The 144,179-nt window shown below is 41.7% G+C and overlaps 1 protein-coding gene across 1 annotated transcript; it reads right to left on the reverse strand.

Annotated features, from left to right (window-relative positions):
• Positions 1–26,778: 26,778 nt before the first annotated feature.
• LOC147906322 (U-box domain-containing protein 35-like) lies at positions 26,779–96,418 on the reverse strand. Its single transcript, XM_087378061.1, has 9 exons — positions 96,201–96,418; positions 88,991–89,112; positions 88,562–88,683; positions 65,526–65,704; positions 54,924–55,567; positions 54,677–54,778; positions 46,816–47,244; positions 45,817–46,593; positions 26,779–27,078 (listed from the first exon to the last, which is right to left on the reverse strand). Exons 1-9 carry the CDS (start codon positions 96,349–96,351, stop codon positions 26,884–26,886), a joined length of 2,721 nt encoding a protein of 906 aa, XP_087234187.1. The 5' UTR covers positions 96,352–96,418; the 3' UTR covers positions 26,779–26,883.
• Positions 96,419–144,179: the final 47,761 nt, after the last annotated feature.

Consider the following 144,179-nt stretch of genomic DNA (forward strand, 5'->3'; position numbering starts at 1 on the left):
TCGGCGTACGGAAGACTTAATGATGGAGATTTTGAAATTATAAATATAGTGAATTTAGAGATTAAGATAGAGGCCAAACTCCATTCATTTTCCATGACACCTTTATCCACAAAATTGCCATTCATTATGGGTATATACAAATCCCATAAAAACACTTTTAGATGGATTACCAATGCTGCTGGATGCACATATGATGAAATTGGACTTTTAAATACGTGCTTACTAAAAACATGCATCTCACAACTTAAGATTAAATGTGCTAAAACTCAGCATGAGCTCTTTTTTAGAAGTGGTGTTAAATATTCTTGTTGGTGGGGGATTGAATCCCTTTATGACTACACTCCCTTTACGACTACACTCTAAATCTTCTCGACAAAATATTCAGTATTTTTCCCCCTGACATAGCACAATGCTATGAAAACATTCCTCTAGAAGGTGAAAATGGTCTAGTTAACATCATTAGTGAAATAATCACTATGACATTCAAGGATAGTAACTTCAATTCATCTCTTTTCAAAAGATGCCCCATTCTCCCATGGAAGGAATTTGGACCATGACAAATGGACTTGATCTGAACTATGATATGGAAACTATCATTGAAATTAATTCATGGATTATCTTGAATATGTATGTACAACTAGACAACATGACCTAGAGGCAAAAGATGGGAATTCCTATGGGCTTATCATGCTCACCTATTTGGTGCAATCTATACCTATTTTACTTTGAGTACAAGTTCTGCATTAATCTTGCCAGATAAGGCAGATGGGATATTTTGAAATGTTTCAATATCCCTTTAGATATATCGATGACATTTGCACGATCAATATACCTAGCCCGATGAGGTTCTACTCCCATGGTGATTACTATATTTACCCTCTAGATTTTGTGGAGATTATCACTAATACCATAACCATGGATGTTTTTATCGAAGGTATATAAATATTTTATTATAATATATTGGCAAAATTTTTCATACATTATTTTTAAAAGTTTCAAAGAATTGGCGAATTATATCTTTTATTATAATTTTTGTTTCAAAACTTGGCTAAATATTCTAGAGCATTTAAAAAACTTTCAATTTTCACAAATATACTAAAAACTAGTTATATTGAAAACTCTATCTTTGCCATTTTACATAATTTCAAAATACATGAAATAGCTAGCATTTAGGATGTTGTAGAGTATGCAAAGCATAAAATTGTTTAAGGATAATGAATATCCTTCAAATCCAATGGGGGAGAAAATTCTCAAAGTCTAGTTTAAATAGTCCAAAAAAGCTAATTATAGCCTTTTCTTTTACAGCTTGACTTCCAGAGTGCTAATGCTCTATCATACGGAAAGCTACTAACATCATAAGAATAAGAGTATAATCTCAACAAGCTAAGATCTAAGTTATCATCTAGTTTATTACAAAGTTTATTCTTCAAGTAACCGAGAGTACTAAAACACCTTTCATCCTTAATTGAGCCAAGAATAAAGGTTTGACATAAATTTGCAAGCTTGAAGTACTTAGAAATGTTATCTTGTAGGAATGTACTGTGAGAGAGCTCATTCCAAAGCCAAACCATTGAACCTTGCATTTGAACATTTTCCATTAAATTACTTTGTTGGTGCATGACTTCTCCAAAAAGGGAAGCTTTCCAAAATCCAACAAACCATTGTACTTTATATTGTCCATGTCAATGTCCCGTCCAGAGTGCTTTTTGAGAGCATCCAAATGATTCTTTAGACTTGCTTTGATACTTTCATAAGATCCATTAACCCAAAAATGTGGAAATATGATGGTAAATGCTTCCGTTAGATCATTTCATGGAAACCTACTTTTGATCTCATCTACCACTGCACTTGCAACTTCACTAAGGGCATTTTTCACTGTTTGTACTTTCTTTAAAAAAGCCTCTTTTTTAATGTATTGTAGTCTTTTGTGTCGTTTTTTTTCTCTCGTCATCCTGAAAACCTAATTGTTTGCACGAAGGGAAACATATCCTTCGTGGTCACATGTTAAAAGAGAGGAATCCCCATCTAGGTCTATTAAACTTTTCCAATCTTTAAACGATTTCTCGTCTTGAAAATTGGAGCTTGACTTCTTATTGTATGCTGTTGTTATACTCAAATTAGTGAGTTTTATTGCCTTGACATATTCATAAATATCCTTCGATTGAGACATTTTACTCAACATATTCATTTTGTCTAAAAGTGGAATAATTCCACACAATCCCAATATCGAATCTATGTTGGTCAATTTATGATACAAAATATCTGCCTTTTCAACCTCTTCTTCTGCCTCCATATGCATTAAATAGACCAAAGTCTTATTTTCATCACATAATCTTTTCACTAGCTGAACCAAAGATATCCATCTAGTATCCACATTCTTCAAAATCTTCCTCCCTTTTGTACCCACTGCTTCTGCAATAATTCTAAATTGATTGTATCTTTTTGGACTCTTGCAAAAGTAAGTGTAGCTTTTTTAAACCAAAGTCTCGATTTGTTGTACTGATGGAAATGTGGACACAACTTTGTAAGCTAGATTTGTGCGATGAGCCATACAATGTATCCCAACACAGTAAGGAGCATATTTTGTTTCTATTTGTACAGAGATACCATTTTGACAACCTTGCAAGACTGAAGCACCATCACATGCAAACCAAACAAGTCTCTTGACCATCTCGACTCTGTCACACCTCCATACTCTTTTAAAGCTTGGGTCAAAACTTGCACTAAGTTATTAGCATTGGATTCTAAATCAAGTTTGTGTACATGTAAAAAATATGGTTTTCTCTTATTGTTTTCTACCACGTATAAATGCATTCCCAACGACGATGTAGTATCCACAGCTGTGTACTCATCCAATGACACAGAAAAAAAAGTCTACGAGTTTTAAAGTCTCCTTTAAATCATTAATTATGACTTGGTTCATGTCGTTAGCCATATCTATTGCACTACTCCTTGACCAATGCATACTTGCCAAATTAGGAACATCCAAAAATTGAAGATATGATTGGTAACCCGAGAAGTCTATTAGTGAGTGGCCTTGCTTCAATATTTGCATGATAGTTGAGAATTGCATTATCTTTTCTCTATCAACCTGATCATTGATACATTCCCAATGCTTTTTCAATGATCCTTCACTTTTATTTCTGCTAGACTCTTGTGCAAGTAAGAACTTATTGTACTCAATCTCATTTTTTAAGTGGCGGTTATTTTCCTTGTCCCATTCTTTGATCACTTTCTTTTCATTACTTGTACCTTCTATAGTCTTGTAAACCTTCCCACAATGTTTCTCAATCATACCAATCTTCAATTGTAATGGTGCCTCCTTTTTCCTTGCCCATGTGCATATTTTACAAATGGCCCACTTTGGTGCATCCCCCATGTCCACTTGTTCTACTCTAACCAACGATATTTGGCTATCCTGATCTGCTTTTTCTTTATGAGAAATTGATGCTAAAAGCAAGTCATTCAATCTCGTGATGCAACATCCATCACTTGGTCCACCTTTAATAAATCTCCTCAAATCGTAAGTCTCTTTCAAGTGAGAAACTTGAGGCCGTGGAGTATAAGATTCTAAGATCCATCATCTCTTCCAAAATGAATGCATTATTTCTTCCAAGATTCTTCAAGAATGTACAAAAGATTTGATCTATTTGATGGTGAGTATGACCAACCAAGAGAAATCCAACATTTGATCTATTTGATGGTGAGTATGACCAACCAAGAGAAATCCAACTTTGATCTTGTCAACAACTCCCTGAACCCTTATCCAAAAGCATGCACAAGTATGTAAGAAATGTTCGGTTTTTGTCTTCTCTTGACATATTGTCAAGATGGATATATAGGGTTCTTGGAAGGAGGCCTTCCTATGATGTGAGAATGGGATGAGTTATTGTGATCGACATGTTTGCATATTTGGATAGGTGAAAAACACCTTATCTTGGAGCCTTTTGTCATACACAAGACATCCCATGAGATGCATTTGCACAAATGTCTCTTCGTTCACATCTTTTTAAACTCTCATAAAGTGAGGCAAATAGGTCTTCTTTTGATCCATACCATCCTTAAAGAGACCAAGATACTTTTCAAGATTCTTCAAGAACTTTCTTCTATGCTTCCCAAGAGCACTATTGATTTGACATGCATGTCAAAATAGTCAAATATTATTAATAACAAACACCCTAAATGTTTTAGAGAATCAAACAATACATATAAAATACCGTCATACCTCGTTCACTTGAGGTTGTTGGAGTTGCAAGAAGGATTGAGCAAGTGAAGCAAGAGAGAGTTTTTATTCAAGGGAGATAGTCCCAATATATAGGCTCCAATTACATCCAGTAGTGACATCATATGTGAGCTCAGTAGAGCATCTAGGTCCACAAATGTCTCAATTAGTTCCATTATTCTCTCAATCACACACCACATGTGTAGATTCACTCAATCACACCTACTGACACCTATCTAGGCACACCATGTGTTTACACACTCACAACCTTTGACCTTAGGACTCTAGATATGATCCCATTACATCAATTTGTCCTTCATTCCCCCCCACAAATTGATGACCTCAACCCTAGCAGTAGTCCATGGGAAACTTCATGGCTTGCCTACCTCTAGTGGCAACACACATGATCCACAACCTGGTACTCACTCTAGTTGCATCAGCAGTGGACTCATTTGGGCATCCTCATCCCAACATGATCTCACTCTGAATTTGGTTTGTTGGGTTACAATTGGGAGATAGACAATGACTATGCATGGGAATACCCTTAGATCCAACAAGGTAACACATAAGACTAACAATCATTTGAGGGGAACATCTCAAGGAGAGAACCCTTATTGACCACACACACAAAAACATTTACATTGAAGATATGGGGAAATACCTCCCTTTGATGGCATATCTTGTCCTTTTCCTCCTCTTCCAAGCTACCATAGTCTGAGGTTCATTATCATTGGAGAGGTTCTTGGTGTAGCGAATCTTGTAGCTCCTTTGCTCTTTGTCCTTCTCCACACTCTTTAATGTATCTTGTCCATATTCTGCAATACAAGATCCTTGTATTCTTTGAGTGTCCAAGCATTAAAAACATTTTGTGAATCATATGGATTGAAGAGGGTCTTACCACTTGTCATGCAAGGGTAGCATCTACTCTTGTACAAGAGGTGGTCATGATTGTATGGCAAGGTATAGTCAACCAAATGCAAGTACATTTCATACATCGTGAAAGATAGTGAAACCATAACTAAAGCATCTTCAAAATAAGAATCATAAAATGATTGTAGTTGAAAACTTTGTTCCAATCATATCCATTGGAAACCATCATGCAAGTCATGATATATTCTTCCTTCATGTAAGCTCTTGTCATAGTCAACCCCAACTAGGCAACTAGTCATAGTATGACTTGAAATCCAGTTCAAAGTACCATAACCTCAATATAAAAGATGAAAAATGCATTCAAATGAACTTCAAGGAGCATTCTCACAACTGAAAAAGCAATCTCTGGATCTGTGAACTGTACTTCAACTCCTCAAGCATCACCTTTGCATTTAGTGTAGCATCAAACTTCAAAACTAGTCTAGAAATGCTTGTAGAAAACAGAGGAACCTTGGAGGATTGCTACCTCACTCCACAAATAATCAAGCAGAGGGAATTTGCTGCACAATTAAAGGTACTTGGAAGGAGAAGCCTCAGTGCAAGTCTCAGACCAAATGAAGCTTCGTAGCTCCAAGGGCAGCAGCATCTTCTCTACCTCCAAAAACATGTCTTTTTCAAAACCCGACTGGTTTTTCCTTAGTTTCTCCTCATTCCCTTGACCATTTGCTCTAAAAATTCACCAACAGGTAGCCCATAGGGTTGCCTAAGTGCAACTCACACCATTTTGGAAATGGTGGCTCTAGTAAGCTAAACTGGCAAAAATGGTGCAGGATGAATCGAGTATCAGCACAGGCTGTAGAAGGACAATTTCGAGAAAAACTATGGAGTAGAAGTGCGCCTATATGAGAGGAATCTATAGCTGAAAGGGTTTGGAGAATGGTCGCCTACGTTAGGAGAACAAGCACTTGGAAATTCTACTCAAAAGAGGAAAAAATGGAGAAGAAGAGAGTATGAGGAAGAAGATGATGACATGGCACTCAAGGAGGTCTCAAGGATAGTGAACCAATGCTCTGATACCACATGTTGGAGTTGTAAGAAGTATTGAGCAAGTGAAGTAAAAGAGAGAGTTTATTCAAGAGAGACAAACCCAATATATAGGCTCTAATTACATCCAGTAGTGTCATCATATGTGAGCTCAGTAGAGCATCTAGATCCACAAATCTCTCAATCACACACCATACACCTAGATTTACTCAATCATACCTACTGACACCTATCCAGGCACACCATGTGTTCACACACTCACAACCTTAGACCTTAGGACTCTAGATATGATCCCATTACATCAATTTGTCCTTCAGTTGTTGCCTTTTGTTGTCGACACTTGAGATTTGCACATACACTACATAGCACCATTCTCACTTTTTTAGGTATCTTCACATTATTGAAATAAGTTCTTACACAATCTACTAAAATGACTATAGCTAGCAAAGTGCTCATTTCCCTTTGACATCTCCTCCTTGTAGAGTGTGTGAGCCCCAAATCTTGTGTAATTATCCATCAAGTGCAGTTTTCCTATCGTGGCCTTCACTTCTGCATTAGCACCAGCTAGCAAAAGCCGACAGCTATGATGCTAAAGCTTTCCATCCATGATAGGTCCATATATCCAACAGGCCTAATCAGACGTGGATTCCTAAAACACCTTGTTCACATTGCACTCCACCAACCACATCGGGTATAACCTGAACCTTGAGGTTTGATATGGAATTCATAGATTTATCCTACTATAGGAATAAGCTTTCTCATGAGAATTCTTCATGAATGTTTTCAAAGGTTGAACTACAAATTTGCATACTCTCTAAACAATACTCCACCTGCTCATTCTTCAAAGGGGTGATTGCTACATTCGAGTAATAAACTTGTTCCTCATGATTCAAACCAAAGTAATGTGTCCTGACAACTTTCAATTTTCTCACACCTAATCTCCCTAAAGAATTTTGAACACAACACATATAGTGCATGTCTCCTTTAATTGAGTTCTGGGTTGTATGAGAAGACTGAAGGTTCATGAGGCTTGATGAAGTTTGTAGTTTGAGGTGACTTTGAGGAGCTTAGAAGATAGCTTGAGATTGAGAAAAACATCTTGAAGATCGCCCACAATCACAATGAGGAAATGCTTAAACAAAAGCCTTGAAGAAACCCTAAATATTGATACCATGAACCAACCCTAAAAAATGGAACCCAAAAAGGATTAAAATGATGAAAAAAATTAATTTAAGGACCATATTTTGGAAATTACATATTTTAGAAGGTTAAACCCTGGACATGAAAGAGTTATCCATTTTGAGCCCAAAAATAAAGACATCTTTTTAACTTTTTTATTAGAAAAAATTGGCTATTTTCTTATAGAGATATACTGAACTACTTTTAGGGAGCTAGTATTAGGGAATTGTTTTAGGGACATTACGACGTGCTTGTGGGTGAGATTTCAAATTTGGGACTCTCATCGGTTCTTTCCAACGTAATGATTGCCACTAGAATAATAATGGGACTCAATCTATCAGAACTTGCTGGTGTAATCATCTTGAACAACGTTGCAGAGCTTGACACATGGCACTCCACGTGTAGAGCTCCACACACGGTAGTCAATGATTTGGCAAACAATTCAAGCTTCAATCTTTCAATGCATATTGGAAGCTTGTATACAAGATGGTTTTTTAGAAAATACATGGAAATAGATCTCTTTTAAGGAAGTAATGGAGGCTGTGGATAATAATCTGAGACATCTTAGTAAGAAAAACATTTGGGCTGATCAATTTTACTGTGCTATAACTGTGAAGAGAGTGGGAGAGAAGGAAGGAGTCTCACTTGCAGCTTTCTCACATACATAATGGGGGAATATACACAAAGGTGGAGGCTGAAAACAGCTTTCCTCTTCTTAGTTGTGAAAGCCAAAAGAACTCTGAGTACAAAAGAATAGGTGAACCCTATATGTGGGTCTCAAACCAAACTCAGCTAACTAAGGTGGCATACTAACTGAGCCACTAACTAGAGTACATAAAGATAGCTGCCATCCAACTATTATTCATGGGCGATGTACCAACCGCATCTGCAGCTAACAAGTGGGTGACCTAAATGCACAACAATCACCTTGGCATATCACGAGTGGAGCTCCATATCTCAACACTCCCCCTTGAGCTCAATCCCAATTCTTGCACACCAAGCAGGTCTCTGAACTTGCGCAGCTTCTCTGTGCCCAATGCCTTCGTGAATGAATATGTCAGCTGCCTGATCCTCTGTGTTGACATAAACTAGATCAATAAAACCTACTAGAACCTTCTCCTGCACATAGTGATAATGCACCTCAATGTGCTTTGCTCTAGCATGATAGACTAGGTTATTTGTTGTCACAATAAATGACAACTGGCCCATCTATAGACTGATGCATATCATAAAGTAGCTTATGCAACCAAGCTACCTCACATGCAGCCATTGCTGCACCCCTGTACTCAGCCTCTGTGATCGACAAGGCAACTGTAGGCTGTTTCTTACTGCTCCAAATGACTGCAGCACTCCTAAAAGAGAACGTATATCCACTGGTAGATCGTCTATCAGAAATACTACCAGCCCAATCAGCATCAGTGTATCCATGCAATTGTATCTGAACCCCAGTCTCATAAAACAGTCCATATTGCAATGTGGACTTCACATACCTTAGTATGCCTCTAGCCGCATCCAAATGCGGTTTCCTTGGAGCCTACATAAACTGACTTACCAAACCAACAGCATAGCTCAAATCTGGCCTCGTAATAGTCATATAAATCAAACTTTCTACTATGCGTCTATACATAGTAGGGTCTTCCAGAAGCTCACCTTCATTTGTGCTCAGCTTCACATTCTGCTCCAAAGGAACTGAAATAGGCTTACAGCTTGTCATCCCATATTTGGACAACATGTCCAATCCATACTGCCTCTGCAAGAGCCATATCCCACTTGTGGATCTAATCACCTCAATGCCCAAGAAGTAACACAGCGATACTAAAGGCATTTGGCATGGTTGAGTGCAAGATAGTTGGTGTTAGATATCAATGCTCCACTCTCGTGTAACTACGTGGGAACTAGCTAACTCTACTTGTAAGCCCCCCATATGAGGAGAAGGCATTTGAGTAGCTTGGTTATCCGGTAGGTCCTGGTTTGGACACCAGATGGGGGCCATGTGTGGCCTGATGGTTGGATGGCTTCAGATAGAGTTGGCACACCACCAACTAGGCTACATGCAAGTGTGAGAAGGCATCCCATGATTGACCGCACTGAGGGTAGATGGATCATTTCTTAGGGCAGCAGCCCACTCTCAGGTTGTGGGGCCCGTTTGGAGCCTCAGATGATCCCGGATGGCTCTGGGCCGAACGGCATCCGTAGGTCAGTTGCTCTATTTTGTGCACTGGTTTTATCGTGTGGTCAGTGGCCTATTTTGGGACAGTCGGCCATTTTGGGCAGATTGGGTCGGTCACCCAATTGGCTCTAACTGACTACTTGTGGTGGCTATATAAGAGCAAGCCCGTGAAGCCCATTTCATCACTAGCTACAGGAACCCTGATTCCTTAGCATCTAGCCTCCATCTTCTACTATTTCCAGCTCGCCATCGAAGCTTCTTTCACACGAGTGCATGGCTGGGAGGTAGCACCATCTATTGTATTAGTTTTACAGTAATCAAATTTTTGATTCTCCATACTATCTATTTTCTCTCTTGCGTATGAGATCCTGTTATCTATTGAGCATAGACGTTGTATTGTTTTCTTACATGGTACCTGAGCCTGGACTCTAGCAAGAAGATTTGGTAGTGTGTTTCTGTTTTGCGAGCAGATTGTGAGAGATGGCCCAGCCCACAAGACTGCAAATGCCACCGTTCGGTAAAAGCGAAAAGTTGGATGGCACTAACTATCCACTCTGGAAGTTCAAGATAAAGACCATCCTAAGCACATATGAGCTTTGGGATACTGCTACTGGGGTGGACATGAAGCCGGTCCGAATCCGACCAGAGCAGCACAATAGATAGTACCAACTACGGATGAGATTCTCGCGTGGACAAGAAGAAATGCAGATGTGTTGGGTTCTATTGTCTGCAGTGTAAGTGATTCCGTCATGGCATTAATTCAACATGTTATCACAGTGAAGGAGGCATGGACGGTCTTGAAAAATCAATAGGAGACCACGAATTAGATGCGGATTCAGAGTTTGGAGACTCAACTTGTGAACGAGAAACTATCTGAGTCTGAACCGGTAGAGAAGTTCATCACCAGGGTGAAGAATCTGTGTGATCAGATGATTGCGATTGGCATCACCATCACGAGTGAGAATCTAGCACGAAGGTACATACGAATTCTCCCACCAAAGTATGATGGTCTTGTTACGGTGCTGAATATGTAGAACAAAAATCTGCCCCTCAAATTTGAGGATTTCAACGCGATGCTTTTGGAGGAGGAGATGCGTCAAAAGACGAGGACTGGAGAAGATTCAGCTTTCTATGCTGGATCAAAGAAAGGTAAGGGTAAGGACTCTGGTAACCCATCTTCTTTTGATGATAAAAAGAGAAAGAAGAAGATCAAGTGCTTCTATTGCAACAAGGCAGGGCACAAGTAGAATGAGTGCCGGAAGAAAATTGTAGATGAGAAGAACGGAGTAAAGAAAGAGTCCAGCAACAGTGCACAGGCAGTGCCAGTAGAGCTATTTATAGCAATTGAGAAGATTTGCACGGAGGCAGTTCATGTACCTGTGGATGAACCATGGATTATTGATAGTGGTGCATCATGCCACATGACCAGTCAGAAGGATTGGTATACCTCTCTACAGCTGGTAGGGAATGACATCATGGTAGTAGTCGGCAATGATGCAAAATGTCCAGCAAAAGGAAAAGGTATGATTGCTCTCAAGTTAGATGGAGTTGTAAAAGAGTTGTCCAATGTTCTTTATGTACCAGATATCAAGAGGAACTTGTCCATTTCTATGATCATGGATTGGGACCTCAAAGTTCACTTCGATAAGAATGGCACACAGATTTTGGATCTTCAAGGGAAGGTCATTGGTTAAGGTACATGGTGCAACAACATCTATGAACTCTCAGCTTTCAATGCTCGAGTAGATGTGAAGAACACTAAGCTATGGCATGAGAGGTTTGGTCATCTAAACCTTAGTTCTTTAAAGGAGATGCATAAAAGTGGAATGATTGCAGACCTACTAGAAATTACAGATCTACGTGATGTATATGAAGTTGCATGATGGGCAAGCAGCACCGGCATCCCTTTCCTAAAGAGGCCAGCAGGGCAAAGGCTCCTCTAGAGCTCATTCACACGGACCTCTACGAAAAGATGGAGATGGAAGCTTTGGGTGGTTCCTACTACTTCATGACACTGATCGACGACTACAGAAGAAGGATATGGTTATAGTTCCTGAAGACTAAAGATGAGGCTTTTAGTAAGTTCGAGGAATGGCATGTAATGGTCGAGAAAGAATCAGGGAGGAAGGTGAAGAAGTTGAGATCAAACAGAGGTGGAGAATTCACATCAAGTGAATTCGAAAGTTACTACAAAAGTCACAGGATCAAGAGGCAGAAACCCCCGCCACATACATCACAGCAAAATGGAGTAGCAGAATGCAAGATGCGCATCATCTGTGAAATGGGCAGGAGTATGATGAAAGGGAAAGATTTGCCAAAGACTTTTTGGGCTGAAGCATGTAACACGGTAGTTTACATTCTGAATCATAGCCACACGAAGGCTATGAATGGGATGACTCTACTACAGGCCTTTTCTGGTAAGAAACCTTCAGCTGCACATTTCATAGTTTTTGGATGTGATTGTTTTGTGCATGTCCCTGATGCTAACAGGACCAAATGGGAACCGAAGAGCCGGAAGTGTATTTTCTTGGGCTACAATGAAGGAAGAAGGGTTATCGTCTCTATAACCCTGTTACCAAGAAGGTAATAGTAAGTCATGATGTGGTCTTCTCAGAACAGCCACATCAATTGGAGGAGGATGCTTCCTTCCCAGACAGTGAGGACTAGGATATCCATCTAGTACAATCACAAATAGCAGTCCGAACTCTCCCAATGGTGCTTGGGAGGATTCAAGATAAAGAAGAGGAAGAAGAGCCTGTAGAATCACAACGGCAACGGCCATTCTCGAAGTGGGTAAAGCAGCTTTTGGATGGTAGAGAACCTCCAGCCATTGAGGAGGAACCATCTGAACACCGCCGGTCCAAGAGATTAGAGGAGCAAAGAAGGGTGCAAAAACACTTGGTCAACTATGCTTTGATGACAGAGGTGATCCGTGCTAATGAACCCAAGTGTCTTGAAGAGGCATAGGGTGATGATAGGTGGATGGAGGCTATGCAATCGAAGTATGGCTCCATAATGAAGAACAACACTTGGGACCTTGTGGATCGACCACCAAAATGCAAGGTAATTGGCACTAAGTGGGTGTACAAGACCGAGTACAAGTCCGACGGCACGTTGGATAAGTACAAGGCTCAGCTCGTGGCAAAAGGATTCGCACAAGTACATGGTTTTGATTATCAAGATACTTTTGCTCCCACAGCTCGACTAACCACAATTCGCAGTGTTTTGGCTTTAGCAGCCTAGGGAAGTTGGCCCGTGTTTCAGATGGATGTAAAATCCACCTTTCTGAATGGAGATCTCAAGGAGGAGGTATACATGGAACAACCACTAGGTTTTGTGATCCCCGGTTCAGAAGGTAAAGTCTGTGAACTCAAGAAGACACTTTATAGGCTGAAACAGGCCCCACGAGCATGGTACCAGTGAATTGATGCCTACTTTCTACAAAACAAGTTCAGGAGCAGCCCATCTGATGCAAATTTGTATATCTTCAGAAATGGAGGCAGGTGTATGATCATGGTCCTTTATGTGGACAACCTTGTCATAATAGGGAACCATGAAGAGAAGATCTCGTAGACAAAGCATTTGCTAGGAAGAGAGATTGAACTGACAGACCTCGGACTGATGTATTTCTGTCTGGGGATTGAAGTTTGGCAAGAGCCAAAACAGATCTTCATTTCACAGCTAAAGTATGCTGGAGTGCAAGATAGTTGGTACCTATGGAGGTTGACGTGAAGCTCTCAAACGAGGATTCATCACCACTGGTGGACGAAGCGAAGTACTCCCACCTACACTTCCCCATATCCACTCCCCACTCTTCTCCAACCTACACTTTACCATCTTTTCTACTCATGTCCACTCCACACTTTGCTCCCACCTACACCTCACCATCTCTCTTCCCGTCTTGGAAACTCCCACCTACACCTCCCCATATCTTCTCTTTTTCTCTTCCGATGTCAATTCATACAATAACTTCTTGTGCATGTTGGACATCATTATGGTCTCCATCAATAGAAAAGGAATATGCTAATTGTTTTCTAATGGTATATTCCATGTTATTTTTGAGTCGGTATATGCATAATTGGTTAGAGCATTGTTACCATCAGTTTTTGGTTAGATATTGACAGTTATTTTTACGGTATTACCAATGCAAATACCGATGGCAATACCGATGCTTTTTGGACCCAAAAAAATTATTAATTAGATCCTGTAGCTGCATGCAAAAAAGAATCTAAGGCCCATATGACAAAATATGAAGAGGGGAGAGGAGAAGAGTGGAGATGAGGAGAGAAGGCACAGCTAGAGAGCACACCACAAATGACTAACTGTATAGTAGATTTAGTTGAAAAAATAGAATATATACAAAATCATTTAGGGTTAGGGTTAGGGGATCTAGCCCTTTCCTTTATAGCACTCTATAAGGTTAGTGCTATGCATATATGATCACATGATGGTGCTATGCACACATGATCACATATGATGTTGACTCTTGAGCGTGAACTCTCAACACTTCCCTCAAGATCAACATCGTGAAGTAGTCCTTCCCTCAAGATGATGATTTTGGGGAATCGAAGAAGGACTGAGCATTACATTTTATTACACCCCTTTAATGGGAATGTCCTTCCTCTGCATCAAACGAAGAGCTAGTCGGTGTTTCTCGAATAGCTCTTTACCGAGTGGTTTGGTAAAGATGTCTACAGTAATCTCTTTGCTATCACAATGCTATAGTGTGATGTCACCAAGTAACACTCTTTCTATGATGAAGTGCTCTCTGACATCAATGTGCTTTGTCCTGGAGTGATATATTGGATTCTTGGCCAATGCTTGAGCCGATTGATAATTATAGTATATTGTTGTTGGCTTTGACTCATCAAAGTAATCTGTTTCTAACAATAGTCTTCTGAGCGATATAGCCTCACATGCACCTATATTGAGTGCTCTATATTTTGCTTCAGTCAAAGGCAAAGAAACAGTTGGCTGTTTGTTTGACAACCATGATATAGCAACTTGACCGAGGAAAAATGCATATCCTTGTGTCGATCTCTTGGTCTCATGATCTCTGGCATAGTCACTATCACAGTATCCATGCAACCATGGATGACTTCCTCTGTATTCTATCCCAAGCTCTCTTGTACCTTTGATGTATCTCAAGACTCTTTTGGCTGTATTCCAGTGAGATTGTTTTGGATTTGCCATAAACTGTGCTAGTGATCTTACTACATAACAAATATGTGGTCATGTGATTGTCAGATCTATAAGAGATCCGATGAGTTGCCTGTAGTATCTGTCATTGACTGTAGGCTTTTTTGAATCTTTAGTAAGTTTCAAACTCTGTTCCATGGGAGTGGCTGCAATCTTGCAATCTACCATATAAAACTTCTTCAAGAGACTGTCAACATACTTGAGCTGACTCATGAATGTGCTATCTGAATCTCTCCTGAACTCAATTCCAAGACAATAGTGCATAAGTCCAAGATCTTTCATGTCGAACTCTGTAGATAATTCTTGTTTTAGTTTTCAGATGAAGCTATCCTTGCTTCCTATCACAATCAGATCATCTACGTACAAAAGTGTAATAGTAATGTCTTCTCCTTGAACTTTGTAGTAGAGAGTATGATCTGCATTGGATTTCATGTATCCCAAATTAGCAAAATACTTGTCAATTCTGTTGTACAAACTTTTGGGTGCTTGCTTTAAGCCGTAAAGACTTTCCTTAAGATGACAATCCTTATTCTTTTTTCCTGGTTCAACATAACTTGCTGGTTGTTGCACGTAGACTTCCTCGTCTAGATAACATTGAGAAATGCATTCTTGACATCGAGCTGATACACATTCCATCTGTTGAGTATCGCTAGGGATATCAAGAACTGTATGGAATCCATCTTTGCTGCTGGAGCATAAGTTTCATCATAGTCTTGACCATATTGTTGTGCAAATCCTTTTGCAGCTAGTCTGGCTTTGTATCTCTGAATACTGCCATCTAGATTGTACTTCACTTTGTATACCCATTTTTTTGCTATAGCCTTGTTTTTTGGTGGAAGGTCGCATAAATCCCAAGTATTATTCTTATACAAAGCATCCATTTCTTCATTCATAGTAGTTTGCCATTCTGGCTTGTCTATTGCATCTTCAAAGTACACTGGCTCTTCTGTAGCCATGATGATAGTCGTAAGAGCATAGTTGGTGGTTTCAACCTGAATTGCTTTACCTTTCAGAGCATATGTCAATTTGGCTAGTGGTCTACTTTCCCTAGTAGACCGTCTAAGCTGTTGTGGCTCTGCTTGGGGTGTTGCACGCAACTCTTGCTCTTCTTCATCAACTTGTTCAATAGATGACTGTGAAGTCGATGCTTCTATCTCTTGTAAAGGTGAGGTTTTCCATTCTGATTCCTCATCAAAGATTACATCTCTGGAGATAATGACCTTGTGGTTGATGGGATCATACAATTTATATGCTTTGCTTTCTTCACTGTAGCCAACCATGATGCATTTGCGTGACTTCGCATCCAATTTCCTGCGATGTTCATCATGTATGTGGGCATATGCTATGCAACCAAATATGCAGAGATGCCCAATGTGTGGCTTGTGTCCAGTGAATGCTTCATAAGGAGTCATACCCTATATCAATTTGGTAGGAAGCCAATCGAGCAATTAGTTTGCTATAGCTATTGCTTCTTCCCAATACTGATTCGAAAGATGCTTTTCACTAAGCATTGCTCTAGCACTATCTGCTAAAGTCCCATTCTTCCTTTCAGCTCTTGCATTCTACTGAGGAGTATCTACACATGTGAATTGCCTTCATATGCCGTGACTTCTACAAAAATTCATGAATGTTGAAGACATGTATTCACCTCCTCTATCTGATTTCATGACCTTGATCTTTCTATCTATTTGGTTTTCTACCATGGATTTAATTCTTGAAATCTGGAAAACACTTCAGATTTCTCTTTCAGAAAGTAGACCCAACAATATATGCTGTAGTTGTCGATGAAAGTCAAGTAGTAAAGGGAACCATTGATGCTGTGGGTCTAGGCATAACCCCAAGAATACCTTGTGCACGAGAGGTACTTCTGACAAAGTTGGCTCGCTTTTGTTTGCCGAAGCAACATGCTTCACAAACTTTTCCAAGAAATTGTAGCTTTGGAATCCTAATTGCCATAATCTGATTCCTGAGATCTAACAAGTACTTAAAGTTGACATGACCATATCTCTTGTGCCATTTTGTAGATAGTGGCAGCTATTGCGGTTGAGTTAACATGGCATGCTTATCTGGTACTGTAGCTAGCATTCTGTATAAGCGTCCTTCCTTGACACCTTTTGCTGCTAGCTGGCATCTTTTGGATTTATATCTGATAGTGCATTCATCACCATCGAAGATGACTCGATAATTGTATTATGTCATTTAACCTACTGATAAGAGGTTCTTGTTGAGCTTTGGAACATAGAGCACATCTTTCACCAATCCTTTCATACTAGTGAAATTGTCCAGAGGGATAATGCCTATCCCATGAACTAGATTTGATGTATTGTCTGCTATGTAGATGACATTCTTCTATCCTTCTAATGGTTTCATTTCTGTGAACCATTCCTGATGATTTGTCATGTGAGATGATGCACCACTGTCGATGTACCAAGGATCCTATTCCACTTGGTCGACTTGATATCTGGAAATCAGTGTCTAGGTACACTGTATCAGTCTGATGCATTTCCTCGCTTACAAGAAACATATTACCATGTTCATTTGCAAAATGATTATGACTAGAATGTCCACCACGATGAATTCCTCTGCCTCAAAAATTCCCTCGATTGGATTGACCGCCTTGGTTGTACTTCTTCTTGCAACAATCTCTTTCATAGTGTCCAAAATTGTGACAGTAGTTGCACTGGATGTTTGACACATTGGTGGATGCATTCCCTCGTCCTTGAAATCTTCCTCAGTTGGAATGATTTTCTCTTTGTTGATTTTGATGTTGCTGAGGATGATGCTGATGCTGACTTTGATTTTGTTGATGATGACCACTTTTTTGATATGATCTACTTTTGCCTCTGCTTCTGTCTAAAGCTGTGAATGCCTGATCATTAGAATGACCTTTTCGTGCTTAAATTGCTTGTCCTAAGTCCTTCACCAAGTAGGACTGACTTAAGTTCTTCCAGTGTCGGAATTTGCTGTTGGATGGCAATACTCTTGACTAGATTCTCGTATCCCTCTCTTAGTCCATTCGGGATGACTTGAACCATTTCTACGGGGTCCATAGTCTCTCCTGCTACTGCAAGTCGATTGTTGTAGTCTTTTATCCGGAGTACATAAGCATGACCGGTTTCACTGCTATTGCGGAAACTTTGGTTGATCTAGTTTCTCAGTGTGAGAATCCTAGATGTGTTCTTGGACTCCTAGAGAGCTGCGAACATATCCCATGCTTCTTTTGATGTCTTGACTGTGTTGAGATGTCCTAGCATGACATTTTGCACATTCTGCTTGATCAGATGATAGACATACTTGTCTTTCTTATCCCATTCTGCCTGAGCTCGGGCAATGGCAGGATCTACTACTAGTGCGAAAACTATTTGTGTAGTTGTAGATCCCGTTGCTGGTGTTGTGACAATAGATGGAGTAGAGCTACTTGTGGCTAGATCGTCCAATGGTCTAGGTCTAGACCCATCCACATACTTCCATTTGTCCTGAAGTACAAGAATGGTCTCCATTTGGTATTTCCATGTACCGTAATTAGAGTTGTCTAACTTAGCAGATGCCTCCAGATTGAGGTTGCTAGTCATAGACATGGTGCAAGAAATGTACTCACAAGTGTCGTGAAAATCTCTGTATGAATCAACTGCAAATACACTGACTGTGCTAAGCGAAATCTATGAACTGTTGGTGAAGATAGAACTGCAATATATAAAATCTGATCTGTATTACAATGCTTGTGGCAATGATGCCGGGAATAGCCAAGAGGCTTTACAAGGCTGAAATGATGTGCACAACGCCGTGAGATAGCCAAATAGGCTTTACAATGGTGGCATGTGTGTGTGATATCAAGGGCTATCTGCCCACTCAAACAATCTGTAATGCCTCTATACTCTCTGAAGTCTACTCACTGAACTGATGAGCTTAAGGTTTTAGGTAATGTAATGATGTGAAACCATATGTGAGCATATGGACTGACTCCGAGTAGTACTAGTCGAGAATTTTGGGCATGGCTTAGATTGGCAACTTGGCAAAATTCAAAGCGTCCCCTCTATGGTGATCTAGTCTACTCTAATCTAGATCTATACCAACCATTGAGCAATGAAAGAACAACAAATAATTCCTTTTCTTTTGTTCTTTTTAAGTGCTAGGTCAGATGCGTCGCTATAGAGGCAAATGTGCGTGAAGGAAGTGGTTTTGACGGCGAGGCTCAAATGTGAGTATAGCTTGCACGGAAATGTGTGTGTGATGTGATGAGCGCGTAGAGCACAAAAAATCAAGCGACTTTCCTTTTTGGAGTATCCTCGAATTCTTCCTGGATCAAGAGATACCACTTGATCTAGGTGGAGGGGCAAAAGGAGTGCAAATGGTGCTTAATGATGATGTGTCACTGTGGGTCACATGCAGTGATGATGTGGCGCTATGCCTAGCAAGAGGTGTGCCAGTGGAGCCCTATGCTAAGGTGGCAGGAGTGGTTACATGAAGTGACTATGGAGCACTGTGTGTGCCTACAGAGGTCAGTGCTAATTGGACAATTGAGGTGGCACAGATGATGATGTCAGCAGATGACATGGCAATGATGATGTGGCACTGGTGATGTGGCTATGCTGACATGGTATATGATGTGGCAGTGATGACATGGTAGATGATGTGTCACTGATGATGTGGCAGCTGAGCTGGCAGGGTGATGTGGCCTGGATGTGGCACTTTGAGCCTACATGGTAGATAAGGTAACACATGGAAGATAAGCTGATGTGGTAATCACGAGTAGCTAGAGGTCTACTTTTGCTAGTAGACCATCTGAGTTACTGCTCTTCTAGAGGATTCTCTAGCAATTCTTTCTCTTCTTCATCAACCTAATCTATAGGTGATTGAGTAATCAGTGTGACCATGTCCTATGTATTTAATGTCTTCCATTCTATTTCTTCGTCAAAAATTACATCTCTAGAGATTATGACCTTTTGGTTGATGGGATCATACAACTTGTGTGCTTTACTTTCTTTACTCTAGCCAACCATGATGCACTTATGTGGCTTAACATCCAACTTTATCCAATGATCATCATGTATGTGGGCATATGAAACCAAATATGCAGAGATGCCCAATGCATGGCTTGTACCCATTGAATGCTTCATAAGGTGTCATACCCTAGATTGGTTTGGTCGAAAGCCTATAAAGCAAGTAGTTTATAGTAGCGATTGCTTCTGCCCAATACTGATTTGGGAGATTCTTCTCACTTAGCATTGCTTTAGAAATGTCTATCAAAGTACCATTATTCCTTTCAGCTATCACATTTTGTTGAGGAGTATCTGCACATGTGAACAATCTTTGAATGCCATGACTTCTACATGAATCGGTGGCCTATGTCAGGACCGACCCCCAGTTGACCGTTTTGGGCGGACTAGGTCGGTCACCCAATTGGGTCCAACCGGACTACGACTAGTGGCTATATAAGAATAAGCCCGTGAAGCCCATTTCATAACTGGCTACAGCAAACCTGATTCCTTAGCATCCAGCCTCCGTCCTCTACTGTTTCTGGCGTGCCATTGAAGCTTCTTTCATAGGAGCGCATGGTTGGGAGGCAGCGCCATCTATTGTATCAGTTCTACAGTAATCAAATTTTTGATTCTCCATACTATCTGTTTTCTCTCTTGTGTACGAGATCCTATTATATGTTGAGCACAGACGTTGTATTGTTTTCTTACAAATCCTGGGGGTTAAGTGCGGCAAGAATCAATTCCTTCCACTCCACACATTTGTTTTGCTGAGTAGGAAGCTAAAACAAGATTGGGTCCAGCACTCAGTCATCTTCTTTATACAGAAACTTTATACAGAAACTAGATGGTTCTTTAGGCCAAAAATGTAAAATTCCACACTTATTTTTCCAAGTTTCACTACTTCGAGATGTCACTCAAGAAATATTTCTATGGTTGCTTATTTGTTTGTCAGTAGATTACTGAAATCTTTTTACATTGTAGTTGGATGTCACCTCTTTGTGGACTGTTTCTTATAATATAAGCATACATGGATTTCACCATTTGAAAAAATGAGTGTGTGTGAGGAGGAGGGAGGGAGAGAAATAGAGAGAGAGAGAGAGAGAGAGAAAGAGAGAGAGAGAGAGAGAGAGAGAGAGAGAGAGATCCATTCATGGCAAATTTCTACTTCAAGGTGTTCTCAACCTACCCCGACCTATTGTCCTGCCTACTCTAAGGTTACCCCATGTTGTCTCACGACCCCTTGGTTAACCTTTTCTTACTATCATGCACCCTCTTGGCTTTTTCATCTGCTGTGTGTACCTGCCAGGGCCTGTCAGGGTTCTCTTAGCATCCCGGTCACATTTTTCGTTGCTTCCTTTCTCCATCTATAAATCAATTTTGACCTTCCCCTCCTGTCACAAAACCTATCATTGGAGTTGTCTTTCATCTTGGGGTTTTCGCTCTTGTTTACAAGCTTTCATGCTACATGCATTGTGCATGCCCTTCTTATCGAGAGGCATCATCTTTTTAGCTCCCTTTCCATCTCTATAATTTTTGCTTTTGAGTTTTGCGCCTAGTTTATATACATACAACTATTAATACTCTCTATATATTTTCCTTTCAAGTCTGTTTTGGGTCTATTATAACCTTCCTTTTTCTTAGTATTCGGTATGTGTCTTCATTTCCCCCTTTTGCCTATCCATAATCCTTCTCTGCTTTTTTCCTTTACTATTTTTTTAAGAGTGCTATCTCAGTCTGTTTCTCCTTTGGTACTGTTGGTGCATTTACATATGGTCGACAAGACTTGCTACAAGGACAAATCGTCCCACAACAAGAAGCAAAAGTCGGTGGTTCCCTCTCATAATCAAATTCATGCCTTAAAGGAAGTTGCTTGGTATTTGATGTTATGCATGAAGGGTTTCAGAATGTTAGGAAGGATTGGAAAGATCTTGTCCAATGAGTGTGTATCTCATTAGAAGTGGATGAAATTGTTGATCCTAGTGAAATCTATGCACATAATGTTGTGATTATTTTATTCCCAGGCCATATGCATGTTGCTTCTGATGTTGGTAACTAGTTGACGAGGACTTTAGGAGGTTGCTTCTTTGAAAAAGTACATTATGATGCTAAATGCTTTTTTGAGGTGATTTTTATGGAGGACAAATACAAGAATATGCTTTTGGAATACTCTTCTCTCTATTATGGTCAAGAAATGGTTCATGTATTGCCCTACTCTCCTAATAAGGACTATCCCTTGTTGATCAAGCATAGATGCACGATATGGGTTGAAGTCTTGGATTTCCTCAATGTTTGGATTTGTATTGGCCAAAATTGAAGGTGGCACCTTGTCACAGTGGCCATTCCAATTGCTTTTGCATTTTTTGGGATATAGATATTCCTACCTCGAATTTATACTCGGCCATCACTGTTAATAAGTGGCTATGGGAGTGCTTTCTACAAGGTGAAATGGGGATTATCTGCTGCTCTGCTGGTGCCTGTTTTGAATGCCGCAAATTTGGCCATATGGCTTTCCCAATGCCCTCTGGTTTTGCACAAAACCCCCCTAATGCAATACCTTCGGATGTGCAGAATAAGAATGTTCCTAAACTTCTGGATCCAAAAGCAAGGCAAACCAATGAGCCTCTACTACTTTGGATAGAGGCAAAGCCAAATTCAAGTATGTTAATGGGATGATGCCTACTACTTCTCAGTTGAAGGCAAAGGAATAAGCTTCAAATGAAGGTTGGTAGACCCCAAAAAATCAAGCAATGGCCAGAATAATTCTTCCAACTCATTTTTGGACTAGAGTTTCTTGCAATGGAAATACTCTTGCTGAAAATTTTGGGCAGCAACCACTAAATGATGCACTGTCACAGATCCTGAGGTTGACATGCAAATTTGAATGCTCTTTCTTCGGACAAATTCTATACAGATCTGTAAATATGCTTGACTTTTAATGTTCAAGGTCTGTCACTCGAAAATAGGATCTTGTGTGGGCGTATGTCAACAAATTGATGCATGATATAATGGATATGCAAGACAATAACCAGCATGTGTATGCAGGCCAGACAGACCACGTTGTTGGTCATGACAATTTTAATGCCAAAGTGCACTCGTTTTCTAGTGTGGTTTTTCTTATGAGGCATGCCTTTCAGCCAGTTGTGGCCTTAAATGACAAAAAAAGGTAGATGGATCATTATGCAGTGTCTTGTCCAACGTGAAATTTTTGAATTTGCCTCAATTTATGCACCTCAATCCTCTCACCGTAGAGCATCGATTTGGGAATCCATGCGCTAAGGTACCTAAGGACAACATGCTTTCATTTGTGGGGGATTTTAATAATGCACCCTATCAAGGGGATAATATCTTTGGTAATACCCACATATTGGCATTTGTATAGCAACATTGGTCTCAATTTAATTCATAGCTCAATCTTGTTGACCTTTGGAAAGACTTGAGACTATGCTTCCAAACTATACTTTTCAACAAAATGTGCTCTGGTAATATACACATATTGGCATTTGGACGGCAACATTGGTCTCACTTAATTCACAGCTCAATCTTGTTGACCTTTGGAAAGACTTGAGCCTACTTGAGCCTACTTGAGCCTATGCTTCCTAGCTATACTTTTCAACGAAATGTGCAGTCTATCTATCAAGCAAGGCTGGATCATTGATATATGGTCAATGAGTGGCAATATGATGCTTTTGCTTGCCAAATATGGGTGGATTATGCTTTTCTACACTCGGATCATGCTCCCTTATGGCTAAGGCTATCTTCTCATGAGCTACCACAACAGGTTGCCAGATTTTTGATGGCCATTCAGCTCCTTTGGAATCAATATTGGATGGTACCTAGGTCGTTATCAACTAATACTAGATACTAGCTAGCTACCAAGTACCAACTAGCAACTAGCTACTAGCTAGCTACCAGGTACCAACTAGCTACTAGGTACCAGCTTCTTACCCTTGACAATGTTTGGCAAGAAGTCCATTGCATATGTCATGTCCAAACTTTATGGCGCTCCAAGCATGGCCGTAAGAGCATTCGATTACTCTCCATGGAGCACCTCTGTTTGCCAAAGATGCAAAGTGGTTTGAATATCTTGAATGTTCACATACATATTTTGGCACGTAAGGGGAAAATGATGTGTATTGGTCCAGGTGTTTCCCCGTCCATTGGCCTTGTAAGAATCCACCCGCTCCAATTCTGTTTTCTTTAAAGGAATTTAGTTTGTGGGGGATGTGCTTTATGATGCATCTTATTAGATTTGATAGCTTAGTAGTATCATTTGGGGTTGCATTATTGAACCCATTGGCATTACCTTTCTTAGATGCTTCAATGTTTCCCACCAATGCCAAAGCTAGAGCTCACTTCTCGTCTTAAGGATGAGGCTCTGCATCATCAAGGTTTAGACAATCGTCCATTATTATTGGCACGTCACTGTGGCTTGCTTGTATAGGGTTTTGATGCCTTCACCTTGGGTTTAAAATAGGGCGAATCTGATTTGGGTTGTGAATCATAATCTCAAGTGGTGGCAGAAAAGATTGCAACACCTTTGGAGTTGTAAACTCCCTATTTGTCAACAGGTCTTTTAGTGGCAAGTGATGCTTGGAGTTTTTCATTTTGGCCAACTCCTGCTGACATGAAGACACAATGCTCTTGTATTCGTCGCAAATGTCTGACATCTATTGCAAGTGTCTGGCTCCAAGAGCCTTGTCACCTTTTCTAGCATTTCCCTGAGACTCATGATTTCTTACTCTTTCTTCATCAACATCTCCAAACATAGCTTCCTATTGCTTTGCTTTGGCACAAGTATTTTTGGCTATTTGGGATCTATCCATGACAACATGGCTTTGACCTTTTCTTTACATGGGTTTGTTATTGCGGACTCTAGACTCTATGGAAGGACAGAGATCATAGAGTCTTTGGTGATCACACTTTTACTAAGTTTCACTTTTCTGGATGTCATTAGGACAATCATTTTATGATTGTTTGTGTGCTTGTCAGATAGATTGTCCTACTTGTCTTATAATTACATTTTCTAATGTAATTGCATGTTCCTTGTTTGGGAACTTCTTATTGTAATAAAGTTCCATGGATTTAACCCAAGAGGGAAAAAAAAGTGTGGCAAGAAATTCTAGCTGTTTGGTTTTCATCTAGTAGGGCCAAAATATGATCTTTTTTATTGGGTTCATTTTTGGGCACTCTGGTCATTATGAATGGACCACAATAATTGGGTCTTTGGTGATCCCTCTATTTCTAAATATCAATTCTTCTGAGCATCACGGAGACAATCATTATATGATTACCTCTATGCCCAAGATCTAGACTATCCTGCCTTCTTGTCATATAATGATATCTTCTAATGTTTGTAGCTGCTTGTCCTGTTCTTTGAGACTGTTCTTTGGGACTGTTCTTTTAATATAATCACCTAGGTCCCCTTCTCTCATCCTTCAAAAAAAGTGTTGTACTCCATTCATTCTACCCTCAAAGTGTTTTATGATATTTTATATGGAACCCAAGAACTAAAAATTGTTCAAGATGCACCTCAAGATTAAGAAAATAAACACTACTCAAGCATCCATGAAAGTTCCAATAAAATGGGCATGCAGCTCTCCAACAAGAAGCTCTACCTTGAGAAGAAGATGGGTGAAAAAATGGAGGGAAAATAGCTCTCTCTTTGGCAACTCCATTGTAAGGATTTCACACCAAAAAGTGTGTGTGTGAGAGAGAGTGAACTTTTTAAATTAACTTGCAAACATTTTCAGGGAATTTCTGGAACCATTACAATGAAACATTTGATAGTGAATATGCTTTAAAACTCTCACCAGAGGAAGTTCAGACATATCACATGGGATAAAAGTCTCAATACAACACACATTCAGCAGCTCGAAGAAGAGCTTACAACCTGGGTGAAGCAGATTTAAAGCGAGTATATTGAGGATTTGAAGGAACAACTAGAACCGGGCAGGCAGCAGTGAACGGTGTCAGGCTGGGCAGGCAGAATCTCGTTCCAAGCCACTGCCTAACAAGAAAGGAAGGAGAGAAACCAGACCTGGGGAGGCAGTATCTAGCAACATCAAATATAGGATTCGCTCATGTGGGTTTGGGATTGCTTTTTATAGTGTGCCACGTGGCTCAACGAGAGGTCAGAAAGGGGGGTTGGTTCCACTATGCTGCCTGCCTAAAGAGATGCCTTACAACAGTTTTAAGCACATTGTAGGTGCCCTTCAATTACTGATTGTCAGAAAAGTTTGGCAGCCACCAAAGCTTAGGGCAGAAAAGTTTGGCAGACACCAAAGTATAGGGGCTCGAGAGATGTTTTCATGACAAGGGTGGGTGGGTGCTCATGTCATCTGAAACGTTTCTCTTCAATTCACTGAGACTGTGCAGCGCACAGCCTCCATGAGAATCGAAGTACCCACTAAGGCTGCCTTTCGTGATGACCACTTTCTAGCCCTAATGACCTTAAGCAAACAGCTCGACCCTCACATCTCTGATGCTCAGGGGAGTCTGTCACTCATTTAAAGCACTTAGCGTACCATCGTGCTCTTCACAGCCGTGACTCTCACTGCTCTGATAAACTGCCAGTTTCCTTACCCAGTGTTTTTTATATTTCCAAACTACTTTGCAGATACTGCACTCAGCAGACACTTGAAACCTGGTCATTCTTCTCACAACGGTTTCTCATTTCCTGGAAATAGAGCTGTTTGACTTGAACCTCACAATATTCCATATCGCTAGACCTTTTCTGCGCGCACAGTTTAGTTGAGGGTCTACATTTTAGGTTACTACCTTATTTTGATTTTCTGTTAAGAACTCATGTGGCAGTCTTATGTCTCATGCCAGCTCCCAGTACCCTGAAAATCCCCCTTCTGACCTGTCAGAGGTCATGCTTGACAATACCTTGCCTAAACTTGCAGCGTCTTGGTGGGCATGGACTTATAATTCAACAAGAGAGGACCCCTGGAAATTGCATAGTAAAAAGCAAGTGAGAGTAGTGGTATTCTAAATAATGCTTTAGGACATCAAATTGAGTAAGTCATAACCCAAGTAGTTGTGTGTGGAACCCTAATGATATGAGCTACAATGACATCGAATTGCCATTGTGAAATAAATTATAACCTTGAATCACCATTGTAAAGAAATATTATAAACAATCACCCAACAGACCAATGCACTTTATACATAATTTTCTGTTGTTTGCACTGTTGCACGCCAGTTGGAATTACAAGATATTATGCTCCGGCACAAAGCAACCTCTGCCTCCATTCATGAATCGCTGAACGCAATGAATGATTGGGAGTCAAATGTTTGTGGCTTAGCTTTAAGTTTGTCATTGGAGAAGTGTTGTGATGCTGAAGCCATTGTTTGATTGCTTTATATTCATAGGTAAAACCATCTGCTGCAATGTGGGGATCCTCCATCACGTCCTGAAAATTGACATAACATATATGAGAACAGTTTGAGCCTTAAGTCTGGATTCATTCTCTGGTATGAGTTGCTAAGATAATTCTTACCAGAACATTTCAGAAAGCAAACAAGATTTGGAAAGGTCTATCTATGGCCAAATTCAACGTGCTGTGGAGAAGGAACGAGAGAAATCGACCAATAGAACGAGTACAAAAGTTGAAGGGAACACATTTAGGACTGAAGGAGAGAAAAAGACAATTGCAATCTATGGATGCATTGCCAACCAATAGTGGTGCTTGAAAGAGGAGAATACGAGCTGCAAGGTTAGTTCCCCAAAATTTCAATGAAATTTCTTACTCCAAAATATTTGTGGTGTTGCATTCTTTCTACTAAGACTCATTTGTACTCTACTCTAGGAATTTCATGGAAGATGTGATGGGAACAATGGAAATGGATGATAGTGATCCTTCATATGTTCTAAGAAGTTAATAAAGCCAAGTGATGTCATGGAAGTGTTGAAGGACCCTAGACAAAAAGGGCTACATAAACAAGTTGCTATAGAAGTAATGAAGGATTTCAAGGGCCTTGTCCAAGAAAAGGAGGTGCTTGGAGCTTGTGATATTTACATGATAAGATGAAACAAATTGAAGACTCGTAGCCTTCCACTCAAAATAACTCAAACAACAAAGCTGTCATGTCACACTTGATTTTGTGACATTGTATGCCCTTGAGAAATTGCACTTGTCCCTGCTCAGAATAGTGTGCAAAATGACACTACAGCTTGATTTGAAACCACAACCTCAAAGGAAATAGCATTTTAGATAATAATATTCCATTGGGTACAGGTGATGCGAAATTCAGCTTTTATTTCCTGTTCACTCTATCACAATCAGCAGCTCACAAAATGCTTGCAGGAATGGACAGTTAGTCTATGTTTTCTCTTGGCCTGTCCTTCCAATATATATATATATATACCTTTGTAAGACTAGAATAAGTCCAATCATACAAATTTAGAAATTTTGTTGTCCTTCCAATACTCCGTTCTGGCTCCACATTCAGCATTTACACTATATCAGGATAAATTGGAAAACCTCTTCCGTGTAGATATATGGCATGAACCCGTCTGGACCCTCTCTGCTGGGCAGGTTGCTATTGCATCTTTGGGGTAGAATATGCAACTTAGGTTAGCAGCTCAAAAATAAGGTGTAATATGTAACTCACTAGAAATGCACGTGGGAATGTTTTTTTTTTAATAAAGGATTATTGCAGTATATCTCTACAATCTATGTGTAGAGTTAACTTTTGTACAATTCTCTTTTGCTGGTTTTTAATGTTTTTGATGCATAGAAATTATCGATCCATGGTGTCTTCATGAAAGTATTGTGGGGACTTGAGTGAGACTTCTTCAATGCATCTATAGATGCATGTACGAAAATACAGGAGTTATCATGGCCCTTCTAAGAAGGTGGCTAAGCAAGCTGCAGAGCTTGGGTTGAGAACAGGATAGCAGGCTAGGCAAGGGAGATACCTTGCCAGCAAGTAACAGGTGAGTCAAAAAAAACAGATGGCAGAGTGCACACAAATAAAGTCTAGTGCAGGCAGAGAAATGTCATGATTAAACAGTCATCTGAAGAAGCATGCCAGTGTTGAACTTGAGAGCTGTATCAAATAGAAATCCACAGAGCAAGGAACAGAACAAGCTTTCCTTGTGGATCCAAGAAGTGTGGTCTCCCCTAGATCCTGTGCCGAGGCAGAGAAATTCCAGACAGATTCATCCTAGGCAGTCTATCCAAGGGAATGATCTGATTGATTATAGAGCAACAGCAAGGAAACCTCTGCCGTTTTATGATTGAAAAATGGTCCAATGACTCAATGTGCCAGAAAATTCTGCGCCTCAAAGTGCAGGTTGAACCCCAGAATGTCCCTAAGTGGAATCTTTTAGGATGTCCTACCAGAACACAAGAAGCACCAGAATTTTCCAGAAGCAAATCCTGCAGCAGGCCAGTCTGTTGAAGTCCCTTCCTGCCAATATCTCCCTACTCTCTCCCTCCCCTCCCACCTCCGAACATCCTTGCCAGCTCTCCCTACTCTCCCACTTAAACCCTGCTCCTGCACCCATTTCCACAGTCAAGCTCTCTCACAGGGCTCTCACAAGCAGTCCCTCACTCTATTACAATATTGCCGATTGCAGCCTCTAGGGTTCAACCTTGTAACAGCCACCTGGTCGCCCCATATCTCATGTTTAGATCATCACCTCTTCTCCTTTGTGCCCTTGACACCTGTCGTAATCTCCTTTTACATTGCATGTGATAATCATGGGGACAATGCATGAGTATCCAGCTTGGTTGAGCGTAAAGCCTCTCTAAACAATATCACCACTTGCAGCCTCTAAGGTGAAACTTTGTAACAGCCACCTGTTCACCCATTTCTCTCTTTTTCTCACATCCTCGCTTTATAAGCAGCCACAGGGCCGCCCCAGGGCTTGAGGCAGGCCATCAGCACACCTTAACATGCGGCGACCCTCAGGAAAACCCTGTATGCGCTGTCATGCAGGCAGATGTCATCCAGCCTCCAGGACAGTAAAGCAGCCTGCAGCAGCTAGGAGCAGACAGAGAGCTGCCACATGGACCCACAAGACCTGCTAGCAGGCCAGATCTGTAGCAGGGGTCAGCCCTGTCAGCCTCTGACAATCCAAAATCCGCCCTGTTCCAGCCGTCCTATCTTCAGCCCAGGTCAGCCTTCAGAAGAGGGGTCCTCAGCTTTTAAAGGCAGCCATCCCCTTTATTCTAAACCAGAAGAGCAGCAGAGAATTCTTCAGCTCTCCACAGCTTCAGGAGCAGCAGCAAGCAGATCCCCCATGTAAGGAGTACGAGAGGAGGTTGATTTCCCCTCTCCACTCTCGCCCTCCAGGCTGCCTTCACCAACAGTTGTTACCTCAACCTCTTGGATTTCATTGGCACTACAGCCGAGGGCAGTTGCATCCAGTAGGGCCTCTGCAATTTTCCACTCACATACATGCTACCATGATGCAAAGACAAGCCCATCAGTCAGAAACCCTCATCACGCAGCTCTTATAGCTCCAAGATGAGCGGGACCGAGCAGAAAAGTGAAGGGACTAGGCCACAAAGGAGACCAAGGAAAAATGGGACCGTGAAGCTTCAAAAAAAAAGGAGAACCTGATATCATGCAGTGCTTCTATCTTTGGTAAGACCAAGGCATCAAAGACTAAGGAGCCAGCTCAGCAGACAGTTAAGCCTAGAGAATTCCCATTCCATAGGTTTGACGGGAAACAAATCCATTAATTCTTATTGGATGGCTCAATCAGTTTGAAAGATACTTCTCAATGGTCCCCATAGAGGACAATATGAGAACAGTACTCTTGCATATATGCTTCTTTCAGGTGAAAGTTACCACTTGGTTGCACAAGTGGCAGGCGAATAATTACAATGCAAATCTGGAGATAGCCAAATATGTTTGGGCAAAGTTCCTCAGTCCAACTTTTAACCACCTCAAGATTTAGACCATTTAGAGAAATAGTCCTTTTAGGTGTCTAGGTCCCCAGCAAGACCGTCAATCATTACACCAACCAATTCACACAGGTGCCCATATAGCTGCAGAGGGAGGAAAGGAACCAAATCATAAAATTTATCCACAACCTTGAATCAAACATTCAGTAGTATGTTCTTTGTTGCAAGCTGAAAGACTACAATGCCAGTTTGAGGTGATCCCCAACTTCAAGAAGAAACATTAGTCACTAGATCTCAACATTCCATGGACAGGGTTCAAGTTCATATCATGGCCTCAGAATATATCTCCCAGACCCTTGATTGCAGCCTTCTTTTTGAATCGAGAAATATGTTGAGGGAGCATGTCTATTTGACCTACGTCAACACTCCAGTGAAACCATCAACTAGCAATCCACAGCAACAAGAGTTTCACAAGTAATTTTCGAACTTACAACCATCTTTACAGCCTACAGGGCCAAGGGATCACAAAATAAAACAACTTCTTAGAGCTTCACAGCACAGGAAGCATCGATAATAGCTCAATAAGGCCATGGATTCATGGAGCATTTAACAACAGTTGTGGTATTAAAATATTTGCACAAGCTGCCCTGCAGCAATTTTGACCTGTTTCTGGAAGTTTTCAAGCTTTTTAAGACCCAATTTCGGGGTGCTGGAGCTGCAAACAGGCTTCAGAAAGACCTTGCACAAGCAAGGCACAGCTGCTGGGAGCATCTTCTGCAGCTTTTCAGCATATTTTGGGGTGTGTGCAGCTGCTCAGAGCTGTCCATACAGTCAGAAAGACCTTGCACAAGCAAGGCACAGCTGCTGGGAGCATCTTCTGCAGCTTTCAGCATATTTTGGGGTGTGTGCAGCTGCTCAGAGCTGTCCATACAGTCGCACCAGCAAGGTGCTTTTGTTGCAGGTCTTCCAGCAGAACTTCTACTATTTACGCTGGTTCTGTTGCATTTTGGAGCTGAACAGACCTGCTGCAGGTTCATTTCGGGGATGTAGGCCATCCTCTGGTGGTTCTAGTGATGCCCTATAGGCCATGGTATGAGCCTTGTAGGCATAAATAAAGACACTTATAGTGTTAGTGTCTTTTAGGCCACATAGGACACTTAGTCCTATGTGACACCTAGGACACTTAGTCTAGGTCTAGGTACTTGTACCTTGTACTCCTTTGTTTTTGATTATCCAACTTTGACGTGACGGCTAAGGCGTTTTATCATCGACTCTTTTGCTACCTGCACTCTCTCTCTCCTAAACGATCCTTCAGTGGTATCAGAGCCCAGCTTTGCTTCCTGTGCCTCTTGTCCGTACTGCAGTACGGATATCGTACGTTTCTTGCAGCTGCCCGTACATCTGTCGTAACTGAGTCTGTACCTACGTCGTCGTACAAATATGTACCTCCATCGTACGTCCATACTTGCACTACGTCCGTACCTGCACTCCATACTTGCACTTGGTACTGCGCCGTACTGTACTTCATTGCACTGTGTTCCGTACTAGAGCCACCGTACAGATCAGTACATGCATCGTTGTACTGTCCGTACTGATCGTACTGCAATACGTACATCTTCCGTACCTGCACGTGGGAGCCTCCGTACAACTGCAGTAATTCAGATCTTCATACAACGTACGGCCGTACAACCGTTCAATCGTGCACCATACATCGTACGGTGTACTTGATATGGTACTTGAGCTGTTTGTACAGCTAGTACTTCTCTCGAGATCTTCGTACAGGTGTTGCACGTACAAAGTCACATTTAGGACATTGGAAATTTTTAGGGCTTTCAGTTCATTTCACCTTCTTTGGTTGCAATTTCTTGCAAGAACATTGGAGCTTTGGAATTTGGTCTACAATCTCTTGTTGTTTGCAATACATTAGGACAGATTGGAGAACATTGAGTCACATTTGCATGACATTGAGTAAGATTTTCAGACATTGAGTCTTTTATGCAAGACATTGAGTCAGATTCACATACATTGGGTCACATTTGCAAAATTTCAGCAAAATTTGGGGCTTTTTTGTATTTTTCCTCTTTCTGGCCTATTTGCCCTCAATAAATTTGGGGCTTTTGCCAGATTTGCTGTTTTTGCAGTGAACATTGCCTGCCACAGTCACATTTGGGTCAGATCTGCATTTGATCTTTGATTTGGGTCAGAAATTTGCAGATATTTGTTGTCATTTTTGGACAGCCAGCTTTTTGCACAGATAGCCTTGAGGCTTTTGGGTTTTTAAGTCTTTTTCAGGGTATCACATTTGCTATGGTTGGGAACAATCAAGATTTATTTGGAGTTCTTCGTGAAGATGATAAGTTGGATGGCACCAACTATCTGATGTGGTCTTATCTCATGAAACATATTCTAGTTGCAAAGCATTTGTGGAATATTAATTATGGGGCTGATTTGAGGCCAGCCAATGCTACAGTGGTTGCCTCTACTGCTGGTCCCTCTGCAGGGGGTACTCCTCCTGATGCCTCTTCCTCTAGCACTCCTGCTGCTGCTCTTCCAACTCAAGAACAGTCAAGATGGGATGCAAGAGATGCAAATGCACATTCATGCATTGCTTTATCATGCAAGAGAATCATTATTCCACACATCCGGTCTTGCAAGACAGCAAAGGATGCTTGGGATAAATTGGCTTCTCTCTATCAGATTCGCAATGAAGCTCGTGTTGCATATTTAAGAAGGCAATTACAGGGAAGTCAGTATGAATGAAGGTGACTCTATGGATGCATACCTGACAAAGGTCAAGGACCTCATGCAACAGCTTGCCAACATTGATGAGGTGGTGCCAAATTCACAGCTTGTCAGTACCACATTGAATGGACTGCCAGTTACATATCAAGGGTTTGCTACAACCCTTCGATTAGTGGCCATGGGTAATCCAGACCACTATTCTTTTGATCAGCTAGTTACTTTGCTTTTGCAGGAAGAGCAAAGTAGAGCTAATAGACAAGCCATTATTCCTGATCATGCATTTGCTTCACAGCAGACAGGTAGAGGCAAGGCTTCCAAGCCTATGGGCAAGCCAAAATCTGCACATAGCAGCTGTAATTCCTCCCATGCATCTAAAAATACAGCAGATAAGTCAAAGAAGAAAAGATGCAACTATTGTCGCCAGCCTGGACATGACATTTCAAAATGCAGGAAGCGCATTGCTTCGGAGAAAAAGAAAGCAGGATTGACAGTTAATGCCTCTCATGCTATTGAATCCCATGAGCCAGAAGATGCTTCACATGCACATGCTCTTCAGGATGATTGGGCATGGGCTGTCCATTGCTCATTTGATCCCTCCAAAGCTGATGCATTCTTTAATGCTAATGATGCTCAATCCTCGTACTTTGATAGTGGTGCTTCCAAGCATGTCACATCTTGCAGACAGTTGTTTCATTCTTTAGCTGATGCACCTTGAGGGGGGACTGTCACGTGTGCTAATAATGCTTCATATGCTGTTAAAGGAATTGGAGATGTGCAGCTCACATCCATTTCAAGCCATCCTATTACTCTGACAAATGTTCTTTTTGTGCCTGGAATTAAAGTCAACTTGATTTCAATTTCAGCAATTGCCACTTTAGGTCTCAGAGTTATTTTTTATGGCTACAGATGCCTAGTTTATGATCTTCGTGATGACAATGCCATAGTTCTCACTGGCACTTTGCAAAAGGGGCTTTATCACCTTGATCATTACTCAGCTGCACTTTCTATTGAAGCATTGGCTATTTCAGATTCACAGCTTGCTGAAACTCATCTTTGGCATGAGAGAATGGGCCATCTCAATTATAGAGCTCTTACAAAGCTACATTCACAGCAGATGGCAAATGATGTACCTCAAACTCACACAGTTTGCAAACATGTGTGTGAGGGTTGTCTTTTGGGTAAGATGCATCGATCTCCTTTTCAAAAGAATTGTCCAAAACTCTCACAAAGGAAATTGCAGCTAGTGCACAATGATGTATGTGGCCCAATGAGGACGAATGCCATTGGGGGGTACAAGTATTTCATGACTCTCATTGATGATTTCACAAGATATTGCTGGATATATCCTTTAAAAGACAAATCTGAAGTTTTCTTATGCTTTAAGAGATGGGTGAATATGGTTGAGAATGAATCAGGATGCAAGCTTGTCACCCTCAACACAAATAGGAGGGGAGGGTATATGTCAAAGGAGTTTGATGCCTTTCTATCTTCACGGGGCATTATTCACTCATGTATTAAGGCCAAGTCTTTGCCCAATAAATTTTGGCTTGATGCAGTGATGTGTGTCAACTATGTGCTGAATAGATCACCTACACGGGCATTGCAGACTATTACACCTTATGAAGCATGGAAAGGCAGGAAGCCTTCCCTTTCACACATGAGAGTTTTTAGGTCTCTTGCATATGTTCATGTACCATCTCAGCTGAGACATAAGCTTGATGACAAGGCAATCAAATGCATATTTATTGGTTACAGCCAGGAGAGCAAAGGGTATCGGTTATACCAACCAAATACTGGGAAGATTATTGTCAGTAGAGATGTAATCTTTGTTGAACATTCAGCAACTCCTCTTGTGGACTGCAAAGCTAAGCCAGATGTTGACATATTTGATGCCTTTGAATCTTGGTTACCTCTGCCATCCTCAGAAGAGGACTTTGACCAACAACGTGACTTTGACCAGCAACATGAGCCTCCTGTAGGCCCTCCACCAAGCAATAATTAGCCCCTACCTCATGCTGATTTGCAGGTTTCTCTTCCGGCACAAAATGATCCCACTATTCATGATGCAGTCATTGAAGAAAGAGCTGTCAATAGATAGCAAAGGCAAGTTCCCAGATGGCTTCTTGATACATTGAGGGACAGCAAACAAGATTAGCCTTTTGCTGCATGGACAAGATCAGGGAATAGACAGCATGGTCGCTTTCTTGAGTTTGCACTCCATGCTACAGCTTGCAATGAAGAGCCTCTGTGCCATAAAGATGCTTTTGACAGCAAAGAGTGGATGGATGCAATGAGAGCTGAGTTACATTCCATTGCTAAAAATGACACATGGGAAGTAGTAGATCTCCCTCCAGGCAAGTATGCCATTGGAACCAGGTGGGTCTACAAATTAAAAAGGAAATTTGATGGTAGCATAGATCGATACAAAGCCCGTCTTGTTGCAAAAGGGTATGCCCAACAACAAGGCATTGAATTTGAGGAGACATTTGCTCCCACATCCAGGATTACCACCATTAGATGTGTCATTGCCATTGCAGCCCATCATCATTGGCAAGTGCACCAACTTGACATCAAGACTGCTTTTCTTCATGGGGATCTGCAGGAAGAAGTCTATGTCACACAACCTCCTGGCTTTGAGGTTGTTAATTCTGAAAATAAGGTATGCCGGCTTAGAAAATCCCTTTATGGTTTGAAGCAGGCACCCAGGGCATGGTATGCCAAAATTCATGCACACTTACTATCCCTTGGTTTTCAGAATAGTCCCTCAGAACCCGCTCTTTATGTCTGCGGGAGTGGATCTGATTTTTTAGTGCTGATTTTATGTATGGATGATATGCTCATCACGGACCTAGATACTCAGCAAATTGCAGCTTTCAAGGCTGATTTGCAGCAGAAATTTGACATGTCAGACATGGGACAGCTCCATTATTATTTGGGCATTCAGTTTGCTCATGTTGAGGGGGGTATCATGATGTCTCAGTCCAAGGATATTGGACAGCTCCTTGATCGTTTTCAGTTTGAGGATTGCAAGCCAATCTCTACTCTAGTGGACCCTGGCTTCAAATTCTCAGCTCATGATGGGAGCCCACCATGTGATATCACTCTTTATCAGCAAGCTGTTGGATGCCTTATTTATTTATGTCACACCAGACCTGACTTGCAGTAGAAAGAGAGTCTTCAGATATCTCAGAGGCACTCAGGATTTAGCCCTCTTCTATGGTGATCAAGGTTCACTTACCATGCATGCTTACACAGATAGTGACTGGGCAGGATGTCACATACTGGCAATTGTTTTTTGCTTGGCAATTCATGTATCTCTTGGCTCAGCAAGAAGCAACCAACAGTTGCCACATCTAGCTGTGAGGCTGAGTATAGGGCAGCTTTCACGCTACAGTAGAGTGTGTTTGGCTTCGACAGTTACTTACATATCTTGGTATTCGCCAGACATCCTCCACTATTGTCTACACTGACAGCCAGAGTGCTTTGGCCATTGCGCGTAACCCAATGTTCCATGCGCGTACCAAGCATATTGAAGTTCACTATCATTATGTTCGGAAGCGGTTGTCAGCAGGAGACATAGAGTTGTCCTATCTTCCCACAGAGGACAACATAGCATTCCTCGTCAGAAGTTCGAAGTCTTTCAACAGGCTTTACACTTGGTTCCCTTTGTTACATGATCTGACATCCCTTGTACATTTAAAGGTGGCTATATCCTTTTGGATGAACATGTGCCACCATGACCAGAAAATACCCGGTATTCTGAGACGTTTCCAGAGTACTTCAGCCCATCCCATGGAGGGGGGTTTGTAGGCCATCCTCTGGTGGTTCTAGTGATGCCCTATAGGCCATGGTATGAGCCTTGTAGGCATAAATAAAGACACTTATAGTGTTAGTGTCTTTTAGGCCACCTAGGACACTTAGTCCTATGTGACACCTAGAACACCTGTGGAGCAACTGTTACAACCTGCTGCAGATTTTTGGATGCCTTTGGAGCTACTTTTGTTCAAGAAATCTTATGCAAGCAGTGTATTTTTGGGGTCACATCCCGTAGATGTCATGGTTGGGTGGTGAGCAGCCTGCTCAGTTCTCACGTGGTGCGTGTTTGTTTTGCAGATCAGAGGTTTCAGGAGTGCTGGGACGTGTCAATTGGTATCCGAGCCAGCTCCTAAGGTAGGAATTTCTGATGTGAATACTTGGACGATTTCTTCCTCCAGGTATGCCCTAAAATTCAAAATTTGCTGCTGCAAATTCTGGTTGGTTCATGGGTTATCTAGGGTGGTCAGGATGTAGGGGAAAGGTAGGAGAAAGAGAGAGTGTGTTTCGAATTTGCTGAAGGGCTTAGGTGAGAGAGGGATGAGTGTCGCTAGGAGAGAGCGAAGGTGCAGGTAGGAGAGGCGATAGAGGAGCTGAGTGGGCTGGTCAGGGCGGCGTGGGGGTAGAGAACGCAGAGGCGTGAGGTTGTGTGGTGCGCCATGGCTGGAAGGAGTTTCCGCCAAGGCAGGGTGATGCGCAAGGGGCTGGAACAGGGTGCGGCTACTCTGTGGGAGGTGATGCTTTTTTCGAAAAAGCACCACCCTCCAAAGTTGGGAGGGTGAGCTTTTCTAGGAAGCAGGGCTTCCTAGATTAGCCGCCCTATTCCCTATATAGCTTGGCAAGGTCTCAAGCTCAGCCATAGCTTTGTGTGAGAAGCCCACCTTGCCTATCGTCGTTGATTGCGCCATCAGGATTCCGTACACCCGCATCAGGCTGCCGTACAACCCGCGCCAGCTGCCGTACGGATTGCGTCAGCAACCGTACAGTCCACGTCAGCATCCGTACTGTTTGTGTCAACTGTACGGCCAGAAGGGGGATTCCGTACAGTACGGATTGTTGCAGAATTCCGTACACTGCAGCCTGCAACGAATTCAACAAGAGGAAGACTCTGGGTTTATTGCGCCCGCTGCTCGCCAGTTTCCAGCATTTTTTTTTCGTCAGCATCTCTTGGGATGGTTCTTCTCTGCTCCACTCTCCTTTCAGCTTCGATTCCCTCAGTTATTTCTCTCAGTTTATATTCGTTCAAATCAGATTTCAGATATGTCTGATCCTGCAAATCCTGAGTTCACCATGGGAGATCAGGATTTGGATTACACTCCTGTGGGAGAGGAAGACCAGGGTCTTTATGACGATCTGATTACGAAGAAGGCCTTCAGTGAATTCACCACTGCTCTGGATGGAAAATTCGAGTAGGTTGATGCGAATCAAACGGGGTTGACACAGTAACTCCAAGGGATTCAGGCGACTCTCACCCTTCTGCCTAGCACTGTGCAGGCACTCACGCATGTGGATGCCATGGCTTCAGTGCTAGGCCCGAACATAACTCCAGACCCTTTTGCGGGAGATCAAAAGTCTCGAACTAAGGAGGTGGTTGACACTTGGTTACACAAGTGGCAGGTACACTTCCAGTTCCACCCGTACCCAGATGAAAAGAAAATACAGCTTGCAGCTGGTTTCATGTCAGGAAAGGCGTTGCTATGGTGGAAGGAACTCCAACCTAAGCCGGATACATGGATAGATTTCGAAGGGGTCTTCAGAAAGGAGTTCCTAAAGAAGGAGGACGAATATGATATCGTTGGCAAGCTTAAAGCCCTCGATATGTCAAAGCTGAACTTGTCATTTGAAGTTTATCTTCAAAGGTTTCGGGATCTGCAGACCAGGGCCACAAAGATGGATCCAGTGACCTTGTTAGGTTTCTTTGTGGATGATTTGCCAGATTCGTACAAGTTGCAAATCAAGAACAACAAATGTACAACGTTGCAAGAGGCCATGAATTACGCGCGTATTTATGATGATACCATGGCCGGTGCAAAAGCAACTACAGTTTCCGACACGAGTGGAAAGAACAAACGAAAGTTCTTTCAGCCTACGACTGGGGGGAGACGAAGTCTACAGATAATGCCTCCAAAAAAAAACTTGACTCAGGCAAAGAATGGTCGAGCCCGTTTCCTTCGCACATTGCTAAAGAAGGACGTTGCTTCTATTGCGAGAAGCGCGGCCACACCAAGAATGAATGTCCAAAGCGCAAGAATCAAAAGTTAGTGCTTGGACCGAAGCTCCAGGCGGGTCCAGGTACCAAAGCCAAGGGAGCGAACCAAGTTTCGATGACAGGTATTTTTGTAAATGTCATTACCTTCCCACTTTCTTGTAATTGCACTTTCAATACTTCGTTGTTTGGTTCCCATGATCTTTTCCGAGTTTATGGAGAAGTTATGGACCAACAGGTTCACATTCTCTTTGATCCGGGCAGCTCTCACAACTTTGTTAATTACAAATTTGTGCAGAAGATGGGGCTGTCCACAGTACCTAGCGATCACACCTATGAGGTGCAGCTTCCAGCTGGGAAGCAGTTTTGGGATCGCAAGGTTGAAGCGCTTCCTATCCGGATTCAAGCTTACACAGGGGCTCTCACGTGTTATGTTATGCACCTGGAGCATGTAGACTTGTTAATCGGAATAGAGTGGTTTAAAACCCACAATATTCAGATTGGATGGACGGAGCATACACTTTCTTTTGTAGATAAGGACACCCAATTTTGTATTCAGTGTGATAAAATTCCCTCTTCTCAGGGACCTATTGTATCTGCGATGCAGCTTCGGAATATATTAAACACTTCTCATTATGATGTCTATCAGTGTGTTTTGATTCCGCTTTCTTCATTTGTTGTCTCTGTAATTAATAAGAATCATTTAAGTGTGTTTGAACGCCGTGAATTGAGAATGTTGTTAGATAGTTTTAAGGATGTATTCCCTGCTCAACTACTGGAAGGTTTACCTCCAGAACGGGCAGTAGATCATCGCATAGACTTAGTCCCAAGGGCTCAACCTATTAGTGTACCACCTTATAGGATGAGGATGAGTTAGCTACCCAGCTACAGGATTACCTGAATATGAGCTATATACGCCCAAGTAAATCACCTTGGGGTGCACTTGTCCTCTTAAGAAAGAAGAAAGATTCTACATGGAGAATGTGTATAGATTATAAACGATTAAATAAAGTGACAATTAAGAATCGATACCCTCTACCTCGTTCCGATGATTTGATAGACCGTTTGGCCGGAGCGAAGTATTTCACTAAGATTGATTTGCGTACGGGTTATCACCAAATCCGTATCTATGCTAAACACATAGATAGAACCGCATTCCGAACTAGGTATGGTCATTACGAGTTTCTTGTATTACCTTTTGGTTTGACCAATGCTCCTGCCACCTTTCAGCAGATGATGAACGATTTGTTTCGGGATTATCTGGGCAAATTTGTTGTAGTGTTCTTAGATGACATCTTGGTATATAGTCGAACGCTTGAGGATCACATAGGACACCTCCGGATTGTCTTAGTTATTCTAAGACAGCATAAGCTCTATGCCAAGATGAGTAAATGTGACTTCTTTATGAAGGAGATCATTTACTTAGGACACAAGATTTCTTCTGAAGGTATTAGCATTGATCTGGATCGTATCCAGAAGGTTTTAGAATGGCCTATTCCTTAGACTGTGAAACAACTTCGTTCTTTCCTAGGATTTACGGTATTTCTACGGAAGTCTGTGCGTGATTATTCACATATCACGGCACCCCTAACAAACATATTGAAAGGTCGTGGACGTAGGTCTACCCAGCCGATCTCTTGGAATGATACATTGAACAAGGCTTTTGAAACCTTGAAGTTTTCTATCAAGGAAGCACCCGTTCTTGCATTACCCGATCCTACCCGGTCTTATGTTTTAGAGGCCGATGCGAGTGATTATGCGATTGGGGCAGCTCTATTCCAAGAGGGCAGACCTGTAGCTTTCGAGAGTAAGAAGCTAGACGACACCCAATATCGTTGGCCCACACTCGAGAATGAACTTTATGCTGTAGTGTATGCTCTTAAGGTTTGGAGACACTACTTGTATGGTTCAAAGTTCCTTGTATTGACTGATCATCAGTCAATTAAGTATGTGTGTGATGGATCTGAGTTAAGGGGACGGAAAGCTAGATGGGCAGAATTCATGCAAGATTTTGATTTTGAAATATGTTATCGTAAGGGTTCGTTGAATAGTGTGGCGGATGCCTTAAGTCGAGTTAAGTTTGTAAATGCTCTGTCATTTACGAAAATATCCTCAAACCTATTTCAATCCTTGAGAGGGCTATACGCAACTGATAGTCATTTCAGTTCTTATTGGCAGAGAGTCCAGGATGGGAGCTCCATGGTTGACCAGGACTCAGGGATTGTGCCACCTACGGTACAGGCGGCGGGAGGTCAGTGGATGATTAGGAACGGCTTGCTGTTCTGGAATGAAAAGATTTGTGTGCCAGATGTTCTGGACCTTAAATCCAAGATTCTCTGGGAGTGTCATAATGCTCCTAGTGCTGGACATCCGGGTATACATAGGACTCTGTCTCTTGTGAAGCATACCTTTTATTGGCCTAAGATGCGTGCATTTATTGAGAACTATGTAGTAGGTTGTCGGGTTTGTCAGGTTACTAAGGCAGAACGCCTTAGAAGCGCGGGCTTATTACAACCGTTACAGATTCCAGGTAATAAATGGGAAAGTATTTCCATGGATTTTATTATTGGTTTGCCTCGAACGCGCAAGGGTCATGACTCCATTTGGGTCATAGTCGACCGTTTGACAAAAATGGCTAGATTCTTACCTACTAGAACAACTATTTCAGCTGTTCAGCTGGCTCACGAGTTTGTGGACCACTTGTTTAAGCTGTATGGTTTGCCATCTGACATAGTCAGTGACAGGGACTCCAAGTTTACAAGTAACTTTTGGACACTTGTTTTTGAGAAGTTAGAAACTACTCTAAGTATGAGTTCCTCCGATCATGCACAATCCGATGGCAGTACAGAGAAGGTTAACCAATTGGTTGAAGACATGCTTCGGGAATATGTATCTAAGAGACAGTCTTCATGGGAAGATTATCTACCTATGATAGAATTTGCTTACAACAGTGCAAAGCATTTTAGTACTGGTTACAGTCCTTTTATGCTTATGTATGGGTTTCAACCTAAGTCACCAGTTATGGTTGGATTAAAAGAAATTCAAAATGATGCTGCTAAGAACTTCTTGCTAGACATGCAGGAAATGTTGCAGTTTGCCAAGGAGTCTATTAGAAGTGCCCAAGATCGGGACAGATTTTATGCTAATAGACATCGTTCACCTAGAGAGTTCTCTCAAGGAACGATGGTATATTTGCGAATTCCTAAGGAATCCAAGAGCCTAAGAGCTGGTTTGGTTCCGAAATTATCCCCCAGATACTGTGGTCCGTTCAAGGTCATTAAAAGAATTGGACCAGTTGCATATCGACTAGAATTGCCTCCTGATGTTAAAGTCCATCCAGTCTTTCATGTCAGTAGATTGAAAGAAGTCTTGGGTGCGGATGATCAACTTGTTTCTCCTCACGAGATAATAGAGGTTACAGATTTGACTTTTATTCCACACGAACCTGAGTGTATTCTTGAATTTCGTGACAGACAGATTCGTAATAGGTCTATCACGGAATACAAGATCAAGTGGAAGGATCGTGTTGAGGAGGATGCAACATGGGACACATTACAAAACCTCCAGAGAACATTTCCGAGTTTTTTAGCGAACTCAGGAGTGAGTTCTTAGAGGAGGGGGAGTATGTCATGTGCACGGATTGGTATCTGACGTGTACTGGGTACACAAGACTAGCTCAGGTAGCCTGGGGAGACTTAGAGCTAGGCAGGCTTGATTCTCGGGTTGAGTGGCAAGGGTACGAACCAGTTGTCTTCGCTATTTTTGGCGCTTGGGGCCCGAGTCTATAAAAGGGGCCCAGGGGGTTCAGTTCTCAGTGTGCCGATGGGAGCAAGTTTCGTTCCCAGGTGCTAGGTCTGATCCTGGATTGAGTCGCGGACGCGCGCCTGCATCTTAGCGTAGCCCAAGGCCCAGTGGCAGATCCCAGGCTTCACAACGCCACCTGGTGGTATGGGACACCAGGCTGGTTTGGATCTGATTGGGAGTTCGTGCCAGTAGCTCAGCTCGTGGCTCGGAGGGGACATCTCCTGATTCGGGATCACATCCCGTAGATGTCATGGTTGGGTGGTGAGCAGCCTGCTCAGTTCTCACGTGGTGCGTGCTTGTTTTGCAGATCAGAGGTTTCAGGAGTGCTGGGACGTGTCAATAGACCACAACAAAATGGTGTTACGGAACGCAAGAATGGAACCTTGATGGAGATGGCATGATGCATGATGAAGGGTAAGTCTTTGCCCAACAAATTCCTGTTGGATGCCATTATGTGTGCAAATTATGTCTTGAACAAGTTGAGACATTTGCACCAACTTCACGCATTACTACCATTACATGTGTCATTGCTATTTCAGCCCATCATCATTGGCAAGTGCATCAACTAGATATGAAAACCACTTTCCTTCATGGAGATTTGCAAGATGGGGTGTATGCCACTCAACCTCCTGGTTTTGAGATCAAAAGATCTGAAAACAAGATATGCCGCTTGCACAAAGAACTTTATGATTTGAAGCAAGCACCCCCGGCTTGGTATGCTAAGATACATACTCATCTTATCAGCCTTGGTTTTCAGAACAATCCTACAGAGAGCACTCTTTATGTCTACAAGCATGATGCCGACTTGCTGACTTTAATTCTGTAGGCTGATGATATGCTTTTGACTGGACCTTCTACTTAGCATGTTGCAGCCTTTAAGGCTGATTTGCAGTAGTCTTTTGCAACGACAGATTTGGTCCAACTTCACTACTATCTTGGCATTCAGTTTGATCATGTTGAGGGGGCTATTATGATGAGTCAGTCCAAGTAGATGAAGCCAAATATTCCAACGATTTGGGTGGATGATCGAATAGGTTTGGGAAGCAAAGAATGTGGTTGCAGATGCTCTCAACAAACAAGAATGATAGGTGTGATTTCGTTTGTTTAGGACTCCACACTCCTAGTACGAAGAACCAGTACCGTCAAACACTAAAATTCAAGGAGTTTTGGCACAAAGTGATGTTGGATGACCACCTGGCTGATGAGTGGTTATTAATAAAACAACTACGCTACGATAGGGGGAATAGAACATAGTGAGGCTCTATGCACTTTCTCACTCATATGCATGCCAGCACAAGGAATACAATTCAGTTTAGTTCAATCATGCTTCCACTTCGTGAGATAGAACTACGGGCTTGTGAATGATAGCTTTGCTCGTGCACCTCTTTCACTTTAAGACTTAGAGTGAAGACTTTCTCCTGTTAGCACAATTTGTGTAAAAAGGCAATGTTCTTTGCTACTTGCTCTTTGCCAATTAGGGACCCTACCCTTGGATTTGTTATTTTCAATATCCCATCTTAGGTTGCATCACCTTCAAGACCAAGATTGGGCAACCAAGGTATGGACGGGTTTTTCAAATCTTTGTGGGAATTCAAACTTGCCTCTTAAGAACTGTTCTTATTGAAGTACTCCTTTACATGAAAACTTCTCCCCAAAAACACAATTTGAAAAGAACCACCTTAAACATCTAATTTTCCTCACCATTGACCTGCTTGGTCCTCACCCTAAGGTTCAAGGGCTAAGCCCTTATCTCGTATTACAATTCTAGCTCGGGTAGTGGGTCAAAGAACTTGGATCAATTTGGGCAAGGCACACTTTGGCTATGCCTAAAGTGCACAAATCCTGACCTTAATCAAGACAGTAAAGTGAAGATCTAGGAGATCATAAATCACTGGAACATGTGTTCCTAGAACCCCCCCTAGTAATAAGAAAATAGCAGCTATCCCACATCTGGTAGTCCTTGCTAGGGTCCTGATCTATCAAATGTAGATTGGGCCCAAGTGGAGAGGCTCCCAGTTCTCTTATTGTCATGGATGATTTGCAATAAGCCGTCAACAAGTTGTTTTGGGTGAGTTTGGGGCACCTCCACTACAACTTGACCTAGCATTCCAGGTGATCACATACCTCTATCGAGTCAGGTATTACGCTTCCTTGACTGATTTTGGATGCACCAAATTTTCTCAACTGCCATAATTGATACTCGTATCATAAATGGCAAATTCATAAACTTGTGTGTTCAAGAATGAAGATGACTCCTGCATTTATTTGGCTTGGCAATAGTATGATTTTATTATTATTACTTTAAAAAAAATGTTCCAGTTATACTTTCAAGTTGTCACACTTTTGAGTATGAACTTTCAGTATACTTAGTGAAGACGTAAGAAGAAATAAGTCAAAGGACTGGTTAGAGCCATGTCCCATTATCGAATTTAGAGGGACTCCAAAACCTCATAATGACATCACTTAACTACAGCCTGATATGTTGTTTTGGGGCAATCCCCCTTCAGCTTGAGCATGCTTTTAAAACACACCTTCCCGCAGCCCACTGCCTGTAGGTCCTAAGCATGCATATGGTAGACATGCAGACAATTCATGTATAAGCACATTAACATTACATACAAGAGCACCAAGATTAACAAATTCTTCTGCATCAAACAAATTCAAGAGCTACAAGCTTACGAAGACTACAAAAGACTTAACTTTAAGGGCAAAGGTTAATGAAATACCTTAAAGATTGGACATAGGAAGAAGCTAGGCACAACTTGCCTACTTTCCGAAATCGTGTGTTTGCTCCACACCACTTGGGCAGCATATTCATCAGCAAAGGCCCTGAGTTTTTCTAATTTTGGAAGTACAAATGTCTCGAGATCCGGCCGATTTTTTCTTCTTAGCTCTGAGCATTGGAGCCCTAGATGTGCAATGTCTGAAGCTTCATGAATGGGCCAATTCCCAGCAGCTGGATCAAGGACCTCATTTAAAGTACCCCCTTCAAGAGCATTTTCTACAACTGTTGTAATTCCAATTACACCTTTCCCAGTCAAGAGCTGTAGCATGACAAGACCTAAAGCATAAACGTCAGATCTGGGACAAAAGACACCAGTGCGTTGATATTCAGGATCAATGTAGGCAAACGTGCCAACGGGAACCGTCTCTCTATATTCTGTGATGCTGTATGATATGGTACCAGCTGGAACCAACCGTGCGAGACCCACATCACCAACTTTACTTACGAAGTTCTGATCTAATAGAATGTTTGCAGGCTTTAGATCCCTGTGCACTACTGGATCAGGTTTTGAGGCATGAAGGAAAAGCAAAGCAGTTGCAACTTCTGCAGCAATTCGAAAACGAGCGTGCCATGGTAGTGGCGGAGTACCACCCTTGCAAAGTAAACGATCCTCCAAACTGCCATTTGCTAGATACTCATATACCAAGCACCCCTCTTCAGGACAAGCTCCCAAGAGGAGAACCATATGGGGATGATGCATGTGACCAAGAAGTTCAACCTGCAAAATTGCATGAAGCATGTGGGACATGATAAGAGGGCTTCAACCTAGCCAATGCAATTATACACCATGAATCTTTCACATAAAACTCAAATAGAATCTTGCAGCAAAGTGAGCTTGTTTAAACAGATTTTGACTTTTCTTGGAATTTCTATCACAGCAAAGCAAGGCAAAGAGCAGGCACATGCAGGTTTCTATGTTTTCTGAACTATCCTGTGTCACCTCTTGCTGGAACTCCTGTGGACCCTGAACTCCACCTTTCTTGAGGACTTTGATGGCCACTATTGTATGATGTAACTTGCCTCTGTAAACTGCACCATAGCCACCTTCTCCGATCTGATTGTCTGCAGAGAAACAATTTGTAGCAGCCTTAAGCTGTTCATAAGTGTATTCCCTAAATTTAGTTTTCGTTTGGACAAGAACGGCCATCGCTTCTCGTCTAGTTAAAGCTTCCTTGCGTGCTTGCTCTTCCGCCTCTCTGCGCCTCTGTGCCTCTTTTTCTGCTGCAGATTTTGCAGCTTCCAAAGCTATCGAAGCATCATCGAACTTCCTTGCCGCTTCTGCTGCTGCTTTTCTGGCTGAATCTGCTGCAATCAAAGCCTCCTCCCGTCTCTTTGTCTCCTCTTTTGCATAAGCATCTGATTCACTTGCCTGGAACCCAAATTCACCAGTCTTGTAAGTTTTTAAATCAAGCCATTTGCAGCTATACCCATTAGAAACTTGTTTTGCATGCTGTCCACATCATTTACAACATCCCTGAATAGAAAACAACAATCCTGCCCAAGACAGTTAGGCTTTTAATCGCTTCGACTCTCATTCGTCAAATATGGAAAATTTCACCATGCGCACTGTGGGAGGAACAATGACAGCAAGAACAAATACCCAAAAAATAAGTTTGCATGACCAGGGTATAGATGCTTCCCTCGTGATAAAAGTTCAAGCAAGAATAAAATGCCACAATATACACCACATCTACTCATGAGGAAAATTAATCAGCAACCAAAACCAAAATTAAGTAATTTGCAATGGTGTCTTTTTTTTAATCTTCCACATCTAAAAAATTGGAGATACTAAAAAGACACAGACTGTGGAGAGTCTATGTATGCACAAAATATACAGCAAAAACAAGTATGCTAGATAGAACAAGCACTAGAGTGCAAAGTCTTTTACAACTAGGAAACGGGGAAGATATGAAAAAAGAAAAGAAAGAATGTGAAGTGTCCACAAATATGGGAAAATACAAGATACAAGCAAGTACGCTAATTAGAAATTGCAATATTGTGATGCAAATCGAGTCCTAAGGTACAAAGTGGGCAGAAATGCCATGACACAAACCCTATGTGAGATGCCCATGGTAGATGAAAAAGGATATAGGGAACAATTCAATATGGAACAGGGATCAAAATCACAACACCCTCCCTACTAATGCAGAACGAGTGCTGGATCTCGTTTAGAACTTCTCGTTTGATAACAAAAGCAGGCTTCAACTCCATTGCATTTTGGTTGTGGAAGATTTCTCACAAACAAGAGTAGTTCCATTACCTTTATTTTCCTTGATCATCCCTCCTAACCCCCAAGGAAATGAGGGCTGCTCATTGTTAAGTAGTCCTACTTTTGACGAAGGTGAGATCTCTAGATATTGAGGGTTCAAGAGAACACAAAGAGGGAGCAAGCTATATTGATCATTCAGCAACACTAAATGAGAGATTACACTAGGGTAGTCATAGGGACAAAGCCCTAGAATGGACCCTAACTGAGGTCAACACACAGTGGTGACTAACTCACCCACATACTCAATCACTATCTGTGGCTTGGGGGGGGGGGGGGGGGCTATAAATCCCTAACCATTATTACAAGCCTTAGAGATCATTATTTCTAATACCCCTTGCAATGACAATGTCGGAATGCACAACGATCACCAAACGGATATAAGTTCAAAGCTTTGTAGCAAGCCTCGAACTTTTCACCAGGTAGAGCTTTGGTCAAGAGAAGTTGATCTCCCCCGCACGTAGCCTCTCCCTGACATAGTGATCATGTATATCTATGTGCTTCATACATGCATGAAACACAGGATTCTGCACCACTGTAATGGCACTGTGACTGTTTGTGAGAATTGGAGTAGGCTCCTCCAATCATGCATGCATATCTGCCAATAAATGTGTCAATGAAACACATTCCACTGTGGTTGTGAAAGCTGCCCTGTACTTCACATAATTAAGTAGCAACCGTTGATTGTTTCTTGCTCAACCAAGAAATGCATTAATGCCTGAGATAGAAACAATTACCACTAGTTGACTGCCTAGTGGCAAAATCATCAGCTCAATCTAATACCTACGAGCATGTAAATGCAAATTACACCCCTTGGGAAGTAGCAAACCAAGAGACAAAGTACCTTGCAGGTATTTGAAAACATGCTTCACAAGGTCTTTGGGCTGTGCCTAAATCTGCTTAGCTCGGCTACTGCATACTGAATGTCTAGCCGTGTATTACATAGTAAATTAGGCATCCTACAACGAGCCTACAACCTAGCTTAAATGGCAGCCTCGAATGGTTCACTGTCATCATGCATGGACTAACTTAAGCCCTGGCTCCATAGGAGTTGTAATAGGCTTTACAATTCTGAAATTTGAACCGTTCAAGCAGTTTTTCAATGAACATTGACTGCAACAAACCAATGCCCTTGTCATCTTGTACAAATTAAATGTCAAAGTAACATTGTAGCGGCCCCAAATCAGATATCTCACATGTCTTCTGCAATTCATCCTTGAAATCTGCAATTTTTGCAGCGTTAGTACCGGTGATAAGAATGTTGTCCGCATACAAGACAACAATGACCTAATCACTCCCTTGTTTCTTGACAAAGGATGTTTTCGTTTGGATTGTTCTATGTACCCTGGCTGGTCAAAAAGGCATCAAATCTTTGCATACCAAGCTCTAGGTGAAACCAAAAGGTAATTATCTTCCACACACAAAGTTACCACTTAATCAATTGGTGAAGAAGAACACAATCACACCATGAAAACAACAGCACACTGGGTACAATCTCCCCCCCCTAGATGGGTAGCTCACGCTTCCTCATCTAGAGTATTTATGATATTTCATAAAAGCACCAAGGAGCCAAAATTATCCCCCTCATCCAAAAATGAGGGATTTGCTTTACATAGCCATCTTAGGGCCCAAAAATGAATTATTACAAAATATATTGCTCAAACTTGCACTAACCACACAAAGTATCCACTAGGACCCCCGCCGCATCCGGTGTGCTCCTATGGAGTACTTTGCCATAGTCACACTTGACTAAAATAATAATGTCCAAAGCAAGATATATCAGAAATATAATTTCTGTAACATTCCTCTTGCTTGGATTGTAACTAACCTCAGTTACGTGTTTGATTATAGAAACTAATGAGGTCTGAAAAAGTTCGAAAGAACCGCTCAGGCATCCACTAAGCATCATCTCTCGGATGATTCTTAAATTTAAGCAAGTATTTAGTATAGACATTTCATTTTCGGGTCGAGGTCTGTTGATGATCAATAATGCAATTTCTTCTTCATCAACAATCAATGGAGTCTCTTCATAGACAAGATGAATAGGTAAGGGTCCTTTGAAGGGCTTTAAGAGGCTGATATGGAAAGCATTATGTATTTTTCAATTATCAAGTAATTCAAGCCTATAAACTAGATCATTGATTTTCTAAATCACCTTGAATGGTTCATAAAAAAGTGGGGACATCTTGATAATTAGCCATTTCTCAACACTCTTTAATCTTCTTTTCTCAATCCGAAGTACATAATCGCCTTCTTTAAAAAGCATGTGTTTCCGTTTCTTATTAGCTTGTTTTGTGTACTTCTCTTGAGCGATTGTAATGGCTTCTCGAACCTCTTTGAGAATATTTTGATAGTCATGGGTAAATGCATCTGTTGCCTCCACTCTATGGGTCAATCATGTAATAGGAATAGGTAAAACCTTCCCATAGATAATCTCAAAGGGTGCTCTTCCAGTTGCAGAATGAGGAGTATTATTATAAGCAAACTGTAAGAGATGAAGATATTTGTCCCAAGTTTTTGATTGACTTTCCGCATAAGCTCTTATCATATCCAGAATAGTACTATTTGTAACTTCAGTTTATCCATTCGATTCTGGATGAAAAGCTGATGAGAAATCTAACTTAGTGCCTAGATTAATGCAGTCCATAAATTACTGCAAAACTTCGAATCTCAATCAGACACTCTAATCTTTGGCAAGACATGATGAACAAAGATATACTTGATGAATAAATGTTCAGCTTGCTGAGCTGTTAAAGTCTTCTTGCATGGGATGAAATAAGCTTTCTTACTAAAACGATCTACTATTGTCCAAATCATATCATTTTGATTCGCTGTAGTAGGAAAACCTGTTATGAAATCCATGGATATTTGTTTCCAAGGTTGCGTAGGAATAGGCAAAGGCATTAGCAATCCTGGGGTCTTTCCTTTGTAACTCTTGATCTTCTGGCAAGTGATGCATTCGGCTACAAACTTAGCCACATCTTTTCTTATAGTAGGCCAATGAAATTCTCTTGCTATCACTTGTAAAGTGGCAGTCACTCCCCTATGTCCCATATATGATGGTTGGTGCATTTCCTCCATTATAATTTGTCTAAAGGGTCGAGTGATGCATAATTTCTTTTGATAAAAGAGGTATCCATCATTGCATGAATAGTCCAACATAGGATTTCAATTATTATTCTCTAATTTGTTCCATATGTCAAAAAAATCTGGATCCCCTTGATAAGAATTATTCATACCTTCGAAAGGCTGGGTCTAAGGCTAGGTCTCTACAGCAGTGATGTGATTAATACTTGGCTTTCTGCTAAGAGCATCAGCAACTACATTTTCATTTCCAGGTTGATACTGAATCCTGGGCTGAAAACTCTGTATAAATGATGCCCATTTGATATGCCTATCGGATATAAGTGGCTAAGTCAACAAATGCTTGATACTTTGCTGATCGGTTTTGATAAGAAACTCAGATCCCATCAAATAATGTTTCCACATTCGTAAGGCATGCATAACAACGGTTAATTCTTTATCATATGTACTATAATTGCATTCCACTGGTTTTAATTTTCGGCTCTCATATGCTATTGGATGACCATCTTGCATAAGTACGGCTCCAATTCCATATCCACTAGCATCGGTTACAACTACAAAGAATGGTCTAAATCAAGTAGTTGCAACACAGGAGCTTGTGTGAGAGCTTCTTTCAAAGCTGTAAAAGATTTATCTTGACGCTCAATCCATAAGAAATGCTTAGCTTTTCTAAGAAGGTCTGTCAATGGATGTACAATGTATGTGAAATTCTTGACAAACTTTCTATAAAAGCTACACAATCCCAAGAATGATCTTAATTCATGTATATCTCGAGGTTTAGGCCATGTGACTATGCACTCAATCTTCTTTGGATCTACTCAAATCCCATCGGCGGATACAATGTGACCCAAATACTCTATCTGATCTTGAAAGAAACTGCTCTTTTCAAAATTTATGTACAATTGATTTTCTTTCAAAAGTGAAAAGACTAGCTTCAGATGTTCCTTATGCTCCTCAACATCTTTGCTAAACACCAGAATATCATCGAAAAATACTACCACACAATCTTGGTGTTTAAGAAAGATTCGGTTCATCATTCTACTAAAAGCAGCTGGAGCATTAGTTAGCCCAAAAGGCATAACTAGGAACTCATAATGTCCCATTTGAGTTCTAAAGGCAGTCTTGTATATATCCTCTTCTAACATACGAACTTGATGATAGCCGGATTTGAGATCTATCTTACTGAAGACCTTGGCTTCTTTTAATTTGTCTAGAAGATCATCAATCCTAGGGATTGGATATTTGTTCTTCACTGTGATTTTGTTTAGTGCACGATAGTCTATGCACATTCGATAGGTTCCATTTTTCTTTTTAACTAATAAGACAGGTGCTCCATAAGGAGAATTGCTAGGTCTTATCAATCCTCTCTCTATCAGTTCCTCCACTTGCTTTTGAATTTCCTTTTGTTCTAGCTGATTGACTCTATAAGGAGCTTTGCAAGGTCCAGCCCGGTAAGATTTCTATCCTATGATCTTCAGGTCGAGAACATGGTAGTCCAAGCGGCAAATCCTCTAAGAAACAATCAGAAAACTGAGAAAGAAACTTTTGGTGTGTAGGCTTAGTGTTTGACTGAGTAGCCATGACCGTATTCACCAAAATCAAATATGTCTTCTCACATTTTCTAATTGCTCTTTTGGCTTGTGTGTGGTTGAGTAAAGGACTAATCTCAAGTTTCATTGAGCTTTTTAGACATATTTCTTGTCTGTCCTTCTCAATCCACATCTGATGTGAATCATAATCTATCTTAGGACTGTATTGGTACCTCCATGGCATTCCTAAGATGATGTCCACTCCCTGTAGGAGTGCCACTAGAAAGTCTCTTGTATCCTTGTAGGATTTGATTGAGATTTCAAGATTCTTGACTTCTCTAGTGCAATTGTACTTTGTTTTGGTAAAAGCTATTACAAAATATATTGCTCAAACAAGTGATAATAAAGCAAAGACAAAATTGGTCCATGGCCATATATATTGCGATGTGCGACACCTCGATCAGTACCCTCGCACTAACTCCAATCCTCGCTATAAGTTCCATCACTTGTACTCAAGCCGCCAATTACATTAGTTATTAATAATCGATTGAACGAATCACCGAATCAACCGATCCCAACATAACCGCGCTCAAAGCACAATAATCAAGCACAACACCATTAACACTAGCGACATCAGTATTAACATGGAATCACCCATAATACCGATCATCTAGCATGTCAAAACACAAGCTAGTCAAGCGTCCCTAACTAACCACACAAAGTATCCACTACGACCTCCGCCGCATCCGGTGCGCTCCTATGGAGTACTTTGCCATAGTCTAATACTAGGAGTCTACTACTTCAAGCCATACAATACTTTCCTTAACCTACAAACTTTGTCTTCTTTGAACCAATGGATTGAGACACATAAACCTCTTTCACAAGGTCCCCATTAAAAAAAAAAAAACTGATATCCAACTGATGGATATGCCATCCATAAAATGCAGCCATGGCAACCACACACCTAATGATAGTCATACGACCATCAAATAAGATGTATTGCAAGTTGTACACCTCAGTGATTGCACACAGTTTCCTACCAAGCCGTTATTCTATAGGATCACTTTCTCCAAATATCAATGATGGCACCTACCTAGGGCAAGCAGGGCAAGCACACATAGCTTCATGCCAAGAGAAAGTTCTACAATGATCACTTTCTCCAGATTATAGCTCCAGGCACAGATAGACCTAGCTTCGACCTAATACATATATCTCGTGCCATGAGGATTGCTACCAGTATATGCAAAGTCTTATCACATTGGCTAAAGATTGTAAGAAACAAAATAATCAAAGCTTGTGCCTAATGTGTGACCCTCAAGTGGTGGACCACTCAATCTTTCAATGGCTCTATTCAAGTCTCATTGCACAAAATAATGATTGCAACAAACGTACAGTGATCGCATGTGAATAGAGGTTCTGCCCAATGTGCAACTCTTAAGAGGCAGAGACGAAAAACAGCACAATTTTGATACTTATCTACGATGAGATCAATCCATTACTTCATCAAAAAGGTTTTCAACCCATATCCCAATTCATTACATGCACACATAAAAGGTGTTCAACCTTATTCATCCTCCAATTGAGGACCATCCAACATAGTCAAACGAGTGCAAACCACTTCCTTTTCCTACTTTACCCTTATCATTTTCTGCAATCAAATGTACCGGTCCACATGCTTGCACTTAGTGTAGGGCACCATTCTGAGTGATCTTGTACGGTGATGATTTCTCTTTGTATTCTGTTAAGTTCTCACTCACTCATTACAGTTGTTGGTGTATAACCCCTTTCAAAATCCTTAGGAAGACAACCTTGGATTCCACACGTGGGATCCTATACCCTTGTGTTTGTCTAATATATTCAGGCAAATCAATATAGCAGCAAAGAATTCTTATGCAAAACAAGGAGGAAAAGTCAAAGACAACCTTATGTGTTGCAATTGCAGCAGCTTCCTCTGCCTTTATAACCCGTTGGCGTGCCAGCTCAAGTTCAAGTTTTAACTTATCCAAATCACTCAGTGCTGCTGACTGTTCACAAACATTATCATTTGTCAGTAACGGCCCCTGATGTAGTTAAGTATGGTCAAGTAAAGGACCGTAAAGGTAATCATGCCTCCAAAAAACAATTTCAATGCATCTATCTAACATATTCATTGCACCACAAATATCTTGCCTGGTCATCACAGTTGGGTTCTTGTGCAGTAACTCTCTCGGGACTCAAACCTGAAAGCATGTCAATAATCTGTTTGTCCTCCTCCAACGTCTGAAAAAGCCTGTTAATCTGTACAGCAGCTGACACATCTTGCCTATTTATTGAAGGGCATAGAAGTCCCTCATTCAATGCAAATGAACAATTTTTGGCACCAACTGGAACTGCGGAAGTCGCTTTTATGTCCCCCTGCTCCCTTATATCAGTACCTCTGTGTGAGACAATGTCTTCCCAAATATCTACAGCAGCTAATGGCGGGACAGAACCAACTGAATTCCCTTCTTGAGAGCCCGGGAATATGCTGTGCCCTGCTGTCATATCATCCCTACAATCGTTGCTGATTTTTTTTTTACAAGAAGAAGACAACTCGGCCTTCAAAGGGAGACTAGGAGACAAGAAAGGAGAGACAATAATATAGTTTCCTTTCGGTCTTGAACCACCATTCACAAAATTTATGTTAGATGCAGCTTTCTCCCTCTGTATTGGCAATGGCTGTGAGATGAACCCTGTGATATCTCCTTGCAACAATGGTGAGCTGTCCAACAAATTTAGATGACTCCTTGTACGTGTACCAGCCTGGGAGACTAAAGAATTGTCTGAGGTACCACCTGAATCCATCAAAAGCAAAGAATAAATTGTCAAAGCTTTTAGAGATTCAAACTGCAGCAGCAACCACTATAATCACATCTTGGATGTCCCTTAATCTCATCATAAGGAGGTTACCCACTAACATACACCGTGCTTTAAATCAAAGTTGTGACGTATGCATCTAATCTATGTTCCCTTCTTTGCACACCATGAAAATGTATTATGGCATAACAAATGATGGATTCACTCCTGTCCATTGATATTTTGAAAAGAATTCATCTGAATCACATTAAATATATTTCCTTTGACATGCCACAATATGATAATCTCTAAATGAGGTTGATAATGCTATTGTTTATGGTTCTGTTTATTGGTATACTCGTATGTATTACTACTGTTCAACAATCAGTTGTACAACTAGTTGTCCAAAGCGTTTGTGTCCTAGATTGAGGCAATACTATATTTATAATGTGGTAGAGGAATTGCTTCAGCTTTATTGGTTGCTCAGAAATATCTTGTGTAATTCTGATTACTATTGTGTGTGCTAGAAACTACAGTCAATACGAGCTACCAGACTATACTGAATTGAAAGGTCAAACTCGTTAACCAATCAGACTTAAGTTGAGGAGATATTTGAGGTTAGCCTAAATTAAATTATCAGGAATGTTTGTGATATTCATGGTTGGAGGATGCATATTTCCATAAGAGTTGGTGGAGATACCAACCAAGTAAGCCAAGAATTGGTAGATCCTTGTATTCTCTTTCATCAATACAAAACACTCATATAGAAATTTTATGATAATACATTATCATAAATTTTCACTTAAGATATATGTCCTAGATGATTCTATATCACCAAAAATAGAATTATTCAAGCCACTTCTCAAAAATATATCTTGCTTGAGTCATCTGCTGATGAATCCATTTTTGTTGATAAAGAACTAGAGAGTGATGGAAAATTCCATCCTAGAAGTTCGAAGGTTCCACTTAGCTTTTGTTCTTATCTCATCCCAGCCTTGTGAATTAGTGGATTATTGAATTCCTTCGTCTCCATCTCAGCTTCCAATTCAAATTCAAACCATCCACAAGGTTGAGTCACACCAGTCTTAGCCATCTAGTAATCAAAATGCACTAATAAACATGCACAAGTTAAAGATCTCATCTAAGTGCTGCTTTAGATTGAGTGAATGTCTCAGAATATATTGCAAAAATCTGAGCCAAACACTCTTACAAAAAGTTTCACCAAAGATCCCAAAGCATGTAGAGGTCGGCTGCACTAGATGCCTATGGTGAGCTAAACACTGCTCCTACTTTTGTCCTTTAACTGCTCAGGTTGTGTGCTCCTCCGTGAGCTTCGGTGACCATCTAGAGTGTCGCTCCTTGGACAGAATTCTCTGCAGATATGTGCTCTCGTAGTGGCTGTAGGTATGCACCAAGTTCTGCTCCAGAAGGTGAGGGCTGCTTCCAGTCTGAACTGCCTTAAAATGTGTTGTGCATAGGGTTCTTCACATTCTCCCTTTCCTTCAAGTACAATGGCTGATTATGCATTCGAAAAGACTTTCAACAAAAAACAAAAGCAGGTTTCGGATCCGAATAACCCTGTTTACACCTCTCATGAGGCACAGCTCGTTTTTTATGTTATGCATGAAGGTTTTGAAGACACACGGTAGGATTTGAAGGCACACGGAAGGATTGGAAAGACCCTCCTCCTTCTATTGGAATTATGGTAATGGAGGATGAGATTGTTGATCCGGTATGGGAATATGCCAAGCATGCTCTTATCATTTTTTCCCTGGTCATATGCCTATTGCAGCTGATGTTGGTATATACCTAGATGAATCCAGGAACATTCCCAAACTCATCCTCTAAAAACACAACATAGTGCAGTTTCAATCTCATGATAGTCACTCACAAGGTTAAAACCATAAACTCCATCATGCATAGCAGGGACTAGCTACTATGACATCCCCACTGACGTCATCAGCGCCCCACAATGGGTGTAGACCATAGTATAAAAATATGCTCTCACACATACAAATCCACACACCCACACATACTTAAGCATCCATTTATACAAAGTCTTCGTACTCAGTTTCTGTCCACACTCCGGAGGTGAAGGTAATTGGTTGACAAGAACCTTGGGAGGTTGCTTTGTCCATAAAGTGCACTATGCAGCAAAAGGCTTCTTTGAAGTTATCATGGTAGATGAGCAACATAAACAGATGCTTCTAGAGCATTCGCCTTTATTTCATGGGCAGCAAATGGTACATGTCTTGCCTTGGTCGCCGACTCGGGATTACCAGGGGTTGATTAGACATCGTTGCCCGGTTTGGGTTGAAGTGGTTGATTTTTCCCAATGTTTGGCTTCTCTTTTGCCCAAAATTGCTTCATCTTTGGGAAAAGTGGTTTGTCCACCTCGCCCGAATGGAAATTCCAACCGATTTTGCATTCTTTGGGACACAGATCGACCTACTCTAGATTCTTATTCTGTGACAATTAATAATGTGGCCATGGACAGCGCCTTTTATAGGCTGAAATGGGTCTTTTTGTAGAAGCATGCTTTGAATGTAAAAAGTTTGGGCATATGGCTTCGCAATGTCCCCTGGTTCTGCACAAAATGCCTTTGGATGCCATGCCTTCCCCACTGCAAAGCAAAGATGCCCCTGGGCCTTCTAGTATTAAAAAAGCCTGCAAATCCAGCTGCCTCAATGCCTTCTGTGGCTCCACCTAAGGGGAAGGAAAAAAATGCCACTGAAAATTGGTAGACACCGAAGAAAATCGTCTCAGCCAGGAGACCCTTACCTCCTCGTATATGGAACAGTGGTTCTTCTATTGGTCATACTCCTGCTGAAAATTCAGGAGTTGGAATTACTTGGGCTGCTGTCACACCCAGTCGTACTCTGTTCCCAGAAGAAGTTATTGGTCTTCTCTCCCCACAAAAGACCCTTGGGTCACCTCAGGGAAGAGGTTCATACCCTAAGGTGGATATGACGGCTTGATGCAATGGATCTTCCAGCTGCATATAGCTGTATAAAAATCGGTAAATATGCTTCAGCAAATCAAGTGCTTGACTTCCAATGTACAGGTATTGTGTGATGCTCGCAAATGGAAGTTTGTTTGGGCTTATATAAATGAGTTGCAGTGGCCGTACAAGAGCATAATCAGCACCTCTATGCTGGCAAGACAGGGATATGCGGCAATATCCTTGGAGGCAGCATGCTTTTTTGCATGGTGATTTCAATAATGCACCGCTTCAAGGGGACAATACTTCTGGCAATCATCACATGTTAGCCTTGGAACGGCAACCATGGTCTCAATTGATTTCTCATCTTGATCTTCTGGATATTGGGCTAGAGTTGAAACCCTTGCTTCCAGGCTATACTTTTCAGCATAATGCTTTATCAGCATACAAGGCCAGGCTTGACCATTGGTACATGATAAATGCACATCAGAATGATGCCCTCACTTATCAAATATGGGCGGATTATGCCTTTCCTCATTCTGACCATGCTCCATTGTGGTTGAAACTTTCTTTTCATGTGATGCCACATGACAGATTGCCAAACAGAAGATTTCTTATAGTCAATAATACTTACTTGGCACAAGATGAATACAAGCAAATGGTTGTCCGTGCCATTGCACCACTTCGTGAGCAATGTCAGATTAGTCTTGACTATGCTTGGAATGCTTTCGCTTCTCATACACAATCTGTTATTCGTGACTATGGGAAATCCTATTTGCATGACTCGAGAACAAAAGTTGCAGATGCTAAAGCCAACTGTCAGCAATTGACTGAACTCAACCATGTCGGCGTTTTCTCAGCCTGAGCTTGATTGTCTATGTCATGCTAAGTATTTGTTGCAGAAGAATGATCACAGGAAAATTGCCAAATGGGATACCCGGGCCCGGAAGAAGGCTCTTTTGGACAAAGGTTGTTCCTCCAAAGAATTCTTCAAAAGTTTGCATTCTAACAATCAAGTTTCTCACATCTTCACATCTAATGGTGTTTGGACCTCCTCACGGGCACAGCTTGCTCAGGCATGTGTTGATCATTTTTCTCCTCAATTTGGGAATCTGCAGCCCTCTTTGCAACGGGCCCTTTGTGCCAGACGTCAATTGTATCTGTTGTCCTGCATTGGCTGGATCCGGTCTCGCAACTGGCCTCACGTCCACCCAAGTAGCAGTGTCCCAAAGCTCATATGCGCTTAGGATGGTCTTCATCTTGAACTTCCAGAGTGGATAGTTAGAGCCGTCCAACTTTCTGCTTTCGCCGAACGGTGGGATTCGTAGTCTTGCGGGCTGGGCCATCTCTCACAATCTGCTCGCAAACAGAAACACACTACCAAATCTTCTTGCTAGAGTCCAGGCTCTGATACCATGTAAGAAAATAATACAACGTCTGTGCTCAACATATAACAGGATCTCGTACGCAAGAGAGAAAACAAGTTAGTATGGAGAATCAAAAATTTGATTACTGTAGAACTGATACAATAGATGGCGCTGCCTCCCAACCGTGTGCTCCTGTGAAAGAAACTTTGATGGCGTGCTGGAAACTTTAGAAGACGTAGGCTGTATACAGCATGTTGCTCCCATTATTGATTCTGATCATGCTATGCAACTTGAGGCAGCTTTTACTGAAAGGAGCCTTTTGGATGCTTTGAAAGCCTGTGGCAAATGGAAGTCTCTGGGTTGAGATGGGCTTACGGTAGAGTTTTTTCTAGCATAATGGGATGCTCTGAAGCATACTTTGCTGTGTATGATTAATGCTGCATAGCAAAATCAGCAAATGCCAAATGCCTTGAAGAAAGGGTTGATCAAGTTAATTCCTAAGAAGCATCTTTGTGATTCATTTGCTGATTGGAGGCCTATTACACTCATGCCGGTCACCTATAAGATCATTGCCAAAATAGTGGTTGACAGAATAAAAGGCTACCTGCATGATGGCTTGCATCCTAATCAATATGGTTTTATTCCTTGCCGTCACATCACAGATAATATTGTTAATGCTTATGTTGGCATTGAATATGCCAAGTATACTCAGCAAGATGTCTTTTTGCTTCAAGTGGACATTGCCAAAGCTTTTGATACAGTGCAATGGGATTTCATTTCCTAGACTATGCAAGCTCTTGGATTTGGGCATCGAATGCGGAATATTATTTATTGGCTCTACAGTGACAGCAAAGTGGCATACATCTTATTGGGGGATCTCTCTAATCAATGAACTTTGTATCATTCAGTGAGACAAGGATGTCCTCTTAGTGCCTTGCTTTATGCAATCGCTACTCATCCGATGCTCAGTTATATTGATCACCTTGTTGACTCAGATGCTTTGCATGGTCTCAACATTCATGGTAGGAAGCCCATGCTTGGGCAAGCCTATGCTAATGATTCTTTCTTTACTCCTAAGAACACAAAACAGGATCTTGCTCAACTTATGAAGGCTTTATCTTTATATGGACTAGCTGCTGGCTTGCAGGTAAACTTTCAAAAGTCTAAGCTTCTGCCTTTGCATGCCAAGGACTCGCATAGTTCCTTGTGGCCAAGAGAGATTGTTTCGCCCAATCAGCTTGTTCATCATCTTGAATACCCTTTGGGATGGAATATCACTCGTAGACAAAAAATAGATTGGGTGCTTTTAAAACTCAGAAAGAAACTGGAGTGTTGGAAAGTAGCCACTTGGCCTCTTCATGTTCGTCTTTGAATTGTGCAATCCATTTTGGTGGCTTATATTCAGTTCTTCTTGCCCTTGATGATGTTTCAAAAGAAAGATATTTCTGATTTCATGTTCACCATTATGGAGACTTTCTGGTCATCGAAGCAAGGCCGTAAAAGTATCAGACTACTCTCTATGGAGCATTTATGCTCCCCTAACATGCATGGTGGATTGAACATACTCGATATTCATATCAATCTTCTTGCACACAAGGGCAAAATGATGCTGCATTTTTTGGAAGGTAATCAGCCTTGGGCAGCCATGATTTCTCATTTGCTTTGGCACTTGTCTACTCCCGCTTTTGGGCACTGGCATCCCACTTCATGGGACTTTATTCTAGGACACATTGATGGCAAGATTAAAGGCTGTCCTTTTGTTTTCATAAACTCTTATCTCATCTTAAATGGACCGGACATGATTCTTTGCAAGGCAAGGCTGAGAACCTGCACTGGTCGAAAGCATTTGATCCGCCACTTGCTCTACAAGAACCCAGGCGTTCTTATTTCTTCTCCTTTAAAGGTATTTCGGTTGTTTGTGATGTCCTTCGGGATGAAGGTACTTTATTGCCTTTTCCATTGGCAGCCAGACAGTATGGATTGGGAATGCATTACAGGCCTCTTTGGCATTCCCTCTCTCAGATGCTTTCTTCTTTCTTACCGGTTCCCAAATTGGAGCTCACAGATCAGCTTACTGATTGGTCTTTGCATCCCCCGGGGTTCTCCTTTGCGGCCTTTATGCTTGGCTGATATTTCAGTGGCTGGTTTATACAGAATTCTGCTATCTTCTCCTTGGATTTCGCAACATGCCAACTGACTCTGGTCTTTTAATCAAAATGCCAAATGGGGGCGTAAAAGGTTGCATCAAATCTGGTCCTACAAAATGCCACTTTGCCAACATGTGTTTTTATGGCGAGTGCTACTTGGTGTCATTCCTTTTGGCACACTCTTGGCTTATCGACACATTGCTCATGCATTATGCCACAGATGTTTGGCTCCCAGGAAACCTTTACTTCATTTTTTTGGACTTGTCCCGTCACTCAGGGTTTCTTTATGTTGATTCAACAGCATCTTCACGCACGCTTCCCTTCTGCTACATTTAGAAAGCCTTTGGGATTCAGCCGCAACGACCGGAGTTTGACTTGTTCTTTGCATGAGTCAGATATTGGGCACTCTTGACCATATGGAAAGACACGAATCAACAAGTCTTTCATGAGCCCACCTCTTCCATGTTCTTTTATTTTCGCATGTCACTCAAGCAATCACTCTATGATTGCTTGTCTATTTAGCAGATAGACTATGCTGTCTACTTGTCTTAAACTGAGATTTTTTGATTTTGTATTGGCTGATCTCTCCTTTGAGACTGTCTTCTTGCAATATAAAGTTACATGGATTTCACTTTTATTTTAAAATGGTGTGTGTGTGTGTGTAATATAATGCAAAAGAAATTTCACAAAAAAGTGTGTGTGAGTGAAACCACAGAGTCTTTGGTGATCCGCTCTAGGGTGGAAGACCCCTGAGTGGATGATGGACTCACACTGGTAGCTACGGATGAGGAGAGGTACTGTGAGCATGCCATGAGAACTGCTGATGCTGTAAAAGCAACTGCTCTGTCTTGCTTGCGCTGGACCTCGTATACTGCCAAGTCGGCACAACGTGTGGACAGATGCGTGGTTGCTTCAAGGCATTCCTGCTCCAACAGAAGCCGGAAACAGTTCAATGTCGTTGCATCCTCCTTTATCTTCTTTACCTCCTCATGCAAGAGTTGGGGCTGCTCAGAAACGAGCCGATGCTGCGCAAGAAGAGGATCTTGCTCCCTGACCGCTTGCCCAAGAGCTGCTATACTGGATGGGTCCATGATGGAAGATAGGTAGACCCATCGACTACTACAACAATAACTACTAGAGGGAGAAAATTTCCCCCCTAACCTTGCCTCACAAGGTGTAAACACATACAGGTGAAGACGGGAACCAGCCAATGCACGATGAAGGCAAGGAGGGAGAGGCTAATGGAGTATGTACTACCACTAGTCCGAGGTAGGTACAAAATACAAAATTAGATAATATCCCAATCATGCTCCCTCCTCTGCTAACTAAGCCCCCATTACAGTGCTTGCTGCCCGGATTCTCTCCAACCTATTTTAGATCAGAAGGAACCATACTACTCTGATACCAATGCAGCATGCGGGGACTAGCTGTGCAGAAAATAGATGAACATACAAGGAAGAACTCAAGATGAGATACACTGGATATCTTCCTAACTATAAAACATGGCTTTATTTATACTAATGGCACAAATGTGGGAACTACTGACGGCAAATACTGATGGCAACTACTCCCCTAACTGCGAAATGAGGGAGATGGAGCTATGTGGCTCAAACAGGACACCAAACCTCAACCATATGCTGGCTGAAAGGTGCTGCTGGAGGCTGGGAGCTGAGTCTTGAAATGAGGGGCAAGGCCAGTAGGGGCTGGAAGGGCCTGTTTTGGCTGGCCCAACCAGCCCTAACTGGCCAACTAGCCAGTCAGCTAGTAGGCTGGGTTGGTAGGGCTTTTTGCTCAGCCCTAGGGGCCGACCTGGAGGGGTTGAGGCTGCCTATAAAAGGTGCCTCCCCTAGCGCACTTTCCATGCGTGTTGCTGCCCTTTGGAGGCCCCAAAACCTGCCAAATATGCTGCGTAGGGAGCTGCGATTGGCTGACGAGGCAGCCAGTTGTCCTTGCAACTTGGGCTTGACCCTGGCACATGTGACACCTTGTCTATATGATATCGTCATACTTCACTTTAGATTCTTCATATTTCTCATACGCACGTACATTCCAAAATGGTTGAATATAGAGCACAACTTACATTGATCCTAGGACAAGCTTTTCCTATTCTTGTAGATCTCCCAAGAGCTTCTTTGCTTGTTGATGGTTTATCTAACAAATAACAAATCATTTACCCTTCCAATGGTCTTAGATGCCCATCTAGGCAAGTAATCTGAACTTCTTTGGAAACAACAAATTTATATTTTGTCTATTGCAGTAGCTCAGTGATAGCAAAGAATGATGTATCTTGTTGTGAAGTATAGCCAAAATCACCTTCATTAAATATGGCATCCCTGCTTGTAATGATCACGCTTCAAGATTCCAAATCCTTTAGCCTTGTAATCGTTACTATGGCACAAAAAAAACATGTTATAGACTTGTTATTCGACTTTTTCCTGCTCGCATAAAAATGTAGACTTAGATCATACGCCCTTTGCCCTCACCTCCCTCTTGTTGGCCAACAAAACGTGGACATAGGTCCTTTGGCAATAACTTTTGAAGACACCAGTATTGTATTTGATGAGACATGCATGTTTCATCAAATTCAACCTTTTTATTTTGTTCAAATATTGTACTAACAATTAGAAGGCTTTTCTTAAGTCCTAGAACATATATATCCCATATATCGATATTTGGCATCTGTATTGATATTTTGAAAGAATCATCAATGTTCCTCTTCTCAAGGTAGAAGAAGCACTCGTCGTAACGGACGTGGCTAGAAGACCTTGAGTCAATATGCTATTTTAGCTTAATCATGCTTCTGCTAAACATAGGGTGCAAGTGTGGGAACGATTAAAGCATTAGCAGTCCATTCTTGAGAATCATTAGATCGGCCACATGTAACATGGTTGGTCACTTGTAGTCAACAAATTACCAATATAGGTTAAGGAAATTCCCAGAAGGGTGATCCATCTATTTTAAGTTGCAGCAAAAACTTAATGTATTAAATCTCAAAATATGCCAGGCGTGGTAATATAATCATGAATGCCACAGTGCAGTCACATCCATAAACACTAATACAGGATATTTATCAAGAGAGTAACATGCTCTGACTTTTTGTTCTAGGCATGATTCTAACTTGTACCTAAAGTCACTAGAAAATACATCTAGGACTACCTTCAAAGGATTTAACCCTGCAACCTTCTCTTCTTCAATGCCTTCAGATGTGCAACCAATGGATAAAGTGCATTCAAAACGTATCTGCATATGCTAAGAGGGAATTAAAAACGTATCTGTGTATGCTAGAGGGAATTCATAACTAAATTTTTAATTGCATGCTGAATCGGGCACCTCTAGCTACTGGAAAATTAAAACTGCAGCGATGCACATAGTTTACTCCCGCAAACTTTCTGAGTTCTCAAACACCTTCAGAAATGCACTTTATTCAAGAATGCAGATCAGATTAATTTGCCAATGCTAACTTCATTTCTCAGCATTACATCAAGGCCAACAATCTTCTTACCTTTTAAATGGTAGTCAGTTGGTCCTGATGCAGCATTGGCATTTGCAACAGCTGGGGAAGAGGCGACATATCTTGCTTGTTTCACAGAAACCAGACCACCTTTTGATACGACTAGGACTGTACAGGATTCTGAAGCATTCCTTGCAATGTACTCTGGTATACTAGGCCCCTTTAATTTCCTGTAGCAAAAACGTTGCAACTTCAGATTTATCCTCAAAAATCTGTTCCCATCACACATTCCTTATTAGAACAGGTTCTATCAGCTTCCGAAAGAAACGTCGTGCAAACAAGGATCCTGATTTTCAACAGCTTTAAATGTAAGAAGCGTGTAGCTACCAACTTCATCGCAAAACCCTTGCACAAAGATAGACTGAATTTGCAAGCAAAGCTTGCTGAAATCACAAGATGGAGAGGAGGAGATGTCATGGGCATCCTCAGCCCATGGCATGCTGGACTGCCCAGTCAGCACGCAGCAGCCACATGGACTGCCACGCAGGCAGCCACATCAGCCAGCAGGGTGCCACATCATCACCAGGTGCCACATCAGCAAGCCGCCATGTCAGCAATATCGTCAGCAGGTCGGCTGCCACGTCGTCAGCAGCAGCAGGTTAGTGAACAGGAGCAGTCTGGTCAGTGGGCAGAAAGCTGCCTAATCGGTCAGTTTGAGGCCCAAGGGGACCTATAAAAGCAGCCCCCTTGGCCTTCACTTCTCATCCCTTCTTTAGGCCTTCAAGCCTTCAAGAGCAGCAGTAGCAAGGCTTCCCCGCAGCAAACCAGCAGGGTGCCTCAGCCTCTCCAGGGATCTGGTGAGGATTCACCTCCTCCAGTTAGCTTAGTTTTTCCCAGTTTTACAGTTGAGGGTTTCAGTTCCCATACAGTTGTATTTAGCCCTTTGGGCATTCATGCATTCAGTTATATGTTCCTCTTCGGAGGTCCACTACATTTCTCTCCCTCTGATTCTCTCACTCACATCCACAACATCACTTTGTGTATTGAGTACATCATCTTGCAGTTAGCAGTTAGTATTCAGCAGGAGAGAGAGCGAGGATAGTCTATCTCTTGCTAATGACCACAACACCAATACAGATACCCTAAACAGTAATTATTTACTACTTGTATTGCAAAAGGGATGAAGCTGAGAAAATACAACACATGAACCTCCCCAAAAGGCTCCCAGAGATTGGGCTCAGGGCTGCAAGAAGAATTCCAAAACAGTTCAGATTTAGCAGCACTAACACAAACCAAGGCTCAGGTATCACTTGCATCGATTACCTGTAACAGTTAACAAATCAATTGAATTTCAATAGCCACAGAATGAAAGTTGATTTAGAACAACAAAATCTTCAAAACATCACACATGGCATCCATTAAATAAGATTTAGAAGAAAGTCATAATAGAGAAATCGAACATAAGGTGAGATATAAATGAGGACTACCCACTACCGAGAGTCAAACCCCTGGTACTTTTATCCATTCTCAGTGATACTTGAGTTTAATAACTTCTAGATGGAGCCTTTCTAGAATTCTTGAAACGTGTATCAACTGAATAATAATACAATGATAATTCCTCAAAAAGAGTTTAATAATAGAAAAATCAGTGCTCCAACTTTGCCAGGACAAGATGTAATGACCAAAATAGATCCAAAATCTGTGAATCTGGTCGCAAAGACGAGCTGAACAATGAATCTCAACCAATGGGTAGCAATCTCCCACATGAGCACTACCATTGGCACTTTCATTGTTAGTATCTCCAAAATCCAACTATCTTATGATAGAGAACCAACAAGTCTCAGCATAACAACAGGTAGTACTATCCAATTGATCCCAAATGCCTGAACAAGTCCTCCAACATCAAATCAACGATTGATAGTCAAATCGCAGCCAGATTCGCCAAGATGAGTGGCAACGGATTCGCCAAGATGAGTGGCAATGGACTGTTTCCACAATGATATTGTTACCGAAACATATTTTCCACAATTTGTTTCTTGCTAGGGATGATTATGGAAATCGAATACAATGTAAAGGTGCTGATTGAGGTGTTGCATGGAGAGAGAATACGAGGGCACTGATTGAGGTGTCTTACTGTAAGAAATCCTAGATTTACTATATTTAGAAATGTGCTAAGGAACAGAAAGGAGACTGAAATAGCTGAGAACAAGGAATAATTGTATTGCTTGAGTGTCTATAGTGTATCTGTAGTGTGTCATCCATACAATTGGGCCTCTCTTATATAGGTGTGTGTGTGTGAGAGAGATGTGTGTTAGCGTGTGTGTGGAAGAGAGAGAGTCGTGAGAGAGCTCTAGCTATGGCGATTTCAGCCTTCCACCAGCATCATGTGCTGATCCCGCATCCTGCCATCCTGCCATACAGGTCCCCGTAGGCTTGCTGCTGCCTTCCGCCGTACATCCACGAAATCTTTCTTTCGGAATTTACATGCACATAGACAAAGTCAATCTATCATGAGGGTCAGGAAACCTGATGGTCTTTGGACCCAGACTTTATCTCAGCTAGAAAAACAATGTCTGGATCATTTTCAGCTACTTTTTTCTCAGCCATCTTCTTCTACACCTCAGGTTGTATTGGCTCGGAACAGATTTATTGAGCTTGTTTCTCCTATTGTTCCTTTGCAACAAGCTTCAATGCTGGAAATATCTTTTTCAGATATTGAATTGGATGAAGCCCTCAAGCATTTGGGTAAACATAAATCCCCTGGCTGGGATGGTTTGACGATTGAATTTTTTGTAGCCTTCTGGGCTGAATTGAAGGGTCCAATTTTGAAGTTCATTAATGTAGCCTGGCAGCATCAACATCTTCCCTCAGCTTGGAAGCATGGTCTAGTTAAAGCTTGTGCCCAAAAAACCTTTATGTGAGACAATAGATGACTGGAGGCCCATCACTTTGATGCCAGTTATATACAAACTTATTGCTAAAATGTTAGTACATCGGATAAAGGATATCCTTCATGATGGACTTCATCCCAGGCAATATGGTTTTGTTCCAAGAAGGCAAATCCATGATAATATCTCTAATACTCTCATTGCAATGGAATATGAAAAATATTCAGCTCAAGATGTTTTGGTCATGCAAGTGGATGTGGCAAAGGCATTTGATACGGTACAGTGGGATTATGTCTCTCAAATCATGTTTAAACTTGGTTTTGGGCCAAAGCTAGTTAATGTCATATATTGGCTTTACTCAGATTCCACCGCACAATGCTTTATAGGGAATCATTTGTCTGAGTCTTGGACTCTGAAACGATCAGTTCGACAGGGATGCCCTCTCAGTGCTTTGCTCTATGCCATTGCTTCGCATCCTTTGCTTCTTTATATGGATCATCTGGTTGATACTGGACAGTTAGTGGGGCTTCAGATTTCTGGTTCACGACCTTTCATTGCTCAGGCTTATGCAGATGATTCATTCTTCATGCCAAAGAACAGTCCTTTGGAGCTTCGCCTATTGATGGATACCCTTTGAGATTTTGGGTTGGCAGCCGGTCTCAAAATTAATTTTCAGAAATCAAAACTCTTGCCTCTCAAGCATTGTGACTGGCATGCTATCCTGTGGCCCGGCCAGATTATTTATCCGGAAAACATAGTAAGACATTTGGGCTATCCCATTGGCTGGAAAATCAGAAATAAGCAACAAATATCATGGGTGTTAAACAAAATTCAGGACAAATTAGAATATTGGAAGATCTCCACTTGGCCCCTGCATGTACGGCTTCGAATTGTTCAGTCCATTGTTCTAGCTTATGTCCAATTCTACCTTCCTCTATTACATTGGTCATCTCGAGATCTCACTTTTTTTATGTCTCAAGCCATGGAGATTTTCTGGAAAACTAAGCTTCATAAAAAGGCTTTAAGGTTGCTCAAAATGGACTTGCTTTGCTCACCAAGAATGCATGGTGGTTTGAATATAATAAACATCAAATTTCATGTGTTGGCAAGAAAGATCACTATGCTCAAGACTTTTTTTCAACAAGAGCAGCCTTGGTCTATCATGTTGGCAATTTTGTGTGGTCAGATGCGCACAAATGCTTATGGACATTGGCTAGTTGATCCATCGGAAGTAGTACTTGGCAAATTTCAAGGTAAAATCCCTGGTTGTCCATTTTCTACTTCCTTGATTCAGGATTGGAAGCAAGTTCTCTCTCACATCAAAGGGTCTCCCCATCCTGCTTCTATAGCTTCCTCACTCACAATGGAAAGCATTCATTGGAGTGCTGTGTTTTCCTCTCCCCTTGCTATACAACAACCAATCAGAGCTTACAATCTATGAAGTTGGGCATCCGGTTCATTGATGATGTGGTAGATACGCAAGGACATTTTCTCTCTTTTCTGGTCGCATGTCGACAATACAATCTTGGGATGCATCACAGAACTATTTGGAAAGCCATTGCTGATCTCTTACTCCCTTTGGTTCCGATTCCAACATTGAATGCAAGAGACAGGCTTCAAGATCGGCACCTTCAGTCTTCAAGTCCAAGAATATCCTCTCAGCCTTTGCATTTATTGACTTCTATACAGGCTTATCGATTGATATTACCTCCTCCTTGGATAGCTCATCATGCTAACTCTCTATGGCATCTGAATAAGTCATCATCCTGGTGGAAAGGAAAATTGCAAATGATATGGAAGTTCAAAATGCCATTGAAGCAGAGACTCTTTCTATGGAGATGCATAGTTGGTATTCTTCCAGTGGGAGTGAAATTGGCTCAAAGAAGGATTGCCTCACCTCTTTGTCCAAGATGTCATCATACTCCTGAGTATTCCGCATTTATTGTGGTTTTGTTCATATTCCAGAGACCTTCTAGACAAGATCTCCTATTTCTTATCTCTCAGAGTTCCTGCACACAGGTTCTACAGGTTTTTTTGGATGTATGGCAAATTATCAGTTTCTTTGTCACAGTATTCTCTTTTCTTTCAATGGATCAGATACTGGGCCTTATGGACCCTTTGGCTGCAGCGAAATCATGCATATCTGAATTATCCCCTTCAGCACCCTTATGAGTTCTTCCGAGCCTCATTGCGGCAGTCTTTATATGATGCCTTACATGAGGACGATTTGGATGTTTCTTGTATTCAGCTTTTCTTTTACTGCTTCTGATGGATAGGGCATTGGCTCTTTTCTCGAGCACTGCCCTGATGTAAATGAATGTTACATAATATAATTTTCTTGGTTTCACCTTTTTTTTTTTTTAAAAGGTATGTGCATGAAGAGGTGTGTACCCCTTGTGAAGGGTGTGACCCTTGATGAGAGGGTACATTACAATAGAAGTGTCTCTTCAATAGAGTGTCTCTTGTGAAGGGTTGTGCCTCATAGGAAGTGTCCCGTCGAAAGGGCATACCTTTCCACAAGTGTCCATTCATCAAACAATCCATAAGCCTACAAATAGAGAAAGGAATACGTCACAGATCGTGACATCCCCTCCCACTCAAAATAAGACCCTGGTGGAGATACTAATGTAGAAAATATCACGGTAAATTCTGAAAATACTGCTGTAAAATGTCAGGGTACTGCTGTAAGTCTTCATCAGATTGCCAAGTAGCGTCGGAGTCGTCCAGATCTCGCCAAAGAACAAGGAATTCTGTGATAAGTCAATGTCGAGTCTCTCGCTGTCAATGGTCCAGAATACGCTCAGGAATAAGGAGAACATAATCGTCTTTGATTTCTGGGACATAATCACCTACAAGAGGAACTGCTTCATCGCCTGGAATGTACGTCTTTAGCCAAGAAATATGAAATGTCGGATGGATTTTACCCCATGATGGTGGTAATTCCAATTTGTAACTCAAAGGTGAATTTTTCTTGACGATCCGGAAAGGTCCATAGTATCGTGGTTGCAACTTAGGAAACACAGACTTAACCGTCTTATAGCGATGTGGGGCTACAAATAATAGCACCATGTCACCAGTGTCAAATTCCAAGTGACGTCTATGTTTGTTGGCAGACCGTTGATACCGCTCTTGCGCTTTTCGCATATGATCCCTGACTTGGAGTAGAATGTCTTGCATTTCTTGAACCAGTTGATCAGCTAGGGCCACTCGATGTTGAAGTACGAAATTCGTTGGTACAATCGGAGTGTGTCCATAAGCTGCTTGGAATGGAGTCATGTTGATGGCACTATGGAAAGAGTTATTATAAGCAAACTCAAGGAGTGGTAGATACTCTTCCCAAGCTGCTAGGCATGACTGAATATAATGTCGAAGCATTTCTTCCAAAACTTGGTTGACTCTTTCAGTCTGGCCATCTGATTTGGGGTGGTAGGCTAAACTGAACAGTAGAGTAGTTCCCAAAGATTCGAACAGTGAAATCCAAAAGTGACTGGTAAACTTAGGATCTCTGTCGGATATGATATTCTTGGGCAATCCATGGTGTCGGAAGATGTGTTGTATGAAGAGTTTGGCTATGTCCGGAGCCTGTGCACTCCTTTGCAAGCAACAAAGTGTGCCATTTTGGACAATCGATCAACAATTACCATAATCTGAGTATTACCTCGGGAGGATCGTGGTAGTGTTGTAATGAAATCCATGGAGATACTTTCCCACCTTTCAGTTGGAACTGGAAGAGGCTGAAGAAGTCCTGCTGGAAGTCGTCGGCTTGCTTTCATTTGTTGACAAGATAAGCAAGATGTAACCATTTTGATGACGTCGCTTTTCATCTGAGACCAGTAGTATGTTGCACTGAGTAACCTATAAGTCTTGTTGATGCCTGGATGGGCAGCATAAGGAACTAGATGATGCTCTTTTAACAAAAGACGTCGAACATCCTTGTCATGTGATACACAGACACGATCTTGATAATACGGAAGGTCGTCCGTATAAGAATAGGATGAGAAAATCTTCTGTTCGGAAGTCAAAGGTTGATCTTTGGAAAGAACTTGTACGGCTGTGCTGAAGTCTTTATCATTGAAATACTTCCCTTTGAATGAATTCGGAAGATCCACAGATAATGTAGAGATTACCATAGCTGATGCTAGAGTTAACCTGCTGAGAGCATCTGCAACTACATTGCGTAGTCCTGGAATGTACTCAATGGTCATGTGAAAGTTGGCCAGAAACTCAACCCAGCGTGCTTGTCGAGCGTTCATGACTGGCTGAGTAAAGCTATACTTTAGAGAGTGATGGTTTGTCTTAACCACCGAGTCGGCTCCCATGAGATAATGTTTCCAAGAGCGATAAGCATGTACAACGGCAAGAAACTCCTTATCATAAACCGGGTATCGGGTTTGGATATCAGAATGTTTATGGCTATCAAAAGCAATAACTCTGCCTTCTTGCATCAAGAATGCTCCTGTAGCGATGTCAGAAGCGTCGGTCATGACCTCAAATGGAAGGTTTGGGTCAGCAATAGCCATAACAGGTGTGGTAGTGAGTGCTTGCTTGAGTTGTTGGAAACTATACTCCGTTTCGGGAAGCCACTGAAAAACTGCTGTGCTTTTCAATAATTCGGACATAGGAGCTGCGATTTCGGAAAACTGATAGACCTTTGTATGGTAGAAGTTTGCCAATCCAAGAGAAGAGCGGACATCATGAACATTCTTAGGAGTAGGCCAGTTTCGGATTACCTCAACCTTCTTGGGATCCACAGAGATGCCTTGAGCTGAAATAACATGTCCCAAATATTCGAGTTGGGTCTTGAAGAACTCACTCTTCTCAATGTTGATGTAGAGAGAATTTGCATGGAGAACTTCAAAAACTTGGTGAAGATGTTGTTTGTGCTCATGTAGGGATCTGCTGAAAACGAAGATGTGATCGAGGTAAACGATGACAATCTTATCGAGGAAAGGCCTAAAGATGTCATTCATTAGTGTCATGAATGTGGCCGGGGTGTTTAACCCAAAAGGCATGACCAAACATTCATAGTGCCCATACTTTGTTCGAAAAGCTGTCTTGTACTCATTGCCTTCTCGTATGCGAATTTGATGATAACCTGAACGAAGATCAATCTTTGAGAATTGTGTTGCATGTAGAAGTTGATCGAAGAGGTCATCGATGCGAGGCAATGGATACTTGTTTTTGATAGTAAGCTTCTTGAGGGCTCGGTAGTCGATGCAGAGGCGCATTGACTTATTCTTTTTTTCCACAAGTAGTACAGGAGATCCGAAAAGGCTACGACTGGGCCGAATGTGACCTTTGTCGAGTAGTTCGGTCACCTGTCTTTGGATTTCTTTATTTTGAGTGTAAGAAACCCGATAAGGAGGTTTCGACGGTGGATTACTACCGGAAATAAGTTCGATTGGGTGATCCACTGGTCATCGAGGTGGTAACTGCTTTGGCAATTCCTGTGGAAAAATATCCAAGTAGGGCTGGAAAAAAGATTGGTTGAGGTATTCACGAGGATCCTTTGTTGGTGTCTCCTCTACTGCCATAACCAACAGAAGTGAAGTCTTTACTTGACGTTTACGAACCCACTTCTTTACTTGTAGGACAGAGGCAACTAGGGTTGAAGGAGAGTCCCTAGAATCAGTTAGCTCAATAAGTTTTCCCTGGTGGACAAACTGGATAGTATGGCTGCGAAAACTGATTGATGGATCATAGTCGTAGAGCCACTGTTGTCGAAGTATGACATCGTACCGAGAAAGAGGCATGATGTCGAAGTTCAACTTGTCTGTATAGTGTTGGATGCGAAAAGACAAGTTTTTTATCCTGGTGTTGCACAAGAAGGTAGTTTCATTTGCGAGTTCAATCTGATAGTCCATGAGACTAGGACAGGTGGTCAATCGAAGTTTGTCGACCATAGAACTAGCTAGGAAGTTATGAGAGCAGCCACTGTCGATGAGAATAGTGACCGTTGTTCCACGAATCGATCCTTGAACACAAAGTACTTGAGTGGCCAGGAAAGGTTCGAGGTTGTTGGCAAGGCTCAGGTGGATGGTATTTGCCATTCGAACAGCTTTGCCTTTCTTGTCTTGTGCTGGGGTAGCATCTTCTGTTTGGAAAGTGCTAGGTTGCATATTGGAATTTTGCTTCGGTCGCTTGGGACAATCGAACCATCTATGGTTGCCTGTACAGATGGTACAAAGTCCTGTTGTGCTGGAGTTGTTCTTCTTGTCAGTGGCCGCACCTTTATGTTGGGGATGACGGTAATGACTTTATGAAGAAGAGGCGCGATCCTTGGAGGAGTGCTTCTGTTGAAATCCAGCATACGATTTCTGAGACTTGTGGGGATCTTGAGACTGTCGCTAACCTTGATTACCCGAGTTTTTTCTAAACCTGGGGTTATCTTGAGGGCGAGCACCTTTGGCCATAGTAGACTTCTGTGTTCAATTAGCACTCTGCTTCCCTGTGTTTTGGAAATTTGTAATGCACTCTGCGTAAGCAATAGCGCCAGCTGTGGTAATAATGTTTGCTTTAAGGACATCAATGCGTAACGAGGGATTTAGGCCTGAGATGAAAGCATAAAGGCGACCATCCTCAATTAAACCATCAATCTCCAGCACCAATGTGGTGAACTGAAAGATGTAGGAAGACAGGGAGCCTGTTTGCTCCAACTGTCGGAGTTTTGAACGTGCTTGGAAGTCCGCATTAGCAGGTATGAACTGCTTACGAAGCACGTGTTCAAAACGTTCCCATGTTAACACACTTTTGCCGTCCTTTAAGCGTCTTTGCCACCATAGAAAAGCTGTATCCTTAAGGAGGGAGGCTGCCAAGGCAATCTTTTTGCCTTCAGAGAGGTCAACAGTATCAAAGTACATGCGCAATTTTGTGAGCCATTGGTTAACTGTTCGGCGATTTCGTTGACCAGTGTAGGCTTCCGAAAGTTTAATGTCAAGTCTTTTAGTTTTGGAAGCTTGGAGTAAACAGTAGAGGGCACGGAGTTCAGTGTTTTCTGCCTCTGGTGGGAATGAGTCCACATAGTCGTCTGGTTGCGTCACGTCATCCTCTGTATGTGTAGTACTGCGAGAATCTTGGAGTTGTTGGACTTTCTGGACCAAGTCGGAGATGCTGTCCTGAAGCTCGGAAATTTGAAGTTGAGGTATTCGCCTTGTAAGTTGACTTCAGGGGTCTTTTATGGACTTGAGTCGCTTATCTCCGGAGAGGCTGCACGCGAGCGTTGCGACATATCTGAGGTCCCCGTGAGAAAAGCACGAACCTGCGCTCTAGTTTGTACCATTCCTGGAAGAAGATTCGGGATACTCCCTGAGGTTGCTCATGTTGGAGGGGGCAGGCGAGGCAGGATGGAACCACCCGTGGAAATCTGGTAAAGGAGGTCCTGTCTGAGGTAACACTGGTGATGCCGAAATGGGTGTTACCGCTCGTGAGAGTACAAAAGTAGGTTGCAGAGTCCACGGATCTGAGAAGGGATAAGGAGCTGCTGTCGGAAGTGGAGGATATCCAAGAGAAGGAGTGCCTTCAGAGTGTAAATACTGTCTTGGGGAAGGTACAACCTGTATAGGAGGATATCTAGGAGCTAAAGGAGGTGGAGAGTACCCTGGAGATGCTAAAGCTGAGGGGTAAAAGTCTCTCCAAAAATGGACAGCAAACTCGTGAGGAATATTGGGTTCTGGGTATCTTCGTGTCTCGTGGAACACAACCTGGACTGTGCTGAGGAAGTAATGTAACTGAGGTGCCTCACACAGAAGGTATAGGATGTGGTCCAAATCACTAGGAGGGCACGTGACACAGAAGATCCACGATGCAATAGCTCCGAAATGGGCTGGTTGTGCAATCTGAACACGATATTGTGTGGTAGATAATGCCTGAGGTGTCCTTGAAGGGACGGGTGAATTACCAGGGGTTTCCATGCTTTAAGGAAGCGTCTTTCATTTGCTGTAATTTGATAATGACAAGAGAATCCTTAGAAGTAGACTGGAAAGAATCCACCTGGCAATGATTTAATCTGCCAATTTGTTGCGTAGAAAAGGCCTGCAGATTTCTATCCGAAGGTCCATGTTGCAATGGGTGGCGAGGAGCAGATCTGGGCCTGGCTGGTCCGGAACAGCAACAGCGCGTTGAACAGGCAGTCTGGATCGCAGTAAAGGGGCTGTACCGCTGCTGATCTGGCAGGTAAAATGGCGAAAAAGAGGGGGCAGACTGCGTATGGCGAAACAGGCTGCTGGTATCCAATTCAAGATCGCGATAGGGGGCTGGCGAACCAGGCCGCGGGCTTCCAAGGGCTGTTTAGCGGCAGCAATGGCAGGGCCTGGCAGGTAACCAGGGCAGCAAACTGTGGCAAGGGCAGGGCAGCGAACCGACGAGGGGCAGGGGCTGCAGATGGCAAGGGGTAGGGCAGCAAAACGGCGAGGGCAGGGGCTGCGTAGGGAGGCAGACCTCCTTGACGAAATTTGTACGGGCGTTGAAAATGGAGCGTCCCTTTTGTTTTTCGTTTGTGGCTGCCTATGGTGGGTGGTTGCCCAAAAAATTAAAGGGTGGGTTTTTTTAACCCTTGGGTAGTCTAGGGTTAGACCTAAGGTATGGGGCTGGGTTTTTCCTTTTTAGCCCCTCTAGGTACCCTTTTTTTTTTATAAGGTGCTTGGTTCCAAAAGGTGTGCCTATTCGAAGGAGTGTGACCCTTGGAATAGGTGTACCTTTTCATGAAGGGGTGTGTCCCTGTTTTTAAAAGGGGTGTCCCCACATGAAGAGGTGTGTCCTTTTTTCCACGATGGGGTATGTCCCTTGGGTGAGGAGTCAAAACTCTTCATCAAAAGGTGTGTCCGATGGTGGAAAAGGTGCGTCCCTTGGTTTTGGGACAGCCCAAGCACATGAAAAGACACGATCTTTGTCGTGTCCATTCACATCAACTCGTGATATGTGGGAGATGGAGAGGCCATTGATGACTTTAGGCAGGGTTGGCGCTAAAAATTTTTAGCTCATTCTCTCCATCTCTTCCATGCACAATGTGCACGGATATCCTTCTAGCGGAAAGAAATGTATCAGATAGGCACTAGAAGGTGGGGGGCATTTCCTACAAGCAGGAGCGAAATTTGCTCTGATACCACTGTAAGAAATCCTAGATTTACTATATTTAGAAATGTGCTAAGGAACAAAAAGGAGACTGAAATAGTAGAGAACAAGGAATAATTGTATTGCTTGAGTGTCTGTAGTGTATCTGTAGTGTGTCATCCATAAAATTGGGCCTCTCTTATATAGAGAGTGACGAGTCACACATGAAAAGGTGTGTACTCCAAAGTGTATGTGCATGAAGAGGTGTGTACATCTTGTGGAGGGTGTGACCCTTGATGAGAAGGTACATTACAATAGAAGTGTCTCTTCAATAGAGTGTCTCTTGTGAAGGGTTGTGCCTCGTAGGAAGTGTCCCGTCGAAAGGGCATACCCTTCCACAAGTGTCCATTCATCAAACAATCCATGAGCCTAGAAATAGAGAAAGGAATACATCACAGATCATGACACTCACAAAGAAGTCAAAACATCCATAGTTTACCAGGCTAGATGGTTGGTAATGTGGGTGATTCCATGTTAATACTAATGTCGCTAATGTGACTGCTATCATTGCATAGTGTCACGGGCATCTGCAACCCATGGACATGCTGAGTTGCCACACAGGTGGCCAGTGCAGCAGCCACAACAGCCTCCACGCAGGCAACCAACACAGTAGCCACGCAAGTAGAGGGACATGTAGACAAACAGCAGGTGATGCGCCACATCAGCAATGACATCAACATCCACATGGTGGCTGCCACACGACAGGTCGGTGGATTTACAAGTCAGTGCAGTAGCCTATCCCAATTGATGGCAGAAGACCGTTCCAGTCGGCTTTTCAGGGTCCAAAGGGCCCTATAAAAGGGTAGCCTTTGGCCCTCATTCTTCATCCTCCTCAGTGAGCTCTAGCCCTCAACCAGCAGCAACATTTGAGTCCAGGATCAGGCCCGAAGCAAACAGCAACAGACCAGCAACCCAAGGATCAGGATCAGGCCCGGAGCAGACAGCAACAAACCAGCAACCCATCCAGTCCTTCAATTAGTCTACAGTACTCCTTAGTTCACTCTTTTGTAGTGAGGGATTCCCCTATTCTTAGAAAGCTCAACTTCACGCGGTACCATGATAAGTAAGAACCTTCAGTGTTGACTTCATGGCTCAATCAATTCGAATTTTATTTTTCAATTGTGCCTACCGACGACATGTTAGAATTATAGATATAATTCAGCAGTGACCAATGTAATATAATAAGCTAGTTAGGGGCACTTTTCCCTCTTTAAGAGGTTTTTCCCCCTAACCGCAGTTAGTTCACTAACTATGGTTAGTGACTACTAAGGTTTTGTCACTAGGACAAAACCTTATCTTTCTCTCATTGAGTTGTACTCTCACACTCTTCTATTGCAACTCAGCTTTCAGCTTCCAAGCTTCCAGCTCTCACTCTCTCTTGCTCTCTCTCACTCACCATCTTCTCACATTTGGTATCAGAGCGGGTTCAAGAGCTCCGTGCTCCCTGCTCCTTTCAGATCCTGCTCTTTTCCTTCGGCTCCAACCTCCCCGTTCAGCTCCAGCTAGACTGCGACACCTTGTCCGTACAGTCCGTACGACTGTACGGAATCCTACCGTATTGCACCGTACTGCTTACTTGTTCACCGATATGTGCCAAAGAGCACCGTACAGCTCTGCTCCCGTACAGTTCCGTACTCCATCGTCGGCCTTTCTTGGAGTGTTTGAAGCACTTTTGGCAGATTTTGGAGAGATTTTGATGCTTGGACAGATTTCTGACAGTGTAAGTAGAGAAATCTAAGTTGCATTTACAGCCCGTGCTTGGCTGTGTTTTTTGGGAGTTGTGCATTTCATTCCCAGTAAGGGAATTCAGCTTTGTATCTGCTTCAATCTTTTTCTCAGATATGGCCCATCAAAATCAGAATGAGTTCCAGTTCGGTGGTCTTTCACAGGAAGACAAGTTGGATGGTACCAACTACTCCCTCTCGAGTTTCATGGTACGTAATATTCTGATTTCTCGCAATTTATGGGATTATGTCAATGGGGATGAGATCCGACCAGCAGATATTGCACCTGCTACCCCTCCCCAGCAAGGAGGTGGAAGAGGTCGTGCACAGGGTGCAGCTGCAGGACAAGTTGTTGGTGCAACTACAGTCACTACTCCAGAGCAGAAGAGATGGGATTCACGGGATGCCTTAGCTTTGTCATGCATCTCTCTTTCAGTAAAAAGATTTATCATTCCGCATATCCGGTCGTGTAAGACCTCCAGGGCAGCGTGGGATATTTTGGAAAGCATGTATGCAGCTCGGAATGATGCAAGGGTATCTTTCTTGAAAAGAGAGTTGAGTAATACACATATGGAAGAGGGTGACTCCATGTCAGTCCACCTCACAAAGCTACAGGATCTCAGAGAGCAATTATTAAACATAGATGAAATTATTCCTAATTCAGAGATGATTACAACCACTCTGAATTCTCTTCCTGAGTCTTATCTCAGCTTTCATACCTCACTGAACTTATCATTGAGGGGACGTGCAAATCCTCTCACTTTTCATGAGTTGATAGGACTTCTGCTTCAGGAAGAGCAGACCAGGAAAAATTTGGCTTCACGTGTAGGTGAACAAGCCATGCTCTCAAAATTTAAATAAAAAACAAAGGGACAGGCAAAGACATCAGTAAATCAGCCTTCCAGTGGGTCAGGACAGCCTTCCCAAAAGGCTAAAAATGATGCAAGTAAGCCCAAGAAGAAGGGTTTTTGTCACTACTGCAAAAAGCCAGGTCATCACATAGCAGAATGCAGGAAAAGGCTTGCAAAAGAAAAGAAAAACAGCTCAGGTATGGCTGTTTCAGATTCAGCTCCTCATGCATCTGACAGTGGGGATGCTGCAGCCAACTTTGTTGGACAAGATTATGCCTTTTTATCTTGCATTTCAGATTCTAGGTTGGCTGTTCCAGATGCTCGGGATAGTACAGCCACTTGCAGTGATGATACATATGCATTTTTAACTTGCTGTTATGACTCTTCTACAGATGCATCCGCTTTCAGTGTTAATGAAACACTGAACACTTGGTATTTTGACAGCGGTGCATCCAAGCACATCACTTCTAGGAAGTGTCTTTTTACTTCCTTGCATCCACCTCCCGTTGGTAAGAAAGTCACTTGTGCCAACAACTCATCATATTCAGCACGTGGCACAGGAGATGTTGAGCTCACTGCCATTGATGGCTCAATTTTCAGACTTTCAGATGTCTTATATGTGCCTGGCATAACCAAAAATCTCCTTTCAGTGTCCACTCTTAACAGAGGGGGATTTCAGGTCATCTTTGAGGATGACAAATGTGTTGTCCGAGACAGGGAAGATGACTATGCCTTAAGGTTATCTGGTACTCTGCTGCGTGGGATTTTCAGCTTGATATTTTTGAGAAAAGAGCAGCCCATGCTCTTGTAGTTTCTACCCCTACAGCTGCCATGCAGAATGCAGAATTATGGCATGCCAGATATGGCCACATGCATTACAACAGCTTGATGACACTTCAGAAGTTTTCCATGGTTGATGCATTGCCACCTCTTGAGATACCTCCTCCACATGCCTGTGAAGGGTGCATTTTAGGCAAGATGCATAGATTCCCTTTCAAGAAGGATGGTTCAGTTAAAGCTATCCGCAAATTACAGCTTATAAACAGTGATGTCTGTGGTCCCATGAGGACTCCATCGTTGGGTGGTCATCTCTACTTCGTTACATTTATTGATGACTACTCCAATTTTACTTGGGTTTATGGGCTGAAATAGAAATCTGAAGTGTTCACGGTGTTTAAACACTTTTCAGCCATGCTTGAAAATGAAACCGGACTCAAGATACAAACATTGCGCACGGATAGAGGTGGGGAATACTTGTCTGCAGAATTTGATGCTTTTCTGAAAGGCAAGGGTATTGTGCATCAGCTCACAGTCAGGCTGACCCCTCAGCAAAATGGCAAAGCTGAGAGGAAAAATAGAACCCTCATGGAGATGGACAGATGTATGCTGAAAAGCAAACACATGCCTCACAAATTCTGGCTAGAGGGTTTGATGTGTGCCAATTACATTCTGAATCGGGCTCCCACTAAGGCTTTAAAAACAAAAACTCCTTATAAGGTCTGGAATGACAGGAAGCCTTCAGTGGATCACTTTCGAGTCTTTGGATGCCTTGCTTATGCTCATGTGCCAGTTGAATTTAGGCACAAGTTGTCAGATAAAGCCATCAAATGCATATTTGTTGGTTACAGTGCAGAAAGCAAGGGGTACCGTCTCTACAATCCAGCCACACGCAAGATCATAGTAAGTAGAGATGTGATATTTTCTGAAAATTCAGCTCACACTCAGGCTGGATTTCAAATGCCTTCGTCTTCAGAGGATGTCTTTGAGGGGTTGCTACCCATTGCCTTGGGTTCCCCTGGTGATTTTTCTGATGCAAATCAGAATTTACAGCAACCTCCAGATGCTTCAGTTCCGCCACAGGATGTCTTGCCCCCTCCACAGGCAATGGAACAGGTGGTGCAGCAAGAAATTGCAGAGATACATGCAGCAAAAACAGTCCCAAACTGGCTGTTACAGACTCTCAGGGAGAGTAAAATTGATGCTCCGTTATCTGGCAGGACTCGCAGTGCAGCAAAGCACATGGAAGGTGCTAATTCAGTGGAATCAGCATATGCAGGTACTCTCCTTGATGAGGAGGAGCCTGCCACATTCGAAGAGGCAAAGGATAATGTGCATTGGATGAATGCCATGCACGATGAGTTGCAGTGCATTGCAAAAAATCAGACTTGGGATGTTGTAGACTTGCCACAGGGTAAACATGCCATTGGCACACGATGGGTTTTCAAGGTCAAATGGAAGCCAGATGGCTCCATTGACAGATATAAGGCAAGGCTAGTTGCTAAAGGCTATGCTCAGAAAAAGGGCATAGATTATGAGGAGACCTTCGCTCCTACATCCCGGATGACCACCATCCGATCAGTTATTGCAATGGCTGCACATTTTGAGTGGAATGTTCATCAGTTGGACATAAAAACAGCCTTCTTAAATGGGGACTTGCTGGAAGAGGTGTATGTCAAACAACCTCCGGGCTTTGAAATTACAGCAAATGCACTTCAAGTATGCAGGCTCAACAAAGCTTTATATGGGCTGAAACAGGCCCCTCGTGCATGGTATGCCAAGATACATGCCTTTTTGACCAGCAAGGGGCTGCACATTAGTCCTACTGAGAGCACCCTCTACATCAAGATGGATGGGGGGGAAATTTTAGTCATCCTTCTTTATGTCGATGACTTACTGCTCACAGGGTCCAATGAAGACAAAATTGCAGATTTCAAAGCTGATTTGCAGACCAACTTTGACATGTCAGATTTGGGGCTGCTTCACTTTTATTTGGGGATCCAGTTCTCTCATGAGAGACGTGGCACTGTTATGTCTCAGTCCAAGTATGTTCAGAAACTCTTGGACAGATTTAACATGCATGAGTGTAAGCCCATAGCCACTCCCATGGAGCCGGGGCTGAAACTCACAATGCATGATGCAGGAGAATCAGTTGATGCCACACTTTATAGTCAGGCTGTTGGATGCCTCATATATCTCTGCAACACTAGACCTGATATTCAGTTTGCAGTATCTCAGGTGAGCAGGTACATGCACAGCCCAAAAACTATGCATTGGCAAGCAGTTAAGCGCATCTTCCGTTATTTGCAGGGCACAAAGTCTTTTGGCTTGCTATTTCCCAGGGGGGGTGACTTGCAAATGCATGCCTACAGTGATTCAGATTGGACTGGTGATTATGACACTAGGCAGTCCACTAGTGGCAATTGTTTCTTTTTGGGTAAATCTTGCATTTCCTGGCTGAGCAAGAAACAATCTACAGTGGCTACCTCATCATGTGAAGCTGAGTACAGGGCAGCTTTCACAGCAACAGTTGAATGTGTCTGGCTGCGACGTCTATTTGCTGATCTTCATCTGTCTTTGGAGGGTCCTTCTCCAATTCTCACTGATAGTCAGAGTGCCATTGCAGTGGCAAAGAATCCAGTGTTTCATGCTCGCACGAAGCACATTGAGGTTCACTATCACTACGTCAGAGAGAAGTTGCATGCAGGAGAGATCAGTATGATCTTTGTGTCCACACATGACAACGTTGTAGATATTTTCACCAAAGCACTACCACGTGAAAAGTTTGAGGCATTTCGCAGTGCCCTGAACTTATATCCGTTTGGTGATTGATCAGCCTTGTACATGACATTGGCACTGCAGGGGGGTGTTAGAATTATAGATATAATTCAGCAGTGACCAATGTAATATAATAAGCTAGTTAGGGGCACTTTTCCCTCTTTAAGAGGTTTTTCCCCCTAACCGCAGTTAGTTCACTAACTATGGTTAGTGACTACTAAGGTTTTGTCACTAGGACAAAACCTTATCTTTCTCTCATTGAGTTGTACTCTCACACTCTTCTATTGCAACTCAGCTTTCAGCTTCCAAGCTTCCAGCTCTCACTCTCTCTTGCTCTCTCTCACTCACCATCTTCTCACACGACAACAAGCACTTGAGATTCCAAAACAGTTTTTTGAGTAGATTAGCATAGACTTTGTTACTGACCTCCATGTGTCCGACTATTGTGGACAGGTTTAGCAAATTTGTCATGCTTATTCCATACAAGGATACTATCTACCAAACTTACTTTCTCCAGCAGCTTCATCCGCAATCAGATGGTGAGTCAGAAGTCTACAACCAACTATCGTTCAACATTCTGAAGTGCTATGTTGCAGGCGCTCCGTCCCGCTAGGAGCCACTAGTTCAAGGGATCCTGAACGACACCCATTCTTTCGGTGTGGGTCGGACTCCCTATGAAATAGCTTTCGGCAAGAAATTTAAGTCCCTTCTCACCACGACATCCCATCACAGAGACCTATGAGCAGATCATGGAGCCAGTGAAGGACTACATTGCCAAAGCCCGGGACACATACCGAACACAAGCCAACAAGCACCGTCGTGACATGAGTTACAAGGAAGGGCAGTGGGACTATCTCTGGATCATGAAGAAACGCCTCAAGCAAATTGGGAGGAAGTGTCCGAAGCTCTCTCATCGAAGCTTTGGCCCCTTTCCTATAGTCAAAGTAGTGAATGATGTGGCCACCAAATTGCAGCTACCTTAAACATGGACCATGCTTTCCATTTTTTAGGGATGACCATTTCCGAGCGAAATCTTCCAAGCGTCCGAGTGAAGTAAAAGTATGGCAAAAATGGATCGGAAGAAAACATAGTTTCACTTAGAAATATGCAAAGTATTGTAGGAATGTCTGTTTCATACACAAATCTTTACATGAATCTTTGGGGATGGTGAATAACATAATGGGATGGCTTTTGGAGAAACCCACATGTAGAGTAGATTTTTCTATTAAAATTTCCTTATGATCCTTTTTACAACTTTTACTTAATTGAAAACCCTCTCTCAACCCATCTTCATGAAAGGGTTTCTCCAAAGAAACCTCATTGAAGCAAGCCATCCGAGGTAGTTTCGCCAGTGAAACCTCTTTGAAGTAGGTCTCCCAAGGTAGTTTCACTGGCAAAACTACCTTAGACAGCACTTTAAAAGTGACATGACTTTCACATCTAATGTCCAAATATAGTCATTCAACCACTCAAATTGATCGAAAAATGCCATTTAAGCAAATCTAGGAGTTACATCTTACAAAATCTTGCATATACTATCTTAAATCTTGCATATATTTTATGAGAGTAGATACATAAGCCCAACGGTTAATACTTAATTATAGTAAATTTAACTTCATTAGAACATATCCATAAATATCTTGTTAATTATGCTTTAAAAACACTAGAAAGCTCGTCAGGTTGACATAAATGTGTTTCATAAGTAATTATATATGTCTAATATTATTACATTGAGAGTGCTTGTGAGGGATGTTTCTTAAAGAAATTATTTTTTTTACGTAATAAAATGGGTACAAAAGATGTCTATGAACAAGAAAATTTATGTTATGTGAAAGTGAATAAGTGCTATTTTGTATATATATATATATGATAAAGCAATCTAGTTTTTGTGAAAATAAAAGTGTAAAAACCATGTTTCCTAAAGAAATAACATTTTAATTCTCTTGAAAAACACGCTCCGATAAAATTGCTCATAGGTTTTTACTCGTACAATGGGTCCAGACTAACAACAATACCAAATGTGGAGCAGCTTGAAATTGTTGATGAGGCCGAGGTCATTGAACCTAATCAAATCTTACTTCATCGGTTCAAAGGGGGGACAGGCAGTCGACAATGCTTATATGCAGTCAAGTTTAAGCATAGGGGCTCCCACGAGGCACCATGGGTGGAAAAGGATGTTTTTTACAAATTATCCAAACCTCCTCGCAATATACAAGGAGGCCCTCCCCATACCCCAGTTGAAGTTTCAGCAAAAGGGGATGTCACAGGCATCTGCAGCCCGTGGACATGTTGAGCTGCCATGCAGGCAGCTAGCGCAGCAACCACAACAGCCACAGCCAACGTGGCAGCCACGCAAGCAGAGGGACATGTAGACGGATAGGTGACGTGCCATGTCAACAGCCACGTGGCAGTTCGCACGTGGCAAGTCGATGGATTTGCAAGTCGGTGCAGCAGCCTGTCCTGGTCGGTGGCAGCAGCTAACAGGCCCTACAAATGGGCAGCCTTTGACCCTCATTCTTCATCCTCCTCAGTGGGCTCTAGCCCTCATTCTTCATCCTCCTCAATGGGCTCTAGCCCTCAACCCCAACCAGCATTTGAGTCCAGGATTGGGCCCACAGAAGACTGCATCAGACCAGCAGCCCATCCAGTCCTTCAGTTAGTCTACAATAGTCCTTAGTTCACTCTTTGTCTCTTTGCATAGGTTCAATGATCCAGAAAAAGCGACCATATGTATGGATGATAATGCCCTTTGTTTCCAATCACGCAGCTCGACTTGGCAAAAACAGTGATTGCAGTCTGCCACACCCAAACACTACTATCTTTTTTGGGCTTGGATTTCCATTTAGGTTTCCTAAACTACCTCTAGGTATCCTTTCTTGAAACAAAATATCGCCTTTCCAAGCTCTCCATAGAAATTTCCACTTTCCTCACCCAGGTGCCAAAAACAAAAAAGATTCCAGAAGATGCAAAAGATCAAAACTTGAACAAAAGAAACCTAGAAGGAGTGGACTTTGTAATATCAGCAACCAAATTGGCGCCCAGATTGGAGCAAGATTGTAGCTTACATGCAACGTTCAAGGTCTTCTTCCAATTTGTGGTTGGTGAAATTTGGCACCAAGACCACAGCTACAATCTGGAAAACCCATCGTGATTTTTCCTAGATCAATAGGAGGCAAGAACTCAATGTGAATTTGTTGTTCTAGGGCTCAGCAGCTAGGTCTCAATAGCAGGCATGCAAGAATGAGGTGGCAAAAGCAACTGATGTTTCATATGACTCGTTCTAACTCTAAATTTGATAAAGATCTATAAAACGGCAATTTAAAAGACGAAATGAGACGTATAGGTGAATTAAAATATAGTTATATTCATTCAACCAAATATTCCTAACCTGAGCAGTGGAAAATAGCTTGAATAGTTTAATTAATTACATTTTTTATTATGCTTGCACGTAATCAACGCACGATTAGGCCTAGAACATTTACTTGTACACAACTTGAGCTAGACATCAGTCTCCTGTCCAAAGGCTATTAAGGTCACCTGTTGCTGTCCCGGGCCCTGTCAAACAGGTTCATTTTTTGACATATCTTCCTCATACTGACTTCATTTCTCAATCTCTCTGAGCTACTATGCTCATCTTCTAATGCTTCCTCCCATATTTCAACCATTGAACTTTTCAGTGTAATTAGCTATACCCTAATCACTCACATGCACACATGAGTCCTAACCATTTGGTTTTAGTTTGAGTAGATTCTAATAAGAGGAATGCAACAGACCAGGATGAGAGTGGTAAGTAAATCTAGAAGGCCAATTACAGTGGCCTGTAAAAGCCAATGTCAATCAGAAAGCAGAAATAAAGTGAAAAGCTGAAAGCTTAATAAAGCCAAAAAGCTCACTTGTCAGGGTTCAATCTGAAGTCAAGATCTTTAACAACATGCAAAGGCTCGAGCTTAGCCTTTATCTTGAAAAGACAATCTATGGTAGATATCAAGTCCTTCCAATTATGATAGTAGCTCTATGATCTATCTCCATAAAGGAGGATTCTGAGACATTGCAGACGGTATTAACCTCAAGAGGATGTAGTGTATGTGTAGCAAAGATTTTGAGAATAGAGATCAGACTCAAGGCAGAGAGATTGCCACTTTGAGATCATATAGAACCTTTGTAGCTAGTCGGACAACTGCATTAGCAACAACAATGTAGCCATGGACCTAGCATCTTTCAAACTAAAGCATGAGCATTCCACGTCACCTTGATGCTTATATGAGAAAAAATATGCCTCGTACTAGCAACCCCCTTGTATTAAGAAAGAGAACTTGTCAACCTACGATGACCATCTCAATCAATCGCTTCAAGATTTAGTCAGACTAGAACGCCCACCTTAGCCTCATTTGACTTAACACTTTCCACTTATTTTAATGAGCCTTTAATGTACTTCGGAGGCATTAAACTACCTGATAAAGATCCTCTTTAGCTAAGGTGCTCAACTACGGAATCTACTTTCAAGGTATGCATGACTGTGCACTCCAAATTTGAGCTCGTTTCCCAGCTAATGATGTCAAACCATATACGTTACACCAGCCTATATATACCTAGATGAATCCAGGAACATTCCCAAACTCATCCTCTAAAAACACAACGTAGTGCAGTTTCAATCTCACGATAGTTACTCATAAGATTGAAAACCATAAACTCCATCACGCATAGCAGGGACTAGCTACTATGACATCCCCATTGACGTCATCAGCGCCCAACAGTGGGTGTAGACCATAGTATAAAAGTATGCTCTCACACATACAAATCCACACACCCACACATACTTGAGCATCCATTTATACAAAGTCTTAGTACTGAGTTTCTGTCGACACTCCGGAGGTGAAGGGCAAACTCAAACCATATACGTTACACCAGCCTATAATCCCTTGTCTTTAAAAACCTTAAAATGCATGGGAGCATAACCATACCGCATAAAAGCATTGGAAGTTGAAGTTCCCATGACAAATTTCTTGACTCCTAATCTGGAAATCACTTCCAAAAGTGCTTTTGGCACTACATCACTTTCCACTATGACAAATTCTGCATGCACCTGTAAATCATAGGCCATACGAAGTAGTAAGAAAACGAGGTTGTGATAATGATATACAAGTGCAGTTACAAGAGAGAAAACAGTTACAAGAGAGAAAAGTACTTGATATTCCACAATAAAGAAAGAAGCAGCAAATTTATCTTTATGCCATGGACACTGAAAAAAGCTCGGAATACATAAGCAAAACGAGTAAGGGAGATGCTGAATGCTATCTGTGAGTGCAACTCAATGTATTGTAATTAACTGGCTGCAGAATTCACACCCTTGAAACACAATATTCAAGCATCTTCATCAACAAGCGAAGTACCTTCCACTTATCACAAAGCTGCTGATGCACTTGCAGATGTTGTTCTGTCCTTGACTGAATATCCCGCATATAAGCAGCCACTATCTCAGGACTGACTTGCTCCACAGGGACATAATTGCCCACTGTTTTTGTCAACAAACGTGACAGCAGTTCAGCCGTTATCTCACATGCAAAATTGTTTTTTCAAATTAAATAGGAAAAAGAATGTTCTTATTCTCTGAATATTTACATTTCTCATCTAACTCAGCAGGATTAGAGGGAGCAAAACAATTCTTTTAATGATTTACATCGAAGAACTTAAAACATTATATGGAAGTATCTTAACAAGAACTTGACTTTCCAAAACTAGCTTTAAATCTTATGTCCACTATGACTTTGATCATTCACTACACCTAAAAGCTTTAATCAACTTACCCACACAAGAGATGTACCTCAACACAGTAAAGCAGTTCCAGATGCATCTCATAGCTCTACAAGCTTTCTATTAAAAAGGCGACATGAAGGTCAACCTAGGTTAAACCAAGGTTATGATCTTCAACCCTAATGAGACTCCACTCCAACTAGAGACTTTCCCACTTCCAGAGGTGCTGATTGAGATAGTTGGGTCCTACGTATACTTAGGATGCATTTTCACAAATCTCAAATTTACCATGAAACCAGTCACACAGGCACGAATGACTAGACTCGAGAGACTCGAGAGATTGCGTCTTTGTCTCTTTGTCGAGACAAAGATGCAATCTCTCGAGTCATGCCTCCATGTCGAGACTCGAGAGATTGCGTCCGCGCACACTTCTAGCATGTGAATGCGAAGTCACTCCTATTTGACTCTCTAGTTCGACCAGCGGCAGCGGCTTTACATGCAGGTGCATTCTGGGCAGTAGATCCAGCATGATTTGGGGGGAGCGGTGCACCCCACATGACAACGTTTGCACTGACACCACTCCACATAGTTGCCTCATTTTAGATCATTACATATCTAGATCAGGTCAGAGAGTTTGGATGGACACTGATGCGGGTCAACACAAACTACCATGGAGAACCCGCTCATCAACAATGCAGCTCGCAGCTAGGGAGATGAGCAATACTAGTATGCACGAAGCTCCAGATGGTTTCTATCGAAGGCATGTCTATTGATCATTTACCCCCATACCAATACTCTCTGGGTGCCCCTTTCTTGTGCCTAACTTAGCACAAGATTCATCAGATCATTCAGAGACCAAGGAGCATCTCTTCTTGATAATAGAGATGTCCCAAATACTACAGATACAAGGAAGGTATCACTGCCTCTTCACTCGCAGATACACAGACATGGGCAGACTCATTGCAGAATCTTGATGGCTGTTACCTCGCGGATGCCAGCAAGACAAATCATGGACATGTTCCACAAACACCAAGACTCCTGATGGGACCCCAATTGGGCCAATGCGGAACTTCGACTACTCATGCCTGACACAGGACATGACACCACATGACAAGAGCTAGCTTTGTCCTATCCATGTTGATGCCACTTTTAGTTTATTTTTCATCCGATCATCAATAATTTCCACGAGGTGTGCTATATATGTATACGCCCCCCTTTCCCCCATGGGTGGGTGTAATCTCATGCTGTATTCGGTCTTCTTTTATTAGTGTCATAGGCTTTTTGGGCCTTCAGCTGACGTTAATAAATATTCCTTTCTTTCTCACACCCTTTCCTCGCTGTTCTTGTCTCAGTCACCCTCTCCTGCTATGCATTTTTGTGAGCAGACAGGTCTGCAACAGGGATGCTCTTTTGAGCAGCCGGCCTCTCCTACTGCTGCACAGCATTCTCGCCATATGTATGAGCAGGGTGTGCAACCCCAGGGCAACTTGCTGCAGCTGTATGTGCAGGGGTGTGTAACCCCATGGCAACTTGCTGCAGCTACTCACACAAGTTTGTGACAGTGGCAACAAGATTCCCAATCAAATCATTAATGAAAAGAGACCACAAGTGGGCCAAGAGCTAAATATGAGAAGACAAATAACCACCTACTACCAGTATATTTTTTTCAAGGCCCCTCCTTGGAAAAGCATCGAACATTTGGCAACAGCCTATGTATATTTTTAAGGAAGTATCAAGACTTCTTACACTATTTTTCATATACTTATGCCTAATGTAATGCAGTCCAGTTCAGTCTTTGGTAACAATCTGTCAAAAAATCACACAAAATCTCATTTTAGTCAAATCTTTCAGGAGTTTTTTTCTTTTGGATCCATATTTTCGCCCAAATTCCTTGGGGGTACCAAAAATTCGCCAAATTTGTGAAATTTCTCCCCAAAAAACACATTGCCTAGGAGCCTTTATCGACATTGCCTACTATCAGTCTTCTTTGGGTGCAACTCTTTAACTACAGGTTTAAATGGGGTACGATGCAGTATTACATCTGTGACTCCAAACCTGTCTTTATGTGGCTTTCTTCTTGCCTCCTTACCGGCAGGGCTTCACTGTACACTGTGTATTGTAATGTACATCAAGACCTGTCATCACCAGGTGCTTGATGCATTCCAATTATCCATACCCGTGTTATTCTACATAATGTAAGGGTACGAATTTTTTGGATAGGTGAATGTAGGTTTCTTCCTGAGAATGCATGAACCACCCTAAAACTGCCAAACTTTGCAGGCCACAACTTCAGTGCCAAATCCAAATGGAGTTGTGCAACATCTCAAAGCAAATGGCAAGGAATATCACTGCAGCATTGTATGTCCTAGATCGATCCTACTTGCCCACCTACAAGGGCTCCGTTCCAGGAGAGGAAATGGCACACCAGGTTAGGATTACCCTAAGATAGGGCTGTTTTATAGGATTGATGTGGAAAGTAGATTTTTAGACCCACTTTTTAGGGTGATTGCTTGAATTTTTCCCCTTTCTACAAAAGATGCAAAGTTTCAAACATTAAGACACAGACATGCTTTTAAATTAAGGTGGCCACCTTGCTGCTTCGAACAGTACATTGAAAATTTTTTCCCAATAAGTAACATTCTGAAATCTATTCAAGCATCTCACCAACCAAAAACAGATTATGCCCAGGCAATCCATTTTAATTGTTTGCATCAACTCCCCCAAGCACACGTACCTCAAAGCTTGCTTGCATAGCTCTCTACATCAACACTCTTGCCCTCTCTAACATAAAGGCCCCCTTAGCCTTTGTTCAAGCTGCTCTGAATCTCCATACAGCCCTCAACACCTCACTGATCCCAATAGCCCATACTCATGTCAATCCCCCCCCCCCCCCCTCCCTTTGGTGCCTCATGGATATACACTCACCACTACACATACTCTAGTGTAACATGCAACGGTAATCCGATCGTGTAATCACAGCAAGACCTTCTTTAAACCTTTAGCGAAGAATTAGTGTTATGCACCATAGAGAGAGAAAGGAGATAAGGGTAGAGAGAGAATGGAGTCGACAACCGACTGGGTCCCTGTACCCACCGAGGGCCCCCTCCCCCAATCAGGGGAGAATTTTCTTTATACTTGGAGAACTGAGAAATACAAATAACACTCTTCGAGAGAGCACAGAAACGCGCTTTTGAAGAGTACACTGTGCACACGTATTGCAGACCCAAAGACCTGAGAGGCAACGCCGACCAATACCGAGACCTTGATGCTGTCCACACTGACAATGTAGGGCGCTTCTGCAAGGCAAGGAAGAGGCTTGGGGATGCAAGGTTACTGCGTGAGTGAGAGAGTGAAAGCTAGGAGTAATAGATTCTAAAGAGAGCTGAGAGATGACTGAAATATAGAGCTGAGAAGTGAGCTGTGCAAAACTGTAAAGAGGCACTGAAACAGTACCCCAAACCTTACTCCGTTTGCTGATCCAAATCCCCGACTGATGTGCTCGGTAGACACCTTCCAGGAGGGCTGAACTGACACCAAGAGCTGAGGCTGGTCAGAGGCGTCAGAGGCCAACTTGTGTAAGTGTCAGGCTGCTCAAGAGGGGCTGGAGGGGAGCTGTAGGAGTGCTGAAGGCAGGAGGAGCTGAGTGAGGAATGAAGGCAGGGGACCCCCTTTATATAGGGCTGGAAATAAGCCAACCAGCCCCAAAACTGGCCAGCTTTTGGGTCAGCTGTTTTGGGCTGCTGGTTGGGCTCATTGCCCCATAAAAGGCAGCCCTAAGCCCCATAAAAGGTGGCCTAGGGGGTAGCCTCTAAAGGCAGCCCTTCCCCTGCCATTCTCCTTCACTTGTTCCTGCCTTGAGGGGGCCCAAAAGGGCTCCTATCCTAGGCTGGACCTAAACCTATCTCTAAACCTAAGACGGAAACACTACCCTACTGTTCTCCAGTGGGTACTAGTGAACAAGGACTGATCTGTCTAACTTGACCTAAGGCTGAGAAACTGACTTATGCAGCTTGTGCCTGATTGTCCCTAGACAAGGGCTCACAAAGGGTCACAGCATACCACAAAATCTCCTATTAGGGAACTCTTACGCGCTTGTCAATGTAGCTAGTGTGTCACATTGCACCCAAGTGCAGGGGTGCATGTGACATCTAGGGCAGCCAATCACGGAAGGCCCCTTACCCATGCATCTGGTTTACTGTTTTATTTGGCAAACTATGTCATTGCCACATTGGGGGACTAAACTCTAGCTACTCGATGAAGCTTGAGGTTGTCTTTCTCCTCACATCTCCTCATCTATGTATGTTAGGGCTTAATACATATGTGTGGATTTATAGTTTGCAACCAGTTTTGCTGCAGCTTCCAGTGTGCGCACTCTCTAACTCCAAGGGAGCTTGTAATATATGATTGGCATCTCATACTTCCATAATCCATTGTGTGTTGTGTGCATCTGATTCTATGAGGTACATTTAGGAGGCCTCTCACATGTTTCTTCCAAGTTTAATGTTGAGGATTAATACTCGTTGCAAGGGATATACGGCATTACGAGAGAGAGAGAGAGAGAGACATACGGATTTTCTGACATTTGCAAAAATACCGAAGAGGCCTATGAGACCCAAAGCGGAAATACATCATGTCCATGCAGCCTAGAGGTGTCTAGTACACCTCTGTAATATGCAGCAGAAAGAAAGGAAACTGCGAAACAATATCGGAAAGTATACATATCCCTGAGGTCCTCTCAAATACACATCCCTCATGCGAGTGATATCAGCTTTGTTCCCAGCAATCTGAGCAAACCTGGATGTCCTTCACCTTCACAAAGGTTTCTCGTCTATAATTCTTCAGACCATCTCTCAACATATAAAGCCATGTTTTTTTATATCCTGTGGCCTTATCTCCACTCCTGTCACCATTATCTCCCAGGTCATCCAAACCACTAGGTGGCTCCGAATCTTCATCTTCCAAAGATGGTAGTTGCTCCCATCAAGCTTACCCGATTCCCCAAGCTTGGAATGGGCAGTCTAGCAGCCATGGTGAGGAAATGAAGGGCTAAAGAGGAGTACACCTGTCTGAATTTGGATGACCCTCCTTCTCGCAAGGGTACCTGTCCTTCAGACATAAAAGTTGATTTCTACAAACTTGAACGGAAATCTCCTTTCAAAGGAAGTCCCCTTCGAACTTCCAGCAATTTGTGTCGTCTCCACTATCGTTTGACTTGTTCCCTTTAGAGTCGTCGTCATCCTTGGGCTTGCCTTTTTTACACTACCCTTTCTGCCTTACCTTTTGCAAGGAAGATCTTGTCGCCACATCTTTGTCACACTGCTTCTCTCGGGCTGCTTCTTGGAGTAGCAGAGGGCCAAGCTCCTCAAACGTTATCAGATTAACCATTGGCATATTATCACTGTCGTGATGAATCCTTTGAAGCTTCTCAAAGAAGAACCAAGGCCAGCTGCCTTCTGTACACCTTATGACCAATTGCCGCCAATTGGTCCACAAATATCCATGGATACTTAGGAGAGGCTGGCGAGCATTCATGAGAGTGTGGGATACCAGATCAAATCAATATGTATATTGCATCAGAATCTCACCGAGAGGGCTTGCTCCTTATGAATTACCCGATTTGGCCTCTATAATGAAGGCTTGAGAGCATCCTCAATGACAGCATGAACAGCAGGGGAGGAACCGACCCATTTTGCAACACTTCGTATCATGTTTGCAAAGAGGTTAGATCAATGGAGCACCTCAGTTACAATCCACCAGTGTTACACCCAGTCCTGCCCAAAGGCGCTGTTAATAATGATCATATATATAGGCATGGTGTTGGAATAAAGAATAATGTAATGAGCAACGCGGCTTCAGGCTTCTTGGCATGAACAAAAATGTGCAATTTTTTGAGACTAAAGGCCTCAGGCTTGTTCAGGACTAGAGGACTAAAGAACGATTGTTCAGATGTCAGCCGGCAGCTGACATCATGACACCTCTGTCATGACGGAAATGTATCATTCATACAACTAATAGCTGATGATCAACATACAAACCTGAACCCAGTTTAGGATGGAGGGAGCTAAAAGAGACACGGACAGACAGAGAGAGTAAACTAACAGCGAAACTCTGAATATTTATTTGAAACATTGTCGAAAATGTGCCCAAGCCTCAGTGTGCTACCATATATTTTCCAAATGGGCATGCATGTTGTTTATAAAGGCCCCATGGTATCATAAAGGTACGAAACTATAAGCCATCCCTGCAGCCAATCGGTGTCTTTAAAAACCATACTGGCCAGAAATCTCTACGCTTTCCTCGCTGCTACTGCCCTCATAATTGTTCCTGGGAAGTAAATAGAGTTTACAGGTACGACCTCCAGCGTTAATTGAGCATCGTAAGTGAGCTTCGATGGACGAGGATATATTTTCACTTCATAATTGTTAGAGTCGCCAGTTGCCCAAGGGGCCTTGAGTTCAACGGGACACGTAACCTTTAAGAATATTATCAACCGCTAAGAGAGCCTGCCCAGAGCCGCAACATCCTAGACGAACGATCTGCAGTAACTTTTCTCGGCTCCACGGACCTATGCAAAAGTAAATCCACTTGCCCGTGGCGAGTGCCCTAGGAAAAGGGAATGATCGTCCTTAAACTCGCAGCTGCTGTATTCTCGAAAAGAGAATTCTATGTGCAGCAATCGATTAAGAAAGTAAGTCGACATCATGGGTGAGAAATTGATGGAACGAGATCCTAAGGCTGCAGAAAAACGGATGAGAGATGCAATGATAAAGCGGAAACGAAATCGTTTACCCTGGATTGTTGACAGACGGAAATCTGCGAGAAAACTAGACGATAAAGAAACGAACGTACTTGGAGTGGGGATCGAGCGCACATGCGGGCGAACATGCACAAGCGTGATGCGTTGCCCTTCAAGGACCAAATTGTTAGACAAGGCCCATTTGATCGCCGACACGCTGCTGGAGTGCTTACTCACGGCCACCATCACGTCGACGGATCCCATAACCAGATTGGCTGCGTCGACTAACTAGTTGAGTGAGTGAAAGAAGTCGAAAGGGGGTATAGCCTAATAAGCCTTATAAGTGGTAGGAAGGTTTGACCGCGGCACCTTTTATCAAACGCCCCGCTTAGACCTCCTTTTTGTCCACGTTCCGTTTCAACAACATCTATCACGTACTTTGGACAATAGCGTCTAATGAATTAATGAACCTCTAAGCTCTTCATTTATACAATAGGGTCGCTTCCTGCCCAACGCTCGTATCCTCACCCGAAGAAGTCTTAAACATCGTCGCCACACGCAGCTGTTGACTTGGATTCTCCATAGTCACATCTTTCCCCTCCTTTGAAATGAAGGACACATGAATGAAAAGATTTGATCCACAAAATGTGAGGAGTGATCTTTGTTTTTACTTGCCTGGACTGCATCTCTTTTATTTTATATGTGGTCGTGCATAGCTTGCTATCCAAAATTTGAAGGTCATCAACCAAGGCAATAAACATGTAGGTATTCAACGCTGGTCTGGGTAGGAGAGGAAACGGGCTGGGTAGGAGAGGAAACGGGCTAAAATCCCATAACTATCCCTAAAGAGGCAGTGGAAACGTCCTCGGATCAAGATTTAGCATCCATACAATTGGGGATCAAGTCCATGGTACCTTGTCATCACTACTAAAATATACATCTCTTAAAACCTCATGACAAGATAGCCCACCTGCCCTACAAATCAAGGCAACCATGCTTGGTAAAGGCAAGCAGAGAGCAAGCAATATCATCCATGTAAAACTCCAAACACCCATGATCATCTAAACAAGTGGGGATCAATAACATGGCATGCTCTCTGCAAAAAAAAAATAGACCAAGCATCCCACCAACCTTGGAATCTAGCACATTCAGGAAGACATCATATACTTAAGAAATCCTAAGTAGGTGAGAAAAGACACACCCATAAATTTGGCAAAGCCAAAATCACTCAATAAACCAAGTAACCTAATACTCAAACAAAAAGATAAGGTCTTGCAAAAATGATATCTTGTACCATGACCAACCTGCAACAAAACATAGAGGCTACTCCAATCTTTAACTACTTCTTTTGTGAGCAAAATCATGGAATACATTTAATAGTTATAGTAATATCATTCAGCATATTGTCATACCCACTTGCTAATTTCTCCAAGGAAGTGTGACCTTGTCCGCTATAGTAGCCTTATTGATAGCACTTGAGTCTTCTTTTGTTCCCATAAATCGTTAAAAAGAAATCATAGCCACCAAAAAAGGAATTACCGTCCATCATAAGAAATCGCAAAAAGAAATTCCTAAGATCATACTTCATAAAACTCATCAATACATATCCTTCAAACAAGAATTACTCCAATAGGATAGTTATGCAATCATTACTCAATAGAATAGTTATACAAATATAGTCAAAAATAGAGTAAAACCTTGGAAACATAACTTTAGGCTGTATTGCTAGCCTTTAACCTAAAAACCACAAAAAATAAGGATGTGCATGTTAAAAGCGTACACAAAACAATCCAACTAGAACTTAGAATAAGCATGTGTTGTCATTCACACTTAAAAGCTAAACTTTTTAAATATTTCAATGACACAACATACCATAAATATGGCTAGAAGACATTGTAGCTCCACATGCTTCAATAGCGTCTGAAAAGGCAAATTCTTGAGGAGATGGCCCTTGAATAGAAACACGTATCAATACCTCCAAACTTTTTGTCTTAAATTTCAGTGGTGATGAGTTTTAATAACATTTTGAGTGCCAAAAAAACCCTCTTATAGATGGTTGCACTATTTTTTTGCAACATTGCAACTTGAGCAAAAAAAATCCTCTAATACATAGTTGTAGTAGAAAAACACTATTCATTCCAATTCGACTTAAACAAAGAATTTTTTTACGACTTACTAGTGTCCATATGTCCTTAATGCCCAAGCCTTTCAATCACACATGATAGGTACCTTGAATACTTGAAACTCTTTTGAGAGATGTCTCGCATTTGATCAAGCTATCATAACATTATCCATTTGGTGTCACTTTATCTCCATAAAATTTTATTGATGAATTCAATTTCTTGGCTCCAAAGGACTTCAACAATTTCCAAAGTGGAAATGGGGATGGGCACAATATCTTAAATTACTCAAATTTGCACTATTATCAAAGGAATCTAGCCCCCGTAGCCCCAAACGACTTCTATAATTGCCAAGGTTGAAATGAGAATGGTATAACATCTTTAAATTCTTGAGAATAACATTCTTAGCAAACCTCTTATTTGCACTTTTCAAGTCAAAGAGGAGTAATAATTTTGATTTGTATGCCTATCATCAAATCAAATGCAATGGGCAACATGGTGTATTAAGCTCCAAGCAACGTATCTCCTTTTATTGTAATCCTCAATTTAGCAAGATGATAAAATATTGATCAAATGAAGATCCAATATTATTATGTTGCCATGCATTCACATCAATGTAATAACCCCCATTTCAATTGCATCGACAGCTATATTATGGGAACACTTATGACATCCATAAACTCATGCTAAAACATATAACTCATATGTGCCATATGATCTAGCACATCCCTATAAAAAAATTATTGGTTTTCAATCCTCAACAACTCCAAAAGTGGCTCGAAAAAGAAAATAGTAGATCGGAGTTGTTGGTGCTCCTCATCACCCTCCCCCCTCATATGGTAGTTAATAGCCTTACAAAGGGAAGAGAAAAAATGGTGCCTAGACTCAAGAGCCCCTTGCCGGTAGCAAGGGATCTTTTGTAGGTTTTCTTACATCAAATACCATAGTATGGCTTTCACGCACGGGATTGTGGGGGTTAAAGGCCATTGTGCCTTTAACCCCGGTTATGTATAATACTCAAACACATATATATATGGATGACATAGAAGATTAGGGTGTTCTAGACTCACCAAAAACTTGTGTGGCTCTCTCTCTCTCTCTCTCTCTCTCTCTCTCTCTCGTTCTACTTCCCTTGAGAGAGCTCTCAGGGAGTCCTTTTGGATTCAGGCAGGAGCAAGATTCATTAAATACTTCTTCTCTACTCTTGGCATGAGACATGGTAGAGAAAGTGTTTCTTAGCCTATTGACTGTGACAAGGTTTTGCAAATAGATAATAATGTTGTCTTGTGTATAGCTACATATTTTTATGCCTCCCTTCTTTTAACAAATCTTGACACACCTCTAGAGATGATGCCATACACAAAGTTTGGTAGGGTATTCTAGTATTGATGAAACCTCATTTTTGCCTTCGCAAGGGAAAATGGCCTAGTTCAGATGGGTTGACACCTTGTTTTTTGTTGTTTCTTGGGACATGATTGGGAACCATGTTACTTTAGCCTCATAGAGTGTTTGATACTTTGATACTATGCCTGATTCCCTTACAAAGGGTCTCATTTATCTTTCTCCTAGATGAAGGTTGCAGAAATTTCGATCTCCCAATGAAGGCCCATCACTCTTTTGGAAACCTTTTATTAGATTTTGGCCACAGCTATCATTTTGCATTTGTAGCCCATTCTTCCATATCTCATTCATGATATGCAAATGGGGTTTGCACATAGCAAAAGCATTTTTTATAATATCTTCTCATATTGGGAAACTTCACATTGGGCTATGTTGAGTGGCTAGTAGCTTGCCATTCTACTCCTAGATTTTGAGAAAGTTTATGACAAAGCTTTTTGGAGGGTACTCCTCTACGCTTTGGATTTTCATATGCTTGGATTAGAGGGGTTTGGTCTTTTTAGAGATCAACCCATAGTAACATGCTTATCAAAGGAGACAGGGGAGAGAGGCTTTACATTTATAGATTGGTTTGGTATGGATGCCCTCTTGCCCTATTCTTGTATTTATTTGTAGCAATGAGCATCTTTTTGAGATCTTAGGTATACATTATTGGGCCAAAACTTGCCTTGAGATAGGATGACGAGCTCTTGGACAATTAGCTAGCTAATGACACTTCTATTATTTTGGATGCCACTCCATAGAATCTCACTTCTTTCAAGGCAGCCTTGTATTTATTTTGCTCTATAGTCGGTGTACATATTAATTGGAATAAATCCAATGGATTTTGTATTAGTGACATGGACACTCTAGTTTGGGGGGATGATTTTGGTTTTACTTGGATTAAGAGGGGTATTTATGTAAGATACTTGGGTTGCCAAGTCGATGTGGGCATCTCTCCTCTATAGCAGTTTGCTCATGTGTTGGAGAGTATCAAGAGAAACTCCTTTTTTGGAGTTCACCCAGCTTAAGATTGTTTCCATGGTAGTGGTGGTTGACTAGGTATTGATTCCACAACATGCTTTGTTTGCTCTTGTTGGTGCCATTCTAGGGATTGCATCACCCACTCAAAAGTTTGATAAGGAATTTTCTATGGAGTGGACTAGCTAGTTCGACAAACATGAAAGCGAGGGTGGATTTGGGAGACCTTGATCTTCCCCACATGATAAAGAGGCCTCAATCTAACTTACTAGGCTCAATATAATATTTTTAAACTTGCAAAGTAGGGCCTTATTATGCAAGATGGTGGTCAGACGACTTTTGCTTATACAAGAAGCTTGGAATGATTTTTTCATTTGATGTATACAATTTTGTTGATCTCCTTCTACACGTGGAGGTTGGGTGGATAGTACTAGGTGGATCTTTACCTTATCCCATCTCAAGGATCCCTTTCACTGATGGAAACCTAAAGTATTGGGCAAGCTTCAGGAATACTCTTCAAAGAGTTATTCTTTCTCTTGAGAAGAGATTGATAGGCAATTTGTCATGATACTTAATGATCATGGCAAACCAATTGGCACTTCTCATTAAATGGAGTGGTCTAGATGAGAGAGAGCTCCCCCTTCCTTTGTGGGTTCTTGGAAGGATTCCAAAAACCTTCCAAATAATCATGGACTCCAATTAGTCAGTCATCTGAGAGAAAGTGCAAGGAGAATTTAGTAGATTGATGCAACCATACCCTTGATTAGGTTCATGTAGGTGATGGGCCTTATCTTAGCTTGGGATCTTTATCGAGTCAAGTATCCCACTTTAGGTCAAAGGACTTTGACGTTCAAATGAGAATGCCTTGGTCTTTGATTTAAATCTAGGGGAAGGTTTTCCACACCTATAGATGATATCATTGTGGATGTTGCATTTCAGCCTATCAGGGTTGTAGGTCATGTGGAGTAATGTTTTGGGCCTTTAGGATGGTATCTAGACCATAACCTAGATCACATTCTCTTAGGTGCATGGAGGATTTGGCTCTATGGAGGTGTCCCCATAATGTATTTGTGGTGGGACCCCAAGGAGTAGGAATGGATTGATGTAGGGCATCAAGAGAAAAGCCTTGGCTTCTTTTCATACACGATCGATAATGCTAGAAAGTTTCAGCTCAATCGTAGAGGCTAGAAGGCCTCTAGAGCTCCTACTAGGAGAATTTTTAGATCTCTATTGACTTGTAGAAATCCTTTTGTAAGAGACTCTAGAAATCCCTCAGAAATAAAGAAATCACTCTTTTCTTTTGGCTTTCTATCCATGGAGGGAATGTAGTGAACCATTGGAGGTCCATGTTTGGGGTAGAATCCATGTTGTATTTGTTGAATTTCTACTAAAAAGTCTACTCAACATTGTTTATGGTGAAGCAAATAGACTAGGATCATCTAGAATGGGTTTCCAAGTCCACCCTGCACCACACACATTGGCTAGTTTTTGGATAGATACTATACACACGTTGATGGCCATTTGGGCAAGCATGTAGGAGTCATATTGGGAAACTTCTACTGAGACGATTGTCTTCCTTATGGAGTGGACTGGTTCCCCATTCTTCTTAGAGCCCTCCATAGGTTGAGGTGGCAATTTCAATCTCAACCTTAGAATTTTTCTAGCTCGCTTACATGAGCCTAGTTTTTCCTATTAGTGTTGTTTGTTTTCTCATGCCTTGCATGATGTACTTGTTGGAGACACAAACCTTCAGCATGGCGGTGGTGTCTTGGCATGTCTACATGGGTGAACTTCAAAGTTAGCGACATGTGGCAGCAGTCAATATTTCATGTGTTGGTATTGCATGGCAATAGAGGCAATGAAATACCTACCTCAACTTTTGCATTTATTCTTGCTCATCAGTCACAACTGAATCTCAAGACCAGAGATGGAGTCTGATTCTCAGATCTTTTCGTGCAACAAATGTATCTTATATAGTTTACTATATGAACTTCTTTTCTAAGCTTTTACTTTGCATATGTATGTGTAAACCTAGGACTTTCTTTCACAATTTGTATTAGAGATGGTGAGACAATGGAAGAAATGTATGATTTAGACATGGATCTTGTGGTTTTCAATCTCTTTTTAATGGTACAAATTTAATTGCATGGAAGCTTAGCTTGAGGTTGTACTTCATGTGGAAAAAAACCTCTGGGTAGTGGTTGTAGGCAAAGAGAAGAAGCTGATCAATAAGTCAGCTCAAGACTCTCTCGACATGGTAACTGCATGGGAAAACAAAAATGAGCATGCTCTCAATATTCTAGGTCATGCATTGGGGATGACATTCCACCATCACCTCGATTTGGCAAAGACAACCCGTGACAATTGGATTGCCATCGATACAATATTTGGTGCACATCTTAAGAACTTGAAGATTCTTGTTAAGTAGGAATTCCTTGGTCTACAGATGAAGGAGGCTAGCTAATAGATCTTGGAGTACAACTTAAGGACGACGACTCAAAGGTAGTCTTACATACTAACCTTTTTTCTACATACGATGACATGGCCAAAATTTTATGAATAAATGCTAATATGAGCTTTAAAGAAATGGAGGCCACCTTACTGGATGATGAACAATGCCAAGCTTCTGACATTAATGAAGAAAAAGTATTGGCAATCACTTGTAAGAAAAAATGCATGAAAAAGCCAATGCATTAGCAATCACTTGTAAGAGTATTGGCAATCACCTGTAAGAAAAAACACATGAAAAAGCCATTGCATTGTGATTATTGTGGTAAACTAGGGCACATAGAGGACTGATGCTTCAAGAGACAAGATGACATGGCATCTAAGGAGAAGGTGAAGAAGGGGGATCCACTCACATAATTAGAGGAATTTGCCAAGTTATGCGTTGGCAGTCTGAGCTCAATCAAGGATGATTGGGCATATTTACTCTTCAATAAAAGTTGGAATAAGGAGGCTCTTGATGAACTCTAGTAATAACTACAAATATTATCTTATGTGTTTTTTGAATCTCCTTCTTTAGCAATAATTCAAGAAATATTTAAAAAAAAAATCATTTTCCTTCATTCATTTTGACAAAGGGGGGCCGTTTTGGTTCGCTTTTATTAACCATTTTGGAGAACCACTCTTTGGTTTTGTTTGACTCAGTTTTGGTGGATCTTCTCAAGGTTCATGGCCTTTGTCCCCATTGATTGGGTTGAGGGGGGTGTTGGAGACACTACCTTCATCATGGTGGTGCTGGCTTGGCACTAACATCTGCATTTGGTCCTCAAAGTTAGCAACATGTGACAGTAGTTGAGATATTGATGTGTTGGTATTGCATTGCAGTAGAGATGACGAGATGCCTGCCTTTAACTTTTGCCTTTATTATTGCTCATCAATCACACCCAAATCTCAAAACCCGAGATGGAGTTTGATTCTCATATATTTTTGTGCAATAAAAGAATCTTATATAGTTTACTATTCGAGCTTCTTTTATAAGATTTCCTTTGCATATGTGTGTGTAGATCTAGAACTTTCTTTTATAGTACTTCTCCCATGAGAATTTCTCTTGAAGTGTCTTTCATACTTAATAGGGGTCTCTTCTTTGTAGAAAAAAGTGGCTCAAAAACTTCACAAGTTGCAATCACCTTATGTCTACTTGACCATCATACCATGTGAATCATCTTCATGCATAAGGTTACACAAAGAAACTAATCCTTCTAAGTTGCTAAGTTTCTTTATCCTCATCCAAAGTAGAATTATTCTTGTGAGCATAGTCACATTGCTTTAATGCAAATCAAAACAATGTGCCGCACAATGGATAGAGGTTTAAAAAGGAGTTGATTTCTCCAACAATGCAGGCATGCCTTTAATTATTGAAGCATTATTAATTCCACAACCCACCATTCTTTTCTCATATTCATATTAGGAGATGCAAATAATTATCTCAAGCACACATGCACAAAACCTTTTGTTGTTTTGTCTTCCACTTCAACCAATTGCAAGAAACAGGAATGATCTATATGGTTATAACTACCATATATAATCATGTACTCAACTGCAAATATGTCAGTAGGATCATACACATAAATGCAAAAGAGAGGCGACTATTTTAACTTAAGGATGGTCCCTTTGCAGCTGGAATCTTGTATGAAAGAAATCAACATAGATCCAACCTTTTCATTGTGATAAAGTCCTATAGGTAAGGTTATGCAATACCTTACTAGATCCAAAATGGGAGCAAACTTTGAGAAATCCACGTCATGCTTAGCAAAGCAATAAGAAGTTTAAAAAACCATTCAAAACACTATTTTCCATGTTGCTTTTTGTGCTTTCTTGTAAAGCTCATTGACCATAACATTTTCCATAGTCTGCCATCTTATGCACCTTAAATTCGGCAAGGTTCTTGATAGCACTAAGTTGAATGTGTCAAAATCTTGTGATATCATTTTGATAAATGGTGCGAGAGAGAACTTACTTTGCATTTTATCAAAGCAAGCCCACTCAAAAGTGGTACCCTATGCATCCATCGAAGATCTCTTAAATTTTTTCTCCTAGACACTTCTACTTCTCCTATATTCTTAACTAGCTCTACATCAATAAAATCTAAAGAGCTTAAAGAAATTTTATCAGACAACACTAGTGGAAGAATGGGCTATTTTATAAATCCTAGTATAGAGAAAAAAATTATTTTTCCTTTATCCATCAAACCTAAGGTGAAATTCAAATTAAAATAATATTCAAGCCATCTCTCTCTCTCTCTCTCTCTCTCTCTCTCTCGCTCGCTCTCACTCTTTTAAAACTAAGCACAAAACCAAATACATGCTCAAAACAAATGAGCAAGATCCAAATCACATTATGGTGCTCAACTATGAAATAATATATAAAATACCATGGTATATTGTCAATGATTGCTTATCCTTCTCCAACAAGAAGGTGAAGCTAGAGAAAAGGCATTGGAAAAATCTATAGAAGATGAGCCACACTTGCATGCAAAGGTCAGATTCTTTTTTGTCAACCCAATTAAATGATTTATTGTTATACCATGAATCAATGATCCTTAATCACATTAATTCTTAATCAATGCTCCTTAATTATATTAATCCTTTTGCATTGGCTCAAAACAAAACAATGCAAAAATTGTTTGTGAATGAGTGGTGAATTTGCTTCCATTTTAGGCCTATCAACACCTTCCAATGTCTCGTAAGTTTCACCATGTAAACTTTTGCAAGTGCGCCAATATGATTGTTGTATCCTATCTTATACAACTTGTGCATATACTAAAAGTTGCAACATTTCTAACTTCTTAGAACTATTTCTTACACTACTATTATGCATTTTGACTATGCTTATCCTATCCACTTGCTTGTCCTCAACTCAATTTCCATTATCTCTCTTCAATTAGACTATATTTAGAACTTCAATTGCATATGATCTCTTGTGCTTGAACTTCCAGCACTTTTTTTTTTCTTTGGAGGTTTTCTTTGCTTTGGATGATTGTTTTTTTTTGGAATTCAACACTCTTCAGTCAAGGTGCTTCATCTTTTTTGCTCTTCTTGTCTTTTTAAGTATTGCTCCATCACATTTAGGTCATGACCCACAACAAGGTGTTTGGAAATTGGAACATCTGAGGAGAAGTGGTGGTTGAGTGTCCAAGATTGGTGAATTTATATCATGTGCATTGTTTTGGCATATAAGCTTTTGCAAGCAACTAGCCATTCCCTGGAACTATTTGTTATGGATAAATCTAAGAGGTTTGACAATAAATCTAAGAAAGAGGTTTGAGGAATGATTGCATGTTTATGATAGACCTTACACCAAATCTACAATTATCCTAAAAAAAGACCATAATTGTATTTGATACAAATATAGGTATGGCCCTCAAGTCCTAAAAAGTGCATTTTTTTTCAAAATCCAAAGGTCTAGTTTTTGACTCCAAGACTATTTTCCCAATTTATGGAGAGATCTTGGATTTCTTAACCTAGGGATATCGGGCAATGTAGGGAAACACCTTCAGTGTTGAGCAACTAGCATTCTCCAAGATTGGGTGGGCCAACTCTCAAACTTTGCACCTTGCCTACTCTTATTTGAGAAATTTTTTTATTTTCCTAAAGGGATGGGGCAAATTTTCAAACTTGCCTAGGGGAGTTTTGAATTTTTCCAATCATAGATCTAAATTTTGGATTCTTTAAGAATAGGTTGGCCAATTTTTAAAATCACCTAGACAACTTTGAAATTTCACACCTCCAAGGTCAAGGAAATTTGCATTGTATGAAACTTACCCCTTCTCGATTCTTGCCTTTCCTCTCTCTCTCTCTCTCTCTCTATATATATATATATATAGATATAGATATAGATATAGATATAGATATAGATATAGATATATATATATATATATATATATATATATATAAAATTTGTGTGTGTGTGTGTACGTGCACACACACACACACACACACACACACACACACACACACACATAGAGTATATATATGTATGTATGTATGTATGGATGTATGTATACAATGTGTGTGTGTGTGCACATGCGTGCATGCAACTTGCTTAGTTGAGTTTGAAAATTTGCCAACCTAGTCTTGGAGTATCAACTTTTTTTAGGACTAGGACTTGTGTGAGTGTGTATGTGTGTGTGTGCATGTGTACACATGCATGCACATGCATATGCACACACACATGTGCACACATGCTTGCACACACACACACTTGTGTGTGTGTGCGCGTGTACATGTGCATGTGCATGTGCATGCATGCAACTTGCTTAGGTGAGTTTGAAAATTTGCCAACCTAGTCTTGGAGTATCCACATTTTTTAGGACTAGGATTTACAACTAGCCAACATAGTACTAGAAAATTTCACTTTCTAAGTGAAATTGAAAACCGGTCCCCCCAGTCCCAGGTACCAAATTATGCGAGGCCAATTTTCAAAGTTGCATGGTGCTCCTAGTCACACGTGTGGGGGTTAAAGGTCACTGTGCCTTAACCCCGGTTATGTACAATACTCAAACACACATATAAATGAATGAAAAAGAAGATTAGGGTGGTTCTGCACCCACCAAAACTTGTGTGGCTCTCTGTCTCTCTCTCTCCTTCTTCCGTTCTTGCTTCCGTTGAGAGCACTCTCAACTGGTATCAGAGCCCGGGTGATCTAACTGAGCGTGCGTGAATGCTTGAAGCTCAGCAGCTCTGTGGGAAGCTTTGTGGGTGACTTTACTTGCATCCGAGTGTGCAGAGACCTTGGAGGAACCTTTGGAAAAGTCACTTTGGCTTTGCGAAGTGGTTTTGAGAGCCTGTTAAGAGCTTTCAAAGAAAAAGTCGTTTTTTGAGCTTTTCCCTGTTCCGTTCGATGACAGAGACTCCATATTGACTTGTAGAGGCAACTATTGCTTGCTTTTGGTGTCCACTTCACTTCAGGAGCTTGGAAACACCTTCATTCTTGAATCTGGGGTCATTTCATTGGATTTTTGACTCACTGTGTCAGTTCCTGCGTTTTTTGCCCGGGTGTTGGAACTCAAGTTTAGAGCAACCATTTGTAAATCTGTCAGTTCCGGTGGACTCAGGAGGTCCTAAAACTTCTATGTTGCTCATCATTCGCACTCCGGTAGAGTTTACAAACAGCTCTGTTTCAAAAAACGTTTTTCAGCCCGTGTGTTGGACCCAGTGATTGAGACCACGGTTTCCAAAACCGTCTGTCCCATTGCGTTTCGGACACCTAAAAACCCCTACCTATCAGTTCTTGCGTGATTTGGTGGAGGATTTTTAGAGTTATAGATCTCTGTGTATTCGATTTCGTCTCTCTGTTATGCATTTTTCATTCTAAGGTTTTGAAACCTTAGATTTATGCCACATGGCAGTGGATAAGTGTTGACTCCCATTTCTCACTCATCAGTTGGGGTTTTGGAGTTTTGGCAGAAGAGAGATATTTGCAGATTTTCTTGCTGATTCTGATTATGCAATGGCGCCCATGTTTTGAGGCATCTCAAGTTCTATTTTCAGTAGCGCTCATTACCGTGGGACTATGATTTCTTGAGCATGACTTTATACCCTTACTAGAAGACCGTGCTGCCCTAGTCACTCGCTCACTACACGAGGTCGCTCTTCACGCCTTTCGTTGTAGTTTGAGCAGTGTGCGCTCATTCGTGGTATGCATTGGGTTGTAGTGGATGATTTATAGGCCATTTGGATGCATTGCGGTCCTTGTTGGATGCGCTGATAGGCCCAAATTGCCTTGTGGGATGCTATTTTTTATGGACGCTTTGCACATGGATGCTATTTTATGCTGAGGGATAGCTTTGAAACATTGCAGGTGATGCACTGATAGTGCTATGCTCTCTTGGATGAGGTATTATTGATGCACATGCCAGTGGACGGTGTTTATGCTTGAGTCATTTGGCACTTATTGGCATTTTCTTTTGGGCCAGATTTGCTCATATGGATGCATAGTATATGCACATGAGTCAGATGCATCTTTTGATGCTTTGAGCTTTGAGTTTTGGTGATATTTCACTTTATTGTGACATACACATTTGGGTGCACCTGGTATTTGGTGTGATTCTCTCTTGAGGCACTAGCATTTGGGATTTTGTTTCATTTGCATCATGGCATCCTCTTCCACGTCTGAAAAGGAGTTTTTCAGCATTAAAAAGTTTGATGGGACAAACTTTTCTTTGTGGAAAGAACAAATAAGGGATGTGCTTATTCAAAAGAAGCATATTAAACCCTTGGCAGGTATTGAAGCTAAGCCTGCGGATATGTCTGAGGATGATTGGAATGAGTTGGATGCATTAGCAAAGTCTACTATTAGACTTCATCTTGCAGAGTCAGTTTATTTCATAGTAGTAAATGAGCAGACTACGAAAGATTTGTGGAAGAAACTGTGTGCCACTTATGAGAAGGAAACTGCCTCTAATAAAGTTTACCTCATGAAGAGGTTGTTTGAGCTGCAAATGAAGGAAGGGGTCTCCATTGCTTCTCACTTGAATGAATTCAATATTATTTTCAGCCAGCTTCAGGCTCAAAAGATGAATTTTGATGCGGAGACTAAGGCAATATTTCTCTTATGTTCATTGCCATCCTCATGGGATACCTTCCGTACAGCTGTCAGTAACTCTGCACCTGGTGGAGTACCAGCCTTAAATGTGCAAAGGGGTAGATCACAGTTCAGGGGGAAGTCCCAAGAAAGAGGGAAGTCTCGTAGCAAATCCAAGGCACGGAACATTGAGTGTTACCACTGTGGCAAGAAGGGCCATATGAAAAAGGATTGCTACAAGCTGAAAAGAGAGCAAAAGGATAAGAAAAAGAATGCAAATTGGGGTGCAAATCAAAAGGAAGAGAGTCCAAGGGAGGACAAAGGAAAAGTGAAGATCGAGGAGATCAATGCAGTCACACATGATAGTGACAATGACGTTCTCTTCATGTCTAGCTTATCTACAGAGTTGCTTACCACTTCAGATGATGCATATTCCCAGGATTGGATTTTGGATTCTGGTGCTTCATTCCATGTTACTCCCCATAGGGAATGGTTCTCCACTTATGACAGTGGAAAGACAGGTTGTGTGCATCTTGGAAATGACTATGCATGTGACATAGTGGGAGCATGTGACATAAAGTTTTCTTTTGCAAATGGGTCTGCATTTGTTTTGAAACATGTGAGACATGTGCCTAAGCTGACCAAGAGTCTTATTTTAGTGGGTCAGCTAGATGATGCTGGTTTTCACACCACTTTTGGCTTTCAAAGTTGGAAAATTCAGAAGGGCTCTATGCTTTTGGCCAGGGGTGCCAAGTGTGGGACTTTGTATCCCTTACATGTATCAGGGGTATTTGATCATGTTGTTGCAATAACCGAGCAGCCAAGTACTTCTTTGTGGCATTGCAGGTTGGGGCACATGAGCCAGAATGGAATGAAACTCTTATGCCGTTTGGGTTATGTACTGCATTTGAGTTTCTCTGATTTTGAATTTTGTGAGCATTGTCTCTATGGGAAGCAAACTAAATCAGCCCATAAAAGAAGGGGAAAGAAAGAGTTTGAAATGCTTGATTTGGTGCATTCAAACGTATGTGGTCCCATGCCTACACGGTCATTAGGCGGGGCTGAATACTATGTGACATTCATTGATGATGCAACTAGGAAAGTGTGGGCTTATGCTATAGCTCGGAAGAGTGATGTGTTCCAGGTATTTCAGAAATGGCTGGCCTTGGTTGAGAATTCAGTCAGATAGAACACTTAAATGCCTACGGACTGATAATGGTGGAGAGTATCTCTCTCATGACTTTCAGCATTTCTGTGATACACGTGGGATTAAGAGGGAGCTCACATCCCCTCGTACTCCAGAGCAAAATCCAGTTGCAGAAAAGATGAACCGTACCATTCAAGAAAGGTTGCAATGCATGCTTTCCAATGCAAGTCTTTCTGGTGGTTTTTGGGCTGAGGCAATGAAGACTGCAGTGCATGTGATCAATAGATCACCTAGTAAGAGTTTGGATGGTGGTATTCTTGAAGAGGCATGGAGTGGCAAGAAGCCCTCTTACTCTCATTTGCGTATATTTGGGTGTGAGGCATATGCACATGTGCCAAAAGAGCTTCGAAAGAAGCTAGATCCTAAGTCTAGGAAATGCATCTTTTTGGGTTATGGTGAAAGTGGAGAGATGGGCTATCGTCTCTGGGATCCAGAAGCAAAGAAGATCATACGCAGCCATGATGTGGTCTTCAATGAGAAGAAGATGCATAAGGCACCCATGAGGGATGTGGAAATGAGGAGAATCACTTTCCAGGATGTGAATCCACCTGCATATGTTGATAGACAGCAAGCTGTCCATGCACCAAATGTGCAAGAAATGGTACAACCAAGTACTCCCACAGGTATACAATCAAGGGTAGATGATGGATCATCTATTGGTGGAAATGATGAGCCAAATGTGGCTGATATGCAAGTGGGACAACAAGCTGAAATGCCCTTGAGAAGATCATCTAGAGTGTCTAGACCGCCTGATAGGTTTGTTCCAGGGGTAGACTATGTGATGCTTACTGATTGCGGGGAGCCTTCTTGCTATAGAGAGGCTATGATGCATGAGGATCAACGCAAGTGGGAGTATGCTATGCAATAAGAGATGAGTTCACTTATGAAGAATAAGACTTGGGACTTGGTTTCTTTGCCACATGGAAAGAAAGCATTGCCATGTAAATGGGTCTACAAAATGAAGGTCACAGGTGATGATGTGCCTAGGTACAAGGCCCGTTTGGTTGCTAAAGGGTTCAAGCAAGAGAAGGGTGTGGACTTTGATGAGATATTCTCTCCGGCTGTGAAGATGACCACACTTAGATGCATGCTTGGACTAGTGGCAGTAGAGGATATGGAGCTTATGCAAATGGATGTCAAGACAGTTTTCTTGCATGGGGATTTGCATGAGGAAATTTACATGGTGCAGCTGGAAGGCTTTGAAGAAAAGGGCAAAGAGCATTTAGTTTGCAAGCTGAAGAAGAGTCTCTATGGTCTTAAGCAAGTGCCTAGAGAATGGTATCAGAAGTTTGATGCTTTCATTCGGTCCCAGGGTTTTAGAAGGAGCGAAATTGATCACTGCCTCTACACTAAAAGGGCTAAGGATAGTAGCCTGATAATCCTGGCACTATATGTGGATGATATGCTATTGGCTAGCAAGAATACTTATGAGCTAGATGCTTTAAAGGCCAAGTTGCATGAGGCCTTTGATATGAAGTCTTAGTTATGAAAGCCAAAAGAACTCTCTCTAAGTACAAAAGGAATATATGAACCCTATATGTGGGTCTCAAACCAAACTTAGCTAACCTATGTGGCATACCAATTGAGCCACTAACTAGAGTACATAAAGATAACTGTTATCCAACTATTATTCATGGGCAGTGTACCAACCACATCTGTAGCTAACAAGTCAGTGATGTCCTTTAACGGAAAGTCTAGCATACCATGCAAATACTTGTAATACATTTTAAGTACCTTTTGGCTCTAGACTAGGTTTTTATATTACATTCCAATGTTTGAAAGGTCCAACATTAACGTAATAGAATTTTGTATTCTTTTGAAAGAAATTTCACTTAAGCTCATTGATAGAAATATTATTTGAACATGTAAATTTGGATTAAAGTGTTGTTTTACCTTTATGATTTTGAGTTTGTGACTTTTTTTGGGAGAAACTTAAATTACTCTCACCACTAGAAATATTATTTGAACTTGTAGATTTGGATAAAAGAGCTACTTTTCCCTTATTAATTAACAACAAAGTTGATAGAAAGCTGACTCCATGGACATCCAAGTGTGGCCCCTCCATCATAGATGGAAACCATATATTTACACCTTTTGATTTAATGGAGTGCTTTATTATTGATGACTTGTAATAGGTTAAATTTATAGAGACCCCTCAAAAGAAAGGAAAGGAAAAGCAAATTGTAGCAATATTTGGCAAGCTATTGAAAACTAACTATAACTATGTTTATTAGATAGATACAAAGTAAGGTTCTCAAGTCATCATCCAAGGATTCCATTATGTTGCTTAATATGATAGAATGCATTTGGAAATGATCCACATTCGTAAAAGTTTTTGACATCCATGAAAGCTACACTCACATATAGCTCTTTCGGCTTTGGTTCTTCAATCCAAATTCATTGTCACCTTGTCATCATATTCATTCCATCCTCTATTAGTACCAAAAATTTTATTGGAGATTCGTCATCATTCTTTCTCCATTCTTTTGCAACATCTCTAGTTGTTTCTTCCACAACTTGCAATCATTCTTCATATGATCGTCTTTTTTATAGAAATAGCATATCGTCTTTCTTGGTCTATTTTTTGCAAATGGTCTTCTATGTTCTATGTCCACTTGTATAGAAATTGTTTGGTTTCCTTTGTTAAATAATCATTCATTAGTGTTTTGGCATAAATGAATGTTTACTCAACTTGGGGGGTTATATGAAGGGCAAGGACGATGCACTCAAAGCCTAGATGGGGAGGAGGCATATGTGATGGAGGCCTTGTCACAATTTTGGAGTCCTACCTCTAGCAAGAGGCAAACCCATATTAAAGGCAAATTTTTATATGGAAATAGATAGGGGGTCTCTCCTCTATGGCAACATTTTGCATATTATGGATGATAACAGTTGATGAAATGGATTGAAGAAGGTAATATTCATTTGTCATTATTGCATTCTTTGTGCAACATCTCAAGTTGTTTCTTCCACAACTTGCAATCATTCTTCATCTAATCATCTTTTTTGTAGAAATAGCTTGTCGTATTTCTTGGTCCATTTTTTGCAAATGGTCTTCTTTGTTCTATGTCCACTTGATTTACAAAAATTGTTTGGTTTCCTTTGTTGAATAATCATTCATTAGTGTTTTGACATTAAGGAATGTTTACTCAACATGAGGGGTTATATAGAGGGAAATAGATCTTTCTTATTGTGCACTCAAAGCCTAGATGGGGAGGAGGTATATGTGATGGAGGCCTTGTCACAATATTGGAGTCCTACCTCTATCAAGAGGCAAGGGGGCCTCTCCTCTATGGCAACATTTTGCATATTATGGATGACAACAATTGATTAAATGGATTGAAGAAGCTAATATTCATATATCTACTTGTTCCAACCTATCTTTATAATAAATTTGTTTTGAAAATTTTCCTATAGAGAAATTGGAGAACATCTTCATGCATTTTGATGTCTTATGCAAGATAGTGGACCTTGAGAAGAAAGACCACTTTACCATCTCACTCAATTGAATAAGTAAGGTCTCCTTTTGTGTATTTTGGTGCTTTCAAGGGATGGATGAGTCTTTATAGGTTCTTGTTCTCTTTCTAGTTTGCAAAAGTGCATGGGTTGTGTCTTTTAAGTTTTCATGTTTGCATGGAATGTGTGTACTTGTGCTAACACTAATTTTGTCTATTCTCTTTGCTTTTTTGTGGTCACTCATGATAGGGGGCTCATTATCTATCTGCATTAAGCTTAGGGACTACATTATCTTGAACGGTAGAAGAAATGGCTAGTTCTATCCTCTATCATTTTTTGGTAGTCATCACTAGTTTAGTCATAGCCATAGCTTATACTTATCTAATTTGAATTCTGGCGACAGTCTCCCAAAAGCATCAAGTCATTTAGGTTTACAAACCCATGTTTTTTAGAATTCTACTATCAATTATCTCTAATACCATGTGAAAGAAACAATGAAAGGGATGGAGATGTTCAGGAGGTTTATCTCAATAAACCTAAAAAACAAGATGCTTAACCTAGTCTATGCCAAATTTTAGATTGGATAACTACAAGCTATGGTTCTAATTGAACTAATGATGATAGCCAAACAATGACAAACAGTTGACTAAATTGTGAACTTTGATGGAGGTATTGAGGATCCTAATTAAGAATATTATACAATATCTAGGACTAACACAAATGTTTTGATCATGTCTTGGGTTATGAACTAAGGGAAAACATAAAATAATATTTGGTGCTAAAGTGTAAACCTTGTACTTGAATATGCATTGAGCACAACTAATGAAGCTTGATGATGTTGTACTATGAGACAAAAATTGAGACTTATTCTAGGAGACTTATACTAGGAGACCAATACTAGGAGACTTATACTAGGAGGTTGATTATGTTGCTTCTTGTTTTGTTAGATAGAGGTTGAGACTTATACTAGGAGAACCTTCCTCAGGTCTATGCCAATTCAAGACAATCTCAAAAACTTGAAAATTAGTTAAATATTACTAGGTTGGTAAATTTTCAAGCTCACTTGAGAATTGTCTCTTTTTTCAAGGGAAATTTGCCTTTTTCAGAATTGGGGTCAAGTTAGCTCGCCCATTTTAGACGAGTTTGAAAATTAGTGCCCTAGAGTTCTAGAAAATACATACTTTGCCAGAGGGTAGATTTGAAACAATGCTCCCCATTCAACTAAGGAAATTAGACCTTCGTGTTGAGAGTGCTCTCAACGGAAGCAAGAACGGAAGAAGGAGAGAGAGAGACAAAGAGCCACACAAGTTTTGGTGGGTGCAGAACCACCCTAATCTTCTTTTTCATTCATTTATATGTGTGTTTGAGTATTGTACATAACCGGGGTTAAGGCACAGTGACCTTTAACCCCCACAACCTCCCACTTAAAGGACAATGTGCCTTTAAGAGAGAACAACTAGTGAGCATACTATCCAATGCCCATCAATACATGACAATACTCAAACCACTGACTGGGTAGACTCTTCGTCAGCATATCTGTAGGGTTATCATCTGTATGAACCTTGACAAGCTCTACGCGCTTGTCCTCAACCTCCCTGATGAAATGGTACCTGACCTCAATGTGTTTGGTCTTTGCATGAAAGACCGGATTCCGTGCTAGCTGAATAGCACTCATGGAATTACTATGCAATGTCGGTACACCTGTATGAATCCCCAAATCTCCCACTAGCCGATCAAGCCATATAGCCTCCTTGCAACCCTCTGTGGCTGCAACATACTCAGCCTCTGTGGTAGACAAAGCCACGCACTTCTGTGCACGAGACATCCACGACACTGCACCACCTGCAAAGGTGAACACATAACCAGAAGTGGATCTCCTACTATCCACATGCCCTGCATAGTCTGAATCTGTGTACCCAAGTACACGCATGTCTCCTTTACCAAAGCAGATGCACATCTCCTTGGTACCCTTCATGTACCTCATGATGCACTTAACTGCCTCCCAATGCCTATTTCTTGGATTAGCCATATACCGGCTAACAACTCCCACTGCAAATGCAATGTCTGGTCTAGTAGCTATCATAGCATACATAAGACTCCCAACTGCTGATGCATAAGGAACCTTGGCCATCATGGCCCTCTCCTCATCTGATTTGGGACTATTTGTATGACTCAGTTTCACATATGGAGGCAATGGAGTACTCACTGCCTTCCCCCCCTCTATATTGAAACGCTGCAATACTTTTGTAACATACTCTTTTTGTGAAAGCCAAAGGAGTTTCCTACTCCGATCACGCGTGATGCGCATACCAAGAATATGACCTGCAAGTCCCCAAATGAAGGGCTCCTTGATGCCCATGTGAAATAAGGTACTTTAATTAAATCAAGAAGACCCTTGGTGCCATACATTCTTGAGACATTGTTAATGTTTTATTCACAAGACATGCCTACTTGGAATGAAATTTTTTCCTAGAGAAAAAAATAATCTCTTAATGCTTGAAAACATTGCTTTCATCATACATAAGGATTTGACAAATTGATAATTACAATGGAGAAGTTGTTAGAAGAAGAACTAGTGGCACTGGTTCACTGTTAGGTTGCCTCTAGAATAGGGGCTAATAGCCAGAGAGGTGGTCTATACATCCAATGGATATTTCCCATGGAAAGAGTGTAGAAAATCATTGCAAGCCAAACCTTGCAGAAACAATCTCGTAGTCCCTCTCTAACCTGGATTGCCACGCTCTTGCAACATGAAATTATATCCTATTAGATGGCCACTAGGGTAGCAACCAAAGTCATCGCCTATCCCCCTACCACCTGACTACAAAAATGAGCCAGGTGATGATGCTCGCCAAGATGCTATCCTTTGGTGAAAACTTCAGTCGTGAATGGGTGGGTAATGGTGCATCAAAGCCCTCTATCTGAGAGACTTGTTGACCATGGATCCTGTCATATGGTGACACTGGGTCAATGGAAAAAGCATGCCCACCCTCTACGAGCCATGGTACCATCCCCTAAGTGAAGTCTCTCTGCATCCATTGGGTGCTGGCCATAATTCAAAATTTCACTACAGATTCTTTGCATAGCCTTTTATCCCCACATGCAGTGGTGGATTATCTCTAGTACTCCCTCTACACAACAAAGGCATCTGCCATGGACTTGCATCTACTCTAGCCTTGGACCAATGGGCAGCCCTCCATCATGAGCCATGAACCAGAAGAAATAGGAGATCTTTTGTGGCTTCAGGCTATACAAAGGCAGGGCCAAAAACATGAGAGGACATCCCTGGGGATATCCTGATCAACCTAGTGGTGCTCCCTTGTTAGGGTCCAAGTTGCAACCTCTAACTGTATCCACCGCTGATCAATGCGAGTCGTGTAAGAGAAGAAGGGCACCTCCTACACTCTATCTGACTCTCCTACTCATGCACGCCAAAACCAATCCCCTTGATCCCATTGCAAGTCATGGAGAGGCTAGAGCCAAAGGCACCAAGCTACTCCCTCTAGTCTTGAGAGAACTGTGTCTAGGTCCATATGCTAGGCCTCGCCTAGTCGGCCTACTACCCTGACTCGCTACCACTCTAGCCCCCACAAGTCTCCCATGTCCCTGCCATCACTCTCTAACACATCTTGTAAGAGGCCATTTGGTCTCACCCTGTAGAAGCTGCGGTGGCAACAAAGGAGAGTCTTCTAGAAAAATTGGATCCTAAGGGGTATCCCTGTCCACAAGAATTGACCAGCCTAATAGTGTGAGGCCTAGGGAAAATGAATCCCCTCCCACCACAAGATAGGGATCACTACCTCAATCTCTATCCTCTAAATGATTGCCTCTCTTAAGTGAGAAAGCACCTATGCCTTGGCTGATTTCTCATGCAAGAGTCACCTCTAGAGCCCGAAATACCTCACTAGGCCGCTCTCCCATTGTGCCCACAAAATGTGCATTCATTGTCCTAGCATATGCCCCTCCAAACCTTGGACCTCTGGGTGCCACATACATGGCTAACGCTCAAACTCCTCCTTGCAGGATGGGCTAGCTCGAATGAGACCATTGGAAAGGTGCTACCAGACTCTAAAAAGGATCCTCATCAAAGGGAGCCCTTCCCTATGAGGGGCCTCAGAAAAAATCCATCTGTGTGATCGCTACCACAACCCATTGGTGCGGGGGGTGTTCCCAAGGATCACATGCTATAGGAGGAGTTTCCAGGGCTCTGCACTTGGGGTGAACCCTTAACAACCAAATTTCCTAGAGGGCCACACTTCAAAAGGTCACATTTTGATTCTTTGGCATGCAACTACTGCCACCTGCAAATATCCAAAACAATTCTAGGGTATCATGTTCCTTCACTATCTTTTTATAGACTAGGATATCATCTCATAAATAGAGCACAAACTTGCCTAAATAATGCCTATATGTATCATTCATAGTTTGCTAAAAGGTGGTTTGAGACTTCAAAAGTTCAACCATGCACACAACAGATCACTTTTAGCTCATGATTGTTGAGCATGTTAATCTAACATGCTTCCATTCATTTGTCAATTTATCAAGCTTGTTCAACATAACATAATAACTTTCCCCTTAATTTTATGAAGCCCGTAAATCTTCTTCAACCCTACATCATATGACAGATATTATTCTATTACGATATACCTCAGACATGCTATAAATTGTTTTGGGTTGGTGGCACCTTGTGCTACAACATGTGCCAATCCCCTCGTGTGGTGTGTAATTCATGGTAATGTGAGCAAGGAAAATGGCCCCCTAAGGGTTGTAGGACATGTGGACTAAGGGGATATTAATCCCATAATCAAATGTGTAATGTGGCTATCATTGAATATATGGGTGAATTTGAACACCTCCTGCCAAAATCTTTTAAGAGGATCTTGAGATCCACAACATGGCTATGGGGGGATGATATTGGGACCCTGCATTAGGCCCTTATGTCACATGGTTGTGGCTAGCTAGACATGGTATCAGAGCAGGCTATAATTTTGATAGACTATATGGCACGACTATTTGGCAAATCTGCAGAGTTGTTGTAGCGGTTGCTTGCACCAATGGGCTTGTGGCATGGTGTGGACTTTGTTAACTACTCACTAGCAATAATTTGTGGCTACTCATTGGCTCTTAATTTGTTGCTGCAATTTTGACAACTTTGTGATTGGTTATACATTGTGACCTAGAGAAATTTGTATGTCGCCTCATTTGAACTGGCGTTTCAATTGTCTTGCATGGCCTTAGATGTTGTGCAAGCTCTACCTTGTGTGGGTGGTCAGTGTTTTTTCTTAGTGCTTGTTGGCCCATGGTAGGTGTTGGAACATGTGCCAAATGACATGTGGACTAAGGGGATATTAATCCCATATTCGTATGTGTAATATGGCTATCATTGAATATATGGGCAAATTTAAACACCTCCAACATATCCCTCTTAACGATCTTTTGGGAGGCCTTGGAGGTCCACAACATGGCTAGAGGGCATGACTACTACACCATTGCCTCTGCTTTGACACTTTGTTTGTCACAACCTCTTTAATTGTTGCTTCATAGTTGCACTTATCATCTTCACATTTGAAATTCAATGCATCTTTGATAGAGCAACTAAATAGTCCATAGAGATTTATGGCATGCCCATCTTTGATGTGTGCAAAACAATCTACCAATGCCTCTGTAAAACTCTAAACTGAACTATGGAAGATTGGGTTTCAGGATATGTGATGATGTGCAACCACATGTGAGCATAGGGATTGACTTCGAGTAGCATTAGGAAAAAGGGAGCTCATTTTGGGGCCTTTTAGGGTTTGGGAAAAATGTCTCTTAACCAATGAGGTGAAGGCCAACGTAACATAGAAATTCCATAAAAAAAGACAACACTATGAAAAAAATAGTACTTTATGTTGCTACAAGCGTGTGGCATTAATGAGAAGATTTGTTTTTTATTCTTTTATGGTTTGCCTATCCCTATCAAGAGATGTGGACCCAAAATCAAAACAGAGCTCCATTTTGAAACCTTCCCACGTGGTGACCCAAAACAACTATCCACTTTCTCTTGTTCTTAGGTGCCATTCTCTCTTCAACAAACATTCCTCTACTTTCGCACCACGAGCCATTCCATTCTCTCTTCAACAAGCATTCCTCCTTGCATTACTGTTGTGATGCTCTTTAACTTTCAAGACAATAAGATCCTTTCACCTTTCATTTGCTTGTTCTCAGTTTTGTTTAAATTTTTTTTTAAAACGTCGATTACTTTGGGCAGAATAATTCAGAGTGATAAAGTATAATGTCTGACTATTTTGTTGTGTGTTTCTTTGACTTTGTGGGTATTAGAGTGAGGAGTTTAAATGGCAACAAAAAATTATGGTCGTGGCACTAGGAAATGGTATGTCACTCTACTTGGTGAAGATGTGGATGTACAAAGTATCTCTTTGCCATGAAGTCCTACCTCACTGATCTCATGTGTAGAAGTTTCCAATACTATGACCGTGGACGGTAGCCCTACGATAGCTCGAAAATGATAGTAGTGGTGAAAGGAGCCTAGGTGCTACTGCAACTCAACAAGCAAAGAAAGAAACAATCAACTAACACTTCTTTGCCTTCTTGGAAGGGCAGAGTCAAAGATTTTAGAGTAAAAAAAGAAGGCACAAATTGCATCAGAGAGGTTCGGATACAACATGTCTGCATGCATTGAGAACTTGTATTGTGAGATTATCCTACTTATCTTTGTAAGAAATCAATACAATGCTTGTGCTCAACAAATAATAGGATCTCGTACACAAGAGAGAAAATAGATAGTATGGAGAATCAAAAATTTCATTACTGTAGAATTGATACAATAGATGGCGCTGCTTCCCAACCGTGTGCTCCTATGAAAAAAGCTTCGATGGCAAGCTGGAATCAGTAGAGGACGGAGGTTGGATACTAAGGAATCAGGGTTGCTATAGCCAGTGATGAAATGGGCTTTACGGCCTTGCTCTTATATAGCCACCAATCATAGTCAGTTAGGCTCAATTGGGTGACCGAACCAGTCTGCCCAAAACGGTCGACTGGGGGTCGGTCCCGAAATAGGCCACCGACCATACGATAGAACCGGTGTGCAAAACAGAGCAACTGACCTATGGTCATCGTTCGGCCCACAGCCATCCAAGATCATATGGGGCTCCAAACGAGCCCTGCAACCCGAGAGTGGGTTGCCTCGGGAAAAGCTCTTTCTACCCTCAGTGCGGTCAGTCATGGGATGCCTTCCCACACTTGCATGTAGCCTAGTTGGCAGTGTGCCAACTCCGTCCAGCCATTAGGCCACACATGGCCCCCATCTGGTGTCCAAACGAGGACCTACCGGATAACCGAGCTACTCAAATGCCTTGTCCTCATATGGGGGGCTTACAAGTAGAGTTAGCTGGTTCCTGCGTAGTTACACGAGAGTGGAGCATTGATATCTAACACCCCCCCTCAATGTCCACCTGCAAGTGAACTTACTTTTTCAGCCCAATGCCAAGTCGATGAAGATGCCTCTCCAGCAAGTCTCTTCCAAGAGCCTTCGTGAAGATGTTCGCAGCATTCTCTGTAGTCAGACAGTACACCAAGTCGACCTCTCCATCTATGATGAGCTCGCATACAAAGTGATGTTGAATCTCAATGTGTTTTGTGCGAGCGTGGAACATAGGGTTCTTTGCAATTGCCATGCAACTCTGATTGTCACATGATAACTACGTAGGCTTATTTTGCACTACGCCCATGTCTCCCAAAATCCTCCTCAACCACACCGCCTCGCAAGAAGCAAAAAATGCTGATTTGTACTCAGCCTCGGTAGAAGAAAGAGCAACTATGGGTTGCTTCTTGCTGACCCATGACACAGCTCCAGATCCAAGTGAGAAACAGTACCCTCTCACTGATCTCCTGCTGTCCACATCTCCTGCCCAATCCGAGTCACAGAATCCGATCAAGATGTTGCCCTTGGTATAGGTGATGCCATAATCAAGTATGCCTTTGATGTATTTCAGCACCTGCATCCCTGCCCTCCAATGGGCTTATTGGAAAACCTGCTTAGTACACCAGTCGCAAAGCTGATGTCCGGCCATGTGTTGCACAAGTAAGTCAAACTGCCCACAAGCCTTTTGTACTTCGCTTCGTCCACTAGTGTTGATGAATCCTCATTTGAGAGCTTCACGTCAACCTCCATAGGGGTACCAACCGTCTTGCACTCAGCCATGCCAAATGCCTTTAGTATCTCTCCAGCATACTTCAGCTGTGAAATAAAGATTTGTTTTGGCCCTTGCCAAACTTCAATCCCCAAATAGAAGTGCATCAATCTGAGGTCTATCATTTCAAACTCTCTTCCTAGCAAATGCTTTGTCTGCGAGATCTTCTCTTCATGGTTCCCTATTATGACAAGGTCATCCACATAAAGGACCACGATCATACACCTGCCTCCTTCTCTGAAGATATACAAATTTGCATCTGATGGGCTCCTCCTGAACCCGTTTTGCAGAAAGTAGGCATCAATCTATTGGTACCATGCTCATGGGGCCTGTTTCAGCCCGTAAAGTGCCTTGTTGTTAGATATCAATGCTCCACTCTCATGTAACTACATGGGAACCAGTAACTCTACTTGTAAGCCCCCCATATGAGGAGAAGGCATTTGAGTACCTCGGTTATCCGGTAGGTCCTGGTTTGGACACCAAATGGGGGCCATGTGTGGCCTGATGGCTGGACGGCTTCAGATAGACTTGGCACACTACCAACTTGGATACATGCAAGTGCGGGAAGGCATTTCTTTACTGACCGCACTGAGGGTAGACGGAGCATTTCTCGAAGTAGCCCACTCTCGAGTTGCGAGGCCCGTTTGGAGCCTCAGATGATCTCGGATGGCTGTGGGCCGAACGGAGATCGTAGGTTAGTTGCTCTGTTTTGCACACCGGTTCTATCGTATGGTCGGTGGCCCCGACCCCTAGTCGACCGTTTGGGTGGACTAGGTCGGCCACCCAATTGAGCCTAACTGACTACGACTGGTGGCTATATAAGAGCAAGCCCGTGAAGCCCATATCATCACTGGCTACAGCAACCTTGATTCCTTAGCATTTAGCCTCTGTCTTCTACTGTTTCCAGCATGCCATCGAAGCTTCTTTCACAGGAGCGCACGGTTGGGAGGCAGCGCCATCTATTGTATCAATTCTATAATAATCAAATTTTTGATTCTCCATACTATCTTGTTTTCTCTCTTGCGTACAAGGTCCTGTTATTTGTTGAGCACAAGCGTTGTATTATTTTCTTACACTTCTTTAGTTTATAGACTTTGACTTCTGAACCGAGGATCACAAAACTTGGTGGTTGCTCCATGTATACCCCCTCCTTGAGATTCCCATTCAAAAAGGCAGATTTTACATCCATCTAAAACACGGGCCAACTTCCCTGGGCAGCTAAATCCAAAACACTGTGAATTGTGGTTAGTCGAGCTGTGGGAGCAAAAGTATCCTAATAATCAAAACCATGTACCTGTGCGAATCCTTTTGCCACGAGCTGAGCCTTGTACTTATCCAACATGCCATCGGACTTGTACTTGGTCTTGTACACCCACTTGGTGCCAATTACCTTGCGTTTTGGTGGTTGATCCACAAGGTCCCAAGTGTTGTTCTTCATTATGGTTGGATTCATCAGCACGGATCACCTCAGTCATCAAAGCGTAGTTGACCAAGTGTTCCTGCGTCCTTCTTTGCTCCTCTATTCTCTTGGACCGGCGGTGTTCGGATGGTTCCTCCTCAATGGCTGGAGGTTCTCTATCATCCAAAAGTTGCTTTACCCACTTCAGGAATGGCCGTTGCCATTGTGGTTCTGCAGGCTCGTCTTCATCTTCTTTATCTTGAATCCTCCCAACCACCATTGGGGGAGTTTGGTCTACTGTTGGTGGTGGTACTAGATGGATATCCTGGTCCTGGTTGTTTGGGAAGGAAGCATCCTCCTCCCATTGATGCGGTTGTTATGAGAAGACCACATCGCGACTTACTATTACCTTCTTAGTAATAGGGTTATAGAGACAATAACCCTTCACCTCTTCACTGTAGCCCAAGAAAATACACTTCCGGCTCTTCGGTTCCCATTTGGTCCTATTAGCATCAGGGACATGCACAAAACAGTCACATCCAAAAACTCTTAAATGTGTAGTTGAAGGTTTCTTACCAGAAAAGGCCTGCAGTGCAGTCATCCCATTTACAGCCTTCATGTAGCTATGATTCAGAATGTAAACTGCCATGTTACGTGCTTCTCAGCCCAGAAAGTCTTTGGCAAATCTTTCCCTTTCATCATACTCCTACCCATTTTGTAGATGATGCGCATCTTGCGTTCTGCTACTCCATTTTGCCGTGATGTATGTGGCAGGGGTTTCTGCCTCTTGATCCCGTGACTTTTGTAGTAACTTTCGAATTCAGTTGATGTGAACTCTCCACCTCTGTCTGATCTCAACTTCTTCACCTTCTTCCCCGTTTCTTTCTCGACCATTACATGCCATTCCTTGAACTTACTAAAAGCCTCGTCTTTAGTCTTCAGGAAGTATATCCATATGCTTCTATTGTAGATCAGTGTCATGAAGTAGTAGGAACCACCCAAAGCTTCCGTCTCCATCTTTCCACAGAGGTCCATGTGAACAAGCTCTAGAGGAGCCTTTGCCCTGCTGGCCTCTTTAGGAAAGGGCTGCCGATGCTGCTTGCCCATCATGCAAGCTTCACATACATCGGGTAGATCTGAAATTTCTGGTAGGTCTGCAATCATTCCACTTTTATGCATCTCCTTCAAAGAACTAAGGTTTAGATAACCAAACCTCTCATGCCACAGCTTAGTGTTCTTCACATCAGCTCGAGTACTGAAAGCTGAGAGTTCATAGATGTTGTTGTGCCATGTACCTTTACCAATGACCTTCCCTTGAAGATCCAAGATTTGTGCACCATTCTTATCGAATTGAACTTTGAGGTCCCGATCCGTGATCGCAGAAATGGACAACAAGCTCCTCTTGATGGCACATAAAGAGCATCGGACAACTATTTTACAACTCCATCTGACTTGAGAGCAATCATACCTTTTCCTTTTGCTGGACATTTTGCATCATTGCCGACTGCTACCAAGATGTCATTCCCTACCGGCTGTAGAGAGGTATACCAATCCTTTTGACTGGTCATGTGGCACGATGCACCACTGTCAATAATCCAAGGTTCATCCACAGGTACATGAATTGCCTCCATGCAAAAATCTTCTCAATTGCGATGAACATCTCTACTGGTACTACTTGCATGCAGTTGCTGGACTCTTTCTTTACTCCATTCTTCTCATCTGCAATCTTCTTCCGGCACTCATTCTGCTTGTACCTTGCCTTGTTGCAATAGAAGCACTTGATCTTCTTCTTTCTCTTTTTATCATCATAAGAAGATGGGTTACCAGAGTCCTTACCCTAACCTTTCTTTGATCCAGTCCAGAAAGCCGAATCTTCTCCAGTCCTCATCTTTTGACGTATCTCCTCCTCCAGAAGCATTGCATTGAAATCCTCAAAGTTGAGGGGTGGATTTCTGTTCTGCGTATTCAGCGCCGTAACAAGACCATCATACGTTGGTGGGAGAATACGTATGCACCTTCGTGCTAGATTCTTGCTGGTGATGGTGATGCCAATCGCAGTCATCTGATCACGTAGATTCTTCACCCTAGTGATGAACTTCTCTGCCGCTTCAGACTTAGATAGTTCTGCGTCTAATTCGTGGTCTCGTACTGATTTTTCAAGACCGTCCATGCCTCCTCCGCTGTGGTGACATGTTGAATTAACGCCATGATAGAATCACTTACACTGCAGACAATAGAACACAGTGCATCCACATTTCTTCTTGTCCATGTGAGAATCTCATCCGCAGTTGGTAGATTGCTAGTGATAGGGATATTTTTGTTGGCCTCCTCAACCTCTTGTTCAACCCAGAGATCTTCAAGGCCTTTTGAGCCCTCTCCTATATGGAATGTTTGGTCTAATGCTAGAGAAGGAGAAAAGACCTCTAGCAGCTTCAAAATTATCTTTGCTCTGAAGCTATTTACATATTCAGAGCCAAAACTATAAAAATTAAAAAATTTTCAATCTTTTTTGTACCAATGCATTGAATTTAGAACTTCTTAACAATATGCAATAAAAGTGCTCACAAATTCAGGCTGTATCTCTGAAAAGTATGTGTCCATCATATAGTTTTCACTTATTAAGAGTCCTCCATCCACAAAAGAAAGAATCCTCCTATTGTGGTGTTTGTTTTATCAAAATAGAATGGTAAGATGTATATTGGACTATGAAGAGTGCCAAAATAAGAGAGAGATACAGCTAACTGACTATGATTACTATACCTGCAATGGCATTGGTTGAGTTGAATCTAACATCTTTAAACTTGGATTACAGAGGTCTAGTGCATCCATTAGTCTTTTGAGGTAGCTGCAATCGAAATGAGGAAGGTTGAGGGAATGCATACTGTTAAATTAAATTGGGCAACAAAATATAAAAATTCATACGTCTGCATGTAAAAGCGATATGGCTGACTTTTCAGGATAAAACATACAAAACGCGTTTTGCAGCAAAAGTATGTCGAATATTGACTTACAATTCTAAATCCTAGTGGGTGCCTTTAAGGAGTTGAAGGTATAGTGTAACTTCTTTTGTATGTCTATATGCACCAAACTGCAATGATTTGCTACAAGAAAAACAACAAACATGAGGGGATTAGACCAAGAGGGTGTCAATACAATTTGAACATATCAAGATTTTGTCAATAGAGGGTATTAGTGGAAAAGGTCAGGGAACATACTTTGAACAATATGGGAGGAGAAGCATATCAACCACATCGATATTGCAAAAATGGAACCACTTGGAAATGCTTTCAATTGATGTCTTGTTATCCTTCAAGTTGAATGAAATAGCTGCATCAACTATATATACAGTGTTTTGAAGGCCTTGGTGGATCTGACTCTTAAAAAAACTACAAAAAACCACTCCACAGCCTATGAAAAAGTGACTACTACAAAGACATAAACACAATTGACCTTGAAAGATATACTTACTATAGAGCTGCAAGCATGATTGTGCAAGTGACATGGTTTTCTTTTTGTGCTAAAGCACTTATGCAATCCTCTATCAAATCCCAGCTCACATCATCATTTATAGCCTTTATAGATATTCTAATCCTTGGTCCAAGTTGTAGTAGTTTCTTCTAAATTTGCAACTGCCTTAGTAATGTCTGGGATTCTAAGACAGACACTGTTTCTTTAACTTGCTCCCTGAGGGGCTCTTCATATGCAACCTTGCCCTCTGGTCTCATGTTGGTAAGTGACCTCTATTATCTTTACTGCATCTGCTTTAGGTTTCCTGGTTGGAGGTATCAAGAGGATATCTCTCATTTTAAGATCATCCCAATCCTCTGCATTAAGGATCTTGTCATATCTCTACCTGACCCTTACAAGTGTTTGGATGTCTTTTTTCAATTATAGTAACCCTATGCTACTACTACGTTGTGTCTTTTTTCAATTATAGTAACCCTATGCATGTGCTGGTACCAGCATTGTGTCTTGGAAAAACTCTATAAGCCACTCTTCAACAACTTCTTGGAGAGCAAGTAGTGTACCCTCTGAAGTCCACGTGCCAATTGATGCATATTGCCCTCACAATCCTCTAAAATGGTGTCATGGGTACTGCATACCCAATGGCTTTGTGAGCGTTCCTGATCTCCATCAAGACAAATCTACCTTGGCTCACTCTTTTCTTCCTATTCCCTGATAGCATATGCACAGGCTTCCCCTTCTTTAAGGATTTTAATCTTGATGGAGCTGTGGTAGCCCTTGCAATGTCAGGTCCCTTGCCTTTCTTCCTGGTGGCTGTTGCTTTGGTTCTTGCCATACTCTATTATTGTCTTCTCATAAACATAAATCCAAACATAACAAAGAAATAAGCCACCCAAAAATTTGCTTGAAAACGTGATTTGGAGCAGAGATTTAAGCAAACTGTTGAAATTGGGTTTTTGAGCAAATATATCTGTAGCATACGCCAGCAACATACTCCAATAGCATACTACTAATTTTGATGTATCAAACTCTAGAATGCAAATGTTTTCTGCTGCTAAGATGAATCCAAACATAACAAGAAATACTCCATGCAAACATTTGCTGGAAAACACGATTTGGAGCAAAGATATGAAGAAACTGTTGTTAGAGAAAATTTCTCTGCAGCATACTCTAATCAATCAGTTTGATGCAACATCTTCCTAAATTTGATGTAGCATACTCTAGAATGCAGATGAGATGTGCTTAACAGAAACAAGTCATATAGTGTCTTTGAGAGAAAGCTAGAGAATGGCCATTTCACCTAACAACAGGAAAAAAACAATGATGGGTGATAGATTGCTTACCTTGGCTTGTGTCTTCTGATGATAGATAGGTCTAGATGATGGTTTAGGATGGAGATGGAGCTGAAGTGGGTCTGTGTGATAGAGCTGTGAGGTTGGAGCTCGAGCTACAGTGGGTCTATGTGATGGAGCTGGTGAGGTTGGAGGCAACTAAAACTAGGGATAGAGATGAAAAGGGAAGGGTAACTCTACTTAGTGGCATTTGGTCTAGAAATATGTGCAAGAAATGATTAGCACTTAAATGCATGCGTACCTAGAAGATCATTTTTTGCACGTGTGGCTGACAAGACTGATGTGACTTGCATTGATAATTGTGCCATCTCCTCTTATCTTCACCTTTCTCCATCCCTCCAATAGCTTTGATCTTCTTTTCTTTTCTCCAACACCACATCCTTATCTGCATCTGAACAACATCATCACTGCCATCATCCCCCCCCTTCCTGCACCTGTGCAAGAGCCACATACAATTCACCAGTGCTAGCCATGGAGAGAGAAAATCCAGGTATTCATATATCCCACTTTGGAATTTGCTATATTTGTGGGCAGTAGTGCTTTCTTTATTTGTGTTTGTCTAGACCTCACTTTTACTCAGATCCCAATCCTTGTTTCATAGAGGACAGGAGTGTTTCCTAGAAAATGCGATTTGAGACCCTCTTAACAAAAAACACCCCATAACGTGTTTATGGTCAAAACATGCTGTGTGTGCCATGATTTACTAAAAAATGCGATTTGGAGCAATACTCTTGAAAACACAGGAAAATCGTGTTTTTGAGCAAATTGGTGTGCAAGTCTAGAATGCATAGAGAAAGTCCAATTTACCAAAAATACTAACCTTATTAGTATGTAGATAATATGAGCTTAATGGGTTATAGCTTGATGGGGGTGTCATCTTGATGGGTTGACCTAGAGCTATAGTGGGTCAATGTGATAGAGCTAGTGAGGGTGTGGGTGTCAGGTTGATGGGTTGAGCTAGAGGTGTAGTGGGTCTAGTGATGGAGCTGGAGTTGTATTGGGTCAGTGTGATAGAGAGCTGGTGAGGTTGGATAGCACATTCTTGTAGGGAGGAACATGAAACTCGAGATGGAGATGATAAGAGGATGATTAAGTCTAGTGGCTTGGTCTAATAATAAGTGCAAGCAATCACTAATGTCATACTTAATTCACTAGTACCTTGAAGACCGTTTTTGGCATGTGTGGCTGACAAGTGTGACTTGCATAGATATCTATGCCATATCCTCTTATCTTCACTTTTCTCCATCTATTCAACAGTTTTGATGTTCATCACTTTTCTCCTACCCGGTAGCCTCATCTTCTTCCTCATCTTCATCTGAACAACACTTTAGCCTTGGCTTTTGGTCTCCCACTATCATCCTTGCCTACCTACACTTGTGCAAAAGCCATGGAGAGAAAAAATACAAGTACTTAAATACACCATGGTCTTGATCTACCTTTCCAAGTGTCTTCTTGATCTATCTTTCTTTATGTTTGCTTAAAAACCCAATTCCACTGCACGAGATCTTAGGCATTTGCTTTATCTTTTGCATGATCTAAGAACATTTTCTTTTGAGATTTACTTGAATTTTCTTGGACCTGATGTTTTACATGGAGCTTGGATATTGTTACTTTGAGGCCAAGGTGTTTTCTTGAAAACATGATTTGAGCATATATAGCTGAGGAACACCCCATATCATGTTTATGGGAAAAATCTGTTTCTCCTGCACCTTGTTCCATGCATTTGATTGATACAATGTTTGGGTACATAGTAGTATTTACATAAACATAAGTATTTGCTTGAAAACATGATTTCAATGTATTTAGTTTAAAAAACCTTCATATCACATTTATGTGCAAACTTGCAAAGATGAGGACCTAACCACTCCGGTGATGTAGGTGATGCAGCAAGACCATTTAGCTTATGCTATACCAATGTGCTAGAGAAAAGCTTGGAGGATACCATTGTGTAAGTGGCACAAGGACTTGGATGAGTAAAAAGAAATCTGGCTCCAAATGTTTGAGATGAATGCTTTCAATAATGTTTACGTGGATGTAGAGAATTTGCAGAGAGCCATGGTCAAATTCTATGGGATGAGAGAAGACGGTAAGAGAAATTCTCTCTTCACATTCAACTTTATTTCTTCTGATTTCTATATCCTTACTAAATTTCTCTTTCATTGTACAGATGGCAAGCTAGTATTTGTTATAAAAATGGATGAAGCTCAGTTGGTAAAAGAGCACAAGCTAGAGAGGGTGAGCATTTGTATTATGAATGATGCCTTGCATTTCGCTCAAGGGGATGAGAAAGTTGAGCAGGGTTTCTCAGTCCAATATGAGAAGGACATATGGTGGCTTGCAGCCTTTGAGACCCCAAAGGAGTGCCACGAGACATTGAAGTGGGTTTTGGAGAAAACTGGCATCCCGTCGATTATTTGAAGACAAGAGGCAAGGCAAACATCAATTGTGGATGGGCATAGAACGTTTCAAGTTGAATGGCATCTAGCTGGTGATTTGAAGACCCTCAAGTGCTTGCATGGTTGTGATACAGGTGCAGATGCAAAATGGACATGCTTGTATTGCGCCCACTCTCAAAAGATGCAAAAGGGAAGCCTACAGTGGGAAAATGGCATCCTTTCTTGCAACCAAAATGCAGCCCCTGATTGTCACAAAAAGGATCCTAAGTGGGACCCCATTCTACCAATTCCATTGGAGCGGGTACACCTGTGTACTTTGCATGTTGAACTACGTATACTTGATAAGTTACTCTATCTCCATCTAGTTTATGCTTGGAATTTGAGGCCACAGCAAGAATCTGCACAATGCATTGCAAAAGCTAAAGAACTACTCTCACTGATGGGACTTCACGGAGGCAATGTGAAGCTTAAGCAGGACAAGAAACAATAAGGAAAGACACAAAATCTTCCTGCTAAAGTGTCCATGGGTGGAGGAAAGGCAAGGAGGTTCTTGTCCAACCACAATGCTGATAAAGAAAAACATACATTAGCTCAAAGCACCCTAGGTTGGGAATACTGGAAAGATTTGTGTGAGTGCACCACAAATAAAGCTTCACATCCACGAATTGCTACTTTGAGAGAAAAACTGTGGGCAAAGCTTGATGCATTTATAAAGTTGCTTAGGCAAGGTCAAACAGATGAGCTTTATTATGAGAGATTCAGGACAACATTGGAAGAATTCATATCATTGATGGTAGAAGCATGGGGGGAGTCACATATTACACATTACATGGTAATCCTCCTTAGGTTGAAAATTTGTGCTTTAAACTTGAGTCAGTTTATGTTTCTAATATAATGTTTTTCTTTACAGCATATTCTTTACACACATGCACCATGGTTTGTGGAGCAATGGGGTCCTCTGTCCATTTGGAATACTCAAGGAATGGAGAAATCACACTACATAGCAAAGGCAGCATACTTCAAGAATACAAGGCATGGGGGTGGTATCACGTGAAGAAATGCACTACACGAAATGTTCAATTGGTTTTATAGATGTCTAAAGGCCCTATAGGACTCTCAAGCACGATAAGGTAGAGGTCTCAAGTCTCGCAAAAGTGGTTCAACATGTCAAGAAGACAAGGAGATGTGCTGCTTGGAAGTCCTCAACAAGGAGCCAAGGGGTTGCGCTTTGGTTGCAACGTAGAGTCCGACAGGGGAGGCATTGGGTCCTAAGAGAGCCCCAAATGTAAAATGTTGAATGAATAAAGTTAACAATATTTTGAGTCAATTATAGATTCCAAAATTCACAAATTTGTTTGAAAATTGCAGAATTGCATGTGCGACATGGCAAGGTGGAGGGGTGAATGGGTTGGGAGGGAGGGTGGTGAAGATTAAGTATTATCAAAGTGGCAAAAAAAGATTGGGGGGGGAGGAGGTGCACTCAAAAAACCCTAATTTAAAAGAACAACCCTAAAGTGCTTTTAAAAAGACTATATAAAGCACTTCAAAACCCTAAAATCCCTCATTTCTATGGCACGAGTTAAACAAATTGCTAGACCCATTGGACATCGTTTAGATGCTACCCGTTGTCCTCCTCACAACGCCATGGCCTCCGAACACACTGCAAGCCGCAGTGGCTAATCAGCAAGATTCTGACGGCAGTTCTCATCATCAGGAGTCCAAGCAACGTGATTCCCAACCATCCAACTCTCATGGGGGATCCCAGGGATCTCAACACCATGAGGAATCCCAGCACGATGAAGGATCCAAGCATGATCAAGGGTCCTCTCAGTCCTTCCTTACAACTAACTGTGGAAGTAGAGAAGTCTCCTAAGAGGGGCAAAATAGTCTAGTCAATCCAGATCAACTGCCCCTGTCTCCTCTGTGGGGCCTTAGCGTGGAGCATCTAGACCAACAAGGGGAGCAAGAAAGGCAAAGAGAGGAGATGGAGAGATTACAGGGGCCACAACAAGAGGAAGTATTTGGTGGGCTCGCAGATATAATGAACCTTGACCCCAATCCTTCAACCAAGAAGACCACACAAAAGAGCACCATCAACCTTCTGTGCCTCGATATTTCAGATATGAGGAGCCTCTAGTATGAGTTGAGCAAGAGCCTCAGCCTGCTGTCTCATAGCCTCATGAAAAGGAAAAGAGACCAAGGACAAAGCAGACCCCTAGGCGCAACAAGCCACCTCAAAGGACCCACCAGACACAGGAAGAGGAGTCTGAAGAGGTGGTTGCAAGGGAGGAGAGGCGAAAGAAGTTCAAAGCAGACAAGCGGCCATGGAGCCATGTCCAAAGGCCAGTGTAGGGTCCCCCAAAGATTAAGAGGCGTAAAAAATCAGGCGTGAAGGCACTTCAGGAGATCCGCAAGTTCCAAACCACCGGGACAATCTCATTCCCCGTGTACCCTTCCAGCGTGTTGTACGTGAAATAGCATAGCATTACAAGAGTGATGTGCATTTCACTTCAGGTGCTATGGGAGCAATTTAGGAGGCAATAGAGCAGATGATAGTAGGTCTTTTTGAAGACGCAAACTTATGTGCTACCCATGCCAAAAGAGTAACGGTGATGGACAAGGACCTTGCACTCGCCAAGCGCATCCACTCCGATCCCTCCCTTAGCTCTAGATGTTGTTTACGTTCATTTGCTGTAACCTGAATCATTTTGTAAATCTCTACTTTTGAGGCCAATGTATTGTATGACATACAGTGCCTCTTCAATTTGAGAGAGGACTATGCAATTGCCCTTATTGCATAGTCTTGTAGGGTCGACAAGGAAGTAAAGATTGATGACGATCCTTTGTTAGAGCTAGAGGACAAATTCAATCCTTCAGAAGAATTGTCCATCTATTTTGAGCAAGCTAAAATGTATGAAGATATGGATGAGACAATCTTCCAAGAAATGCAAGCACAAATGTACCTCACAGCAAGATTGGATATCAATCAGATCTCTGAGGGGAAGGAGGAGATGGGCATCTCCTTGTTTAATGATGAAGTGCTCAAGAAGGATGAGAATATTGAGGTAAAGCACATACCTTTCTTGAATTTGGAATTTAGATATGCAATCTAATGGTCTGTATTTAATCTGAGTGTGTTTTGCATATGGAAGTTGTTCGTTGAAGATGACACATTCCTCCTAAGGGCAGTTGGAAGTAGAATTCCTAGGCTTGGTAAACTATCAAGCCTTTCTCATTATATTAAAGACTATTTGCTACAAAGATATTGTTTTTTCACAAATTGCTTAGCAACAATGGAGTTGCTATTACTTATTTTTTCAAGTATTTGTCGAAAGTTTTTGGTGGTCATCCTATATCGTGAAAAACAAATAAGATCATTCTAATAGGAAAGTGGTCTGCTTTAATTATTTTTGTGTGTTATGCTTGAAAGCAAGGCTCAAGAGCTCGTTACTTTTTGACATATACTACTTGGGCACTATCTTGTGGTGTAAAGAATCCCCTCGCCTTGAAGGGTTATGGAAAGAATAAGCTCATATGGAATTGAGAGCCTTCTTTGGTGGCCCTTCGCGACAAAACAGATCAAGAGCAAACTGCGACAATAACAACTCTTGCGTAAGATGAGAAGAGTTCGGTTGCTCCTCAGCTCAAGAAAAAAAGGTCTCCAATCAAAATCACAAGAAGGATTCCAAGCAAAGTTCGCAAACCGTTGGAAGAATAGCCTATATGGCATTGTATATTTTTCAAGATAGAAGTAGAGTTGAATTGTGAGAACATTGTCATTTTACAATGTCTTAGTTATGTTTATGTGTATTCATGACAAAAACAATGTACATTTTGAAATAGAAATATATGTATTACATTTCAAATATTTCAATGGTTGCATACAATGACTTCTTATGAGAATGAAAGATCCAAGTCATTGTTCATTGCAAAAAAAAAAATTGTTACATTAATTGACACCGATTGATGAGCATGTCTACCCATTTGTGGCTTTTGTCTACCCATTTGTGGCTTACAAATATCTTTGAGTGCCTCCACTGAGCATGTCTTTGTGCTGCATTTGAGTTCTCCAAAATCTGCCTCCTTTTCTTTTGAGCCAATAAAAGCTAGATTAACCGATGATGTATTGACTTTCTTCTTGGCTTGAGGCCTTTGTAGTATTCCTCGATAGAACCACTGACTCGACTTCTTTTAAAATATTGGCTTTCTATTTTCCTCCAAAATGTTGTGTATGTCTAAAGAATGCATTCCGTGCCATGTAGTGTGATTTCTCCATTCCCTGTGTGGACCAAATTGCAGGGCATCCATTTTTTTTAGCAAAGAAAGGAAGGTCCTTGTAGATTATATGTTGTTTTGATACATAGGCAAGTGGGCAATAGAATATATAAAAATATATATGCACAAAAACAAGATATTATTCTTACCATGTAATGAGTAATGTTACACGAGGTCTCAAAATTTCCTTGCAACAAGTACACTTTGCAATATCATAGATTTTCTTTCAAGAAAGACACACATATACAAATACAATGGCTAAACAAGATGTGCTCTTACCTTTCTTTCTGTATTCTGTGCTTACATCCTCCAGTGCCAGCTTTCAACTCTGCAATGTTTCGAATGCTCTTGATTCGTTGTCTGTCTCCAAGAACCACTCTTCATTCTTGCTCTTCGTAGTTCATTCTTTGTCTTTGAATGCTCTTCAATTTCCCTTTGCAGCTACTCTTTCAAGTCTAAATTTATCGACATTTCTTGTGCCTTCTCCATTCTTTCTCAGACATACAATGTCTTGTACATTTCTACAATTGAATGTTGAGTCGAAATGTATCCATACAATCCATTGGTCCCATCACCCACAAACCTCAATAGCATTGTCGGATTAGAAATGGAGGGCTCGAATTTCTCAATGGGCATTTTGGGTAAATCTGTCCGTCGCACCATAAGTTTTCCTTTCGCTCAGCATTTACAAGCGGAACCTTTCCTCTTTTCTGTAGTGGTGCATATTGTTGTTCCAAATCAATGTGAAAATGTTGTAGTTGCTTCTTTTGAGGTTCTTCTTTAACAGTATGGTTGTACGCAGCCATTTCGTGAGGGTTAGTTCTTCATCTCGTCTACTTTTTATAAAACTCATCGTTAATCTTTCACACTAATCATTCAAATATTTGAAAAAACAAAAGATTAGTGATGGGTTCTTTATGAGAGGCCGCCGGAACGCCGTTAAAAGAGATGCAGAATCTATATGGAGAGTTTAATGCAACATATTCTCAATTATTTAAAAGGACTTCTTTATTCCTCCCTGGACTAATACACTTATAGTCCTGAACTGACATATATCCGTATTTTATTGCTTTCTCCACATTTTAGAAGAGAGATAAAAGAGAAAATAGCAAATTTCTTACAAGGCCCCAAAATGAGCTCCCTTTTTTCCTAATGGAACTAGTCGGGAATCTTTGGGATTGGCTGCTTTAGAGTTTTCTCCTCTATGGATGAATTAATCTACTCTGATCTTGCTAACCATCGAGTGGTGAAAAGAAGATGCAAAGCAACAAAAAATTTCTATTTTTTTTGTTCTTTTTAGGTGTTGGGCCAAATGCATTGATGTAGAGGCTTAAATGTGTGCAAGAACCGGATTTGATACTGAGGCTAAAAAGCAGTGTGATACGTGTCAAAATGTGTACGTGATGCAACGAGCGCGTAGAGCATAAAAAATTAGAATTTTTCCTTTTGGGAGTACCCTCAAATTCTTCCTGGATCAAGAGATATGGCTTGATCTAGGTGGAGAAATGATGATGTGGCAAGAGGAGTCATGTACAGAACTGTGCCTAAGGAGGGGTGTTCTAGTGGGGCACTGATATAAAGGTGGCAAGTGGGTGCACATGCAATGTGCACACAATGCCAGGAAAGGGGTAATTGTGCCTGTGTGCCACATGGCAGATGAGGTGGTTGGGTGATGTGGCACAATGAGGTGGCTGCTGAGGTGGCCATTGAGCTATTAGTGCCGATGTGGCACTTGCTAAGGTGGACTCATATGGATTGTTGGCATAATGGCAGACGGCTACCATGTGGCTATCGGTTGGGTGATGTGGTAGGTGGTGAGTCAACAGATGATGTGGCATGGGGTTGGTGCATGATGATGTGGTAGTAGAAGGACTTGCTTCCATCGGTGTTGCTTGCAAGAGGTTGTTACTCACTCTAAGTTGCACCAAGACGTGCTGAGTTATAGGAGCTCGTAGATGGCATTGTGAGTCATTTGATAGTCTCATAGTGCTGTAGAGAGTCGTGGGTGGTAGGAGACTTCATTGGATGTTGGAACCTGATTTTTTATCGTGTGTTTGACTGTCATTGTAGTCAACTGTTGCTTGAATGTGGTGCTTTAGTTGTAGAGTGTAGATAGTCATAGCTGTGAGCTACCAAACATAGAGTTAGTGAAGGGCTACTAGACGTGTTGCCAAGCACAGTTTGTAGATGGTCATTGGCCACGCTTATTTGCTTACAGCTTGGGCTTGTCTATCGTTATAGTGCACGAGTCAGATATAGTTGATGCGGGCTACTGTAGATAGTGCCTTAGATGCTACTTATGAGGCATTTAGTCGAGCTGCTATTTGCACTGTGTTGCCCTCGATTAGTTGATTGTGTAGATAGCATTGTGTTGTTCGTCTTGTGCTTTCTTTGTGGTGCCAAGTCATTATTCCTTGAAGATGCTTGGCTTTTGCTCTTGCATAGAGCCAACCGAGTCTTGCTTTTGCTTTGTCAAAGTTGTAGCCTAGCTATAGGGGCTATTGCTTATAGTTTGGACTGCGGATGTATGTAAGCACCTCTTTTGGAGGTCAAAGTAGTTGTAGGATAGGCTACTCTCTTGAGAATAGACCTCTCTCTCAACATAGGATAGCAAAAGTCTCTCAGAGATCGTTGTAGAGAATAGATCTCTCTATCTCTCTCAAAGCTCAGACTCTCTCTCAAAGCTCAAAGAATGCCAAACTCTCACTTAATGGAAATGAATGACAAAAATTCCTCTCAATGAAATGGAAGAAGGTCTCTCATCGAAAGCGAACTCTCATAGAGAACACTCAAGAGAACCTCACAATCACTCAATCTCTCTCACGAAGATGGCGCCTCAATGGAAGGCAGAACCATGCTCTGATACCATGAACAAATATGGAGAGAGGAGAGGAGAAGAGTGGAGATGAGGAGAGAGGGCACAACTAGAGAGCACACCACAAATGACTAGCTATACACTCGATTTAGTTGAAAATAAAGAATATATACAAATCCCTTTAGGGTTAGGATTTCCAACCCTTTCCTGTTTAGCACTCTTTTGGGTTAGTGCTATTCACATATGATCACATGATGTTGAGATGAATCCTCAACAGAGGCTACATCACAAACTAGGAGCTAGTCATATAAAGGCATAATAAGCCCTAAATCAAGAGAAAGGAAACATTTAAAAAAAAGCAAAAACAAGGCATAAACAAACAAAACTTTAACAACCTTGCAATCTCATAGCCATAGCTACATGCTCAAGCTGCCAAGCTATCTTTCGTCTGAACTCCAGATACCAAAGCGTAGCCACAAGCCACAAGGAACAACCGACAATCTCACCTTAACAGACAAAAATAGTGAAAATAAGCTCACTGTGCAACCTTTTTCTCCCATCAATTACTTGAAAAGGACATTTTAAGTGTTGGTTTATTCAACTTCACCAATTATCCTTTTATGATGTTAAATCACAACAAGACAAAGCACCCATAGATGTGCACACAGACGTGTTTACTAAACTAAATAAAAAACTTACGGGCGCATCTATTTGCGCGTCTATTTTCGAGTCTGGAGACCCGCGTCTACCAGTGCATCTATATAGCAGACACACATGCGTATAGACGTGCATTTAGACGCTTAAATAGATGCTCTTATAAACACATTTATAGACACAAAAATAGACGCTTGTCGAACAGACAGACGCGTATATAGACGCGTTTATAGACGCACTGATAGACGCACTTTATAATATTTTTTTTAAATTTATAGAATGTTGTGTATGGTGTGTATGCTATATAGTTACAAGAATCCCATTTCCACATTGTGTAATTCAATTCTTATAGCCAACCGCATTTTAATTACAATTCCAAATAAAACATTACAACTCCAAAACGCAATAAAATTGAAAGCTCAAAAAGTGCTTGTATGTACATATAGCACGAAGCTAAGCCACATCATGTGGCTTCAAGTACAAAAAATAAGGAAGCTAAGCCACGTCATGTGGCTTCAAGTACAAAAAATAAGAGGAGTGTATATACAAGAGGCACGAAGCCAAGCCAGTGGCTTTAAGTACAAAAAAGAGTAGCTAGCACTACTTCTACGACTAATCTATGTTCTCCACATCCTCGCTCCCTTCCACGCTCCCTTCTGCGCTCCCTTCTATGCCTCCTTCCTCGTCTTCCTCGTTGTCTTATGCACGGGCTTGTAAACAAGGGACAACATATATCAATGTATGAAAAATCAAATCTTTACTTATAATTTTGGCATTATTTAATTACTTTCAAATACCTCGGGGGCCGCTCCAGTAGCCTAGGTATACTGCTCCTCAGTAATCAACCCGTCATCATAGAAGTGCCTCCATGTATCTTCTCTATGATGGTGGCGGTGGTAGGCTATCTCCATAGGAGTAGGGTATCTGCCCACGATCTCAAGCTGCAAGACGACACAATTTGTGGAGGGATTAGTACAAAGAAACAACCTCCTAATAAACTACATAAGCAATATAATTTGAGATCGATACTTACAAATTGGGCCTCCCATGATTCAACACCACCTGCTCCAAAATGCACGCTTCCATATTCCTCCATCTGGATCCTTCGTGCCTCTACATGCTACAGACTGGGATCCTCCCTCGCTGACTTCATTGCTTTCTTCCACTCACGCTTGTGAGCGGTGTGGGGCGGGCCCCTTGGTGGTTGACCTCCCTCGAGCCTAGCAAGCTCCACTAGTGCCTGCCTCTTAAGCGAAGATCTTTTATTGCCAAGTATTGTAACAATCTTTGACTTGGCCCATTTATCTATGAACTGGCGATTGGGGGGGTTAGGATACCTAGAGCGAAAAGCAGCAAGGGTCTCATTAGCCAACCTCTTTGGCTGGTCTTTGAAGTGGATAAAGCAATCTCTGTAATTGTTAGCAATTACAGAGTGCATGAAGGCCATGATGTCCTTCCCCTGCGCATCCATCAGGATGCCTCCTGTCTGAGTGATGTCATAGAATATCGTACCATCACCCAGAGGCACGTCTAAATCATTTGAATCATCATCGTCCCTACCACCACCCCTCCCAAAGCACTGTGCCATGCATCCCCCACCGCTCTCCCTGCTACTACGCCTGCTACCGTGTCGTGTCGAGCTCGTACGCTGGCCACTCGTAGCTGGAGATTGCACGGGACTACGCTGACCACTCATAGCTGAAGAACCAAGTCTCGACTGCACAGGAGTACGTCGACGGCTCTGTGAGACAGAAGGACCTCCTGACAGCATGGGGGAAGGGGCATAAGACGGCATGGCAGAAGGGGCATAAGACGGCATGGGGGAAGGGGCATAAGACGGCATGGGAGATGGGCCTACGCTGTGTAGCCAGTTGGGCTATGCTAACTCCGCTGGGGTGATCTCAGCTGGTGTGGGGTGGTTTGGAGTGCCGACTGCTGGGGGTGTTTAGAGTACCCGTCATATACCCGTATAACTCTGTAGGACTAGGGGGGTGCCCTAAAAGGTTATATAAGTCCCTCCAAATAGAATCCCGGGGATCAGGTTAGCTGGAAGTGCTTCTTGGCCACATGTTGAACTGGAAAAAAGAAAAAAAATATATTACTGATGAGCTAAGAAGAAAGGGGAAGGGAAGAGAGGATTACTGTCGGAGTGCGTCTATAGACGTGTTTGATTAGCGCATCTATTTTTGCAAATAACAGCACGTCTATAGATGCGGCTGTCTATGTTTGCAAACAGGCTAGACGTGGATTTAGATGCGCCTGTAGACGCGATTTTAGATGCACTCTGAGATGCGCCTATGGACGCGCTCTAACAAACGGACTTTTCTAAAAAGTAGAAAGGACATTGCGCCCGACACACAAACGTGACACTGATACCCAGATCATGCATTTTTTGGATACGAGAAAGTACAAATCCAAAGAGAGCAAACTTCCAGAAAAGATCAACTGCAAAAGGACTTACCTTGGATAGAGGTATGGACGGTTCTTCTTCTTTTTCAAAGTTGCTTCTCCTCCTTGTTCGCCCTCCTCTCCTTTAAGCTTGGAAGTAAGTGTGGGTGCCTTCCTCTTAAGTGTAAGCTTGGAAGTAAGTGTGGGAGCTTTCCTCTTAAGTGTCAAAACTGTGGATCTGCTAATAAGGAAGCAAGCAAGCCACGCGAAGTATAAGTAATGTGAAGAAAAGCGAAGCGAGCGCGCTGAAAGCAGGTTTAAAAGTCGTGTCTACAGGCGCATCTAAAAGCGCGTCTATAGGCGCATTTAAATACAAAGAGTAGACGCAGTTTTAGACGTGCTTTTAGATGCGCTTTTAAATGCGCACCACAGAACAAACAGACGCGCTTTTAGACGTGCCTTTAGACGTGCCACAGAGTTTAAAATTAAACATTTAAAGAAGAGCAAATTTTTTTGGGTTGTTTGTTTGTAGGATGTCTTCATCTTCAACAAGTAGCTCCAGTGAGGATGAATTTCTCCATATCCACCATCATGAAATGTGGTTGGAGCAAAAAATCAAATGTATGTGTGATCGATGTCGAGGAAACATGTATCGTGCACGCAGGATTACACTCAATCACATCTCAAAGTATGGAGAATGGGATGTGACCGTAAACAAGGTAAGGGTTTGTAAGTTAAGGTTGATTGAGATACCTATGGGTGTTCATATATTTGGGTTATGATCCCATTTTAATTTGATACAGGATGCAGTGCCACACCCGCATATGTTGCCCTATGCTCGCCATGAGGAGGCGAAGCGTCGGCGATATGAGGTGGGAACTTCAGGAGGGACCGTTACGGATGCATGGAGTGATGGTGATAGTAGCCCTCCGCCATTACCTCATGAAGCCATGGAGGAGGAGGTGTTTGATGATATGGTGCGGGATTTATATGTCCATCAAGGGAGGGATGATAGCATGGAGCAGGATGATCTTTTTACTACAGCATCGACTCCACTGTTTGAGGGGTGCACATTCTCTGTTCTACATGCCTCTCTTGAGTTACTACACTTGCAAACCATCTATGGATGGAGCAATGCAAGTTTGAATGCATTACTCAAGTAAGCTTTGAAGTCTATTTTGCAAACATGGTGAATTATGCTAGTGGGTCAATTACTCGAATGCTTTTCCTCATTTATGGTCTTCACGTGCAGGCTATTGTGTAAAATGCTTCCAAGGGAGAATAAATTATCGACCTCAAGAGATACGGCAAGGCAACATGTGACCTCTCTTGGAGGATTAGATTACAAGCGCATCCATGCATGTGTCAACGATTGCGTTTTGTTTCGTGGACTACATCAGGATGCAAGAGAGTGTCCTACTTGTGGAGAGGCAAGATATAGAGCAGATCTCAAAACTTTGGACGTGCCTCGTAAGGTTCTGCGACATTTTCCCATAATCCCTCACATCCAACATATGTTCAAGTGCAAATCTATTGTAGAGCTCATGTCATGGCATTCCTCCCATCGATCAACCAATGGCAAGTGGAGAACTCCTGCAGACTCTCTTGCGTGGAAACATATTAAAGACACATGGCCAAGCTTCAAGGAAGAACCTAGGAGCTTGAGACTTGGATTGGGTATGGACGGTGTGAACCCATTTGGTCTCAAAAGCACGTCTTACAGTGTATGGCCAGTGATATTGGTGAATTATAATCTTCCACCCTCTATGGCTATTAAGAAAGGACATGTTATGCTGTCCCTTCTAATTCCAGGGAAATATAAAGTCAAAAACTCTGATGTTTATTTGGAGCCTTTGATTGATGAGCTAGAGATACTTTGGAGAGGTATCGAGGTGCATGATGTGAGCAGGCCTCCCTCGTCACGAGACTTCAACTGCAAAGTAGTCTTGATGTGGATGATGCATGACTTCCCAGGCTATGGCAAGTGTTCAGGTAAGCATTGCACTTCTAATTATGAATAGGCAAAGGATGTGGCACCCTAAACCCACCTTCAACTCTTAATTGCGTCTATTGTTCAGGTCTCACTACATCGGGTTACCATGCATGTCCTGTTTGTGGTCCTTCGCTAGTTGCCTCATGGGCAGACGCATTGAATAAGGTCATCTATGAGAATCACCATCGATTTCTCCCACCTGATCATCCTAGATATGTTGCCTCTTGGAATGAAGTCCTCCCACAATCACTCACTGCGGGAGATTGGATGAGAATTTGGGACGGTTCCATGACTCCTCCACCACTTGGCATGAGTCGGTAAGGGTTTGTAACTATTGTGTGCTATATTGGCTGGAAATAAAGATTGCCCGCTAACACTTTATTTTGTTTAGATACTCCATCTTTTATCGTTTACCATATTGCACTACAAGGCATAGGCCATTTTCTGACGGAAGTACCAATGCTTTTTACATTAATTTCTTTTTTCACGAGCGCAAACATCGCTATAAAAGTCACTAAAAGCATCGGAAAAGGACTGTCGCTATAAAGCGTCGCTATATAGTGACACTGGCAAACGTCGCTATATAGCGACAATGCAAACGTCGCTATATAGCGACACTGTTAATCGTCGCTATATAGCGACACTGGTAAACGTCGCTATATAGCGACGATTAATAGAAGTAAAAAAAAAAGGGTTAGTGGGGCTAAACAGGGCTTCCTTTTGGCCCTGTTTAGCCCCACTAATCCTTTTTTTTTTTGTAATTACAAAAGAAAGTTTTTTATAACAAAATTTCCCTTGCTTGCAGGGTGATACAAAATTGTTCTTGTGAAATGATGAGTAACAAATGCATATACATGTCGGACATATACAACAGTGTTTGTAACAAAATTACCCTGTCAAAAGGGCGATACAAAATTGCTCAAACGAGCAGATATACAAAATGCTACTACCACTACTCATCCGAATCCGAATCATCTTCGTCTTGTTGGCCTGTT

Source organism: Dipteris shenzhenensis, chromosome 1 (genome assembly GCF_047967505.1).
Source record: "Dipteris shenzhenensis isolate YYH24624 ecotype China chromosome 1, Dip_SZ_1.0, whole genome shotgun sequence".
In the NCBI taxonomy this organism is placed as follows: Eukaryota; Viridiplantae; Streptophyta; class Polypodiopsida; order Gleicheniales; family Dipteridaceae; genus Dipteris; species Dipteris shenzhenensis.

Excerpts from the sequence above, each read along its gene's own strand:
- LOC147906322 (XM_087378061.1), bottom strand. The coding sequence starts at position 96,351 with ATGGGATCCGTCGACGTGATGGTGGCCGTGAGTAAGCACTCCAGCAGC. Across the intron at positions 89,113-96,200 it reads GCGCTCGATCCCCACTCCAA|TGGGCAATTATGTCCCTGTG; the intron begins GTACGTTCGTTT and ends TGACAAAAACAG. Across the intron at positions 55,568-65,525 it reads AACTGACTACCATTTAAAAG|GTGGTACCTCAGACAATTCT; the intron begins GTAAGAAGATTG and ends TGATGGATTCAG.